This window comes from Cynocephalus volans, chromosome 3 (genome assembly GCF_027409185.1).
Source record: "Cynocephalus volans isolate mCynVol1 chromosome 3, mCynVol1.pri, whole genome shotgun sequence".
Taxonomy (NCBI): domain Eukaryota; kingdom Metazoa; phylum Chordata; class Mammalia; order Dermoptera; family Cynocephalidae; genus Cynocephalus; species Cynocephalus volans.
The window spans coordinates 46183614-46327792 of record NC_084462.1 but is presented as its reverse complement, the minus strand read 5'-3'; positions in this window follow the sequence as shown (position 1 = coordinate 46327792).

The following is a 144179-nucleotide window of genomic DNA, read 5'->3' as shown; positions in this document are numbered from 1 at the left end:
CTTTCTTCCTTGGTGAACCCACCCCTTCTCAAGTCTTCATTACCACATGTAAGCTGATTATTCTCAAGTTTTTCCTCCAGCTCTGAACTTCTTAGATTTCCAGCTTAAATCCAAATGACGATGCAGTATCTCCACTTGACTCTACAGTAGGTGTTTCAAACTTTGTGTTCAGTAATAACCTTTTGATTTCCCTCAGGTAGGATACTTCATCCTCAGTAACCTCCTTCTCAATAAACAGCATCAACCTTTATTCAGTTGCTTTGGAAAAAATAATTTGGAGTCATTCTTGACTCCTCTCTTTTCTTACAACCCACACCCAGTCCATCAGCAAATATACATCCTGAATTCCTTGAAACATAAGTGCTGCTATATCCTAGTCCACACCATCATCATCTCTCACCTGGACAACTGAAATGGTTTTCTAATTGATACTCTGGAAGTCAGCACCTGCAAAGTCTGGATTCTATAACAGGCTCTTCTAATTGGACTGGAACTACTTCTATTGCTCACAACCCAGTTCTTCTAAAGGCCATTTACCCGCCTATCTCATGAACCTTGTTCATCATGATATTTCCACTTACTGAAGGATCTTTCATTTGTCATGTATTTGACTATCTAATTCTACCCACTCTGCAAAACACAGATCAAATGCTGCCTGTTACATAAAAGTGTTCCTGTCTCTCAAAGCAAAAAGCAACTTGTCTCCTTGGAAATCCCATTACACATTTTTGTTACTTGACTTTCCTTTAAACTACCTATTAATATTTTCAAATTAGAAGAGTAAGACAAGCTTATGCTGAAAATTGAAACAATACAGCAGGATACATTTTGAAATAGAGATTTCTTTCTCCTTCTTCACCTCAATTCTGATTCCAAGGAGTAAACATTGTTCATTTCTCATTGAAAATATTTTTTTTAGACTTGTCATATGCCTTTTAACTTTGCTCTTGGTAATGCTTACTTTATGAACTGCTTAAAATGTATCAACTTGACCACTTATTTTCTTCTGTATTTACTATAATGTAATGTTCATAAAATGATCACAATATCTTATACAGTGAAGGTGTGAAGCTTCTATGTAAAATGAGCAAAAAAAAAACAGTGATAGAAATTTTAAATGGCTTCTTGCTGAGCAGTGTTTTAACTATAATACAGTCATGATACTATATACTATAGTATCCAGTCAGAATTTAAGCATGGATTTCAGTATATTTATTTATATGCCCTTAACAACACCCCACATCATGCCAATATGCTAGTCAGCTGATTTACAGCAACCATACCCATCTGCCTTTTTAAGAAACCATTTAATTTTAAAAATTACATGTATAGAGTTTTTGTCCTTGACCTTCCTACAGATATTACTGAAAAATCAAGCTAAAAACTCTCCAAAATCTCATAAATTACCTCACTCCTACAGCTTACATCACCCTGCCTGTTCCTTGACAGCTGAATTAATTTCAAGAAGTCCCACGGAGTCACCCGCAGCCATTCATTACCGCAGGCTTGTGGCAGAGCCCGATATAGGCATTTGCCAGCTTGTCCTTTTAGTCCTCTCCCAATGATGAATTGGCCTTGAGTGGTTCTGCATTCTATCCCTGCCCCTTTACTGACTCCCTTTTCCCACGTTGGCCATTGTTCCCTCCTCTAGGGACCTTTTTGGAATCCACAGCACCAGAACAGAAACAAAGACCTGTTTAACGGTTACCCCCACCTCCTAAAGCCGGATATTCCTTCTGCACAAAATTCCCGCTTTGTCATGTTAGTTGACCCCTCACTCTGCTTCTTTCCTTCATGTTCTTTACTTATGGAACTGAATCCAGCTGATTTTGCTCCCAAGTCATAAACCCTAAATGGAAATTACAGCTTCACTATCTCCTTTCCCAGTCATGGCCTCGGCTTGACCATATCCCTTCCATTCCTACCTTAAGACTTCTCTCCACTCCCCCTTTGTCTTTCCTTGATGATATAGCTGCTGTTTTGGACACTTTTTAGGCATGACACTGTATCACTCAGGATCCAGTCAGGAAAATAAAGACCACACTAGATATTTTAACGGATGGAATTTAATTTTGGTTATATAGGTGTTGAGGGACTGAGAGAGGATAAAGGAAACATAAAATAATTCAGAGACACAAAAGGCAGGAAGAGCTACCACTCATAGGACTGGGAAAGAAAAGAAAGAGGATAGGGTTGTCATAACCTGGAAACAGAGGAAGCACCAAAGAATTGGAATTTAGTCTTCTGAGAAGAAGATGCTCCTCATTTGGTGCTGATGCCCCTGAAATATGTCTGGTTCCAAGGTGCAGAAAATAGCTGGGGCTTTGAATCAAATGGTGCTGTCATGGTGAAGGGTCATTGCTGGCATTAACCCTAACAAGGACAGAAGCAAACAGACAAAAAGAAACCCCTTCTCGTGCCTCCTAGTCTCCCTCTGGTGCCCCATTATCAAAACCTAACAGGAAGTCTGCTCAAAAGGAGAAATAAACTCTCCAGTCCACCATCACAGAACAGAATATAGGAAGGTGAATTTGAAACTAATGGACAAGAGCTTAATAATTAAAATCCCAAGAAGTTTCCTCAGTTTGGCTCCTCTTGAACTATTTGCTTAATTTAAAAATTTTCACACATCCATTTCTCTACCTTTAAAGTCCTCTCTCTCCATTTCTTTCTGCTGAAATTTTTTCTTGGATGTCATTTTTTTTCTGCAAATTTTCGCTACCTTTCCAATTCTTAGATAAGAAGGTAGAATAAATCATTTCTCTTTCAGAGTCCTATAGTTGTTTATACACATGGCCACTATGGACCTACACAGTGTTCTCTGTCCACAGCTCTAAAGTGTATCTGTCTGCATGAGAGTTGGAGCTCCTCAACAATGGGGAATGGCATATCCAACCATCTATTCACAGTGTCTGGCTCAAAAGTAATGGTTTAATCTATGTTATAAAAATGACTTGACTGGAACTAAGAGGTGATGCACAAACATCTTTCCAATTTCACTGCTCATAACCCAGTCGTGTGGCCCAACCCAACTGCAAGGAAGGCTGGAAAATGGCAACTTCCCATGTTCCCTCGGAGAATGGGGGAGGAACGAGGAGTAATGAGCTTCTAGAAAGCCTCTGACACACTTCCCATCTGCAAATATACCCCACCCAGCAAAGAAAGTAACTTAGAGCAATAACATACACAGAGACACATGCAGATGCACACAATGCATGGGAACTCGTTACCGTAGTTGTGAAAAAGTTTTGAAGGCTGAGAACATCTGAGCCATATCATCTGTATATCACCTTGACACATACTCATAGAAGTGATCAAATTAGGAGATACAAAAGCAACTAGATTATATGTCTTCGAAAGGAATTAGCCACCTAATTCTACAAGTACTGATTTATTATTATAGTATTTTATATTTATATTTTATATATTTAAATTATATATATATTTATATTTTAAAGTGAACATTCTGTCATTTGTATTTTCCCTCTATAGATAGATAAAGGGGTAGCTATCACAATAAAGAAGCACTATAATCAACTTGGATTGCATTATTTTGAGGACATTTTATCCAATAGCCCATTTGACAAGTATTGGTGATTTTTTTCCATATAAATTCTTATTTCTCTAGTCTGTCGTTCATTACACATATCAGATAAAACTTTCTAAGTCCTCACATTTGCAGTTGAATAAACAAAGAATCCCATCGATTATGGCAGATTCAACATAAACAGTCATCTCTCGTTGGAGGAGTGAGTTTTGTGTCATAGAGACAATACTGATTCTGGATATAGATACCAAGAACATCATCAGAGGGTAGAAGAAAACTTTTGGAGGCTGATGTTTGGGATGCAAAACTGAAAATGATTTCAGGTGTCACAGAGACACCTGAGAAGGCTGAGCTCTTCTGCATCTTTCCCTCTACACCTATTCTTCCTCCATCATCCCCATTCAATGAGTGCAAATGCTCAGGCCCAATTCATGCACTTCTATCTGAGTACTCTTCTTTTGTCATATGCCACATCCAACAGCTCAGTAAATCCCGTCGTTAGTACCTTCAAAATAAATCTAGTGCCTCACCATCTCTAATGCTACCGTCAGCAACTCTCACCTAGGCCATGACAGTGGCCCCTCATTGGTTTCTCTGAGTAGACACTTGACTCCACAGTCACACTCAACACAAAAGGCAGAGTTATTCTTCCAAAACATTCCTCTTCTCCAAAGATTGCTTTCAGAGTGATAGCCAAAAGTCCATACAATGGCCTCCTATGTCATGCCCACTCTGCCCCCCTTTGGCCCCTGGGCTTTATTCCTTCCTTCCTTCCTTTTGTAGGGCTCACTCCTTGCTGTGCCCACACTCTGACTTGCTCTTGCACCTCCTTAGCTCTCAGTGAGGCATCCGTCAACCTTTGTTTAAATCACATTTGCCCTTTATCTTTACTTATTTTCACTCTCTGCTTTTTCTTGAGAGCACTTACCATCTTCTAGTATACAAGCCTTTTCTTATTTATTTTATTAATTCTCAGTTTTTCTGAAGTAAAATAAAAATTCCATGAGAACAGGAACTTTTACCCATCTTCTGTCTGCTATATTCTCCAGGCTTAAAAGAGTTCCTGACACATTTTGGGAGCTCACTAAACACTGGTTTAATACATTACACAAAACATAAGAGAGGTTAAATAAGAGAAAATAACTGCCCATGTCACAGAATTGTTGTGAGTCCCAACTAAATTTGCTTTTACTTTGTAAACCATAAGACATTAGTTGCATATATCAGTAATGCCAATTATAATACTAAACAATTATTCAGTTCACTTACACCAGATCCTATGTAAAGTGCTATGCATTTTCTCATTTAATTCATATAGCAACCCAATAAGGTAATTGCTATTACTATTTCCCATTTAAAAATGAGAAAGTTGAAGATTATTGAGTGTCAGATATGCATGTGATCTTAAATACGTAGTCTGGAGTGAAGCGAGTACAGAATTACGGACAAAGCCTACTTTCTCACTCCTGTCTCCTTTTGGTCTGCTAACATTGCTGGGGTTCTGTGGTATACTCCATTTCAAGGTTAATAATATCATACATGCAGCTGTTGCAGGAAGTCTGTGAAATTTCATGTTTGCCTAATGAAACTGGTTTGCAGTTGAGTCAAAAACCAAAAATATGGCAGAATCCAGGAAAGTTTATTTATTGCTACAAGACAGTTTGTTTAGAAATACAACCTTTTGAAATAGGCAAAGCTTTCTTAAACAGAACACAAAGCATAACCCTAAAGGGAAAACATGATAAATTGAATTATATTAAAATCAAGATTATCTATGAGTCAAAGGCCATTAAGTGAATAAAACGAAGCCCAAAGAGTGGCCAGAATATAGTTGTAATTCATATATTGCACAAAAAATTGCATCCAGACTATGTACAGAATTCCTACAAATCAATGAGAGACAATTCCATAGAAAAAATGGGCTAATTAGTTGAATGCACATTCAACAAAAGAGGATTTTCAAATGGCTAGTAAGTATGTAAAAAGTTACTGAACATTTTAGTCCTCAGGGAAAGACAAACTAAATTCACAGGAGATAATCTATACAGAAAATACTAAGTAGTGGTGTTGATGTGGAGCAATCAAGGCTTCTCATCACATACTGCTGATAGGAGTGAAAACTGGTACAACTACTTAGGATAACTGTTAGCAGTAGCTATTAGAGCTGGGCCGTGCCTAGCCTGTCACAGAGCAGCCACACTTCTGAGAATGTGCCCAATAGAAAAGCTTACTTATGTTTACCCAAGGACAGCACTATTTGTCATGGCCAGAATGCCCCAAACATTCAAATGGATAAACCAATTGTGGCATATTCACAGAATGGATACTGTAGGAATAAGAATGAACAATCCACAATCGTATGTAACATTATGTATGAATCTCATAAATACGATGGGGTATGCAGGAAGCCAGACACAGAAGAACACAGACTGGATGATTTCACTGATGTTCCAAAGCAGACAAAACCAATCTGTGCTGTGTGATGTCGAGACAGAGACTGACTTTGTTGAGGGAGACACAGAGCAGGAGGACAGCCTCCAGAGCGTTTGTGTAGTTCTTCTGAACCTGGGGATGCTTCATTTATCTGTGTATGAAACGTTCTTTTCTGTATGCATATCATACCTCGAGTTAAACAAGACAAAAGCAAATGTGGAAAAAGACTCCTTCCCCACCTTGCTCTAGCGCCTTTTAAAATAACATTCTGCTTATCTACTTTACGTAACTGCAAAGAAGACGAAAATCTAGTCTCAAATGAATAATGCGTCTTATTAGGATCACATGTTGAGAAAGCAGAAATATACGGTGGACAGTTTTCAAAAGTGAAAATTCTAGTCAAAACAATACACAATATTTGATAGTGTTCATCATTACATCGATAGTGATACATCGTTTTAATACAAGGGATAAATCATACAGCAAAACTCACTTACTTTTTGATAAATTCAGGTTTCAGCTGGTCCAGTGTTGCTCTTCTATTCTATTAGGAGTGTGTTATCTGCTGTGTCATGTTTTTCTAACCCAAGGTTGCTTCCTTCTGATGCTGGACACATGGTTTGGGGATCACTGGGAAAGAGGTCTGACAGGCATCCCTGCAGATACTGCCTGTTTCCCTAGCAGGAGTGCTTGGAAATTTTTCAATGTTTTCCCTCTCTTAGGTTAAGCAACATAAAACAGTTCTTTTAAAATAAGCTCCAATATCTTTGTGGCTGTGTGACCATTACAAGTGAGTTGGTTTTGGCTGGCACCCTCTTACCTCCTGGGAAAAGAACCACAGGCCACCAGTGCTTGTGGGTTCTGCAGCCCCTGGCCCAACAGCAGACAGTATGGCCTGGGGAGGGCTGCAGAGGAAGGGGCAAACGGATTAGGAGGGCAGGAGAGGCTGGTTCAATTAAACCGAGTAGCCACAGCATCCTCTGACCCTTAACCAGCACCAGTGGGGGAAATGATCCCGACCCTTTGCAAAACACCTCAGTGACTCAAGGTGGATGCACCAGTCTGTGCTGCAGATTTCAATCTGTGCTAAACTTTTTATCTATCCCTCTCTCCCTGTGCCAGTTTTCCCAATGTTTCTCGACATCACATTAACTCCCCTCCCAGTACAATAATCGACTCCAATCTGCTATTATCACGGAAATAGAAGAGGTAAAGTGCCTGTAATAGGATCCAAATCAAATCACTTTCACTTCAGCCGGCTTTTGCTGTGAAGCCAAGGATTCCCCAGGGAGATTCAATACAGAGAAACACCTGCAGACGCTGGCTGAGGCCTGAAGAGTAGATGGAACACGACAGGCCCCCCTTGCCTGTAGCATCTCCTTAGTTACAAGACGGTCACCTCAGGAGTAATGACCTCAGGCAGGCTCTGATAAACTTGTGACTCTAAGGCAAAGGCAGGACCAGACTCTCACTCCACTCAAACTATCCAGAAGCAGCACACTGGTTTACAGTTCACAGCACCAGGGCTATCGTTAAATTCCTTCCCTGAAGTATTTGCTTTCATTGGGGTTGCTTTGGCTTGAACTGCTGCTTGTTTTTTGAACATTACACTCTCAAGGAAAAAAGAAATTACATGTATGTATTACTTTCTCTTAAGAAATAAGAAAGGCCAAAGCAAATTGAATTGAACATAATTCAGGCCTGGCAGGGGTTAAGGTACAAAAAGCCCAGCAAATTTTTCCTGTGAGCATTTCAAATATTGCACACTTTGTTTCTCACACTGCATTGCCCAGATGTCTGTAGGTTGAAGTTCTTTAGAGCCAAGCCCCTCTAGTACGTGAGCTGACTGTTTTGTTGACTCTCCCCTGCATATTACTAAACAGCACTGCTGTATGCATTTGTGATTGTACCATAACTTCTCATTTAGGCTCAGAATCTGATACAGATTTAGCAGCAAGATTGTATAGTGGATGCTTATTCTTCTGCCAGAATCTGAATATTTCAGCTATCTAGACAGATTTATAGTTTCGGTAAACTGGTTATCAGATAAGCAAAAAGAGAAATTATAATCTTCATTTAACAGACCTATTAAAACATCATGACAAATATTTCCAAAGCAAATAATTCACTGGAAACACCTTCCAATAGGAGTCTCTGGTATTATTTTGTAGTTTTGCCCTTGAACTCCATCTCAAAAGTAGACAAAAGGGTTCAATAATAAGAAAGAACTGGAGTTAAAGGTGCCGAGTTTGCATTAAAGTTTCACCTCCTTACCAGCCATATGACTTTGAACAATTACTAATCTCTCCAAACCTTGGTTTTCCTGGTCAGTGAGATCCTTTCTCATGCACAGTCATGAGTATTACAAGAGGCGTGGTATTTGCAAGCATTTTATCTCAAAATCACTATGGTGATTTAAGAAATTGTAAAGTTCCTGAAAGTGTTATGAGACCAGAATTTAAAAGGGTAAAACAATAAGCATCTCTTCTAAAAATGAGAGAATTGGGATGATGTGAAATATGGGGTACTTCTCAGGAGTGGCTCTGCTCAGTTGGCCAGCCAACAACGTGTAAGGAAATCCTACTGCTCCAAATACAGGGCAATGTGCAATGTGATTAATGTTAGTGGGAACTGGAGCCACCATGTGGCCTTACCAGACCAGCTTTTGTCCCTAAGGCAACCAAGGCTGTGGAGACTAGAGGAGGCAGCTTGCAGTAACCTCAGTGGCCGGGCAAGCTTGAAAGTTATGGCTCCACGAAGCAGTCAGTTCCAGGCTTCTTGTAGGTGAGAAGAAAAAATAGGCATTTCTGGGGGAACACTGATGGGATTGTCTAGGGATTAAGCCATCAGCAGGATTTATGGCTTGACTTCTGCATGATCTCACACCCCTTAAATTACAAGATGTATCTAAGGAAAATGGTTTCATGGTGAATGTGGATATTAGGAAAATAGTAGATTGCCGTTAACACTTACCAGTCTATTTCCTTCAGAGGCCCTGATGCATTCTATTTTTATTTGAGGCAGGATCCCATCATTGCCTTACAGATAACAGGAGAATGTGGTGCGAACATGGCAAGGTCAGAACTGGGTTGTGTTGCAGATGACAAAGTGATGCACGCACACATTGTACACATGGCCACCTGAAGCCAAGGCAGGTCTGATTTTGAACAATTTATTCTTTTAAATGAAGGACTTTTATTTAAAAATGTAACTAGCATGTAACTAGCTCTAGTTTAATACACATACCCTTGGAAGAAATTTTATACAGATGCATGGCTTATTAAAAGAACATCATGTGTTCCAGTTTGAGGTTTGGAAATAATGATCACTTTATTCTGTCCTTCAACAAATGTCCATTAATAGTTTTGATTTAGAAATCACATACATGATTTACATATTCAAAAAAATTAAATAAAAAACCTAATTCCTCCAACTGGTAAGGGACAAGAAAAATGATGACACTGTATGTTGTTAAATATAATAATTATCCCCATTTAAGCATCACAAAACAAAGAAACAAAAAAGTAATTCCTAAAAACTAAAAAACAAGCAAACCTAACTTCAAATCAAAACAAAAACAAAAGCAAAACCACAATGTCTGTTGAGTGCCCGAGGTTCCTTGCAGATCCCAAGGACCCCAGCACGAGGCACATCCTTGTAGTTTTGATTTTGTGTGTCTTTGGCTAGGGAGACAGGAGGGCGAATAGGCTGCAGTGAGAGGATCTCACTCGTGGGAAGCACCTGATGAGGAAGAGAGTAGGAGAGCCAGCACCTGAGCTTACCTGAAAGAGCTGGGGAATGCCTCAGAGAAGAGGCAATGCCTGAGTCAAGATGTGCAGGCAGAGCAGAAAGCTATCAGATGGGGAGGGCACAGGGAAGAGTTCCAGGCAGAGAAAACTGCAGGTGGGAGGTTACAGAGGCACATGAACTTGTGTAATGAACACCTTCTAATCCATAAAATGCCTTCACTAATGGGAGTATATACATTCTTTTACAAGAGCTGATGTAAATTCTCGATTTCAGAATGCCCAAATTCCAGCAGCCCATGAGTTTAAAATAGCTAATGAGTGTGCGGAGAATCACAAGAATAGATGGAATGCCCTGTGATAACTGATATCCCTATTTTCCCTCCTTGGCTACCTGATTCTACTCAATGATCTCCCCCATTTGTTGAGCATTTAATTGACTAGGGCATTGTCTTCCCTATTTGCTAGATAAAGAACCAAGGCTCAATCACTTGCTCAATTACAGAGAATTGAGGGATTACACAGAAAAAAGCAGTGCAGTCAGTCAAACTGACTGGCTGTCTGATTCCAAAGCCAAGTTCTCCACTCCTTCCTTCAGCTCCTCCCTGCATAATTGCCTGGAAATTGACCCACATTCCCTTCATCTCCCTTGTCACACTCTTTTTAGAGCCATTCCTAGACCAAGTTTCCAGGATGGTGAAGACCAGCATGCAAGAGAAAAGAGATACAACTGTCCAAAACCCAACATTCCTGTGATTTCTCAAACCTTCTATTCACACCAGCACACCAAGGATGACAAAGTATATTACAAGGAAAGCAAATACCCTAAGATGGGGCCAAACTGGCTTTCATTTTCAATTTTGGAAACCCTGTCTATAATATTCCCATACCAGAGATTCCAATTCATGTCAGTATATTTTAAATGCTGCAAAATTATCATCGTGAAGAAATCTGGTAAACTACATGCAACTCACTGTTTCTCAAATGCCATTGGATATCCACTTTTCCTACACACTTGTTAACAACCAGGTAAAAGAGAGTCTGAGGAACATACTTTTTTTCCTATTAGTTCTGACGACTGAAGTCCAAGATCAAGGTGCCAGCAGGATTGGTTTTTCTCAGGCCTCTCTACTTGGCTTACAGACAGCCACCTTCTTGCTGTGTCTTTGCAGGGTTTTTCCTCTCTGTGTGTGCATCCCTGGTGTCTCTTCTTCTCAAAAGGACACCAGTTGCATTGGACTAGAGCCCACCCCATAGCTCTATGACCTCATTTAACTTTAATTGCTTATTTAAAGACCCCAAAACAGTTACATTGGGGGGGTTAAGTCTTCAACATTTGTATTTTGGGAAACACAGTTCACTTGAGACAGGCCCCAGCTCTCACTCCATTCCTGTAGCAACATGTCCAGGTTGGCATGATTGGTTTGTTTTCAGAAGCATCCATGTTGTTTAGTTCAGTTACAATGGCTTTTAATTCCTTGAAGAGTCATTGCTGGCATGATCTAAATAAAAAAGAAGAGGAAAGGATTGATTTCTAGGTTCTCTATTCTATTCCATTGATCCGTGCGTCTGTTTCTACGCCAGTACCATGCTGTTTGGGTTATTATAGCTTTGTAGTATAGTTTAAAGACAGGTAGTGTTATGCCTCCAGCTTTATTTTTTTTCCTCAGGATTGCTTTGGCTATTCCTGGTCTTTCATTGTTCCGTATAAATGTCTGGATAGTTTTTTACATTTCTGAGAAAAATGTCATTGGAATTTTGATGGGGATTGCTTTGAATCTATAGATCATTTGGGATAATATGGACATTTTTACAATATTAATTCTTCCCATCCAAGAGCATAGGATATCTTTCCATCTTCTTGTGTCCTCTTTAATTTCTCTCAACAGTGGCTTGTGGTTCTCTTCATGGAGATTTTTCACACACACCCTTGGTTAACTTTATTCCTAAGTATTTTATTTTATTTTATTTTTGGTTATTGTAAATGTGCTAGCTTTCTCGATTTATTTTTCTGCATTTTCACTGTTGGAGTATAAAAATGCTGCTGAGTTTTGCATGTTGATTTTGTATCCTGCAACTTTGCTGAAATCATTTATCAACACTAAAAGCTTTTTTGTAGAGACTTTAGGCTGTTCAATATATAGGATCATATCATCCACAAACACGGACAGTTTGACTTCATCTTTTCCAATCTGGATGCCCTTTATTTCCTTCTCTTCTCTGATTGCTCTGGCTAGTATTTCCAACACTATGTTGAATAGGAGTGGTGAGAGTGGGCATCCTTGTCTAGTTCCTGTTCTTAAGGATGATATTGGCAGTGGGCTTCTCATATATGGCTTTAATTTTGCTGAGATACTTTCCATCTATACCTAACTTGTGGAGAGTCTTTATTATGACACCTATAGCCATCTGATCTTTGACAAAGGCAGCAAGTCTACACACTGGGGAAGAGACTGACTCTTCAGCAAATGGTGCTGGGAAAACTGGATTTTCACATGTAGGAGAATGAAACTAGACTTGTACTTCTCACCATATGCCAAAACCAACTCAAAGTGGATTAAAGAATTAAATACACATCCTGAAACAATAAAGCTCCTTAAAGAAAACATACGGGAAACACTCCAAGAAGTAGGAGTGGGTGCAGACTTCATGAATATGACCCCAAAAGCACAGGCAACCAAAGGAAAAAATAAACAGATGGGATTATACCAAACTTAAAAGGTTCTTCATGGCAAAAGAAACAGTCAACAGAGTGAAAAGGCAACCATCAAAGTGGGAGAAAACATTTGCAAAATATACATCTGACAAAGGATTAATATCCAGAATATACATATACATATAATTTTTTACAATACCTGCACAAAATTTTATAAAGTCTTAAGAAACAAGATGCCCAGGCGAAGTTCATCAGATAAATAAAATATCTGCTGAGAGTAAGGGCCACACAGAGCTTCTTTTTATTTTCTCCTCCCTCTTCTACCAAACCCAGAGCTGTACACAAAGTAGGCACTAAGTACATAAGCAATTTAAACTGAAAGAGGGAAAACAATATTTCAAAATTCTGCAAAGTGATAGCTAATACTCACCATCGCAGAATTTGACTCTAGAAAAAAGGCTGCTAATTTCTGTCATTTCTATTATGACACATATTATGTAGGAACGTCCATGTATGTCTGTTATACATCCACCTATATGCATATGCATTCCATTGAATATCATGAGAGTAACCTGATATACTGATGATTCTAAAATAGCTAACATTTATTGAACACATTAACAACAAGAATTCTAAGTGCTTGACATGAATCATTTCAAAAAGAATAAGATATGTTAGTGCATTGTGCAATACCCCATTATGAATCTGCATATCACATACATTCCCCTTTTCTAATTTGGCTTTCAAAGAGAAAATAGTTGTGTTTGTGTGAAGAATTATCCTGACAATGTTTACTTCATTCTAACAAACATGTAGGTAATAAATTATCTGTATTCATACTCTTTCTACAGAACTGTTGTTATAATTTTTATCATTTTATAGTTCTAGAAAATAAAGATATTGGGTTTGAACATGATCTTGGACATTCCTTTTGAGAAATGTGGGACCTCTCCCTTCAGGCACATATGTGCATTAAGTCTCATACGTCAGTCCATCAGTTTCATTTATAAAAAGCTTAAACGTTGAGCATGAGGAGAAAAAAATGCATCTCCAAAGCAGTATAAAACTGTAATAGTTATTTTCCTGGACTTTTATCATCTTTTGGCAGAAAGCTTAATGTTTGGCTTAAATACACTGTTAGCTAAGGAGAGATTTTGTATTTTTTCAATAATATCCAGGTGGATCACTTAAAATAAAACATCATTAGTTGTTAAAAGAAAAATCAGCCATGCCTATTCTCTATGATACTTTTGGGGAAACAATTACATATTGTGAGTCTTTTATAGATAAACAGAAACTTTCCCCCATGTCACAATACCTGCTGTAGAATTTACATCATTAGAGAATTATAGTGGTGACTGAGAATTTTTGACTAATTAGGTTTCTTGGATAATAAGAGCTTTTTAATAAGGTACATATCATTTACAATATTGCAAATGAAATGTGAAAGCGATTCAGTACTCGGTAAGATAATGGCTAACTTGTTTTAATTGTTAACATTTTTTCTTGCCTGCAATGACACAGTCATTATTTTATAGTCACCACTTATCATGAAATCCAAGAGGATTAATGGTTTCACTTATACCGGCGAAAATGTTGAAGCTGTCCCGATTATCAGTGCAGTTGGAAAGAATAATGGTTATTTGTCATCGCGTTTAGCAGGAGAATGAATTGTCCCCCAGATAGTGGCTCCATTAACCCTTTGAGGAGGAGGTAATAGAGTTTTATGGCACAACCATAGAATGCCAAGATTCAGGATTGGGTGTTTTGTTTGTAGGTGGTTTATTATCATCCACTACTACCTAAAAGAATTGCATACTCACCTTGCAAAATTGGAAACAAACAACTTACCTTGTTATCCAATTTGGGATACCCGAAATTAAAACTAGTTAGCTCCTGATCTATTCTTGAATGAGCAAACTGCTACATTAAAAAATAATCAAGAGAAATAAGGACTCTGGAAGAGAAAAAAGACATATTTGTAATTTTTTTGTGTTTTGCCGCCTCTCAAAGAAATAGAGAAAAATGTGAATTGATAAAAACAACCCCTTATGATTTCTCACCCCAACTCTTATTTAATTCAAATATTACATTTTAATAGATCCTGAGTCTACTTTAAAAAATCTTACCGCATATACATCCCTGACTTAACCATACATAAGCAATAATTAAGGAAACTTTCTTGATTTTTAAAAGACTAAAATTATGCTAATTGAGTATAAAGACTGATGAAGGTCTGTGCTTAAGAATCAAGCCTTTGATTCAGTAAAAATTTAAGTGTGGCAATATACATCTACTGCATTATATTTAATATTCTGGTTAAGGTGAATGATTTCAGTTATAGATTGCAATGGTAAAGCAAAATTACTGTATCAAAAAAAAGTGGAGGATTATGTTAAAAAAAATCAATATTGCCTTCAGTAAAATTAACCGAATGTCTCCATTTCTGGATGATGGCCTGGGTTGGAATGTAATAAAATCCCTCTCTCATCAGGTCGGTCGCATAACTGGTGCAGGAAATGGCCTTGCCTGCCTCTGATTCCCCTGTCCCTCTCCTGTGGCTGAGACATTAGGGCAGCTCTAATTTACAAAAAAGGAAAGGCAGCCATAAAGCTCACGTACTGCTCAGGAGGGCATCCAGGGCAGACCTGGAGGAGGGGATGGAAGGGTAGAGGGCAACAGCAACAAAAATGAAGCGTGTTTCAGGAGATGCAGTTTGGCTGCCTTATCTTGTTCCTGAGAAGACACTGTCCTGTCTCCTCTGGAGAAGCAGCCACAGCTCAGCCCTGTCAGGTAGAGGGTTGCTCCGCTCGGCATCAGGACAGTGAGAAATCTGTTTCCTAAAGACACAGTTCTGGAGAATTATACAGTTTTAAATGCCTCCAATTTTAAAAAGAGACAGCCACAAGGAGACCACCCTCCTTCCCAACAGAGCCCATAAGCACATTTTCCCTTACGAAATCTATCTCTATTCCCAACACATTAACGGACCAAGTTTCAAAGTGAAGCAGGATGCTTCTGGAAGTAAAGTGCGGGTATTGAGATGTGAATAGAAATTATATTATTCAACATTAGAAGGAAAAGATTTGCCTCCTCAGGTGCCTGCTGTCTTCGGAATCAAGATGGTCAGTATACGGAAGCTTCCAGCACCATCACTATCATTGTGTGTGATCTGTTGACAAACGGGTGTTTCTTTGAGATGGTAGACAAGACAATTTTTACTGAAGCCCTATGAGGTATGCTGAAACTACACACCCCAGTCGTTTCAGAGGTAAGAGGTCAGGGGAGACAGCTGCCAGTAGATGAGAAGACATAAGGGGGAAAAAAAAAAGAAAAATAAATAAAACATGAAAAGAAAGATGGGAAGAGAAAAAACAAAACAAGAAAGGAATGACACGGTGCAACATATTTGAATGGTAAAAGTACAGTGTACAGCATGTTTGAATGGTAAAAGTACGGTGATACAGACACAGAACTGCAAATGTGGCTGACAAAATTATAGAAGGAGTTTAGTGAGGAGATCCAATTCAGAGTTTCTGATGGGCACAATGAAACTATGGTCCCCTCTACAGATTGGAGTCTTTGCTTCCCTAACACTGCTTTTTGAGTAACCCTGACTTCATTTGGCGAAGAATGATTCTGGTGCAAAATGAGGCAGAGTACTAAGGATGATGACTTCTGAGAAAGACAGCACCAGCAAAATACCGTATGAGAATTTAATTCCTTCATAATGGAGTTCAGCACCTTCGAAGTTATAAAACAAAATGGTACCGTAGCCTTTTCCAGCCAGCCAGATGCTTGATTTCAAAATAGCACAGGCTAAGATAAAATTCAACTTTTATTCTTGTCTCTAAAACAAATGTAAATGCATTAAGCGGGTAAGTACGAAAATAAAGACCCCAAACAGACTGCGTCTTAAAACTCTGCTGCCAGATGGTGAGGTTAGAGGAAAGGCCCCAGACAGAGGCCCTTGTACCCAGAAAGGTAAGTAGCAGTCTGAAAATTGAAATGATTTATGTGTTTGAGAGACTTTCCTCTAAGATTGCTTACTTCAAATTTTGTCTTCTTTGCTCAGATCGTTGCAGAATTAAGGAGGGTTCACATCTTACTAAGTACTGAGCATGAATGAAATAGGGCCAGTTTTTACTTCTTAATTCTTTCACTTTGTGGTCTTAACCAACTTAGACTTTTAGTTAAGAAGTACATGAAATAGCCTTCAAAACTTGGACCGTGAAAGGAAAAAAGAAAAGAAAAGAATAGTGATGTTTACTTAAATTTAGAAAGGCAACTGGTATCCATAAAGAAAACGCGAGGACAGGACGGGTATTCTTTTATAGCAGTGCAGGGACCACAGTTGTTACAAAATGATGAAAGTTGCATTTTGAGGCATACTCGTCTAGTGGCAGCAGAGTAGCAGCTTGACTATACTGAATGGCTGCCTAATCCCAGTTTTTATTTTTCTCAATTATAACCACCTCTGCCATGCCAGCTGGAAGCCAATATTCTGATTTTCCCCCAGTATTTATTATCTTGGAATCTGTACTCCTTCTCTCTCTTCTAAAGGGCACATTTGTAATTGACATATTCTTGTAAATATACTAGGTCAATTTAGGTGAGAATGTGCCAAATGTATGTGAAATCCTCGTTTTTTCATAAAATGATTTCTTAAATAATGGTGTGTTTTTCATTGTCGCTTATGCTTAAATCATGAGTCACCTGTACAAAAAAAAAGTGTCCTGTTATCCAGTAATTTAACTTCACAAATTCCTTTCATGTCTCACTCCCTTAACAGCTAAACAGGACTATCATCCATAATTAGGTATCCTTAATGGGCCTGTGTTCTGCAGCAGGGTCATCATTTCACTAAAAATAACACAGGCTCTGGTTTGTGAAGCCGTGCTAATGGAAGATCAGGTGAGTAAATTACCTCAAATAATCAGCTCACCTGGTGATAGAAGTGTTTGTATCGAGGCACTGGGGTGCAGCCAAATTCTGTGGTTGAGAGCATATGTCAGATAATATCTTGGTGCCTTCCAAGGGCAGTTGGTACTCCCTGTCCCACCGAGCTGACTGACAATAGGCAACACTACTCCAAAAATAAACTGTTCTATCTCATTGAAAAAATTATCAAAATGATGCATCAAGAAATAAAAAGACCTGACTGTTCTAAAGAAAGCATGAGTGGCTTGGTAGAGGATAAGATGAAAACATTGAGATGGGAATCTTCCAAGCTGACATATCTGCCCTTGTTCATTCAACTGTTGATATCCATGATAACTTTAACTGAGACTTACTGAGTACTTACTGTGTACATATGAGCTCAATTCATCCAATCTGCATGATAAACCCATAGGGTAAGAACTATTGTGACCCCCAACTTACAGATATGGTAGCCCAAGCACAGAGAGATTAAGTAAGTTAACTGGCCAACACGACACTGCTGTTAGGCAATACAAGCTACACTTGATTTCAGAGAGTCTGAACCCTGTATATGGCTAAACATTGTTCAGTACAGCCTCCTTGATATACTGGAAAAAGTAATGATACACTGTGCTCTTATGGGAGACAATAGTAAGTGAACTAGAGGCAAAACCTGGATCATATGTCTTATATATTTGCTTTTTAAAAGAAACAAATTATTTCATTAGTTTTTAGATAGAAAAAATGCATTTTTTGAGAATAGGATCACTGAAAAGATAACAATTTTGGAATAAAGAAAATAGAGTCTTTCTCTTGAACATACTAGTCAAATGACCTTGGGGAAGGTATATGGCTTCTCTAAACCCAGTTTCTTCATTTGTAAAATAAGGCAGAAATATACACATTTTAGGATTGTGCTGACATGGTGCTCAGCTGCAAGCAAATGCTCAACATATATATGTTGACTATTATGTCATTGATGTTGTTATTGCTACTGAATACCTTGGTTTCTATGAACTCAGGATAATTTGCTCAACTTTATTGAGATCTCATGTTATTCTACTTGCCTTTGTTTTGTGAACTCAAAAAATATGTAGTTGAAACTATTGATGTTTACAATGGTCACAATACTTTTAAAAGGGCATTTTGAATTTTTTTTCCAATTTGTTTCAATTTTTAAGATAATATTTAAGGAGCATGAAGTCTTGAGGATTAAACACAATATATTTGAGACATTGCTTTACTATTAAAATTTTTATTAATGATTTTACTGGAATTTTTTTTACCTACCATGAAGCTTCTTAGAACTTTTTTAAGTCTGGGAGACAGAGTGATTAAAGCAAAGAGTTAGAGATGCAAACACAAATTCACTTGGTAAGTTGCTGCAGAAGACTAAAATTCAGATACTTTTTATATGTTCTGTCCATCATTCAGTTTTGCCAGAAATTGGAGAAGATGGTTATTAAAATATACCAACCCATGTCAAGCGACATTATTACACACCTTTGGAAGTTGAATAGTAATCATTCTCGAGTCTATTTAAATTATGCTTCTCAACTGTGCTCTTGACTAGTGCAGAAACTGTAGATCTTTAGCTAAACTTCTTCATTAGTTGTATTAAAGTGATTGCCAATACATTATTTATTGTGTAGGCCCAACAGAAACCTAAAGCTATCACCATGACCCTCTAAAATTTTCTGTAGGTAGAACTTCACTTCTGAAAGATCAGCAACGAGGGAAAGAGTTCAGTGTGATTGGGATCAAAGGTCCCCAAATTCAGCTTTGTATTGTTAATGTGGTGAGAGAGGCCCCCTCTGATCATCCTACACCTTGAATGTCTGGTCCAAAGTGTTTTAGCTCTTTCGTACTTCATCTCCAGTCTCGTTGTCCCAAAATATGAGTCCATGGAAGATGGTGAAAATGCACTGGAGAAAGAACATTAGAAAAGTTTCAAAAAGAATGAAATGGGAAAGGACCAAGTTTGCACCAGTTGTTTCCTTATGAGACAAGTGAAAAAAAATAGCTTTGGTTTTTCTTTTACTGGTTTTTCTATTATTATTAAAAGAATTGTGTTGATCTTGGCTTAATTCAAATAAATAGATAAATTGTACTCCAGGATTAACTTGTGAACGTACACAGAATTACCATCGACATCACTTGACTATTTACTTAGGATTAAAAACCTCTGCAAATTGAATAAGTGATTTCTCCCAATTAGTTGTATTATTTCTAAACTGATCACTGAAATGTAGTTCCCAAGTGGGATCTTTCCCACTGAGGCTAGATTATCTAATTATTTCCAAGATTCATGAAGATTATATACTACTAAGCTTTCACTGGTTATTTTTGACATTATGCTTTAGGCTAGAGGTACTATTACATTAAAAAAAATTAAATTATACATTCAACAAACATTTCTTAAAAGACAAGTTTGCACGTTTTATGAGGACTCTGGCCCTAAAAACCAACCAAGTTTTAAACAATGATAATGAAGCTGTGCTGTATGACATAGTAAAAGAAGATGATTTCGTTTAGACACATCTGATTCCCCAACTCAGCTTTCTATAATGCCTAATACCAGGAGCTCTAGGGCAAATAAGTAAATGTCCCTGACACTTCAGTCCTTTATGTGTTACGACGGACATTACTGTTTTCATGGGGTTTTCTGTTGGGATTAGATGAGATTATTTCCACACTATGTCTAGTTCATATAAGGAATGCAATACTTGGTGACAGCATCATGGTATAGGTCATGAGGGAAATGAGTGAGCAAGCCACAGGCAGGTTCCAAGGAACCCCCTCCTGCATTATTATTATGCATCTTCCCACAGTGTGGCATAAATTGGAACCATCAAGATCTCTGCACACTGGGCGGCTCATTACCAGAATCGCATACTTAGTTGTGGGTCAGTAGAGAAGCACTCTGGCATTTAGGAGTGTGTGGGGAGCCTGCGCAGCATCTGTCTGCATGTTACTCGAGTCCAGATGGTCCTGTGTTACTGTCACTACCATAAGCTCTCAACATCACAGATATCCCCCTTTTCTCTCTTCTTGGACCCCACTTTTTTTCTCCCTTATAAAATTGAGAAACAACAACAATAAACTCAAAATCAAAGCACATACACACATGCGTACATCTGTAAGATTCCTCCCATGGAATCCTGCCATAGTTCAGGCATCTAATAAAACAAACCGAGCTGTTGGCTGACTGTTGCTCACTGTATAGCTGTGGCTGCATGTGTTTGTGCAGTCACCACCCCGCATCCAGCATATTATCATTTATTTCATTGTTCTATAAAGTGCGCAGAGATGCAGAAGATGGAGGCGCTCTGGTGCAATTCAATTTAGTCAAATATCAGACAACCACACAGTGTAAATGGAACATGAGTAAAGAATCTGATCCAACTGCCTACTGGTGTAATTGACTCAACAGAGCCAGCCTGTGTCATTAGTCCTATAAACAGTTGCATTTACAACAATAAAACTGAAAAGCATGGAAATTAAAAGCTGTTAGGATTTACTCTGGTGTGCATTTATCTTTGAAGAAGTGTGTGCACTCTCTAAACAATTTTTTTAAATCTCTTTGGTAAACTGGCATTATAGCAACCTGTGTCAGCCATGCCTTATAGAGCAAAGGGTGATCAAATTTGAGATAGGTGAAATGAGAGTAGGATGCAGTGGGGTGATGTACTAATTTAATTGTCCTGTACATGAATTCAGTGTTAATTTAATGGCATGGCATGCAGTTCCTGAACAGTAATCTAGGGTTATATCTGCCAAATGGAAGTTATTTGGGGTAATATTGTAAATACTATATTCATTGTTATACAGAATTATGCAGCTTAAATAACTGTAAGCCTGAAAGTTCAATCTGTGGTTTCTTAATGGCATTTCTCCTCAATGACAGTACTCTTTGATGGACAAGTGCCACCTAATAATGTTTGGTCACTTAGAAGAATCCTGTCAAACAAGCAGAAAGCACTCTGTAAAGGGGCCTTTTTATTTACCTCTCCCACCTCCATCCTCATTAAGAAGAAGCTTGAGCATGTCTTCTGTGCATTCTCATGTCAACAATGAGGAACAGGAATGTCTTTCTATCTCTGGTGATATGCCACTCGACCACTTAACCAAAAATTGAGAGAGTATATTACAAGGTTAAAGAGCAGAGCTCAGAGGTTGTTATAGTTCTCATTAAGAGATATTTCTATTCACTGACTGTAGGTGAACTAATCAATATTTTTGCCTGAAAATGGTCAGACTTGATAAAAATGGCTTTAATTGGGGAGATGCTGTTCATGGAGAAGAAGCATTTGTGGGTTTTCATGGCAGCAAGTTTGCAGCAAGATGTGATATGACAATCAAGATGACTTTGACATTTCAGTCCTCCCTACAGTAGGAAGCTTAGAGAGCCCTTTGGATTGCTCCAAAATTCCTCAAATCCCAAATTGGTCCTTGTGGTTTGACACAGACATAGAGAGAAGGAGTGATGGCTCATGTAAAAATTCTTCTTGTTTCTTTAATTCCATGTTATTCCTAAATGAGAGAGAACATTAAACTTACTGGTTTTGCAAGCATTTATCAAAACTTTCTACCTCTAATATGGAGAACAATTTTTGCAAACACATATTCAACCACTGAATAGCACGAAAAAAAAAAAAAAGAAAAAGAAAAAAAACAGAAACAAAGATTTAAATAATACCAAGCTCTACTGCTATAAAAAGAGGGGCATAAAAGATTCGAACGCACTTTGTTTTTACCAGAATTTTTAGTACCAAACATTATCTTAAATAAAAGTTTTATGAATAGAAATCTAATTTCTATTGAGTCAATATGATGTAATCCCTCACTTCTAATTGCATATATCTGTATTGACTTATACTATATACAATTAGAAAATAATCATGAGAAATAATTTTAAAAACCTAAATGACTTAATGAGATCTATGTGCCATATTCACATTGATTTTCAAATTCTGATCTTGTAAAGAGAGAAATCGTGACCTTTTGAATGTACCAAAACTTTCAGTAATAGACACATATATGTGAGTCAGTGAAGAAACCACCAATTTGTGTTGTGTTTAAAAGTCTGAAATTATAAATAATAAGCAATAGTGGTACTTATTGAAACCTTGACTCAATCCACCAGTTGGTTTCCAAAAGGCTGAGCAAAAGGCTGATATTCTTATATCAGACACTTCGTGTGAAAATGTCAGTAAGAAAGTAATTCTATAGTGGCTTATAGTCCCTGGGGTTTTCCACACATATTCTGTACAGCTTCATAATTCATATCCAAAGCGTATGTCTAACAAGTGCTTTGGATAATTCTCTTTTACTCTAAACTAAACAGTTTAAATATCCAGGGACAGGAGAAGAAATCAGAATACTCTGTCCTTACAGCTACCAACTTCTTGTTGCCAATATCCATAAGGGAATTTAAAGGAGCTACATTGAAGAGAATGGGGAATCAATTATAATAAAAAAGAGATAGGCATCACAGTTATTTAGAAGTAAAATGGGCTAAGTTTTAAAAAAAGGAAGAAAACAGTGCCCTAGTTGACAAGATCTTGGGATAATGGCTACATCAGAATTGTACAGTGTAAATTATAGAATGCTTTCCTTTCTTGTGAGCACAAAACCAGGTTGAGTTTGACCACAAAGCTTCCAGCTGTCCAAATTTTCCTTGCTAGATGTGTCCCACATCTCATAAAAGATAAATAAAAATAATTCCTGCAAAGAAAGAAATAGTAATTTGAATAGTGTAACATGGATTCCATTTAGCTGAAACCTGAAGGAGAATCTGAGCAGAAGCATGGCAGGTAGTTTTGTGCTGACCAAAGTTAGGGTCATAAGGCGAGCATTTGAGTTACCTTGTATATAAAGCATTACTTGGATTGTGCACTCCAGAGCCTCTGAGCATGATATCAGCTTTTTGCTCTTTGGTTTTGTGGAAGCAGTGCCAGTAAATTAAGTAATTGAAAATCCACATTGTCTCACTTGTTCTGCCTACTGGCTTGGTAGACTAGAATTGACTTTATTCTGGAAGAGGTCAAAATCCACGCTCTGTAAATGGACTGCAGATTGTAATAGCTTTAATAACAGTTAGGGATGGCCTATAGGGAATGTAAGACTAGAACCCAGAGTAAATAATGGTCTTCTGGGGAAAAGAAAAGTGGAAAGGCAAGTGAATTCTATACTAATTTCCATACGTGCATACTGTTATGGACTGAGTTGTATTCCCCTAAAATTCACATGTTGAAATCCTAACCCCCAGTGTGACTGTATTTGGAGATAGGGTCTTTAAAGAGGCAATAAAGGTTAATGGAGGTCATAAGGATGGGACCCTAATCCAATATGATGGGTGTCCTTATAGAAAGAGGACGATGCACCAGGAGCAGATGCAGGTACAGAGAAAAGACTATGTAAAGACACAGTAAATTCTGCTGTCTGCAAGCCAAGTAAAGACACCTCAGGAGAAACTAAACCTGCCAGCACCTTGGTCTTGGATTTCAGCCTCCCATCTGTGAGAAATACATTTCTGTTGTTTTAGTCACCCAGTCTGAATTATTTTGTCAGGGAGCTTTAGCAGACTAATATACATATATGATTGCATTTTTGCATATGTTTATTTATTCTTATTTATATAATTCGTAGAGAAACTGTATGAGTTAGATAGTGCTTTCATTTTCAGGTGAGAAAAGGAAGCTCTGTGTCTAAGTAATTGACCAAATTTACAAATCATGCAAGTGTTGAACTTGGTTTTAACCTAGGCCTTTTAACTGATTACCATGATGCTCTTTGACCTCAGCTTATTAGGATAAAGGCTGAATTAATCAAAAAGCTGAAGGTTTAAATTCCAACTATCTGGCTCATAAATTGATAAGTTTGAGAAATGCATTTTGTCTCTTAGAATTTCATTTTCTTCAGCATGAAAGAACGAAAGAGTGATAATCATTGGTCTCACAGTGTTGTCAAGGGGCGATGAAAGAGATGGACCATTGACTGTATCCTCCACATGCTTAATAATTGTTACATCCTCCATGCCCCATGATGTTTTCCATGGTAGGTCAGAAACAAAACATGTTTTCACAGCTTACTGAGGTGTAATTAGCCTATGATCAACTGCCCATAATTAAATGTTTCAATTTGTTATTGTGACATGCACACATGAAATTATTACAACAATCAATGCCGTGAACATATCTATCACTTTGCAATTTCATCATGTCCCTTTGTAATTCTTTAGCTCCCAAAATATGCCCCCCATCCTATGCTTTTCTTTTTTTCCCCAGAAGTTTAGTAGTTTTAGGCTACACATTTAGATATATTCCCCATATTGAGTTTATGTTTATATATAATACAAGGACTAGATCAAAGTTATTACTATTTTTGCATATGGATATCCAAGTGTTCCAGAATACCTTGTTGAAAAGCCTATGTTTTCTTCACTAAATTGTCTTTGCATCTTTGTAAAATAATCAGTTGTCCATTTATATGTGTGGTCTGTTTCTGGATTCTGTTCTATTCGCTTGGTGTATTTGTTTAGCTTCACATCAATATGACACTGTCTTTGAATACTTTTGTACTGTAATATATCTTAAAACTAGATAGTGTTAAATCTTCTAACTTTGTTCTTTTTTATCAAAGTTATTTTGGTTATTTAGTTCTTTTACATTTCCACATAAATTTTGGAATTGATTTCTACAATAAAATCTTGCTGGAAGTTTGATGGGGATTCTACTGAATTTAAATATTGATTTGGGGAGGATTGACATCTTACTAATATTGAATCTTCAGACTCAGAAACAAGAGTAAGTCTCTACATTTCTTGCACTCCTTTTGTCAGATTTTATTCCTCAGGATTTGAAATTGAGTGATCTTATTGTAAATAGTACTTTTTAAATTTTAATTTTGAATATTTAGTGTTTGCATATGGAAATACAATTGATTTTTACATATCAACCTTGGATCTTGCAACTCTGTTAAACTTGGCTATTAGTTTTAATAGCTTTTTGTGTAGATTCCATTTAATTTTCTATAGAGTCAATCGTGGTCTGCTTATAAAGTCAGATTATTTACTGACTTTATTATTTCTTTCTTTCCAATCTGGATGCCGTTTATGTATTTTTCTTACATTGCTGCACTAGCTAGAACTTCCAATACAATGTTTATTAGAACTGGTGAGAATGAAAACATTTGCTTTATTCCTCATTTTAGCGGGAAGCATTTAGACTTTTACCATTAACTAAAATATTAGTTATAGGTTTTCATAGATGAGCTTTATCAGGTTTTGGAGGTTCTTATCTATTCCTGGTCTGCTGATAGTTTTTATCAGGAATGGATGTTGGATTCTGTCAAATGTTTTTTCTTTGTCTGTTGTAAAGATTATACAAATTTTATTTTTTAGCTTGTTAATATAGTGAATCACATTGTTTTTCAAATATTAAACCAACCCTGCATTCCTGGAATAGACTTCCTTTGATTATAAGATATCACCCATTATTTTTATTATTAGATTCAATTTACTCTAATTTCTTTATAGATGTGGGGCTATTTAAGTCATGTATTTCTTCTTGGGTGAGTTTTGGTACTTTGTATCTTTCAAAAAATTTGTCTAATCCATTTGTTGTCAGAATTATAGGCATAACTGTTCATAATACTCCCTTAATATCTGTGCCTATATATGGAACACATAGTGATATAATTTTTCATATTCCTGATATTGATAATTGGTGTCTTTGCTCTTCTTTTCCTGATTAGTGTGGATAGAGGTTTAACAATTATATCGACTGTTTCTTAAGAATCAGCTTTTTGGGTTTTATCGCTTTCTCTATTGTTTTTCAATTTTCTATTTTGTTATTTCTTCTTTCATTTTTATTATTTCCTTTCTTCTGCTTCCTGTGGGTTTTATTTCTTCTATTTTCCACTTTCATAAGAAAGAAGTTATTGCCATTGATTTGAGACCTCTCTTTTTTTCTACTCTAGGTGCTTCCAGCTGCAAATTTTGACTTAGCAACATCCACAAAATAACTTTATCTACAAATAATGACTTAGCAACATCCACAAAATTTTTTGCTTAATTAAAAATAATTTATCGTTTCTTTATTGACTTATTTTTAACCATGGACTAGAAGTATGCTATTTAGTTTCCAAACATTCAAGAATTCTCCAGAGATCTTTCCATTACTTATTTCTGATTTAATTCTATAGTAACAAAACAGCATACTTTGTAAGACTTAAGTTATTTTTACCTAATTGTGGCTGTTTTAAGGTTCAAAGTATTGTCCACCCACCTTGATAAATATTTCATTGTGTATTTGAAAATAATGTGTATTTGACTGTAACTGAAATGTCAATTAGGGTAAGTGAGTTAATAAATTTTTTCTGTTTTTATCTTTATTGGTTTATTTCTATTTATTTTATCAGCAATTGAGAGAGGATCACTGAAATCTTCAGCTATTGTTTTGGATTTGTCTATTTTTTTTTTCTTTTTGTTTATTTATTTATTTATTTATAGAGTTTTATAGATTTTTTTTAGTTGTAACATAGTTGATTGTACCTATCTGTGGAGTACAGATCAATACCTGTGTGCAATATATGATGTTCAAATCAGGATAATTATATGTGATGTTCAAATCAGGAAAATATACAATGTAATCATTCTTTATGGCCATTAACCAATTCCTCCCTTCCCCCCGTTCTTGCCCCTTTCCCACCTCTGGTAACCTTGGTTGTGTTGTCTCCTTTTGTAAGTTCAATGTATTACTGTGATCGTTCTCCCCCCCTTTTCAAAAAAAAATTATTTGTTTACTTTTCAGCTTCCACTTATGAGTGAGAACATGTGGTATTTCTCTTTCTGTGCCTGGCTTATTTCATTTATCATGATTTTCTCTAAGTTCATCAATATTGCTATGAGTGGCAGTATTTCATTCTTTTTTTATGATAGATTAGAATTCCATTGTGTAAATATACCACATTTTCGTTATCTAGTTTTCCGACAATGGGCATTTAGGTTGCTTCTATATCCTGGCTATTGTAAATAGAGCTGTGATGAACATGGGAGTGCAGGTATCACCTCAACATGATGATTTCCATTCCTATACCCAGAAATAGGATTGCTGGATCATAAGGCAGTTCTATCTGTAGCTGTTTGAGGAAACTCTATACCATTTTCCCTAACGGCTGCGCTAATTTATACTCCCACCAATAGTGCAGGAGGATTCCCCTTTCTCCGCATCCTTGCCAGGATTTGTTATTTTCCATCTTTTTGATTAGAGCCGGTCTAACTGGGATGAAATGATATCTCATTGCGTTCTGGATTGCATTTCCCTGATGCTGAATGATGTTGAGCATCTATTCATGTATTTGTTGGCCATTTGTATGTCTTCCTTTGAGAAATGCCCATTCAGCTCCTTTACACATTTTTCATTTAAAAAAATTTTTTAAATTTTTTAAAATTTATTTTATTTATTGAATCAAAATCGATTATACATATATTGGGGGTTGAACATTGAGATATGTTGGTCAAATCAATATTACTAGCATATGTGTTTTTACAAATCATAATTATTCTTTGTGCCCCTTGTCCAATCTCTCCCCTTCCCCCATTCCCGCCTCCTTCCCCGTCTAATTACCCTAGATTTCTTCTCTCCTTCTGAAAGAATCATGGTTACTCTGTTAATTTGTTGCCTAGATGATCTATCCAATGCTGAGAGATGTGATCGAGTCCCCCAATATTATCATAGAGCAGATGCTGCTTCTGTCACTCTGAAATGGGTTTTGTGGAAAGAGGCAGTCTCTCCTTTTCTTTAACTCTGTTGATGACTCTCCTTGTGTCAATGCACTCCAGCGGTTGGTGGACCATTTACGTGGTGCTTGTGTTGTCTAGTCACTTTCACGGCAGCCACGGTTATTGTGGAGGCTGCAGTGGGCCACGTACATGGAGGTGCTGTTTCTGGTATGCTCCTTGGCACTGGTGGTATGCCTGGTTGTGGGGTGTGTCTGGTCCCCTTCTCTATGTTTCTGGTCCCTGAGCAGGCCCCAAATCATTGGTGGCATGTCCCAGGTTGTGGGAGGTGTGTCCAGTTCCCTTCTCCATGCCTTGGGTCACCAGGTGAGACCCAAGGAGCTGGCTTGGTGTGCCTTGTTGGGGGAGGGAGGTCCAGTCCCTTTCTCCATGTCCCAGGTCCCTAGGCAGGCCCCGAGGTGCTGGCACGGTGTGCCTGGTTGTGGGAGGAGGGTCCAGTCCCCATCTCCATGCCCCGGGTGGGCCCTGAGGCACTGGCATGGTGCCCCTGATTGTTGGAGGGCAGTCTGGTACCCTTCTCCATGCCCCACATCCCGGGTGAGCCCTGAGGTGCTGGTACAGTGTGCCTGATTATGGGAGAGAGATCTGGTCCCCTTCTCCATACCTTGGGTCCACGGGCAGGCCCCAAGGCACTAGTGTGATGTGCCTGGCTGAGGGAGAGAGGTCCGGTCCTCTTCTCCATTCCCTGGGTCCCTGGGTGGGCTCCAAGGTGCTGGTATGTGTGCCTGGTTGTAGGAGGGTGGTCCAGTCCCCTTCCCCATGCCCTGGGTCCCTGGACAGGCCTCAAGACACTGGCTTGGTGTGCCTAGTTGTGGGAGAGAGATCCAGTCCCCTTCTCCATGAGCTGAGTCCCTGGGCAGGCTCCGAGGTGCTGGCACAGTGTCCTGGTTGTGGGAGGAGAGTCTGGTCCCTGGCTCCATACCTCGGGTCACTGGGCAGGACCCAAGGTTCTGGCTAGGTGTGCCTGGTTGTGGAAGAGAGGTCTGGTCCCCTTCTCCTTGCCTTGGGTGCCCGTGCTGGGCCCGAGGCACTGGCACCGTTTGCCTGGAAGTGGGAGTGGGATCCGGTCCCTGGATCCAAGCCTCTGGTTCCCAGGAAGGCCCCAAGGTGCTGGTGGTGTGCCTGGGCGGGAACTAATTTTTTATCCTTTGCTTCTAACACAGGGGAACTTCCTGTGGGAACCAGTACTTGAGTGTGTGGTTGTTTAAATTGCTGCTTTGCTGCTGTTTCCCTAGGGAAGGCTTTTTGTGCAGCTCAGGGTTTAATGGTTGATCTTATAGGTACTTCTGGCTCTCCAGAGACCCGATGTATCTGTGTTCTGTAGAATCTCTGATCTGGACTTGAGTTTTTTCATCACACTGCACCCCATGCAATTCTGTATTCCTGACCAGTCTCCTCTGAGTGGTCCTGTGCTGATTGAGGGGCAGGTTGTCTGTCCTTGCTGCGTTCCACTGTTCTCCTGGTGTTCCCATCTCGCCCACCGCCCACATTCCAAATACTTCCCATGGGACCGGTCCAGTGCCATCCCTTGCAATGACTCACCAGCCTCTGAGTGGCTCCCTTTTTCTGGTTGTTCTGGCTCCTCACTCCTGCGTGGGTCCACAGGAACCCTATTAGTGGTCTTGTCCCAGGCGCTGCCAAGGCCCTCTTTCCCCCTTTTGCCTCCACGTAACTCCATCTGAAGGGCACAGCTGTGGCTTCTGCCAGATCCTGTTCCATGAGCTCAGCAGCTGAAGCCTTAAAGCAGCCATGGTCCGAAATGCTCAGTGCAGCTTTTTCTTTCTCTCATCGTAGTTTCTCCTGCCTTCATCTGCACATTATTAAATTGGATTATTTGCTTTGTTACTATGAAATTGTTTTGAGTTCCTTGTATATTCTGGATTTTAATCCTTTTTTGGATGCATAGTTTACAAATATTTTCCCCCACCCTCTAGGTTGTCTTTTCACTCTGTTGTTTCTTTTGCTGTACAGAAGCTTTTTAGTTTCATATTGTAGAGCTAGGGAGCTCAGACCCCTCGAGCCCATTATCCAGACTGGGCCATAAAACCTTCACATGTAGGTCTATGAACTAGGTAACATGAAAAGGTCCTTGGAGCTGTGGGTGAAGAAATAGGCTTTATTTTTAGACACAAGCTCTGTCAACCGGCAGTTCAGAGTCACTGCCTCACACACCAAAAAGCACACAAAAATAGCAACAAGAGAAAGGATACACAGGTGCACATGCACACTAACTCTACTCCCACACAACTTGTTTACAAAGGATGGGCTGCACCACACCCAGCTGGAAATGAGGCAAAGGGGCCTGACTAAACTACTCCATTTTCCTCACAATCCACCCCTTCAGTGACCCTCGCTGTACAATCTACATGTTCAGATTCTTCTGCAATGTTCCCTTAGAGAGGTTAAATGACCCTTACATTAATTTACCTGTTGTCTGTTCAATATACCTTAAGGCTTGTCCTTCAGGCTTATCCTGTAGTTCTGTCCTTTCAAATATTAGCTGCACATGTCTGGTTAGTAGTCATCATTGGTGTGATCTTCTATGAAAATCCTGTAGTCATAGTGATGAGAATTTCAATGCATATTCAGTAGGCCGACACATTGATCATACGACTCTGGTGCGGTGCCTGCAGCCAGAACACTATGGATGAAAAGACAGAAGGGTTATTGGTATCAACAGGGCAAGTTCTCACCCCTCTGGTAAGATATGCTCCAGTTTGCCATCCCGAGGAAGGATGGTTACAGGAATAGGTGTCTTACCTGGTTTATGATACGATACTTTATCTGCTAACACTGTTGGATCTGTAGGTTCTACACATAATGGTATAGGGGAACTCATAATTGGCCATAGTGATAATACAAATGTGACTGTTAGAATAGAGTGCTTATCTGTTCCAGGCCATGTTACCTTTAATCAAAGAGGCCAGGTACTTGTCACCGAAGGTGAAACTTCCAAGTTTTCTTCTAATCCTTTCCCCCAAGGCCCTATTAAGCCTACCCAGCATATATGGGGGGCTTCTATTTTCCAAGGTCATTCCCATTGTACTGTATGTCCTTATTGCAAACAGGTTGGGGCCAGTAAGAGAATATTTCCTTTCTTGCCATATCCTGGCTTCAAAAGCTTATCTTTAGTAGTGACTTGCAGTTGTATAGATGCTGCAGCCCTATGCAACAGATCTTCCACTGGAGAGGGCCCACCCTTGTGGGGTCTCTCATTTAGAATCCTGACTGGTGGCCATAACCACTGTGTCCACCATTTCAGGGATGGGGGTTGGGCAGATAGCCTTAGTCCTTTTTATAAAAAGACCATTGTAACATTCAATCATTCCTGCTGCCTGGGGATGATATGGCACATGTAATTTCCACTGAATAGACAACTGGGAGGCCCACCTCTGAACCCCATGTCCAGTAGAGTGGGTTCCATTATCACTGTCTATGACTACAGGCTGGCCATACATGGCCGTAAAGTTATTCAGTGCCTTCACAGTGTTTACCTGGTCTGGGCCCTTACAAGGCCATACAAACAGAAGACCATAACTGTATCAACAGCAGTGAAGATGTATCTGAAATTCTCTGACCTTGGCAAGTGGTCCGACAAAGTCCACTTGCCATTGAGTCAGCGGCACCCTTCCTCGAGTTATTTGCCCATCTGTATGGGGCACCCACGAGGGGTGTGGACTCTCTTGAGCACATACTGGACAAGCACAACATGCATTCACTACATCTTCCCATTTTATAGGCAAGGCCCATATTTGAGCCACTATTCACATGGTTTTACTGCCAGCATGCTGCATTCATTGATGTAACCACTAGGCTACCTCAGCAGCTGGGGCTCTCTGAAGCCATCTTACCTTAACCAAGGCATTGGCTTCATCATTTCCTGGACTGGCTAAGGGGAAGTGTCCTGTGACATAGAAAAGAGTTACTTCTTTCTCATACCCAATTCCCATAACTCTTGCCACATGGCTTGTCCCCACAGGGGTCAGTGGCCTACCATCCACCATCGATATTTCCAAGTAGAGATCCAAAGGGTTAAACCTTTGTACATAGCCCAGCCATCAGTACAGATGGTTAATGGCCCAAGCTCATTTTTTATCACCATCCATACAACTCTCAAATCAGCGCACTGACTGCTTTTCCCTGTGCCATTTTTATACCATATAATATCTGTTAAGGGCTGGACAGCAACAGCTGTTCAGGATGCTAAGGGTCCCATGCTAGAGCCATCTGTATACCAAGCTTGGTCTTTGATAGGTCCCTGTCCCTCATGGAAAGGTGTAGCCTCCCCCTCCATGGGTAAGTGTTGTGCCAAAGTTTGCTCCACAACCTCTACTGGGCCTAGCACAGTTTGCAACTCTTTGAACAGAGGATTCATTGGCACAGTGCTTCTTTGTTTTATATATGCTCCCCATTTGGACAGAGCGGGAGTCTGAGCTATGCCTGTTTTAGGGTTGGTTGCCCACGTGTGCAGCCAACCTAGTATGGTGTATGTCATCCTTACTAGGACTTTGGCAGTTTCTGTGATAGCTTCAGTAGCCATCAAGGAAGAACACACAGCTGCTAGCTGTTTTTCTATTAGAGAATAATGCACTTCAGCACCCTTCCAGAGCTGAGACCAGAATCCTACAGGTGTTCGGAATCAGTCTTATCTCTGCCACAAACCCCATCCTAAACCTCCTTGTGTTATATGTACATCTAATTCAATACACTTAGTGGGATCAGCCACTTGTAAAGCCTGTACTTGCTGTATTGCCCTTTTTGTAGCCCAGTAAGCGTGTTCTACTTCCTCAGTCCAATCCCAGAGGGCTCCTTTCTTTGTTAATGCATACAGTGGGTATGCCATTTGGGCCTTAAGGGTACAAAAGCTCTCCAATACCCCAGAAGTCCCAAATATGTCTGTAGCTGAGCTACAGTTGTGGATCGAGGGTATGCCTGTATCTTGTCTATAATTGCTTGTGGGATGACATTTGTCTTACCTAACTAGGCCACTCTCAAGAATTTGACTGACAGCCTTGCAGTTTGGCTGTGTTTACGGCCCACCCACATTGTTCCAAATGACTTAGCAGCATTGGAGTTGCCTGGGCTAAATCTGCAAAAGACTCAGAGGTTAGTAACACATCATCAATGTAAGGAAATATTGCAACCGTGCCGGGCCTAGTACACTTGACTAGGTCCCCAGCCATTAAACCATGACAGATGGTTGGGCTTTGCAGATAACCTTGGTGCAATACTTGAAAGGTCCACTGCCTCCCTTCCCAGGTGAAGGCAAACTGATCTTGGCTATCAGCTGAGATTGAAATAGAGAAAGCATTTGCAAGGTCCAATACATAATGATAAGTTTCAAGCTGAGTTGTCAGCTGATCCAGCAAGTCGTGAACTGAAGGCACAGCTGCATGCAAAGGAGGCACTACTTTGTTTAGTTCTTGATTGTCTACAGTCATTCTCCAGGTACCATCACGCTTTTTCACTGACTGTACTGGAGCATTAAATGGGCTATGAGCCAGATGAATAATGCCAACTTTTTCTAACTCCAATATAGTGGCACCTATCTCTGCATGTCCTCCTGGTAGGAAATACTGCTTTACATTAACTACACATCTTTGCCTGGGTAATGCCTGTGGGTCATGTTTAGCATATCCCCATAACACAGGATTTGCTATCTGTATTCACAGCCAAAACTCTCCAACAATTTTTTGCAGGTGCAAACCACAAAGTACATTCATACCCAAGATTTATTCAGCTACTGCGGATATATATATATACAGTATACACACGATGGGGCAATCATCCTATGCCCAATGGCAGTGACACAGGTTTGATTTCAATAGTATGTCCTCCATAGCCATCCACATGAACTATGGCCCCTGGAAACTTATCCAGACTGCCATATATCAGGCTACATTCTGTACCTGTATCCACCAATGCCAAAACATGCTGCACATTTGTCCTTGACCAATGTATTGCCAGTTCAATGTGGGACCTCTGGTCCTCGCCTGCCCCTAAAAGACAAGTACCTTGGCCTGTTACCTAATCGAAATGGAACATTCATCCACCTCCTTGAGAGCAAACAAAAAGTCCTTTAAATCCACTGAGCAAATCTTGCTACCTGTTTCTGGACATTTGTTGAAACACTGTTCAGGGTGCAATTGTTGCCACAAGGCAAACAGGACTGCATTTGGCTGCCAGTCAGTTTTCTCACTATCAACCCCTGTTGCAAGCAGGTCAAGCCACATCTGCTTACACCTAGTCTTGTTTGGTCCCTTCAGGATAAAATTCTGAGGATTTCTTGGGGGTTTGGTCTTAGCCACATTTCAAACCCCTTTTGCTTATCTCCTATCCTCTACTTCACCTAAGCTGGCTATCATGGTCATTACCTCATGTATAGGATGAGCAATATATGGGGCCAGTATGGCCATCAGTGGCCTAAAGGATGTTGGCAGGGCATTCTGCAGCACTATGCCTCTCATGCTGCAGGTAACATTTTCATCGTCCAGACCACGAGTGTTCACATTAAATATGGATTGCCACATCCTCAGCTCCTGAATTATTTGTAATAACTCAGTATATGTTTTCCATTTACTAACAATCTTAGGCAGTTCTCCAGCATTTGTCCACATCGTTCAGGCAGCTGTATTCACCCATTCCATTAAGGAGTGATTACCTGGCCCGTCTGTGTATCTGCGGCTATTCTGCAACCACTGCCTCAGGGATAGGTGTATGGTAATGGAGGCCAACTTCATCTCCTCACCAGAGAATATCACACTATACACTCATAGGTCCCATAACCACAGCAACCAAGCAGCCAGGGGCTCCCCCTGTTACTGCCAGAACTGTCTCCCCAAGTTAACCAATTCAACCTGGGTATACGGGACATAGGTGGTGAATTGGGTCACCTGTGGATTGCCCGCTTGTTGTCCGCCCATTCCCATAGGCTGCTCATGCTTCATTTTCTGATGCACAACAGGTTGTGCCTGGAGATGCACGGTCTCCCCAAACTCACCACTGGATTTGTCCTCTTCCTGGGTGTGAGAGGTAGGAGTGGCCAGTCACTGCATGTCTTCCTCCAGGACATTTATCCATGCTTCCAACAACTCTGCTTTCCACTTCAAATCTCGATCAGCTTGCAGTAAAGTTAGCAGTAGCCAGCCTCCTGTCAGCAGAAAAGTGGCCACTGGGCACCACATAATCAAGGATAGCAACATTTCCTCCCCCTCCCAAGGGGTTCTCTGCTGTAGTGTCTGGTCTATGCTGACTTGCAGTACAGTGAGCAGCAACCAGATCCTGGTCAACAGGAAAGTGGCCATAGGGCAGACCATATTCAAAAGTAGCCACATTTCCTCCTTTTTCCAAGGGCTTTCAGCTCCTGTACCTGCTCAGAATCCTGTTGCAAACTACACCAATTGCAGAGCTAGTGCTTCAGGTCAGACCCCTAGAGCCTGTTGTCCAGACTGGGCCACAAATCCTTCACATGCAGGTCTATGAGTTAGGCAACATAAAAAGGTCCTTGGAGCCATGGGAAATAATAGGCTTTATTTTTAGACGTGAGCTCTGCTGACCAGCAGTTCAGAGTCACTGCCTCACACACTGAAGAGCACTCAAATATAGCAACAAGCAGAAAGATACACAGGTGTGCATGTGCACTAATTCTATTCCCACACAACTTGTTTACAAAGGAGGGGCTGCACCACACCCAGCCAGACCTGTGGCAAGGGGTCCTGACTAAACTTCTCCATTTTCCTCACAGAAATAATCCCGTTATTTTTCCTTTTGTCGCCTGTGTTTTTGTGGTCATATTCATAAAGTCTTTGCCTAGTCCTACTTCCTGAAGTTTTTCCCCTATGTTTTCTTTCAAAAGTTTTATAGTTTCACATCTTATATTTAAGTCTTTAATCCATTTTTAGTTGATTTTAGTATATGGTGAGAGGTACTGGTCTAGTTTCATCTATCCACATATGGATATCAGTTTTCCCAGAGCCATTTACTGAAGAAGCAGTCTTTTCCCCAATGCATGTTCTTTGTGCTTTTGTCAAAGATCAGTTGACTGTACGTTTGTGGGTTGGTTTCTGGCTTCTCTATTCTGTTCCATTTGTCTGGGTTTCTCTTTTTATGCCAGTACCATCCTGTTGTAGCATAGGTTTATAGTATACTTTGAACTCAGTTAGTGTTTTGCCTCTGCCTTTGGTATTTTGATGGGGATTGCATTGAATGTGTAGATTGGTTTGTGTAGAATAGAATTTGCACAATGTTAGTTCTTCCAATTCAAGAGCATGGAACATCTTTCCATCTTTTTGTCCTCTTTAATTTCTCAGAAGTGACATGTAGTTCTCATTGTAGTGATCTTTCAGCTCCTTGGTTAAATTGATATCTAGGTATTTTTATTATTTTTAGTGACTATTATAAATGGGCTAGCTTTCTTGATTTTTTTTTTTTTTTTGCCAGTTTGTTGCTGGAGTATAAAAATGCTACTGATTTTGTAGCCTGCAACTTTACTGAAATCATTTATCTACTCTCAGAATTTTTTTGTAGAGTCTTTAGGCTTTTATGTATATAGGATTATGTCATCTGCAAGCAGGTATAATTTGATTTTGTTGTTTTTAATCTGGATGCCCTTTATTTTTTTCTCTTGACTGATTGCTCTAGCTAGTCCTTCTAAAACTATGTTAAATAGGAGTGGTGAGAGTGGGCATCCTTGTTTTGTTCCCATGTTTAAGGATTTGTCAATGATGATATTGGCAGTGGATTTGTCTATTTCTTTTTCAGCTCTACAAGATTTTTCTTTGTGTTTTTAAAGTGTTGCTATCAGGTACACAGAAAGTTTGGATTGTAATGTTCTAAAGAAATGACCTTATTATCATTATGGAATGACTTCCTTTTCTTTTCCACATTTTTTTTCCTTTTCCACTGGTAACATTCTTTGATCCAAAATCTATTTTCTGTTATTAATATAATCACTCTAGGTTTCTTTTTATTAGTATTACCATAGTATGTCTTTTTCTACTTTTTAAATTTTAAACTATTTATATGTTCATACTTAAAGTGTGTTTGTTTTTATAGCCAGCATAGAGCTGCGTCTTGCTTTTTGATGCAATCACACACTTTCTCCATTTTAATGGGATGTTTAGACCATTTATATGTGATTATGCATGTTTAGATTGTCTATTATCTCACTATATCTTTTCTACTTGTCTAATCTGTTTCTTTTTCCTTTATTCTTCTTTCATTGTTTTATTTTTTTATTATTGAAACGTAGTTGATTGTACATATATGTGGAGTACAGAGTTGAATATCAATACCTGTGTGCAAATTCTGATGCTCAAATCATGAAAATTAGCATATTCAATATTGTTCATTGCTTTCTTATGGATAAATTGTGTACTTTTTATGATTCCATTTTACCTTATCTGTTGGCTTATTACCTGTAACTCTGAAAAGATAAGAAATATTTTGCTTTTCTTTTATCTTTCATTTTCCTGTTTCTATACTACTTTTTACATTTTTTCAGAGCAGAAATCTGTAATTTTTATCTATATTCTTATGAAGTTAAAGTGACTTTTTCTCTGAATTCTTTTAAGATTTTCTTTCTGTTCCTGATTTTCAGCAGTATGAATATGATATGGTTTAGAGTAATTTTCTCCTGTGTTTTGTGTTTATTGAGCTTCTTAGATCTATGGGTTTATAATATTCATCACACTTAGAAAACGTAAGTCATTGTTTCTTCAGATATCTCTTTGCCTCCTCCACTACCCTCGAGGTTTCCAATTGTGTGTGTATTAGGCTCCTTGAAGTTGACCCACAGTTTACTGATGGTCTTTTTACATTTCTTATTGTATTTTCCTCTATATTTCCTTTTGGGTTCTTTCTATAACTATGTCTTGTCTTCAGATTCATTCCTCTTTTCTCCTGCAATGTCTAATCTACTGTTAATACCATCCAACATAATTTTAATCTCAATCTTCATAATTTTTACCTCTAGAAATTTGATTTGGGACATTTTTTATTTTTATTTTTCTGTTTATCCATATGAGTATATGGAATACGACTGAAATAGTAGTTTCATGTTCGTGTATGCTAGTTCTAACATCTGTATCAGTTCTTGGTTGGTTTCAGTTGATACATTTTCCTCTTTATAATGGTCATCTTTCCTGCTCCTTTATGTGAGTGGTAAACCTTGTTGGGATGTCAGGCATTGCAAACTTTACCTTCCTTGGTGATTGATATATCTGTGTTCTTACAAAATTTTGAGGTTTTTTCTGAGATACAGTTATTTAGAAACACTATGATATTTTCAGATCTTTATTGTAACATTTCTTAAGTGGGATCAGAGTTTCATCAGTCTATGGCAAATTATTTCCCATCACTGATAAACACCTGAATTCTGAATACTCCACCCAGTGTCCAGTCTGGCTGATGAAAACACGGCTATTCCCAGCCCTGTCTGGGAACCAAACACAGTTCTTTCTAATATCTTTGGATGGTTTTCTGTGGTTTCATGTACAGAATAGCACTTGGCTGAATATTCAAGGTGATTAGCTGTCCTGAAGATTCTAACCATAGTGGTGTCTCAGTCTCTCTTCTTAACTCAGGGAGTCCATTTCTTGTGCCATGGCCTAAAAACTATTTCGAGTCAGTAATCTTGGACAATTGTAGGACTCACCTCTATTTACCATTTCTCAGGAATGACTGTCCTGTGTTGTCTGATATCCAGTGTCTTGAAAAAGACAGATTCAAGCAATTTTTCTTCCTTTTTAAAAATTTACTTATTTATTTTTGGTTGTTTGTAGTGGGAAGATCACTATTGTCCCAGTTATTCCCTCTTGATTGGAAACACAAGCCCGCATATCATTCTTTATCAAGTAAATTATTACAAAAGGAGAAAATGTTACTAGAAAAGGGCTCTATAACTGATGAGAAATAATGATGATAGTGGTTATATTTGTATAACTCTTAACAAGTTGCTATGATCCATTTTACATTTTTACAAAGTAGACTTACTTATGTAATTCAGTGACTGCATAACTTGGCAGATAAACCACATTTTTTTAAATGTTTATTATTTGTTAAGATAAGAAAATAGGACAACCAAAAGTTATTTTTAAGTATATAAATGTACTCATAATGGAAAGACAAATGACAGATTGCACAATAAAATGTGTCCTGAAGCAATTCTTTGTTTCTAGATTCAGAATATTGCCAGTACAACAGTAATCTCTTAACAGCACTGTCTCTGCATTATCGCATTCCTTTGTTTTATCTAAATAGGTAAGTCTCCATGTGGTCCACTATAGTGGTGACTATGTTACTTCTACTAACAGTGTGGATATTTACACACAAATCATGTGCTGAGAATTTGCCCTCTCTCCAAGTGTCATTCATTGAGCAAAGAAATTTGGCCATAGTTTCTGTGTTGTGATAAACAAATTTAACATTTCCATTCCCAATATATTTTATTAGCAGGGAGGAGGAAATAATGTGTGTCTAATATTTCAGAAGGCAGCAAAAATTATAAAAGCAAGGGGACTTCTGAGCAAGACTCATGTTGTCTGTCCTGGTATCCAGAAAAGCAGATCAGTCTAATGGGTGACCTTCAATATCAGTATTAAGCAAATTGCTCAATTACTAATAGCCACATTTTTGCATTTGTTTGTTGTCTATATTTTAAAACTTACTTTTTGAGATAAGTTACAGGCAAATTCTCTTCTACTAATAAAAATATTTGTGGAACTATGTAGTGAAGTAGAGAATAACAGCTGCCACAAGAACTGGTGATTCGTGTAGTCACTTTTAGGCCTGATAACAAATGCATAAATAAATTGACATATAATTCCATTACCAGTTTTGGTGAAGTCTTTCTTTCATGACATGAGTATGATTGCTAATAACATACTTAATGTGAATTCTAAGTTATTCAATAAAATTAAAGAAAGATTCAAAAAGTACATTCCTAAGAACACAGAAGAACAAACAATCCACCACTGATAGGAAATAGCCAAGAATCAGAAGAAAAAGGCATTCTGTTTATGAGCATATAAAAGGGCACAGCATGGACTGTTAGAGCTGTTTTCATGTCTCCTGAATGAATAAGAAAAACTGGCCTCCTTCCCCAGACTGCTATATGAAGTCATACTCCTAATGCAAAATTTTTAGGATTAAAACAAGTTTCTACCCAGGGACATCTCAACTGTAAGGAGATTTTTTAGCCCGATTTCTAAGAGGAGATAAAAGATACTCCATTGTTACGAAAAAAGAAAAAAGTGAGATAGGAAACTCTGAGTATTATAATAAACTATATGGGAAATAAACTTGTTTGTTTTGGCAACCAAATAATGGTTTGCTTTGAATATAAACAGAATGAATCCTAGACAAGCATTCTGCTTACCAGCTCTGGTTTACATGAAGACATGCTTTTAACACTCTATAAATGCTGCTAATATCAGAAAAGAAAATGATTGGGTTAGAAATATCAGAAAAGAAAATGATTGGGTTAGATAAGCACTGTGGAGATGCAAACTGCGGTGGTTGTATATACAGTCAATCTTCAGGGAAAGAATTTGGAGCTGACCTCCCACTCCCACTGGCCGAGCCCCAATCACTCCCACGCATCATGTTGAAATACTGAGACCCAGAGGTGCTAGACATAATTCTCTGAAGAAATCCTATTTAGAAAAGAAAATGAATAAATAAATAAATGAAAAAGGCAGGAAGCCAAAACACATGCCCAGATGCCTCTATCTTATGCAAATTACATGTGGGGGCCTTACAGACAGCCCCAATCTACGTCTCTTCAAAACATCCAGAGTTAACACGGGAGAATGGAGAATCGTCCCATCCACTTTGCATTGCCAGCTGCAGTGTTTCCTGAACAGCAATTAAACACATGCTGTAGGACCATCACAAGGGCGAGAGCTAGGGAGCTTATGTCACTTACACGAGGATTCTCAGTCTCAGGGTCCTTGGGCTGCATCTTGCCAGGGTGCAAGGTGTCACGGGTCTGAAACCCATTCCCAGGCGCTGACCTCCCCTCTGTTGAAGTGGATTTGTTCTGTCACGTGCAGTGAGGACCTCTTCATGTGTCAGGAGCACCCCATAACCTTTGTGCTAATTCCCATGACATCCTCTGTGTCTCTCTGTAGGATTCTGTGAGCAGGTCTTTGGAAGAGCAGGGAGAACAAAAGATTCTTCGGCACATCTGAAGAGGGCTGGTTGAGTGTGCCTGAATGTAGGGTCATAGTTTGAAAAAGGCCGAGAACCCCCTACCTTGGACTAAAAGGTTTTCAATACACTGAGACACATTTTGTAAAAATGTGCTCCTATAAGGCATGTTAGGCCCAGATCATTTGTGTATTCAGTTCAATTGCATTTGAATCAACTGGTTCCCAATTGAGTGAATGCAAAAACCTCTAAGATGTCGTTTTTGCTCTCTTTTTTTCTCCTCTTTTAAAACTATAAATTAGCCACCTTGGATCAAAACTTTTTTGTAGGTCAGGGAATTTCAGATGGCAAAAGAGCACTACAATAAGTTAATGACAGCTCCAGTATAATTCACGTGTAAAACCTCCGAAGTGTTAAAAATTCTCTGCAGATAATTTCTTCAAGAATAAAGATCGCAGTAACATAGGAGTCATGTGAATGTTGGTTGGAAGAATAAGCATTTTCTTCAGCTCAGCTCATGTACATTGTATATCACTGTAACAACTTTAATTGGTGTATTAATGAAAACTCTGAACAGAAGAAAATGAAGTTGTATGCGTGTGTGCATTTTGTTTTTATTACATTGTAGACTCTAAGGGTTTATTTGAAGTGATATTTGCCTGATAAGTCTAGATATGTAACATATAACCTTACTAAATATGAAAACAACATGAAGGACCCAGGGAAAATCTATAGTGATATCAGTATTAATATTTGCAAATATTATAAACTTGCCTCCCCTTTCAGCCCTGGTGATAAATACCTAATGTGGAATATTTACCCATTTTCATGGATGTGGCTGAAAAATAAAATCCTATTAAGTGACAGTATAAAAAAGTCATTGCTAGAAAATTATAGAAGTAGTGAGTAGAATTGAGGCTTCTAGAGGCTGGGAATGGAGAGGGTAGAGAGGAAAACAAGGAAAGGCTGTTCAACAGATACAAAATCACAGCTAGATAGCAAAAAAAAAGTTCTAGTGGTTTGTAGTAGTGCTGGGCAATTATAATTAACAATAATTTAATGTATGTCCTCAATTGTCTAGAAGACAGGAGCTCAAATGTTCTCATCACAGAGAAGTGATAAATTTTTACAGTGATGAATATGCTAATTACCTTGATTTGATCATCACACATGGTATACGTGTATTGAAATACAACTCTGTACCCTATAAACATGTGCACTCAATACATGTCAATGAATAAACATATAAAAAGTATGAGAATATACAATTCCCAACATTAATATTTGATAAAAGAGTACATTCAGATTATGATCCTAATCTTTGTTTTGTGTTTAGAATGTAACCTATGGATTTTCTAAGGACTAAAATAAAAATTAAAGACATTTAAAAGGTAATAATTGTGTAATATAATTTTAATAATTTTAATGACTTTATAGTTTAATAATATCATATACTATTACTAATATTTTACTGATAATCAATTATTAAATTGATCAAAACTATTAATCATTATGAGTTGGGATAATTTATTCAATTCAAACAATTTAAAATTAGTTTATTTTCATTTTAACCATATAAAAACTTAATTCATCTAATGACACAAATAACAATTGACTGAGCATTCTATATGCCCTGGCACTTTGCTATGTCATCAATAAACCTTGAATATCCATGTTCCATATGAATTATTAATCTTTTTTGGTAATAAAGCAACAGAAGCTCATAGAGGGTAAGTAACTTGCACAAGAACAAGAGGTGGAAAGCAGAGGATCCATGTCTTGACTGCTCCAATATCACGTAACAAACCTGGTTCTATGTATTTGACAGTGACGATAGGAATTTGTGGGATAATGTTTTAAGAAGACTTAATTCTATGTAACATTAAATGTATTACTCTCCATAAAAGCACTTTGTGTCCATCTTCATGCTCGGTTACTCCACCGGGGGTGGCTGCTACTGTAGCTCTGCACTGCTTCTAGATCCTCTAAATTCCTCAGTGTGATGGCAGAAGGCTTCCATGAGGACCTGAAAGTTACAGAAACTGATAGTCACCTCCACTCAAAGCAGATTACAATGGATATAATGGCCCTATAATCCTAGTGGTGTTTTTTAATAGTGGCCAGAGGATTTATCTACATGGTATCAGCAGTTGATTCTGATAAATATATTGCCCGCTGGGGCTGAGTGCTGGAATGGAATTTGCCTAGTACTGTGTGTCATAATCAAAATGGGCTTTGCCATTGTTGCCTAGTAATTAAGCTTGCTGAAAATGTATCAAACTACGTTTCAAATATTTTGTGTTTGGCAAAACCAGCCAAACACTAGCTCCCTTAATTCTTAAGCCCCTTCATACTTTAAGTAATAGTTAATCTATATGTTTCTAATGCACTTACTTTAACTCACCAAACTATTTTGCCTTACAGAAATTATATTGATGTCAAAAAGCCATTTAAACATAAATTTACAAGTATGTTTTCTTTTAAAATGCCATTTTTCAAGAAAATAAATAAAAAGAAAACACTATATATGGACTACCAAAACTCTACAATGTACCCTAAGCTTGGCCATCGTCTCCTCCTGTTATCAATCACCTTTATTACTATTGGAATTGGAATTGCTGCCATATACTGAAATAAAAAATGTAATTGTAAAGCATATTAAAATCTTTGGTATATTAAATATAAATTTTCTAGCAGAATGGAAAATATGTTACACCTTAGAATCAACAAAGCTACAGTCTTTCAAATCAACTCATTCTCAGCAAAACTAGATGTAGCCAAGAAAAGGGAAAGGTGTCATACTCAATTCAGAACCTTTGTTTACTCTGGTGCCACCTCCAGATCTGTGCCCGACTCCTTTCTAAGCCAAAGTGATTTTTATTCATATACAAGGGCACAGTTTAACTATTTCGTTTTCAGGAACTGCCTTCATTCTGGTGCAAATTTAAAAAATGAACATGTTAAAATAGCAACAGCACTTTTCTAACCACAAGAAAACAATTAATTTCTGGCCTCATCAGCTCTAAGACAGCATTATGTTGCTCATAGAGAGGAGAAAATTTTAGAGAATATATGATATATTAGAGAGTGAAGGATTATTCACAGCCATGAGGCCAACCCATGTTTCAATAAGACAAATTGCTCTGGAGTGTTCCAGTGGCAACCAATGATAACTCATGATCCTGAGACAGAGTGGGTGAAAATTACAGAGAATTGATGAAAATCAGGAGCAAGAGGACAAATGGCTCCAAAGAGAAGAATCTGTGATTATTATTTCCTAAGCCTTCAGTCTGATAGAGCTTGAATCTATTTCATTTGAAAAATCTATAGAGCCGTAGACAATATATGTCAGCGTGAAAATGCCTGCATTTGTTTCTTGCCAATGGCAAATGATTAACTCCTCAGTAAAGATGTAGGAATCAGACCCCAAGGGAAAATGGATTTCCAAGGATGTGCTCATATGGTTTGCAGCTTTTCCATCAGTCAGGTGCATACTCAGATATTTAGGGAGTATGGACACTTCAGTCCCTTGTATACTATTAAAATAGCAGTTGAGTCCCATATTTTTTAAAGAAATACACCCATTTGTTTCAGAGCTGGGAATGACTTACTAAATAATGAATAATAATTGTAATTTTATGTTTGTTATTGTATTGAATTTATTTAGAAATGAGAGAGGACACCAAAAACCCCGGTGGCATTCACAGTAATACGGCGAATTACAGTATGCATGTGAGTGAGTCTTCAAAATTGATTGCATGTAGTGCTGAAGGCTTGGGATCATAAAACAGTTTAAGTGGTTCTCTTGTGTAATTTGCGTATGCTTTCTGGAATTGCCTAAGAAGGCTATTAAATAGAAAGGTGATTTCTGGCATATGTTCCTAGGTCACTTCATTTTGTCACTTAAAATTAGTCCTCAGTATTACTGTAAAATTACATATTTTTCTATACCTTTCTTATTCTTCCTTGAGGGGTAGATGTGCCAAAAACGAGCACATCTGAGATTTCCTTAACTTTTGAAAAACAGAAGAAATTACTTAATCTAGATTTAATTCATATTTTATTTATTTATTTATTTATTTTGGTTATGAATATTCATGAGATACAAAGCTGATTGTCACCCCTCCTGCCCAAGATGTGAAGGCCCGCACCTTACCACAAATTGTGTTTCTACCCCATGTCCCCCACTCAGTTATCCACCACCTCCCTCTCCCTCCCCCCCTCCCCTCCACTACAATTTATATTGCTAGGTATGCTCTCTCCATCTGCAAGACCAATGCACTACTATGGTCTTTCTTTCCTTCTTTCTCTCTTAGCTCCCACTTATGAGTGAGCACATGCGGTATTTATCCCTCTGCTTTGCTTATTTCACACAACATAAGTAAGTTTCTCCAGGCTCATCCATGTTGTTGCAAATGGCAGAAGTTTATTCTTTTTTATGGCAGAGTAGTATTCCATGGTATACATATACCACATTTTCATTATCCAATCATCTATCGATGGACATTTAGCTTGGTTGCATGTCTTGGCTCTTGTAAACAGAGCTGCAATGAACATGGGAGTGCAGGTATCCCTTCAACATGATGATTTCCATTCCTCTGGGTATATACCCATAAGTGGAAGTGCTGGATTGTATGGAAGATCTATCTGTAGTTGTTTGAGGAAACTCCATACTGTTTTCCTTAGTGGTTGTACTAGTTTACAGTCCCACCAACAGTGATGTTCATACACCATTAACATCTAAATAACTCACATTCAACTAATGGTATCTGATAGCTCCACATTGTCATTCTGAAATTTATTTGTACTTATTATACTTCAAGCAGTATGGTAAAAATAAAGTATATGTGTATATGTACATACGTATAAACACACACACACACACACACACACACACACAGTGTTTTCTTTCTAAATTGGCTTTGTTAGTTTAAAGATGCATCATCACTGATCTGTGTTTCTAATTTAGTCCTACACCCAGGTGAATGTAAAATGATCTTTGATAACTCATCATGGAGCTTGGCTTTAATCTAAGAATGTAAGTGCTTATTTGAAATTTTAGTACTCCTTTAATGTCATTTGCAGTTTGGATTTTTCACAAAGGTATAAGTAAGCCATCTTGTAAATTTTTTGAGGAAAAGGTGAACATTTTAAAGAAATCAAAGAAAATCATAATGCTGAAGGAGTGGCCACTGTCGTCCTCTGCACGTAATGGGGAAAACTGGCTCACAGTTCTGCAGTGCTGGTCGGTCGGGCTCCTCTCAAGGCAAGCATGGCCTAGAATGTGCCCTGGGGAGGTTTGCAGGACCTTTCCAGAAACTCCAAATAATTCAGTTAGCAATGATTATTTCAAAACAGATACATGGATGGCTGCAGAAGTGGTACTGCCGTCATAGACACATCTCAGTCACTCTAGACAGTCCTAATCCACATGGAAGAGAGAAAGCCAGGAATGCTTTGTTGCCCTTCCATGCCTCTGCATCATCAGAGGGTAGAGTCCAAACTCCTTTCTAGCTCATCTCTGTCCTTTAACTCATCTCTAACCAGACCTGGATCTGGAATAACTCTCACCGTTGTGCCACCACAGTGCGACAAACACACTTCTGTTTCTGCACTTGTCACTGCATCATAGTTATTGGCTTGGAAGTCTGTATTTCTAGACTGTGAGCTTATGGACTTCTGGTCTTTACTTTTTTATCCTCAAAAATATTATTATGAAAATTTTCTAACATACAGAAAAGTTTAAAGAATTTTATAGTCAATTCCCATATGTTCCACTGTGATTCTACATTTGGCATTTTAATGTACTTGCTTTGCCACATATCTATGCATTTATCTATCTGTCCTTCCATCCACCAAGCCCTCTGATCATTTTCATCCATATCAAAGTAAGTTTCAAATCAGTAAACTTTACCCAATATGTAAAAATCACTAACGTTTAATGTTTGTATAGAATTATTTTTCTTTGATGTAAAAATAACAAATTAAAAATCACAAATCTTAAGTATACCTTTTGATGAGTTCTGACTAATTCATTAACCTATGCAAATCAGACACCTGTGACACAGAATAGTATAACCTTAAAAATGTCCCTTATGTCATTGCCTGTAACCTTCACAGGAAACCACTGTTTGGCTTTTTCCCTCCAAAATATATACACAGATATATAAAATTATACATAAATATTTTTTCCAAATTCCAGAACTTCACACAGTATGAACTCTTTCTATCTATTTTTTTCATTCCCTACTTTTGAGATGAATCCCATATTGTTGCATATACCAGTTCATTCCTTTTGGCAAGGAGTAGCACAGCAGTGTACATGTATACCACAGTTTGTTTATGTATTCTCCTATTGATGGACACCTGAACTGTTTCATGTTTTGTGATATTATGAATAAAGTTGATATAATCATTTTTGAAAAGTTTTTTTATAGGCATATTCTTTTCTCTCTCTCTTAGATAAATAACTAAGAATGGCATTACTGGGCATAATGTAGATACGTTTAGTTTTAAAAGAAACTGCCAGAATTTTTTCCAAAGTGGTTCTATAGTTTCACTCTTATCAATAATGTATGAAAGTTCTGTTGTTCCACATCATTTCGTATTGTCAGTTTATTATTTTTTTAAATTTTGGCAATTATGGTGGGTGTGTACTCAAATCTCTGTATAATTTAAATTTGAAATTCTCTGGTGACTAATGATGCTGAGCACATTTTCATTTGCTTACTAGCTAATTCATGCATCTTCCTTTGGGAGGTATCTGTTAACAGTTGTTGCTTTTTTTATTGGGATGTGTGCCTTCTAACTGTTGAGTTATAACAATAAGCTGTACATACTTAAGAGTGGATATTTGCCAGATGTATGTTTTGCAAATATTTTCTACAAGTATGAACTTCTGATATACATTATTAATGGTGTTTTATTATGAGCAGAGCTTTTCAAGTTTGGTGAAATCTAAATTATTATTACACTTTCTTTCATGTCTATTGCCCTTTTTGTCCTGTTTAAGAAAATTTTGTTTGCCCCCAAGTCACACAGATAGTCTGGTGTGGGATATACTAAAAAACATATGTACTTCACAGGACCTGGTTTTCCAAAGCCTTGCAGTTTCAAATATTGACCTTGCAGAGGACTGGAAATTTCCCTCAGGCTGTAAGTCTCTGTTGCAAGATAAGGATTGTGGCACAGCAGGTTGCTGGCTCAAAGACAGAGTAGTTACTGATTGTTATGTAAAGATACTGAGAAATTGCTATAGGAAGGAATGTTTGCTAAGATCAAACTGTTGTTTATAAGACCATTTAATTGTCTACTGGAATGTCATCTGGCTTGTTTCACGGAAAGTTACCAGCCTATACTATTAAAGTATAACCCCACCTATGTTTCTTCCTGTAACTTCCTGGTCTGGAAAATAAATGCAGAAAGAGAACCCCAATTTTTGCTGTTAATTTCCCAAGGAAGGGCTGCCTCTCACTGGAGGGTGCTGGGAAGTTAACCTCTTTGGGGCTTCTCACTGCTCAGAAGAGATGGGCTTTGAGTAATCCTTTGCATCTCTGTCACCCAGGGGACATGGGGTGACAAATCCCTGGGGGGCGAAGCAACACAAAGCAACAAACAGTCTGGAGTGTCTATACTAATGATAAAATATACTTTAAGAGAAAAATTGTTAGTAAAAAATTTTTTATAATGATGGCAGGGTTATTCCATCAGAAAGACATAATAATTATAAAGATATATGTATCTAACAACAGCAATCCAAATACATGAAGCAAAACTGACAGAATTGAAGACAGAAATAGACAATTCAACAGTAATAGTTGGGGACTAAAACACTGACTTTTAATAATGGATAGAACAATTAGGTAGCTGATGAACCAGAAAATAAATGATTTAAACAACACTATAAATTCACCAGACCTAGCAGACATCTTTAAAACATTTCACACACCAATAACAGACTATTTAATAGACACAGAGAAATAATTTGACTAAATGGAATACCCTTTTATTGCAAGACACTCAAGACTAGGAACAAAAGAAAACACTACACCATCCTGATAAAACCCATCTACAAAAAACAAAACCCATAACTACATAATATGAACGGTGAAAAACTGAAGCTTTCCCCTTAAGAAACAAGACAACTTTCATTCTCTCTATTCCACACAGTTGTGGTGGTTCTAGCTAGAGTAATTATGCAAATAAAAGCATCAAAGGTCACCTAAATTGTAAAGAAAAAAGTAAAACATCTCTATTCATAGATGAGACTATGTTTTACACAGAAAATTATAAGGAACAATCCCCTCACACACACACACACACACACACATACACACACAAAGACACACACACACACACATACACACTAACAAGAAAACATTAGAACTTCTAATCAAGTTCAGTAAGGTCACAGGGAAAAGATCAACAAAGCAAAATTAAGTTTAATTCCATATACTAACAGTGAAAAACTTAGAAATGAAATTATAAAAATAATTTCATTTGCAATACTATCAAAAAGAATATAATATTTAGACATAAATTTGACACAAGAAGTGCAATCTTTATACACTGGCAACTACAAACATTGTTGGAAGAAATTAAAGACCTAAATAAATAGAAAGATAGTACATGTTTATGGATTGGAAGAATTAATATTATTAAAATGACAATACCTCCCAAAGTTATCTAAAGATTCAATACAATTCCTTTCAAAATTCTAGTACATTTTTTGCATAAATTAACAAACTGTTCCTAAAATTCATTTAGAAACAGAAAACACCAAGAAGAGCCAAAATAATTTTGAAAAAAACAAAGTTGCAGTACTTACATTCTTAATTCAAAATTTAACAAAAAACTGTAGTAATCAAGGCAGTGTGGGACTGGCTTAAGGACAGACATAGAAATCAGTGGAATGTAATTGAGGGTCATAAATAAAGCTTGGCATTGATTTTTTGGTGGTTGCCAAGAGAATTGGATGAGGAAGAAATAGGCTTTTCAACAAGTGGTTCTAGGTGCATTTGATAACCACATGCAAAAGAATGAAGTTGAATATCTACCTCACATCACAGTCAATAAACAAAACGATTATAGTTCTAAACGTAACAGCAAGTTTCTATAAAACTCATAGAAGAAAACAGAAGAGTAAATCTGTGTGACCTTGGATTAGGCAATGGTTTCTTAGAAAGCACAAATGGCAAAAAAAAAAAAGAAGTAAATAAATTGGACTTTATCAAAATTAAAAACTTTATCAAAATTAAATGCTTTAAAGAACATCATAAAGTAAAAAGACAACCCACAGGATGAGAGAAAATATTTGGAAATCACATATCTTATAAGAGACTTTAATCCAGAATATAAAAACTCTTACAATTCAAAAATAAAAAGATAAATTAACCAATGTAAAAATGAGCAAAATATCTGAATAGATATTTCTCTGAAGAAGATAAATAAATGGCAAATAATTTGTGGAACATCTGCAATATCATTAGTCATTAAATAAGAGCAAATCAAAAGCACAACAAGATGCCTCTTCACACCAAATTGGATGACTGTAATTAAAAAGATAGACAATAACAGGTGTTGGTGAAATTTAGAGTAATTGAAACCGTCGTGCATTGCTGGTTGGAATGTAAATGGTGCCATTGCTTTGGAATATGGTTTGGCATTTCCTCTAAATATTAAACATAGACAACATATGATGCAGTAATTTCATTCATAGAAACTGGTGACATATGAAAAAAATCAAGAGCATACATTCACCCCAAAAAGCATGAATGTTCATATGAACACTATTCACACTAGCCAAAATATATAATAATAATAATAATAATAATAATAATAATAATAATAATAATAATAATAATAATAAAACTCTAATATTCATTAAATGATGAATGGATAAATAAATTGTAGTATATCCACACCATGGATTATTCATCCATAAAAAGAAAAGAAATACTGATTTATGCTACAAAATGGATGAAACTTGCAAACCTTATGCTGAATGAAGGGAGCCACGCACAAAAGGCTCAGATTCCAAGTTTTCATTTATACAAAACGCCCATATTTGGCAAACCTATAGAGACGAAATGTAAATTTGTGGTTATCAGGGGATAGGAAACAGTGAGAATTGAGAATGACTGCTAATGAGTATGTGGTTTGTTATGGCTTAAACTGTCACCCCTACTGCACCCCCAGTTGCATATTTTGAATCCCTAGCCCACAGTACCTCGGAATGTGACAGTATTTGGAGATTGGGTGCTTAAAGAGGTGATTAAGCTGGGAAGAGGATCTTAAGGTGGGTGTAAATCCAGTCTGACTGGTTCCCTTATCTGAAGAGGAAATTTGGACACACAGAGAGATGACAGCCATGCGCATGCACAGAGAAAAGACGAAGTAAGGACACGGAAAGAGGGCAGCCTGTCTGCAAGCCAAGGAGAGAGGCCTCAAGAGAAACCAACTCTGCTGACTCCTTGATCTTGGATTTTCAGTTTCCAGAACGTTGAGAATCAGTTTTTGTTGTTTAAGCCACTTGATCTGTGGTATTTTGTTATGACAGCTCTAGCAAACGAGTATTGGGTTTCTTTTTAAGGTGACAAAAATGTTCTAAAATTGGATAGGAATGACGGCTGCACAACTATGAATATACTAAATTCCATGGAATTGTACACTCAGAAGATGAATTTTAAGATATGTAAACTATTTCTCAAGAAACTTTTTTTATAAGAAATGAATTAGATAGAAATGTGAGTAGTCTTGCTTTTTTACCCCTGAATTTAGGGGGAAAACATTCAATATTTTACCATTGTGTATGATGTTAGCTGTGTATATTTTATAGATTGAGTCTTTTGTGAGATTGATAACATCTTTTGTTTATTTCTAATTTGATGAGAGTTTTTATTTTTAATGAGTGTTGAATTTTGTCAAATGTTTTTCTCTTCCTATGGACAATGATAATTTGGCATTTCAGCTTTATTATGTTAATATATTGAGTTAGGTTGATTGGTTGCTAAATGTTAAACCAAACTTACACTTCTTGTGTAACTCAATTCAGTCATGTGTTCATGATGTATCATCTTTTTATACTGCTGGGTTTCATTTGCTAATGTTGTTAATAATTTTTAAATCAAAATATATGAGGTACATTGAATGTATTTTTTTTTTTTTTTTTGGTAATATCTTTGTATAGTTTTGGTATTAGAGTGATGTAAACTCATTTATTTTTCTTTAGGAGTTTGCATAAGATTTTTGTTTTTAATGTCTGATAAAATTCACCAACAAAACCATCTGGGTCTGGATATTTCTTTGTATCACAGGTTTTGGAACGGATTTTGATAAAAAAAATATTTTTAAAATAGATTTAAGGTTGTTTACAGCTTTCATTTTACCTTTTGTCACTGTGGATTTGTATTATTCAAATAATTTGTACATTTATTCAATTTTATGGTATGAAGTTATATTATTTTACCATTATACCATTATGCTACTATTACCATTTTAATGTGTTTGGAATCTGCAGTGATTGTCCCTCATCCATTCACAATTTGTGTTCTCTCATGTTTTCTCCCTGGTCAACCTAGCTAGAAATTTTTGAATTTTATTCATGTTTTCAAGCAAGAAACTTTTCACTTTTAACTATTTCTAAATATTTGAAATATGTTCTATCGTTTTTATTATTTTCTATAATGTGAAATCTATTTTCTCTCTCATGGATTTGCTTTTTCTTTCATTATTTTCTTTTTTATTTACTTTATTTTTCTACCCTTTTAAGGCAAAACCCGAGATCATTGATTTTAGATCTCTCTTCTTTCTAATACAGCATAACCATTTATACCTACAAATTTCTCTCTAAATATTGCTTTTGCTGAATCCCACAAATTTTAACTTGGGTAATTTTTATTAATTTCAATTCAAGATACTGTAAGTTTCCTTTGTTACCTTTTGAATCATGGCATATTTAGATGTTTCATTTTGTTGCCATCTCTGATATTATGTACAACCATTCCAACATGCTTATGCATACTGTTTACACTGTATTTTTTTCTACTTGCTTTGAGTCTATTTGTGTCTTCATATTTATAATACATTTATTGTAGACAACATTTAGTTAGCTCTTCATTTTCTATCCATTCTAAAATTCCATACTTTTTAATTAGATTGCTTAGTCCATTATCTTTTAATGCAATATTTGACTCCATTTTGCCATTTTTTTCTGTTTTCTCTGTTTTAAAAATTCCTCTGTTCTTCCTTTTCTCCTTTGCTTTGAATTCATTGCATATTTTTTTTAAAAAAATTCCATGTTAGTATATGCGTTGGATTTCTAGGTATAAACCTTGGCATTTTTTTAGTGAATTTTCTATGGATTAAATTATACATCCTCCACCTTAATATCTGATATTGTGCCACATCTTGGAAAATATTGAATCCTTCCAATGACATAGTTTTTCAATTACTACCCCTTTCCATCCTTTATGCTATAGTTTTCATTTACATACATTATGTTTCAGAATACAAGAGTATTTGCTTTAAACAACATATGTATGTTAAAGAAATTTAGAGAAAAGGGAGTTTTTAAAAAATTTTCCCAATTATTTACCTTCAAAAATTCTTTCATTTGTCCAGATCTGATTTTCCATTCTGCTCTTATTTTCCTTCATCCTGAAGAAGGTCGTTTGGTATTTCTAAGTTGTGCATATCTACTGGCAATGATTTCTCTTAGTTTTTGTTAAATTTGAAATGTCTATTTTATATTCATTCTTGAAGGATATTTTTGCTGGATATAAAATTCTGGGTTAGAAATTTATTTTTTTATTTTTCAGTGTTCCCCTTTGACCTGTTCTCCATGGTTTCTGATGAGAAGTCAGTGATGAGTAATATTTTTATTCTCCTTTGTTCAATGTGCTATTTCTCTTACTGCTTTCTTTCCCTTTTTAAGTAGTTTGGCTATACTTTGTTTAGTATGTTTTTCTTTGCAATAAGCATGGTTTGTTTTCACTGAGTTTTTTGAATTTGTAATTTTATGTCTTTAACCAAAATTTGGAGATTTGGGGTCAACAGTTATTTGATTTTTTGGAAGCCCCATTCTCTCTTTTCAGCTCTGGCACTTCAATATGATAGACATTTCAATATTGTCCCATAGGTTTCTATCACTTTGTAAAATTTTTTCTGCTTTTTATTCCCGCAATCTTTTTTCATCTGAATAATTTCTATCATTCTAATGGCAAGTTCAGTTGATTTTTTGTTTTGTTTTTTTCTTATCATCTCCACTTTTTTTAGTTAAGTCCATCCAATGGATAGATACATGCATAGAGACAGATACATGTAAATATATAAATATAATTTACAGCTCTAGATTTTCATTTGTTCTTTATCATATATTATATTTTTCTGTAGAAATTATCATATATTTCTTCATTATGAGCATATTTTGTTTTACTTCCTTGAACATCAGCATAACAAGTGCTTTAAAATCCTATCCACTAATTCAAATATGTGGGCCATCTCAGGGGTTGTCTCTACTGATTATGTTTCTGCCCTAAAAACAAGTCATTTCTTTTCTTTCTTTCTTTCTTTTATTTTTTTTATATGTAGTACTTTTTGATTGTATGCTGGACTTTATGGGGATATTTGGTAGATGATTTGGTATTCTCTTGTATTTCTTCTAAGAGTGCAAGTTTGTTGGTTTGTTTTGTTTTGTTTTAAATTTAAATAAGTTGTTAATCAGGCCAAACTTAAACTACAGTCTCTGTTTTTCCTGAGGAGAACAGCAGGTCAAATCTCGGTTTAGTTTTTTTTTATATTTAGCTGATGTGCTTGGATTTTGCCTTGTACATGTGTGTTTCGGGGGTTGGCCAAATATTTGAACAGAATTTATGCAGGTAATTTGGTGCTTATTCTCTATAGCTCTTTCTTTTCCAGGATTCTCATCAATCTATCATTACCTATTGATTCACAGCATCTGCCATTGTCCCAGTCTCTGTCTTCTGGTGTGTTAAACCAGTAGGATAGTGAGTTTCCCACTGGAGTTTTATTAACCTCAAGTGATACAGACAGGAGCCTTCCCTTGGGCAAAAACTGATAAAAGTAGAAAAATCATACATTTTTTTTTTCCTTTTCTCTTAGTGTCAACTCTACTCAAGGTTCTAACTGCTTCTATTCACTCTGGAGTGCCTACATGCAGTAGTTTTTTTTTCCTCCCAAATCTATTATTAATCATTGTAATTACACAATCATATTGGCAGTAAACATCTATGTATTTCCTTAACATTTGTATTCTTGGTGCTAAGTACAGTACAGTTAAAGGCAATTGATATTTGATAAATAAATGGAAATATTTTAAATAATTAATGAACTGGAGTTTAATCTGTGTCCATTGGCTGTCCAAATCATCCTACAATGGTACATATTACATTTCACCTTTATTATGCTCTGTTTGTCTCAACTCTAAATTCATCCCTCTGTTTACCTATTCTACTGAGAAGAAAAAAACTTCCATCTGGTGCCGGAAGTGGAGGAAGAAAAATGGTAATTTAAATGGGGAGCAGAACAAGTCTTCCCACATCCACGACATCTTCTACAGTTTACAAAAACCTCTTCATATCACAGGCTCAGTAACTCCCACATGTCATGGAAGAGTTTGAGTTCAGTTACATAAAATAATAGAGCTAGTCAGATAGAATTTTTAAAACTAATATAAATTGTTCAAGTTGCCATCTCATATTTGTAAAACTAATCCTGAAAGACTGAATTTTTTGAACTTTTTGGAGCTATTTTGTGGACTTCCAAGTTTCTTAAGTACTGAGAAACCGTATTACACTCTGGGCATCCTCACGAAGCATTATCATCCTAGGTCTTCATTGTATCCAAAATTTCTACTCATTGTACATCACAGGATCCCTCACTGTCTCTTTGTTGCTGATGCTTCCAGAAGAGTTGGGGGCCATTGATATAGGAAGATCACTTGATTTTTTAGAACATATGTTTCAGTTCTTGTCCCACTTCAGTTTTCCTCAAAGTCACCAAAGTAATTGTTTTAAAATGCAAACCATATAACGTCTTGCCCCTTTATAAATATCTAGGATGGTTCTCTACTAAATAAGTAATAAAATTTTAATGAATTATATTTATATGCAGCATCCTGTATAATGTTACTCCAATTTACTTTTCCAGTTGATCCTACCACATCTCTGTTCTTTATACATGCACCTGTTTTGGGCCATTAAAGCACTCATTGAACTGCTGTGAAAAATCTACAGAATTCCATGCCCCACAGGGAAATGTTTCTTGTTGTTGTTGTTGTTATTTTTGTATGGTTTTTTTTTTTGTTTTTAATCTCTTAGACTTAACACAGGACCCAGTGTCAAATTTTTTTAAATAAATATTTAAATAATTATTAAATTTCACTCAAGAAATCATTTATAAAAGTAGCACAATCATCAAACACTTAATGTATTTTTTCCAGAAAAACTAGGTACCTCAAAAAGTTCATGGAAAAAATAGAATTAAAAGACAACACAAATCTTATCATTAACTTTTTGATGTGCCCTTGTATATATTACTTGAAATGTGTCAATAATTTTTTCAATCAAGCTGCTTATCATCTGGGTTGGGCATGGAACAATTACTTAACCTTTATGGGTAGAAGAAATCTGACCAAAAAAAAGAAAAACACCTTAGATATATCTGGGGACCCGTAGAATATGAGCACTGTCTGTTGTTTATTAGTTATCCTAATAGTAAAATTTGCGATATAAGAGGATGAGTCTTTCAAGAGCACATTCTTTCTAGAAGTGGTGAGTTTGAGGATATTCCTTTATATCTTACTAATACAGGATAGAGAACAATACAATTCTTGCTTCCAGAGCCTTAGGCTTGTAAGATTTGAAAAACTATTTAAGAAAAAGTATCTAAAAGTATGATGCAAAAAACAGATACAAAAGTGAATATTGGTTTCAAATGAAAAAGTAATTCAAAAATAAATTTATTAATATTCATAAATTATGAATATTAAAAGACTGAGAAATACCAGAGACATTACAAAATTTTTTAAATAACAGACATTTTCATGAAGTTATATTATGACACATGTCTATAATGTGCTTTCCCTCCATTTCTTGCTGCATTTTCTAGAATGGTTTCTTCATAAAGCAATCATTTTGTAATATTATTTCCAGCAGGAAAAATTGAGAAATAATTCACACTTTCCTTTAGCATGTTTGATCAACAATTGTTTGTCATGGTTTAGAGAATTTCAGATTTACAGATTGTTCTTGGTTATGTCATGTTATTTTTAGAAATGTCAAAATAAGGAAAACTCTGCCAAGTTTATTTCATATATGTGTTGTCACAAATTTCACCACAATAGTACTGCTAACAGGTCTATGTTCTACCAATACAAAGATTGTGGAACATTTTATTCTGCAAAAATTCCCTTCAAAAGTATAATGATCTTTACTGCATTTGTAATTATATGCACTGTACTATCAATTATATAACTGACAGGATAGAAATTTTGTTCTTACTATGCACTGATAAGAAAAAAATCTCCTTACAGTTTTATGTGTTTACTGATTGGAAGAATTTCTCATAGACTAATTTCTGGCTTTGAATATTTCAAACCCTATGCTCTGGCTTTAGTCACATATTTTCGGTGCCACAAGCCACATTTATGTCAACATAGGGCTTCTGGACTGACTTTTGTGTCACAAAGATGGGTGAATTGACAAAATAGAGTGTACAAGTACTCTTGGAAACCTTTCCTACACCAGGACATCTATACCTAGACAAAGAGGTAGCTACAAACTATATGTATATCACTAGACATAATCTAAACAAACCTGAGATTCAACTTTTCTTTAATCGGGTCTCCAAAATGCCACTTCAGAGTTTCAGCAGCTATGGGGAAATATAATGGAGAGAAAGATGTATATGCTGGAAAGTGATAACAAATTGCAATTTAAATATCTTTTGTAAATTTTATAAAAAAAATGGCAACACAAACATGTCACTAAGACCTCTCCTAAGGCTTGCAAGAGCCATGTATATGGGTGATGCTGAAGGTTAAGATTCTTTAGCTCCCTAATATAACCATCTCTGCTTGTTTTATGTCTGTGTGCTAACAAGTTTGCAATCTCATTTAAAAAACCAAGGCAGCACCCTGTGTGTGTGTGTGTGTGTGTGTGTGTGTGTGTGTGTACTCATTAAATTTGGCTTAATAAATAAGTTAATTACCAAATGAATAAAGCATGGGTATGTTTTGTAATTTTCATGAAATCAATTTCTACTTTCTGTGACTACACATTCAGTAAGATTTATGTTTTTTCTTTACATCCTCCTAAAGATAAAGAAAAGTGTTTTTCACATTTACTCTCCAAAATAATTTTGAAAAAGTGATTACAATCACCAATAAAACTGTGAATATTCCCCCATAAGTCTCTGGATGTCGAGTTTCTGCCTTTTGACTAAGAACAATAAGAAAAGGCAAGAAAGAGGGCTAGTTTCATTTTCTCCATCTTTCTTTATCACTTGTCTCACGCGTCATTCTCTACTCGTGTCTGTTTATAAGCACTCCCCCAAATGGGAAAACAGCAAGGAGAAAAAATACTGATGGTGACAGCAGATGTGATTTAATCTAAACCCTTACTGCAGTTCTGCATTTCAATGTAGACCCACATCACATCTTGTGCAGAGAGTTGCCTGTTAGGTCTGAATCAGCTCTGTGTGTTTTACCCATTTCTTCAACTTAACTCCATGTAGAGCACATAAGCCTCCCTACTTGGATATTTGATCAAAGCTCTTACTTTCGAGGGAACAGAATGACTCCTACCGGGGTATAGTAGCCACAAAAATTGCTGCTAAATTACCACCGTTTTCACCAAGTCACCTTCCAGATACTCTCTCTCCAGTGTGTCCCCTAGAGGAGATATTGTGCAAGGAAGCACAATGAGCCAATGTATCTCACTGGGGCCCAGGTCTCCAGGCCTCAGGCGGTGAACTGAATTCATCTTCTGTCCAGTCTGGAGACCTTATGGGAGGTATTACTTTGAAGGAAGCTGATATCATACATCGAGGCTTGTTGAATATAAAAATGCTTTTCCCTGTGGTGAATGTGAACCACATTTGTCAAATGTGACCAATTCTGTGAAAGGTCTCAAATTGTGCTTATATTTTTTGATACTTTTAAAAGGCAAAATTAATTACCATTTTAAAACTTTTAAAATTTATGATATTTGAGGGTGAAAGTTTATTTTGTGGGCTGAACTGTAATCAACCTATTGACTCTGAGGCCAATTCATAAATTTAAAAGCTTTTGAAAATTTTTAATGACATTCAGATTTTGTATGCCCATATTGCAAAATATTGGATATCCAAATAAAAATCAGGACACCATTGCAAAAGTTAGTTAAAATGATACCCAATTTGGAGACCAATTTTGTAGTTCGCATATAAAAGTTTGGTTTTAGTAATCAGTAGCCCAACTCAAAGAAATGATAAGTATGTGATAGATATGCTAATTACCTTGATTTGATAATTACCCATTGTACAGAGGTATCTAAATGTCCCACTGTACCCCATAAGTATGTACAATTATGATGTGTCCATTAAAAATAATAATAATAAAAAAACAAGTATTTATAGAATACATGTCTTGTTCTGCATTAGCAGATACTGAGTATTCTCTTTGAATGCACAGATATTATATACTGAATGTACACCTACTTGTGTATGTTATTCTGCATAAAATATATCATATTTAGGATATAAAGGACAATGAAACACAGAAATATGACCTTCTACGCCACTTTAATATTTAAATTTTTTGAGGCTATCAGATTCTTCAAAGGAAGTGAAAGAAGACAGATTTTGACATTAGATAAGATATGGTTCCAATAACGGAATGCTTCTTTCTCACTAGTTTATTCAAAGTGCTTTTAGTCACAGATCCTTCAGCTTTAAAATGGTGTAATACCTTCTTTCTTCACTAGATTAGGAAAATTAGGTGCAAATGTGTGTAAAGTGCTTTGCACAGTATTTAGCATTAAGACATACTCAAAAATTTGGACTTCCTTCTTCTTGGGTTTGTAAAATTTGTTTCTGAAGAAAGGCTGCTTTACTGAATCACTATGAAAATTGTGTGTACATTTGTTACTTCTAAAGCTTAAAGGAGCAGTCTTTGTTTCTCTTCCAAAGTGCCGGTATGTACAAACACATCTCCAACCATGTAGAACTCATCTCTGCTTTTGTGATCTCCTTTATTGCCTTCATTCATTCTTACTTCAAATATCTGCTTCAATCATTTAAAATAAATTTGCTTTGGTCTCCTAGCTGTATTTGAAATAAAAGAAAAACACAACTCTGATCATCTAATAGTACGAGAGTACTTCAAAAAGTTCAAGAAAAAATGGAATTAAAACATAATAAAAATCTTTCCATGAACTTTTATAAGACTCCTCATAAATAACATAAATAAATTCAAGAGTCATGTGCTTTAATGAATGGAAAATCCCACCCTCACGTCTTGTTAGAAACATTTGTTATATAACAGGAAATACATTTATTGCTTTCATAACAGGAAAATGTTGCATGGAAGTGATAAATAACTTCTTAGTTACATTTGCATTTTTGAGACTTTAAGCTCCAATAAATTGAAACCAAGGGCAATGAATGCTACAGGAAAAGAATACTACTAAGAGCTAAGCACTAGAATCAGATGTCTGCTGTCTCACTCTACCTGTTCGACCTTGAGAAAATGTAATTGACTTCTCTCTGTCCCAGTTTCCTCTTTCCTTAAAGAGAATGATAATAATACCTACCCTTCAGGGTTGTTTGAATATTAAATGATATGTTGAATTAAGAAGCTTAGAATAGGACTTGGCTACATGAAAGTTACATGTTCTTCTTTAAGTTATTACTGTTTCATGTAAAAAAGAAAAAGTATTAATCCTATCTTATAGACACCAGTATTCAAACAAACCAACAAATGAAATAGACTCAGTCATTTGAGATATAGAATTTAATTCTCTATGATTCTGTCTTATTAGAATAAGTAGTTTGCTTTACTCTAAATTCAAGACAAGGAGACAGAGTAGAACAAGAGATAATTTAAAACTCTTAAAATTTCAGATAGATAAATGCAACTGTAACTTACTGGGAGATATTAAATGGCAATACTGACTTAGATTATTAAATAAACATTTAACTATAATTTAGATTTAATAAAACAATTATGTGCATTAACTCATAATTGATCGTTATTAAACGTATAATTAGTGAGATCAAATAACCAAGGAAAAGGTAAAAATCTACCTTTATTTTTCACTATCATTATGTAAGATTCTAGTAATCATTGGTACATAATATAATTATGAAGTTATAAATATAAATTAGATTACTGTAAAAGATGGATTTGAATCTTTATGCATTTTTATCTAATTACTGTAAATCTGATTATGGATAAACAGCTGAACTATAATATGTATTTGAGAATTAAGCTTTTCTGACTAAAACCTTGAGTGCTAATCTCAAGCTGTTAATTTTGTAATGCTTCAGCAGCTGATCACAAAAGTTAGAGAATAAGACAAAAATAAAAATAATAGATTACAGCTAAGTTTGTGTTTACATGCACAAAGATATAAAATTTGGAAAGATAAGATTTGTTACAACGTTGAAATATTCTTATTAAGTTAGCTTATTTATTTTTATGAAAGCTTCTGATTGATTACTTCCTTTGATATTAGCAACATCCTCATTATAACTAAACTGGTGATATTCCCTGTCACAGTCACACCTATAAATAAGGCAGCATGAACCATGGTGCAACCCACAACATAGCAAGTGCAGAGACAATTTTAATATCTCCTGATAATCAAAGGGCTCCCAAAATATATGCACTTTCCTCTTTGATACTGAAACCCTCATTTCTTTGTGCTTAAAGAGAACTTTTAAGAAACTATAATTAAACAAAAAAAATTTACATGAATTTGAATTATTTTAATTTCAAATATTGTTTTTTTTAATTCATATATATGAAGAATTTTAGTTTGTTTTGGGTGAGTAATCTAACTCATAGTTGAAACTGACTATTAGAACAGGAGAAAGTTACTACTTCCCATCTCTTAAATCTATCAGCTTCTCAAAAGGAAGTGGATAAATCAGTTTCAGCCTGGACCAGGAGCTCTCACTTAGCTACGCCAATCAATGTAATGGCTTTCACCTTCTGGCTGACTCCAGGTGGGAAAAATTGTGGAGTGTCACCATCTCTTGCCATGTTTCCTTGACTGCAGATATAGTAGTAGCTATCCTATTTGTTCTGAGTCCCAAATCAACTATGTGTTTTAAGTTCCCAGCACAGTTATTGTCACGATTACTGAAAAGTAATAATAATTATTGTGATTGCTCCTTCCTCTAACCAAGACTGGGAGTGCTGGAGGCACTTGTCTTTACATCCAACATTGCATGTGAGTTGCGGTTTCTACTGTCGCCTTAAGCAGAAAGGAGTGATTATTGTTCATATTACTACAGTAGCCAACATTTGGGAAATATATGAAAAATGAGACATTGTCCTCTCACCTTAATATAACAGATTCCCTTTTAATAGAATTTTTTTCATATATACCAACGATTTTTGAGTTTTGCCTGTTTTCTGAAATTTATATAAATGGAATGCTAGAGTAAGTACTCAAAAGTATCTCACTCAATATTTACGCATCTACTCACAATCCCACATTATATTAATTATTGTGATTTTGTAATGTCTTGTTATCTGGTCGAGCACATTATTCTTCATTACTGTAGTGTCTCCTTTTTGTTTTTTATATTTCAGTACAAATCTGCTAATAATGACTTTTTTTTCCTTTCCTATACTTCAACTTAGCACTGGGTTGTACCTTGAGCAGGATGTTTAATAGATGTGGTTATCATAGGCATCTTTGTTTTCCCCACGATTCCACAGGGAAAACTTTAACATTTATTACTAAGGATATTTGCTATAGGTTTTGCAGATACCATTGATTAGAAAGAGCCTTTCTATTCCTAGACTGTGTATGGTTTTTATAATGAATGAATCCTAAAGTTTATCGAAAGCTTTTATTAGGGTGATCATATGATATGATTCACTTCTTCTTTCATCTTGTTTGTGTCAATTATATTGGATAGTTTTTTTTTTTTTTTTTTCTGTCGTTTTTTCCGTGACCGGCACTCAGCCAGTGAGTGCACCGGTCAGTCCTATATAGGATCCGAACCCGCGGCGGGAGCGTCGCCGCGCTGCCAGCGCAGCACTCTACCAAGTGCGCCACGGGCTCGGCCCATATTGGATAGTTTTAAAAAGTCAAACTAACCTTGCATTCCTGGAATGAACTCACCTTGGTCTTATGTATTGCTGGGTTCAGTTTATTAATATTTTATTTTGCCTTTGTGAATCTAGCTTTATGAAGACTGACTAGAAATTTTCCTGTTTTGAAAAGTCCTTGTCAAGTTTGATATCAAAGTTATGGTAGTCTTATTAAATAAGTTAGAGAGTGTTTTCTTATTTCTACTCTCTGGAAATGTTTGTGAAAGATTGGCATTATTTCTTTCTTAGAATGAAGTTGAAGGTCTCCATATTTGTGTAGCAATTTACCCTCTTAAAGCGGTCATTAGAGTAGACATTTTTGACTGGATGGTTAACAGTGTTTCTAGCCTATAGTTGAAATGCGTTAGTAATTTAATCTGCATTTAAAAATCACTAGTAACATTAAAACCATGGTTTAAATGAATGAGTTGTCTGCATATTTTATTTCTTAATATGAAATATATGTCTCCATTCTTTTTTTTTTTTTCCCTGTGGGGGAAGCTTATTATTTATTGGTTGATCAGTAAAATATACTTGTAAATTAGAATAAACAGTGCTAATGGTATTATATGTAGTGTAAGTTTATTTTTCATTTCTTTTTCTTAAATTTTAATATCGATTACTCAAATACATAGAATATAAACAAAATTTTCTTTCTTAAAGGAGAAAAATTGCATTTATTGACGAATCTATATTTTCTTCAGAGATTTTATATGGCATTGTTATTGTTCATTAGATTCCCATATGTGATTGGATTATTTAAGGGATGACTTTCCATCGAGAAAAATGTCTGCTCTTGAACTAATACTGAGGTGTGGTTATTGGGTGGCATTTTAGTGTGCTTTGAAATATGTTAGTGCTAGTTTATCATCCTTAGTATTCTTTTTTCGATATATTGTTACATGTTTCCATTATTTATTTATTTGAAAGAAATTCAGATTTATTTTGTCAAGGTATCCAAAGTTTTCTCTTTTTATTGCAATTGTATTGAAATGATAGGGTCTATAGAGCATTACCTTTTTTATGAACAAACTCTTGTATTCACTCTTCAGTTTTAGCAAAAAATTTTAAGTTTTTAAAAAAATTTCCTTAATTAAAATCTTTCTGTTATCCTTATGCTTCTCCTGAATAAACTTTCTAAATTTTTTAGTAAAATAATTTAACATAAAATATTTTATAATAATTAATATATTCAACATTATAAATTTTCATTCTATGTATAGTTTTGGTTTTAATATAATTGAGATTATTTTAACTCTGCTTTTTAAAATTTTAAATATGCAGTGTGAGTTTAGTATACTGTTGATTTGTTAGATATTTAGGAAATTCTCTGTAATTTCAATATTTGAAAGTTTTTTTTTTGTTGTTGTTTAGAAAAGAGTTCTTAGCTTCTAGAAGTTTGTTTGTTTGTTTGTTTGTTTTCATGTGTTTAAATTGTCCTGTATAACTTATGCTTTGTGACCATTTGGTTAAGAATGTGGCTTTTGGTTAAGACTTAAGTTTGAATATCACTATAGTATTTATTAGTTACTGGACACAGGGAAAATAACTGACCTTCACAGCCTCAGTTTGTTTCTATTTTTATCTGTCAAACACGTGCAATAGAAGTAATATACTCAAATGGTTATAGCACCACCTTGGATAACACATGTAAGCACTCATTGAGTAAAAGTTTAGGCCATCGTCACCATTATTTTTATAGAATAGTAAAAACAATAAATACATTGTTGATCTTATTATATTTCTTACATATCCTATATAACCATGTATTTTTGGTCTATTTTTTAAATACCAAAAAAAGTATTTCTGCATCTCGCACAATAAAATGTGTTTCTGTTAACTTGTCCTGCATTTCTGATAATGGACTTTTGTTTTTATTCTGTGGCTTATGATTGTTCATTGCTTTTATATTGCCATTGTGGACTATATCTCATATATAAACAGAAAATGACTTTTTTCCTGCTATAAGCTCCTGGCAGAATCAAATTTGCAATGATGCTGTGGCCTTATTTTTTTGTCTAAATCTTCCTGTAAAATATTTGCTCCTTTTTAATATATTTAATCTCTTTTCTGCATGTCTCATAAATAGCATTTAGTTGTGATTTTCTTTGGTTTTGATGATTAATCAGAACTTTGTAGCACTAACTTAAGTTTTATTTGTGTAATATTGTTTTAATTATTTTTCTTACTGTACTTTTAAGTTAAATTTTGGTGGGTAAGTTTTTTTTTTTGTAATTTATTTTGTTGGGACAATGTTATTCATCTTTTTGATTTTCACCTTCTCTTCTCCACTCCGGTATTTTCAAGATAAGTTTCTTATTCTAAATTTGTCTATGATTACTTCTGAGCTTTACAAAGATGTTCTTTAATTTGTATTTATCTATATATAAAAGTTAACAGTATGTCCTCTTAAAGAAAATGAGGAATTATATGTACCCTCTTCTGGCCAACCAGCACAATGTTCTTTTATTTGTTTTTCAAAATGTGTGTTTGGTTACTTCATTATTTTGTTCTTCAGAGCTTTTTAAGAGCATGATATTAGAATTCAATATTATAATCAGATTTAACATTGCTATCATGAGTTAATTGTATTTATATAAATTCATTCTTGTTTTATTGGGAATTTTATATTGAATTTATAATTTTTATTTCTTGGTTGACTGAAATATCTTCTTCAGATATTATTTCCAAGAGTTCATAAGCTGTATATTTCATCAGTTCCTATATACTTGAAATTCAAAATAGAAAAGTGGGTTATTTAGAAATAAACAGTACAAAAGGTTTTCCTCCTCATAAATTTATAGGCATTTTTCAAGTGTATTTCATCACTCAGTAGTGTAAAAATGTCTGAATCCAACCGAACTTATATTATTTAGTACATCTGTAAATCAAAGAATATTTGTTTATCTATTATTGATTATGCCTATTAATGAGATACAAAGCTGTACATCACCACCTCGCCCAAGCTGTGATGATCAGATTAATACTATGAACTTGCCCCTTAACACAAATTTCAATTGTTCCCCATGTCCCCCACACAATTACTTCCTGAACTCCCCACCCTACCACCCCTTCCAATCCTGGCAAACTTAGGTGCGCTCTCTCCCTCTGCAAGTCCAACACACCACTTTGGTCTTTCTTGCCTTCCTTCTTACTCTCTTAGCTCCCAATTATGAATGAGGACATGCAGTATTCTTCCCTCTGTGCCTGGCTTATTTCACTTCACAGAATGTTCTCCAGGCTCATCCATGTTGCTGCAAATGGTGGAATTTCATTCTTTTTTATGGCTGAGTAGTATTCCATAGTGCATATATACCACAGTCTCCTTATCCAATCATCCATTGTTGGATATTTAGGTTGGTTCCATATCTTAGCTATTATAAATAGAGCTGCAATGAACATGGGAGTGCAAATATCCCTTCAACATGATGATTTCCATTCCTTTGGGTATATATCTAGAAGTGGGTTTGCTGGATCCTATGAGAAATCTATCTGTAGTTGTTTAAGAAATCTCCATACTGTTTTCCATAGTGGTTGTCCTAATTTACAGTCCCACCAACAGGGGAGGAGTTTACCCTCTCTCCACATCCTCACCAGCATTTTTTATTCCGTGTTTTTTATTATAGCCAGTCTTACTGGGGTGAGATGATATCTCAGTGTGGTTTTAATTGTCATTTCCCTTAATTAGTGATGTTGAGCATTTTTTAAAGTGCCTGTTGGCCATTTTATGTCTTCTATTCACTTCCTTTACCCATTTTTTAATTGGGTTGTTTGTTTTTTTGCTGTGTAGTTGCTTGAGTTCTTTGCATATTCTGGATATTAACCCCTTGTCAGATATATAGTTTGCAAATATTGTCTCCCATTCTGTAGGCTGTCATTTCACTCTGTTGATTGTTTTCTTTGCTGTGCAGAAGCTTTTTAGTTTGATGTAATACTATTTGTTTATTTTTTAAAATTTGTTGCTTGTGCTTTTGGACACATTCATAAAGTCTTGGCCCAGGCCTACTTCCTGAAGTGTTTCCCTTATAATTTCCATTAGTAGTTTTATAGTTTCAGTTCTTATGCTTAAGTCTTTAATCCATTCTGAGTAGATTTTGGTATATGGTGAGAGGTATGAGTCTAGTTTCATTCTTCTGCATGTGGATATCCAATTTTCTCAGTACCATTTATTGAAGAGGCAACCTTTTCCCCAAAGTATGTTCTTGGTGCTTTGATAAAGATCAGTTGACTGTAAGTCTGTGGGCTGATTTCTGGGTTTTCTATTCTTTTCCATTGATCTGAGTGTCTATTTTTATGACAGTAACAAACTGTTTTGGTTACTACAGCTTTATAACATAATTTGAAGTCAGGTAGTATTATGCCTCTGGCCTTATTTATTTATTTTTCTCAGTATTGCTTTGGCTATTTGGCGTCTTTTGTCATTCCATGTGAATGTTAGGATTTTTTTTTTTTTCATTTCTGTAAAGAATGTCATTGATATTTTAACTGGGATTGCATTTTTTAAAAAGTAGGAATAGGAAAAGTAAACCACACTCTAGATCTGAAAAAACAGATGGCGGCCATTTTTATGTTTGGCTGAGAGAGTATTCTGGGTCCAACTGTCAAACACAAGTGGGCAGTGAATGACAGGGACTTCTTGTCCCCTCCTAGCCTGATAAGTTTGCTCTTCTTCACTAAGTAAAGTATAGCTGTGCCAGAAAATTGATATTTTTGTCTATTCCAGCATTTCTAAAGTTAGTCACAATTCATTTCAGATGCAGTAATACCACATGGGTCATTCATAGAATTTAGAATGCCTCTGTCATTTCTCAGGCCCATTGCTCAGAAGAGGAGTAAGAATACCTGCTACTTAAAAACAAAATCAGAAATATTTTCCCTAAATTCTCAATCCCCAAAGTGGACTTCAATGAAAACCTTTCATACTATTCTTCAAATAATTACTTAAAAGAAAATTAGTAGGATTGTCATTTATAATATCATAAAGTATAGGCTTGAGTCATACTATCAGGGTATAACCCCAAACTTCCAGTTCATTGAGCTCTCCTGTACTCACTAAACCCAAGGGCATATTTTAGACTACACAATGGTGTGGATAGATAGCATATCCAATCCTTTGGTATTATTCTTTCTGCATAGATAATAATATATTCTGGTATAGTTTAGTTTTTTAATTTTTTATACATTAATTTTTATTTCACTTTTATGTCAGGAATTCAATTAACCAAATTAATTAAAGTGTTTAGACAGTTTACATTTAATGTAATTTTCAATTTATGTGAGTTTAAGCTTCCAATCTTGCTATTTATTTGCCCCATTTGTTCTTTGCTGCTTTTTCCCTCCTTTCTTCTTTTGGATTGAGTATCTTTTATTATTCTATTTTATTTCCTCTTTTGGCTTATTATCTATACATCTTCATTTTATCTTTTAGTGACCGATTTAGGGAAATATCTCTGATTTTAGAATAGATTTCTTTTTATTGATCTACTTTCGAGTTTGCTGACTCTATCATTTCTATTCTGCTATTAATCACTTTCTGGGATATTTTGCTCCAGTTATCGTACTTTTTACTTGCATAATTTCCATTTTTTAAATTTCCTTTTCTCTCCCATTTCATATATTTTTAATTTACTATGTTCACATTTTTCATGACCTCATTAGCATAGTTGTAACAGCTGGTATAAATTCTTACTTGCTAAAAAGACTTCTGGCCATAGACAAACGAGACAATTATCCAATCCTCTCCCCAAAAGCAAATATAATGGTGAGCAAAGTTGACATAAAAACAACAACTTCAGCATTCTGGAAATCAAATATTATATACAATTTCAGAAGCATTTTTGCTTAACTAACTGCTATACTTCAGGTAAGAGTGGTGTGAATCTGTGAATTTCTTATGTGGAGCTGTTCCCATCTCAATTCATTTGGTGTGGAGGCTCTGCCAGAGTGGGACAGACTATGAAGATGGGCGGATTTTCTGCCATACTTAAAATGGGCTCACTCCATTTCAAACAGTTGCTGAAGCACACACTCAGCACCATGGTCAAGGGCAGAGACAATCTCAGTGGTAGGTGAGTGGAAGGGGCCAATGGCTCTACCAGTTTAGGGTTGTGGTTGTGGTTGTGGCAAGTTCATCCCTGACTGACACTACATGCATATGCCATGGAGATGAGACTGTGCCCAGACTATTCACACAGTCTTCACCAACCCTGAGGTCATGCACATGCATAGAGAAGAAGTGAAGAGAGCTAAGCAGAAAATTTAAGGTGAAACAGGCATGAACATGGTGTAGACTTTGAATACATTTCCCTGACTACCTATAGATTCATTGGCAGTGGCTGACCACTAAGCTCTGCCAACACAGTGACAACTTCTCAGGAGAACAAGAATTAAAATGAGCAGAAACCACATTATATAAAAGAGAGATTTCACAGATTTAGCCAAGGAAAGTAAATAAACTAATACTTGAGCAAATGCGAGAAACTTCAGTAACCATAAGAGAGCTGGAGTCATTCCAGTAATATCAAAAACAAATGACATTGAGATAGGAAATACTAAAGACAAAAATATTGCAGACAAGGAAGACATTTTATCTAATATATCAGGCAAACATACCAATTATAAAGACCCTCAAAACACAGAAAATAAATTCTGTCAAAATTATATTTAAAAAAATAGTCACTTCAACATAAATAGTTTGAGACTTCAATACCCCGTTCAAAAGATGAGGGTACTTCAAAATATCATGGAAAATTGAATTAAAAGACAATATGAATTTTTCCGTGAACTTTTTGAAGATACCCTCATAATTGGTACAATATGTAGGAATAAAATAAGCAGAAATATAGAAGACCTGACCAACAGTTTTAAGCAATCTGACCTAATTGACATATATTGAACTCTCTAAAGAGGGACCTTATAGAATATACAATTTTTTCACTTACACATGGAACATTTTTCAGAATGTATCATATATCAGGCCACAGAACAAGTCTTAATAAATTTTAATAATTATACTCGCACACAGTTTAATATCAGATTATAATGAAATTAAATTGGAAACCAAATCAGAAAAAAGTCTGAAACATACCCAAATATGTGGAAATTTAAACACACTTTTAAATATCTCATGACTAAAAGAGAAAGTGCACAGAAAATTAGAAGATATTTTGAATTGACTGAATGAAAATAGAACACAACATATGCAAATTTATGAGATGCAGCAACAGTAGCATGTAAATGAAAGTTTGTAGTGTCAAATGCCTATGTCAGAATACAAGAAAAGTCTCAAATTAATGATCTAAACTTCTTCCTTAAATAATTAGAAAAAGAAGGACAAATTAAGCCCAAGACAAACGACATATAAAAAATAATAAAGATGAGATCAGAAGTTAGTGAATAGAAGAAAGAAAAATTGAAGAAAATCAATGAACTCAGAAGACAGTTTGTTAAGATTCTTAAGATGGTTGATAAGCCTTTAGTTAAAGTGACAGAGTAAAGAAAGGAGATATAATTTATCAAAAGTAGGAATGAACGAATAGACATCTCCATTAACCCTAAAAAATGAACATGATTATAAAGAAATATGATGAACACATTTTTATAGTTCATATTTCATATTTTGATATGTTAAAAATTAGACCACTGAGATGAAATGACACTTTCCTAAAAAACGCTAATTGCCAAAATTGATTCATGAAGAAATAAAACATTTAAATAAATTGATAACATGTAAAAGAATTAAGTAAGAAAGTACATCAAAACCTTTGTGGAAAAATTTATATGGAAATAAAAAGTACTTAGAGCATCCAAATCGATTTTGAAAAAGATGAACAAAGTCGGCAGAATTACATTGCTTTTACCTGTTTACTTCTGCCATGTAACCAATGACCACAAACTTAGCCGTTTAAAACAAAAGTCATTTAGTGCCTCACAGTTCTGCACATCAGAAGTTCATGTCGCGGGGCCGGATTCTATGCTCAGTGTCTCACAAGGAGGAAATAGAGGTGTCAGCCAGCTTTGCTCTCAACTGATCTCAGGGTCCTCTTCAAAGCTCATTTATGTTCTTGGAAAAATTCACCTTCTTCCTGCTGTAGAACTGAAGTCCTTGTTACTATGCTGGCTGTCATTTGGAGGCTATTCTCAGCTTCTAGAACCTACCTGTATATCTTGTCACATAGTCACTTCCATCCTTAAGAAAGCAACAGTGTGACACATCTTTCTCACATAGAATCTCTCCTAGACATTCTCTTCTGCTATCTGTCGGAAAACTCTGCTCTTAAAGCCCTCATGCGATTATAGGGCCCACGCAGAGGAGCTCCCTTTTGATTAATTCAAATTAAATTGATTAGTAACATTAATTACATATGCAAGGTAACTTTTGCCAAGTAACGTAGCATAATCGAGGCATGATATTTCATCATATTTATTTAAGATTAGCGTGGATCTTGTTAGAATTCTGTCTACAATACTACTTTGTAAGAAAAATTACTATCGAGCCAGATTAATCAAGAAAGTTCTGTGATGATGCAAATGTAAGCATTTACATTATTGGAACAGGTTTAAAATTTCATAAATAAACTTTTACATCTATAGACAATTGATGTTTTTCACAAAGGTGCTAAGGTATTTTAATCAGGGAAGGACAGTCTTTTCAACAAGTGGCACTAACGTAAGCAGATGCTGCATGCAAAAAATGAACTTGACTTTTAACTCATGCCATACACAAAAACTATCTTAAAATAAACCATAGGCCTAAATGTAAGAGCTAAACAATAAAACTTATAGATTAAAAGCTAGTGCAAAAATACCTTCTTGACCATCAAATTACACAAACAATTCCTAGGTGTAATAACAAGAAAGATTTTGATACATAGAAGAATAGTTTGATAAATTGGATAATCATAAAAATTCAAAAGTTCTGCTTCAAAAGACACTATAAAGAGAATTAAAAGAGAAGCCATAGCCTGGGAATAAATATTTTCAAATCATTTATCCGATAAAAACTTAGATCAAAACTATGTAAAGTTTTCTTACAACTCAATAAGAAGAAGACAAAACCTAATTTTAAAAATGGATAAAGTCTTCAGTAAACGTTTCACCAAAGGTCTAATAAATCGATGACAAGATGCTCAATATCATTATTCTTTAGGGAAATACAAATTTAAACCACAAGGGAATACCACTACATAACCACGAGAATCATTAGAATCAAGAAGTCAGATGGTATCATGTGTTGGTGAGAATGTGGAGAAACTGGAACCCTTATACATTGCCCATGGGAGTGTAGAATGTCATAGCCACTTTTAGAAACTCTTTGGCAATTCCTTTAAAAGTTAAACATAACCAACCATATAACCCAGAAATTTAACCCCTAGATATCTGCCCAAGAGAAATGAAAGAATATATCCATTTCAACATCATGCATGTGAATATTTATGGCAGCATTAATCATAATAGCCAACAAACTGAAAATAATTTAGGAGAAAGACATTCTACAAGAATTTTTAAAATACAAAGAGAGATGAGAGAGCAAGCTTAGTTCTTTGGGGAGTACATATTAATTGTATTCCGTAGCCTGGATAGTAAGATCAGCATTTTAAAACAGGGTCAAGAAAATATTTAATTAATTCAAAATCATTTGTTGAACACTTTTCAGGTGTAGTCAGTATTTAGGGCTGGTTTAATAAGTGTAAACTCATAAATTACCTGGTCTACACTATCTGCATACCCTTAGCAATTGAAATGCTGTTATCTGTTTATGCATAGTAATACCAATTAGCCAATCTTTATTGCGCATTAACCATTTGCCATGTCCTGTGCTCAATATTTTACATTCATTCACTTATTTAATTTTTGAATGCCTAGATAAGCCATTTATTTTTAATATTAGTATGTTGCAAAGGAGGAAAGTAATGCCTAGAGAATTAAATTATTTGTCCAAGGTCACTCTGAGGTCAATGATGGTGGAAGAGTTCAGACGGCAACTGTAAGTTGCCAGGACCCATCTCTAAGCTATTAGAATTATGAAATAAAAACAAATAAAAACATCAGTAATAATGAGGAGAAAAGCTATTTAGTAGAAGATTAACGAGATTTCCAGTTTTAATGAATAGGTAATTTTAATATTAGTTCATGGTTTTTGAAGATGTTTTTCTCACCACCCAGACATAGAGACACATATATGATGTGTGTGTATTACACATGCATGTTCACATCTGTGCACAAATGCTTAATGGATATAGCCATATATCTTTCATGGGTTCCATGGAGGATCAATTTTCTGAATATGTGCTGCACCTCAAGCTCAGTCCTGCCTGCTTTCTATGGGTGGCTCGAAGCCTCTTTCTTAGGGAGTCTTTTTGTCCAGCTGATTTTAAAAGGCTTTGTCTTTCCAGAGCTTAGTGCAGGAGCACACTTCATTTCCTTAAATGGGATGTATTGCTTGTCTCTTCGTTCCACATACGACTCTGTGGGCGGTGTAAGAACTCACTGGATCAGCTTGTCAGGTAAAACATTATCTCCACACAGGCAGTCCAAACGTGTGACTTTGCCTAAGTACTTTAGTTTCTTCATTTGAGAAACAATAATCTCCTGTCTTATGTGGCTGTCATGAGTTTAAGCTCATGCAAGCAATTATTGAAAAAAGAAAAAAAAGTCTTGTGAATGTAAGCATTGAAAAAATATCTATTCCACTCAGAGAGCTAATCTTGAATTTTAGCCCTGACATCATTTGCAATTATGCTGGTAAATTTTTCGAATACTTTTCTAAATTTAGAATTGTTGAATGTAAATTATCCGGGCATATTTTCTTAATGAATTCATTTAAAAATTAAATGCAAGCTTAAGTGTCCCTCCATGACAAAGACATGAATTTTATAATCTCATGCCATATGAAATCTGGTCTCAATTCTTTTAGAAATGGTTCTCCTAAAATGGACACAAATAGTAAGAAACCAATAAGTAAATAATATCCAAGTATATTTTATGAGATTGTTTTCTTGTGAAAAAAGAAAAGGAAGGGAGGAAGGAAGGAAAAAAAGAAGGAAAGGTTGGTGAGCACATTTAGTAACCATACAATAATGGTAATTTTAAAAAAGAAAAGAGAAAGAAATATTAAAAAGTGACACTGAGAGAACCAGATTAAACCTCTCCTTACCTCTAAATAGTTCTCTGCCAGGCTGACTTAAACCCAGAAATTGCTGCAGAGGCTATATGTAGGGGAATCAGCAGAGAGCATTTGGGACAGGGGAATTTCAGCTCCTGTTTGATTTCTAGTCAGAAGTCTGAGTTGGAGGAATGATCACCCAAGGTATTTCACTTTAAATAATTTGAAATGGTCTCTCACAAATGGTTTTCTCTCCGGGAATCCCTTTTCAGATGTATGTAAAAGGATGATGCCTGGGCTGCACTCTTTCCCAATTTTATCTGCTTAAAATGAAACCCTGTGCAAGCTGCACACTGACAAAAAGTTCTTCGCTGCCTTCTTCGAGGGATAAATTATTCAAGTGGTGTGCTCCAGAAAGGGCCACGAATGAGTTTCCTGTGTTGCTGCAGTAAATATACTTTCTTAATCTGAAGACATTTTAAAAGGTTCTTGAAACATGTGTTTATGTATCATTCTGAAACAAAATGTGTATTCTTTGTGAGTGTATGCCTTGGTGTATTATAGGTTTTTGAGGATAGGAATCAAGTCTGTTTAATTAGGTTTTAAGGGTCCATTATACATTTGGGGCAGCTTTCAGTGAAAGTTATATTTTTATAACTTATCTTGGCATAGATATACCAATAAAGTTACATATCTGTGTTTTTCTCTCCTATCAATAAAGTGTACATACAACAAACATACAACCATACTTTTGCTGTAAGCCATCGTATGATTTCCTTTTGATCAATTTGGGGGGGCCCTGCTACTGGACACCCTGATATCTGGCCAGAAATCTAGAAATGCTGCAACTGTTATCTTTTTGAAAATATCTTCCCATAGATCAAGTCAAAGAAAGAAACTGAGTTTTTCATATGTGAGTCATTTTTCCCAACACAAATTTCCCTGCATAGGAAAGCAGTACTAATATAGCAATCTGAAAGTCCACGTGATGAAAGCGTGTGTCACCATGTGCAAACAGTGAAATGTAATTGAAAGTAAAATGTTTAATTAAAATGGACATTTCTGAGCCTGCTTCTGGCAGCAGCCATCTTGCTGAAAAATTATATTTGCTACACCGGCAACCTGGGAGAACCGTTCAAGAGATTGTGAGTGCCAGGATCCATCCAAAAATAAATGGGGTGAAAATCAGAAATCGGAAAGAGAGCTTGAATGCTGAACCTTTAGTCTCTGTCCATGTCTCCAACATATGCGCCCTCGTACAGGCCAGTGAGAACATGGGGACTTGCCACACGTACCTGTTCCTAAGTCAATATTAATTATAACAAAGCATCCCCCTTTCTCCAAATAATTGTCCCTTTCACTCATGTGAGCCCGTTTCCTTAACAATTGGGTTTTCAAATGCTATGCTTTTTTTGTGCAGCCTGAAATGTGAGGATATCCATCGTCTCCATAGTTATTTCTCATTTGAAACAACGGGTATCTTTTTTCTCCCCTCATAAAAGCCACTGATCCCAGATAATTCACAGACTTGAGTGGGGATGAGCTTTACTGGCATTTTCAGTTCAAATGTGAGAACAGAATTTGAAAACAAAATTCTGTCTAGCATCCTAAGGAGAGCTTCTCCTCCTCGATGAAGTTTGGGTGTCAAACAGCACCTGACTCAAACTGGGCAGGTTTGGTCATTCAATAAGTGTCACGGTTTCAGAAAGTATCCTCTAAGAGAAGAATTCTATTGGCATTTTATAAAGGGCAAGGAAAATAAAGTTCTGTTGATCTCCCACTTTATCCTCGAAAATCTCAGGGGCCAGTAATGGATCCTGTGCTACAACAGAATATGCATATTCCTTTATAAGTGCAAAAATTCCAACTTTTATCCATTGTTTCAATGTTATTAGGCTTCCTTGCACTTTGTGTAGGTCTACCTACTCTGGAATCCAGTTACCATCCCTAAAAATGAAGGCATGAAACAACAAACCACCAAATAAATATATAAATTAGAGATAGACAAATGTAAAACCCATTAAAAAATGCCAATAACAAAGTATTGTGGAAAAAAAATCAGGAGATCTGATCATTGTTCTGTAATTCATTATTTGGGTATTAAAACAATTCTTATTGTCTAGATCCAGCAACCATGACATTTGATCATTTTTTCCTACCTGACCTTGTTAGTGAGCTCTTTCTCTATAATACGTTCTTTATTGCTCAAGGAATGCTCTTTGAATTTACTTTCTTTATGGCGTGATTATAAATCTTCATGACATCCCTAATGATTCATCTCTTTTTGCACTGAGCAGAAGGATAACCATTTCTATAATGCACACATTTCATTTAAGGTGAAACCAGAAAGAGATTTATCAATCAGCACAGGTTTTTCAGACATAGGCTGAACTATAACCATTTCTCTCTCTCCATAAATGCATTTCACTTTGGTACACTTTCTGCCTGAAATATCCCGTAATCCTGTAAATAAGTTGCTTTTCATTTGTCCACTATCTAAACCACTAAACTTTTCTTCTATGGTGGAACAGATGTAAATTTTAACCTTGGCCACACTATGGGAGCATTTAGTGAATATTGAAAGACCCACCAGATTATTTCATATATCTTAAACAGAATAGGCTACTTAATTTGAACACTGATTAGTGTTGTTACTAAATATAGAAAAGCTAAATAAGTTTAGGAACACTAAGATGAAAGCGATTATTTGGGAGTTCACTTCAGCAAGCCAACTGCCACATACTATTAGAATTATTGATCATAACTTGAGGTTTCAGTCCTAGATTTCAATGGCTCTAGCAAGGTGTTCGTCATGAATGGAAAATCCCTGAATCCCACGAGGCAAATATCTCTCCTAAATGTTTCTGGGATTGAAATCTTTTCCCCATGGCACACGATTTTTAGAAATCAATGGTGTTTGCTTCAATCAAATGTTCCATCTCCACAGTCTTGTGAAAACAGAAAATTGCATGAACAGATTACAAACCTATACAGGAGAAGCCAACAACGGGGGGAAAAACCCACACACACAAAAAAACCTTCTGCAAAAATACTTTTGAACTTCAGAGGGCGAGACACATGCTCCGTCCGCGGAGCTGGAAGAAATGGAAGATTTTTTTTTTACAGACATATGTAGAACATTTGTTTCCGTTTTATTTCTGCTGTCATAATATGATGGTTTTATTCAGTTTTTAAACATGCTTCAGCTGGAAACACTACATCTTTAAATCAGGCAACCCTGGCTTCAGTGTGAATTCCCTTGCCTCTCTCCCTCACCTTACCCAGGTGCATGTTAAATCAGTATTAATGACAATATCATTCTTGTGCAGTCATCTCCTGCCTGCAATTTGGTTTTAATTACCCGCCACGTTGTCTTTCCCCCTCACTGACAGCCATTAAATAGGGAATGACACCAGAGCCATAGTTGTGTGGAATATTCAGTTCGCCCGATTTCATGCTCCTCATAAAGCAGGCTGCAGTGCCTCCTAGTGGTAGATATCAGAAACGGACTCAACTAAAATTGTAGATTAAGCACTTTTCAGGTCAATTTGGAGATCGGAGCAGATTCGGAGATGCCATGAAAATAAAGAGAGAGAGAGAGAAAAAAAAGAAAATTTAAAAAGTACTTAATTTAAACACGTGATTTGGTAAAGTGTTTTTTAAATGAAATATAACAAGAAGTCAACGCACTGTTTAAGCCTTGTCTAACCATCTAAAATGGCGAAACGGGGGCTTTGAAATAACAAACCTTCGACATAAAATGTAACACTAAAGTTCCCGTGGCAAATTGGTCAACAAAGATGAGCTGCAAGTGCCCAATGAATTAGAACTTCCTCTCTTTCTCCTATTTTCTCTTACACTACAGCAAGGGTTTTTTGTTGTTGTTGTTTGGTTGGTTGGTTGGTTTTGGTTTTTCCCTTTCTTATTTTCTCTTTTCCTTTCTTTTTTGCCTTTCACAAAATTCTTTTATTTTTATATGAATTGAAAACATTCTTCCAAGCTACCAGTGCACAAATGCCTGTAAATAGTATCTTTGTGTGTGTGTATGTGCAATTATGCTGTTCTTAAGTGTTTTTTGAACAAAGTTTTCCCTTAAACAGGAATTTAAAATTGAAATTGGTTGTCCAAATGTTCAAGTTAGGCAACGTACAGATGCTCTGGATGGAAGATGTTCGTATAACGGCTATTACATCTTGCATCTTTTAAAATTTTGGTTAAAACAAATCTGAAGCCCTGTGCATTTCACAGGAAGGACATTGAACCTCTCACACTATAAATTAAAAACATCGCTTCTAAACAATACATCATAGCACACTTGCAGAGGGAGCACTGGTAAGGAGGCACATTCAGTTTTTACTTTCTGATTCTTCTCCCTACCAACTTCACCTAGGTTTAAAGGTTATGGATCCATGGCAATCTCCTTCGCCAATGCTAATGCTATGTTCTCTAGCTTCGTTCAACAAGCATAATTACTCATTTTACATGCTGCAAAATGAGAGTCATAGCTATCTGCTTTAATTAGAATTTTAAGCATACATAGTTTATGCGATAACTTGCACATACATTTACTATGTGCATTTGTGCTTCTATATGCTTGTTTATGAAAATCCAAACATAAAATATAGATATCGATAATTACAGTGCATTTCAGTCATTCTCCAAACCAACAGGACAATATTAAATGTAAATTCATTTGTGATTATTGCTACTTTTTAAAAATAAAATCTCTTTATATTTTTAAAATTAGTATAAATCTCTGAATATATTGTTGAAAAATATGGAAGAACTGAATAGCAAATTGAAGTAATGTTAAGCAAATTATATTGATTAGAACTTTATCATAAATTTAAAAAATAAAGACTTTGAAGTAAGAACTTTTTGCTAAAAGAGAAACCTTAAATTGCCTCATAAACTATTTTTTAGTACTTCTGATAACATCACTGAAAGAATAAAAACATTATTTTCTTTAATATTTGGGAAAGTAACATACATTTTAAAGGGGAAATGTGCTCATTTGATTCATGCTTTTCTTTTGAAGAGAATATATTTGGCCTTTTGAATGCTGCTCGAATTGATTTGATTTATTGTTTTAAGGAATATTTTGCATCATTAAATAACAGCTAGGAAAATTGTTATTCCTTCCAGACTGCAATGGGAAGCTTATAAATACAATGATGAAGGCTTAATCTCTGATACAGCTTACATATATTGCTTTACAGCTATATTGAGTCCAGTTAGACTGATTTTTTCGTTCCTAATATGAAACTTGATGCGGGGAAATCTGATAAGTGAGTTTCATTTCCCTGGAAATTTATTGCTTCCATCCAAGTGCAAAGAAATAGCGCAAGTAAAAACAATGAGGCATCTGTACGCAAGGCATTAATGAGGGCCCCTATTTTCTCACAGAGATTCCGCAATGGGAAAAAAAAAAAAAAAAAAGAGGCATTTGAGTTATTAAAATTGCAGGACGTGCTATTCTCTTTAAAATCGATCACCGCTCTCTGCCTTACTGGTGTAATATCAAGTCAGGATGTTCTTCAGGCATGTTAGATCAAGAAGAGGAAACATTGTAAATGATGAGAGGGTATCTGTGTGCCATTTTCATGGCATCTGGACAGAGAAACAGCTGCGTGTCCCATGCAGGGGACAAGTGCTAGCCCTGAAAGCCCTTTGCTGGCCAACCTCACCTCCTTCCAGTCCACTCCACACAGGGCTCCTGTCCAGGAACAGAGTCCTCACCCCTTCCCATCCCTGCCACATGCTTTGCACATTCTGATTGCCACTCTGTTGCCGATGCCTATTGCTGGGTACATTACAGATGGGATAACAGAAGCTGAAGAACTTTTCAGAGAGCAAACAGTATCATTACATTAATTAAACCAATGACTAAAATTGTTCAGTAACTATAAAAGTTTAGGCATCACGGGAGCGAGACAACAGCATTATCAATGTTATTTATTGAGTGTCCTCTATATGCCAGATACTGCACATAAAATATCTTAAATTATACAGATAGTGAATACACGAGGAATGTCCAGACAATGACGCCAAGGCCCTGAGGGGAAAGGCTTGTCCAAGGCTAGGCCACCGGTGAGAAAGCTGAGCTGTGAGACCTCATCCATCTGTCTGACTATAACGTCAATACTTTTTTTTGTTTTAAGTAAAGAATGATTGCTGATTTCAAGAAACTTAGACTATCAACTTGCATTCATAAAAGATGATAAATGATGTGATACTGGGTTTAAGTGGTACATAACATGCATTAGGAAGGGCTAAAGCCATCCTGATCAGGGAGAAAAATCTGTCTGATAGGCAAGATGGGGGAGGCTCTGCAAGGAGACGGAATGGCACAATCGTGCCAAGATGTTGGAGAAGAGGATTCCTGGGAGGAAGGGGGCAGGAATGTGGTCAACTTAAGAAAATGCATGCACATTCATACACACACATACACACACAGATGGAAAATGGGGGATAGGCACATGTTATTTGGAAGAACAGAAAATAAATCAGTCTCGTTGAATAAATTTTCTTTTAAGAGTGTCTCTCCAATTGGTTGTACTTCAAAATGCAAAAGCTGTTTTCATTTGCCTGGTTTTTGGTTGGATCAGTGTGAATTTGATAAAATCAGGCAGTTTTCTTTAATGCAGAACTTTTCAGAGTCTTTAATATGCTAAAGTACAATATGAGTAACTTAGACACTCTAACTTGGAATATGTACTTTCTAAACTAATTTGACCTCACAATTTTAATTTTTTTTAAACGACCCCCTCTCTGGGAAAGCTAACAAATGCATTGTAGCAAATGCTATTGCAAAGAGGATGGTAAATTAGAGCTAATGGATAGAAATCCTTGAATACAACATTAAGGCAGACTTTATCCTGTAGGCAATGAAAAGCCACCGGCACTCTTTTCAAGGGAAGATGATTCTAGTATTACATTAATGATAGTTCCAATCTCCAAGGTTGAGAGACAGCAAGAGTAGCATATTCTCAAACACTGTGGGGCCAAACTTGTCAAAACAAATACTACATGCTTCCTTCTTGGTTTACATAGTCAGCAAGCATGTGCTTTGTGGTGCTGATTTACTGGAAGTAGTCCAAACACTGTGGTTGGAAGTAACCCATGCTTTACAGGTTTTATGGAGTATTGGGCTAATATTTTAATCTTGCTGAGTATTAAGGAGAGCAAAGAAAAGAAGCTGGTGTAGACCACTAAGCAAAGCTTCTCAAAGGTTTTTGAGCACATATGGCATCACACAAGAAGAAGGCAGGAAGTGTGAACCCAAATGGAAGCTAGCGCTGCCTTAAGGAATGCTCAGATGTTTGTTGTCCTTACTTAATACCTACAGTTCTGGATTCTGAAGGATCCAGACTACTCCCCAGAGGATAATTTTCTTACCATTGCACCTTTTCATGCAGATTTCTAAGAGCTTCCAGGAGTGTGCAAGTGCAGCACAGGTTTTTAACCTGCTGATGTGATCAGATATTGAACCATAGTTAAAACCTCTCAGTGTTCAGTGAATTATAAAGGCTGATGTTGCTAGAGCAGTTGCATGTGTCAGGCACTGTTTTAAGCACCTTCAGCATATTTACAGATGCAATATTCATAACAACCTCAGAACAAATACTGTCACTATCCTTGCTTTACTAATTACAAAACTAAGTCATAAAGAGGTTAAGTAGTTTGGCAAAATCTTACAACTAGTTAAGTTAGAATTAGTTAGCTGAAGTCAGTTAGAGTTAGGCTTAGTTGGGGTTGGATAGTGTTAGTTAGTGTTGAACTCAGGTAGTCTGACCCAGATCCTTTCCTCTTAACTAGTCTGATGTTCAGCCACATACTGGTTAAGATTATAGCTTACAAAGACCTCCTAGTCTTTTCTGTTTCAGTAATATAACGTTAGTAATAGCTAACAGATTTAACTATGCACCAGGCAATATATCAAATATTTAATTATTTTATTTAATTTTTGTAACTTCTATAAGACAGGCGGACTTATTTACCCCATTATATGTGTGAGAAAACTGAGCTACAGAAGGATTAAGTCCTAGAGATAATTCTAGAATGTGAGCTCAGGTCTAACTACAGAGACAGTTATTTGTTATAACCAATTATTCTATTAAATCATATCCTCTGGAAGTTTGTTTTTAAAATAAATTACACATGAAAGTTAGAGATCAGGCCTTGTATTTGGTGCTTTCTATTTTCTTCTTCCTATTACAAAAAGATGTGGAAAGTATTTATTACTCCTGATCCAAGTGCTTTTGTGAGCTACATAGGTGTATCTATTATTCATCTACAAAACTCATTATGACATTTTCAAATTGCTTTTTAAAATTACATTCTTTTAAAAAAATTCTAAATAAGCAAAAATTTTATATGAATGTTTTTTTCTGAAAGTTAAGCATTAATGATGCTCAATTGCCCTTTATAGCATTTTTCCCTGTATCAAAAAAAGCAATTGAAAGAAAATAGATGTGCAGAAATGGCAGACTGTATATAATAATACACTTGTTGACAACTTTAAAAATTGAGAGTTGGAAACAAAACAAAGTAAATGATTCATACATCTGAATGATTTCTTATATCATTTTTGTTTGAAAAAAATCAAATATTTTTTTATAAACTCTTTGCTACAAAAAGTGATTGCTACTAAGTAAATGCAATTATGCGATTTATCTCTTGAATTAAAACTTTAAATAATTAAAAATGAGTTCTCTCATTTTCTTTATGTCCTTGATGATATTTTCTCCTAATCCCTGAAAATATTGGTATGAGGTTCACAGATTCTGGTTTTCCTGCCTATAATAAGGGGACTCCCATTAGTCAACATATCCCAATAAGACACTATCATTGAGTAAAATATTAGTATTTTTTGACCTTCTCAAACTTTTTTATTTTCATGTATGTTTGGAAAAGTGTTGAATACCAGTAGAAACTTTTCTTTTTTTTAATTTTTAATTTTTTTATATTTTATTTTTTAATTGACAGATTAATTTTTTTTGAAATCATGTACAGCCTGATGTTTTGAAGTATATATACATTGTGGAATGGTAAATCTAGCTAATTAACAAATGTCATGCCTCACACAGTTATCATTTTTGTGCTGATGGCACATAGCATTCACTCTCTTTACATTTCTCAAGAATATAGTATATTGTCATTAACTATAGTCACCGGGCTGTACAATAGATTTCTTAAAATTTATTCCTCTTGAGTGTAATTATGTATTCTCTGACCAATATCTCCAGCATCTCCCTTCACCTCCCGAAGCACTCCAGCCTCTGATAACTACCATTATATTTTCTGTTCCTATGAGATCAGCTTTTTAAGATACATATGAGTAAGATCATGTACTATTTGTGTTTTTGTGCCTGGCTTATTCACTTAGCATAATGCCTTTAAGATTCATCCATGTAGGTGCAAATGACAGGATTTCATTTTTTCATGGCTGAATAGTATTCCACTGTAGATATATACCACATTTTCTTTATCCTTTGGATATATACCTTGCAGTGGGATTGCTGGATCATATAGTAATTCTGTTTTAATTTTTTTGATGAACCTCCATACTCTTTTCCACAGCAACTATATCATTTTACATTCCCATGAACAGTGCACAAGGGTTCTAATTTCTCCACATCCTCACTAAAGCTGGTGTTGTTTTGTTTTGTTTTGTTTTTATAATGGCCACGTTAACAGGTCTAAGGTAATATCTTGTGGTTTTGATTTGCATTTCTCTAACAATTAGTGATGTTGAGCATCTTTTGATATCCCTGTCAGCAATTTGTATGTCTTCTTTGGAGAAATGCCCATCAAGTCCTTTAACCGTCATAAAATTGGATCGTATACTTTTTGTTTTTGAGTTGAAGGATTTCTTTATATATTCTTGATACTAACTCAGGTATACAGTTTGCAAATATTTTCTCCCATTTCGTAGGTTGCCTTTTTACTCTGTCGATTGTTTCTTTTGCTGCACAGAAATTTTTAAGTTTGATAATCTCACTTGTCTATTTTTGCTTTTGTTGCCATATCCGAGAAATCATTGCCAAATCCAATGTCATGAAGCTTTTTTCCCATATTTTTAGGAGCTTTATAATTTCAAGTTATATGTTTAGGTTTTTAATTCATTGTGAAATAATTTTTGTATATGGTGTAAGGTAAGGGTCTAACTTCATTTTTTGCATGTGGATATCCAGTTTTCCTAAAACTGATTGTTGAAGAGACTATTCTTTTCCCATTGCATAGCCTTAGCATGTTTTTCAAAGATCATTTGACCATACATGTGAGGATTTATTTATGGTTTCTCTTTGTTTGTTCCATAGGTCTATGTGTCTATCTTTATTCCAGTACCATATTGTTTTGATTACTGCAGCTTTTTAATGTGTTTTGAAATCAGGAAGTATGAGGCCTTAAATTTATTTGTTTTTTCTTTCTAAAGGTTGTTTTGGCTATTTGGAGTCCTTTGATTTTTTTTTTTTTCTATTTCTGCAAAAAATGCCATTGGAATTTTGATAGGATTTGCATTGAATCTGGAGATCACTTTGGGTATTGTGAAGATTTGAACAATATTAAGTCTTCCAAGCAATGAAAACAGTATATCTTGCTATTTAGCTGTATCTTCTTTTATTTGTTCCAGCAATATTTCGTAGTTTTAGTGTATAGGTGTTTTGCTTCCTTGATTAAGCATATTTCTAAGTATATATTTTTCTTTTTGATACTATGGTGAATGATTTTCTAAAATTTCCTTTTCATATTGCTCATTGTTAATATATAGAAATGCAATTTATTGTTAAGTGTTGATTTGTATCCTCCAACTTTGGTGAATATAGTTAAACCACCTGGTTCTGGGTTTTTCATTGTTGGGAGGTTTTTTTTTTGTTGTTGTTGTTTTGTTTTGTTTTGTGACCGGCAAGGGGATCACAAGCCTCGGCATGGTGTGGTCTGCACCACACTCAGCCACTCAGCCAGTGAGTGCACCAGCCATCTTTATATAGGATCTGAACCCACGGCCTCAGCGCTACCAGCACCGCACTCTCCCGAGTGAGCCACAGGGCCAGCCCCTTGATGGGAGATTTTTCCATAAATGATCTATTACTGATTCAATCTCCTTACTAGTTATAGATTTGTTTGGATTTTTACTTCTTCATGATTCAGTATTGATAGATCATATGTTTTTAGAAATTTATCCATTTCTTTTAGGTTATCCCATTTGTTGGCATGTAATTGTTCATAGTAATTTCTCATGATTCTTTTTCTTTTTTTGGTATCGGTTGTAACACCTCTTTGTTTCTGATTTTTGTTGTGTCATTTGTCTTTTTTTTCTTAGTTAGTTTAGCTAAGGGTTTATCAATTTTATATTTTCAAAGAACCAACTCTTAGTTGTTGGTTTTTTCAACTGGGCTTACTTCTGCTCTACCCTTTATTATTTTCTTTCTCTGCTAACTTTGGGTTTAGCATTTGGATAAAGTATTCTGTATATATAGTGTTGGTCCAACTGGTTTGCAGTGTTGCTAAAGTCCACTGTTTCCTTTTTGATCTTCTCGCTTTTGATATATCACTTATTGAAAGTGGGTTATCACCATCTCCTACTATTATTGTGTTGCTATCTTTTTCTCCTTTCAATTCTGTCAGTGTTTGCTTAATATATTTGGGTGTTCTGCTATTAGGTGCATATATGGTTATATTTTTATCTCTTCATAGTGCATTGAGCCATTCATCATTATATATTGTCCTTTTTCTCTTCTGTGACAGTTTTATATGATCCCCATGATTACCACAAAAACAATACTTATAGAAGAAGCACCAAAGAAAATAAGAAAGAAATAAAAGCATGTCACTAAAAACTACATGCTCATTTGTTTGTTTTCTGGAGGTTTGCTGGTACAGGGATCAAACTCTGTACATTGGTGTTATCAGCATCATGGTCTAATCAACTGAACCAAGTGGCCAGACCTATTGTTACAGTTCTTGACTTAAAGTCTATTTTGTCTGATATAAGCATAGTGACTAATGCTCCATTTTGGTTACCATTTGCATGGAAAATCTATTCCCACCCTTTCATTTCCAGCCTGTGTAATCTTTGTATCTAAGGTGAGTCTCTTATAAATATCATACAGTTGGATCTTGTTTTTAAAATCTATTCAGCCACTATTTGTCTTTTGATTGGGGAGTTAAATATATTTATACTTAAAATAATTAGTGATAGGGAAGAACTTACTATTACCATTTTATTCATTGATTTTTTATGTCTTGTTGGTTTTTTTAATGCATCTTTTCTTCTCTTGCTGACTTCCCTTATGTTTTTTATTTTTATTTTTTTTTGTAGTGACATGCTTTTATTTCTTTCTTATTTTCTTTGGTGCTTCTTCTGTAGATATTTTCTTCATGGTAACCATGGGGATCACATAAAACATGTTATATTTATAATAATATATTTAAACTAATAACTCCAATCACATATGAAAAATACTCTTTTATGTCCCCCCTACTTTAAGTTATTGATGTCACAGATTATATCATTTTATATTTTGCATTTGTTAACATAGTTTTATAGTTGTATTTATTTTTATGACTTTATTAAGTTTTTTACCTGAATTAAAAGTGCTTTATGTACCACCATTGCAATACTACATAATTCTGAATTTATCTATATATTTACCTTTACCAGAGAGCATTACCTTTTTGTATGCCTTCATGTTGCTGTGTAGCATCCTTTCATTTCAATTTGAAGGAATACTTTTAGCAGTTCTTGTAAGGTAGGTCTAGTGGTGATAAACTCCCTAACCTTTTGTTTTCTGAGGAGATCTTTACTTTTCTTTGTTTATAAAGGACAGTTATGCTGGATAGAGTTTTCTTATTTGGCAGGGGTTTTTTTCCCCCTCTTTAAATGCATTATCCCATTCCCTTTTGGCCTATAAAGTTTCTGTTGAGAAATTCATTGACAATCTTATGGAAGCTTCCTTTTATGTGATGAGTTGCTTTTCTCTTGCTGCTCTTAAGAGTCCATCCTTTGACTTTCATCAGTTTGATTGTAAGTGTCTTGATGTGGACTTATTTGGGCTCATCCTAGTTGGAGTCCTTTAAGCTTCTTGAATTTGGATGTCCATTTCCTCCCTCAGATTTGGTATAATTTGGCATTATATATCCAAGTAAACTCTTTGCCCCGGTCTTTCTTTTCCTTCTGAGAGTCACATGATGTGTATATGGCCTGCTTGTTGGTGTCTGTATGTCAGTTAGAATTTCTTCATTTTTCTTTCTTTTTTTCTTTTTTTTTCTGACATGACAATTTCAAATGACTTGTCTTCTAGTTCACTGATTTTTTCCTTCTGCTTGGCCAAGTCTGCTGCTGATCTGCTTTAGTGAATCTTTCAATTCAGTTATTGTATTCTTTAGTTTCAGGATTTCTATTTGGTTCTTTCCTATAATTTCTTTCTTTTAGCTGACATTCTGATTTTGCTTATGCATCATTTTCTTCATTTCATTTAATTGCCAATCCAGTGTTCTTTGTTGAAGAAACTGTTCTGTTCCCATTGATACAGCATATTAAGCTTCTCTAAGACAATTATTTTGAATTTCTTTTCAGGTAATTTATAGAACTTTATTTCTTTAGGTATGATTTTTGTAGATTTAGTTTATTCCTTCAGTTGGGCCATGTTTCCCAGTTTCTGTATGTACCTTTCTACCATTTGTTGTATTTTTATCATTGAAAATACAGCAAACTCTCTCTGTCTTTATGAACTTTCCTTGTACAGGGGAAGGACTTCATCAATTATCCTGACTAGAGATTTTGGGTGTCACTCATCTTTTTCATAGAGGTGAATTTTCTATAGGCTCATGCATGTAATATCCATATTAGAGAGGTTTGCTCATTTCTTTCTCAGGAATTTGTAGGCTCATACTCTCTCCAGTGCCTTTACATGATTCTGCAGGTTCACTGGTATTGCCACAAGCCAGTAAGTTTTCTTTTGTACTCTGGGACATACAGACATCCAAAGTATGTCAGTTCTCCATAAGTATCTGAGTCAAGTGAAATAGAAACCAGTCCCTTAGGCAGCACCCTGAAAATCTGAAACATTGGACACACATTTCTCTCCTTATTTTTTCCCTCCAAGCAAGAAACTACACATTGGGTTCTACCTCTCAATTGTGAACTATGCAGACTTGGGAAGGGCCTAATGCAGATGAAATAAAATGGTTTTCTTTTGCCCATTTCAGTGTAGTTGTCCTTAGATTTGTGCTTGCCTGGGATACTGCTACTTCCTGTTTTCTGCCATTCTCATAAATTAATTTTGGAATAAATATTGTGGTTAAGTCAGTGTTTCTATGGAGAGTAGGGTCTGGGGCTTCCTATTTCACCATCTACTGATGACACTCCTCCTTTAATCTATTTTTTTATTTTTATAGTTTGTTTTTCTTAAGAGTTTTTTCATTTATATTACTCATCTTTAATTCAACAGCATTTTTAAAACTAATTTACTTCCTATGGTCTTTCCAAACATTTAAATATAATTTTATCTGGAAAAAAAATCTTTTTGTTACACTTACGAAAACTTTAAAATAACTCATTCTTGGTGTGTAATAATTTCCTTGAGACTTCAAAGTATTAATGAGGGACAAAGGTTATGGAACTCACATTTACATATATGACCTTAAGTCTTCCTTTCTTTCTTCCTTCCTTCTTTTCTTCCATTCTTTTTCTCCTCTTTTTTCTTCTAATTTTTTTAACCTGAACTTTCTCATTTCTAATTAGATATGGAGATATTATTTATCTTATTTAAATTCTTTCTCTCTAGACACACACACATCCACACATATTCACCTATTCATATTTTCTATTCTTGTGTTTTTTTCCTTTAAGCTTAATTAGAAGATGTTTATTTACCTCAAGTTACATTTTATACAGGAATGTTTTTAATGTTAGAACACAATATTTAACTTATAAATAAATTTGGAAAGAGATTTTCTAAAGAGAAACTTTAAAAGTACTACACATTTATTTATTTATTTAAATAATTTTATTTTATATTTTGCTTTTGAGAATTCAGTACAAAACAGATTAGTCCTAATAATACAGAGAACATGTTCATCTTAGTATACCAAATACAAGTATAGTGAAGGAAACCAAAATTCTACTGCTTGAAGAGTATCACTTAAGGTCACACTATATATTCCCTGAGGAATCTAGATTAATAATACTATAGTTTTATATATAAAGTAACATCTCAATTAATAAACACACTAAGAAAATAGAAATGAACAAAAAATATCCAGAGATTACTTATCCTTTGTATCCTCAATTTCCTCTTGTGGAACATGGGCACACTATAATTAGTGATTACATTTTCAATAACAAATTCAAGCATTACATATATACATTAATTTGAAAACACTTTTTACAAGGGTTTTGAAAGAGCAGTGACTTAAAGAAGCAATGAGAAGCCAGGAACCAGAGAAATGTCAAGAAGATTTCCATCAGAAAGGATGTTTGTTGAAGTGATGTCATCAATTTGAAATGGAATATAGGCCACACATTGCAGATAAGAGGCATTTACATTAAAATATCCAGAATGTAAGTAAACTTCTTTATGATAGAATGGAAATTTCAGCACCACCGTCATTAAACAACCTCAGAGGACACTATTTGCATGGAATATAATATGAATGACATCCTTTGCATTTGTACAACATGAGACTTTGAAGGCATTCTATAAATAAATGAGATTTAGAGGCAGATTATAAACTGAAGATCACTAGGTGTCTGGGTGGCTGAGATGGATGCTGATGAGAACACCTGGGTGGTGTAGGTTTGGCCAATTGGATAGTGATATGTAGGTCAAAGATAATTTGGATAAGGAGTTCAGAGAAACAGATAAAACTAAATCATCATTGGCTCTTACACAATTTTGCCTTATTTGATTATATCATAACACTGGATTCTGGTGTATGTCTTGATAAGAGAATTTTGGAGGGGAATGTTGTTATGAAATGTGTCTTATATTATAGAAAATGAGGGATCATCAATGATTTTCACATAGAGAATTACTATGGTAATACTGTTATTTTAGAAAAAATTATTCTATAAATGTTGTATAGATTTCAAATAAACAAAACTTGATCATAGTTTGGAGGTTATTTACAAAGTCCAGAAATGAGATATTTAGGATCTGAAAGCAGTTAGTGAAAATAAAACAAAAACTGAACAAACAAAGACACTAAAATGAGAGTCAATATGGTGACTTTGAAGTTCTTAAAGACAGTTTATTTTCAAACTTGGATGATTAAGAGAATGATAACGCTATTCATAGAAATGGAAGTCATAGTTTGTGGGGTCGAGCATTACAAATGAGTCTGCTTAATGTTGATAATATATGTTGTAAACACCTTCACATTGTAAATTTTTATTAGTCTAGAATCTCTATAATTTACAAAGTCATATTTAAGATCATTGTGAACAAAATGATTCTGTGGCATTTGTATTTGCTATCTATTTCCCCAGTCATGCTGTGTAACAAACCACCTCAAAGCTTAGTGGCTTAAAACAACAATTTATTACTTCTCATAAGTCTGCAGGTCAGCTCAGTAGTTCTACTGATATGGGTTGGGCTCATTTGATCTCAGCTTGGCTCACTCACATGTTCATGGTCAGCTGGAGATCAGAGCCTGGTAGTCTACACTGGCCTTAACTGCAATGACTCAGATCTTCTACACTTGTCTGTCACATTCTTTGATCAAGATAGACTAGGCATGTCTTCATGACATCTGCAGAAGACCAAAAGAAGAAGTGACAATGCAAAAGTACATTTGAAGAAACATTACATGAAGTTGCTGCTGTCTGATTGGCACAGACACATAGCCAAGCCCAGAATTAGTATAAAAGGGCACTACAAAAAATGTGATATGGGAAGGCATTGTTAAAGAGAATGTATTTAATATAAAGGTTGTCAGAGCCCACCCCCACCCTCCATGGTGTCATAAAGAGGAAAGAGCATAAGATGGGGTTGTCATTATCTTAACATAGCAAAAAGGAATTTTTGCTATGGAGTCTGCTAATTGATCTCTCTAGTCTATGGCCACAATCTCATCATTGAAATCTGGAAAATTTTCCATGTTCTCTCTAAGTATGTCCACTGGCACCCACAAGTCAATCTCATAGTCAAACTGAACAGGTAGAATGAAAATATTGCTAGAAGGTTTTTCCACTTATTTTTTGTTACCTCAGGTTGTTTAGGTTCTCTTCTGTACATAAGAGTATTTTTCTGTTGAAGATCATCTTTACAAAGGTCAATGTATGTATTTCAAATTTATTTTGTATATTTCAAATGGCCAAAGTATTTTTTCTCCAGAGATCTTTATTCTTCAAGTATTGATTAATGTATTCATAATGTATAATGTTTGGATAATGTATTATATAAAAAGTGTTGGCATTATCCTTATTTTTCTTTTAATCCTGAATGTTTTCAGAGCTCAAAGTCATTTTTAATATTGACCATTGCTTTGAAAAAGCACTTCCATAATCATGTTCAGTTATGGGATACCATGTTGACAGAATATTTAAAAAATCCATTCTGTATTTTCAGTTTTCACTCAAATATTAGTTTCAGATGGGCAAATACCTAAATTTTCATCAGGACTTCCTCCTCCACAATCTGTGGGTTCATGGAGGTGTGGGAGTAATGTTGATTTTCTTAGCTTAGAAGACCTTTCTAGAAGATGGATAATTTTACCTTTATTCCCTACTCCTCCTTTAGGTGTTATTTAAGATCTTGTATTATTTTAAAATTTATATTTTAAATACTTGGTTAAATGAATTTATTCCTTGAATGCTGTTTTTTAAAGTATTCATTAGTGTTTCCTGATTAGACATTCTTCTATTTTATGTCCTTTGAGGGAATAAGTTGGCCATCTAGTCATTTTTCCTTAGTTTTATTGCTCTGTGTCACCAATATATGTGCACCAGGGTGGATAACATAGTAAATAAAATTAATAATATTAATAATATGGGAAGAATACTTATAACAAATCCTAATATAGGGATAAATATATATTAACTAATGGAATAAAAAGAGCCATCAGCATCCCAACACCCAATTTTATTATTCTTTTTTCTTCCCATGTGTTTTCCATCTGTTGCTTGTGAATAATTTCACTGAGGTCCAGTTCACAGTAGGGCTAACCAAGCTCTTTAGAACAGCCTGACCCTCAACCGAAAGTTTGTGTCTAAGGTGTAAGTCTTGGATCTGATTACGTCTCCAATGCTGGCCCAGTTCAGGAAATTAGAACCTGACCAGCTGTGTTTCACAAGTCTGTAGGTTGGAGGCTGTTACCTGGCTCTTTCTTAGAGCAGCCTGCTGGCCTTTGCTTGAGAGTAGACACAGATGTATCCACTGAGACAGTTCTTCTCAATGCTCAATCATACTTTTGCCATATCAGTACCACCTACATTCTTATTTACTTAACAGTTTGTGTGTATGTGAGACATTGAGTCACTTTTTAAAATATTTAAATATATTTTTTAAAAAGTTTTTGTGACTAATGAAATGGAAAACAATTACTACTATTTTAACTGCAAAGTAGGTAGCCATAAAAAACATGTAGTGAAATCCAAGCAAAGTTTCTAAATTTGGGCTACATATTTTAGCATGCCCAAAGCTCTGGCCCCAAGGTCTCCACTTGTTAAAAAAGGGAAATAATTGAATGATTAAAGACTAGCATCAAACTGAACCTTCCTTCCTGAGATAGCCAGAAGGATGCAAACACCTTTGAAGACAGAATTTCTTTGTAATTAATGATTTATAATTTATTTAAGGTTTTATCAATGTACCACTTTTAATCACTTTCTATCGCTACGGGGTCTGCATGTAACATTTTGGGAGACACTATGTTAATCCAATTCCATCCAAGAAGACAATGCTGGCTTCATTCAACTGGTGATAGTGGAGGGAGGCATCTTGAAATGATGCTTCTGTGTCTCCATGAACTTTCTCCCACCCTATGCTCTCCAATCATAGATTACAACATCTTCTCTTTCAATGTTTTTATTTAGGACCCCTCCCCTAATCTTGTTCCAAGCCAACTGATACTCTTTTCTTTTATGCACTAGTTCAGGACAGTGGCTTCTCATATGTTTGTTAAAGTAACCATATAACCAAGTATGTTCAATTCCTTGGTGGCTAATTTGGCTCTGAGAGGTTAGAAAACGGTGTGACTGAAGCAATTTTATGTAGTATCTGGTGATAAGTGCAGATTAATTTGTGAGACAGAACATTTCCACCCTTTCCCTTTACCTTTAAGGTTTATTTAGAATTCATGAAGTTGTGTCTGTACTAAAAAGCTTTGAACCATTAAAGAGAATTATTTAACAAAATTTCTAAAACTGCCAGTGCAAATTGGTTTGTCTTGAAATTCTGGTGCTTTGTTATTTTGCCACCAAGAAAAAGACTCCAAAAAAAAGCTTGAGGGAGAATATGAATGTAATAAATATTTCATTTTTGTAGCACATCGTGCATTGTTCTTCAGTTTCAGACTTTGCCAGCAGTCAACACAGTAGTAAATTTCAGCACCTGTGGACCTGTTTTGGTAATTTATGATTTCCATTAGATTTCCATTAGAGATGGGCTGAAATGGTTCAGGCAAGTTCATGCACCCCAGCCATGAGCATGGTTGGCCTGAGGGATTGTTTGCATGTGGGTATTTGGCAGCACATGCACTCTCTGTTGCCTTTTTTTGCTATCATTGGTATCATTTGGGGGGTTGCAAAGAACACTGCCCCAAAATGTCAAAACACATAAAGATGGTACAGACATCTACCACTTAGAATTCCTCTTCTGCCACAATCTGTATTTATTTTATTCATTCATTTAGCAAATATTTAGTAAGACCTTGTTCAATGCAATGGAGGTACACAGATGAGTAAGAGATTTCAAGGGGTTTTCAGGGGAAAACAACTCATTAAAAATAAATGCAATTAAGTTTTAGGTCATTGTATTAAGTACAGTTAAACAAGTAAAATAAATGGCCAGTGCAAACAAAGCTTCCTGAAAAGAACTCATGAATGAAACACTAAGTGGACAGAGGAGGTAGCGATGAAGACAGGAGGAGGGAAAGGTATTTTAGGCAGGAGAACTGGTGGGAGCAAAGACTTGGAGGCAGGAAAAATTGCCTGTCTGCACATGAGGCATGGGACATCTGGCACACAGATTGGCAAAATAAGTCATGAGTTTAGGGAGCCATGCATAGTCTCAGAGAGCACTTGAGAGTGTGACTCCAATAATGGTAATATTTTCCAACATTGCAATGAGGTTTTCTCTCGTGCACTTTTGTGTACTTTACATTTTTTTCCAATAAGTTCAAGCTATCTGTCACCCTGGTAGGGAGAATTAGAATTGTTACAGCAAGCATGATAAGAGAAAGAATTCATGTTCATTCTTTGCCAGCAAAATGGGATTTTTTTCTCTGTACGACAATATGATTGAAAATTTGACTTAATCAAAGGGAAAAAAAGATGTTCCACTTTTTCCACCTTGAACAAAGGGCAACCTGACAAACTTGGTCATAAAGTCTCGCTGTACACTCAGAGTAAAGGAACAAAGAAAAGCAGAGGATGTGAAAGTCCTTCACCCATCATATCTCAGACAGAGGCCTTGGGTAAATAAAGGAAAACAATAGAAAGTCAGGAATGAGAATTATCTGCAAAGCTTCATTGTGTGGAAGGAGAGTGGATGGAACTTTGAATTAACATATGCATACGGGGCATATTTTTATAGAAGCACTACAGAGGACAGTGAGACTTTTTTGTTTTTTAGAAGATACTCCATATGCAACCACTTCCCACATGATACACAAATAGTGGAAGAGGTGGTGACAAACCAGGTAGGTAGCTGAGCTTAGGAGAATGGTCCTGGTTTCCTCAAGGCCTGATCCTGGTGCTCACAGCACCCAGCAACGGCATGAGAAAAGGCCAAGCTCACAGGCCTATGGTCCAAGGGAAAAGGCCCAGTAGAGGCCAAGGACCCAACAGTAAATGCAATAGGATGTGGGGCTTTATTACCAAATCCAAATAACTGAGGCTGTAGACATTGCCTGTTGGTGTAGGCATGCAGTTCTTAAAAGTCAAGCAGTACAAATGTCCTCGTGGTTGACCCAGGCTAAGCAGTGGGGCAGACCAGCCATCCAGGGGCACAGTGAGGATCTGTACTCCGACCTTCATTTTTCCCTCCTCCTGGATACCAGGAAGCCACATTAGCTAGATTTTCTTAAACACAATTTTGGAGAAAGCAGAGGAAGGGAAAGAAAATCTAAGAAATTGAACATTTTACCTTAATAACTGAGCATGTGCCTAAAGGTCTATTTAAAATTTTACATTGGATTACATATGCCCAGATTGAACTAAATTGTTATTTTTAACTATTCTCATCGAATAGACGATCATTAGGAAAGACTAATTATTAAAAATACTACATTTTATGTGCACATCAATCTTGACGTGTAACTTTTAATGAGTAAATATGCTGTAATTCACTAAAGTGCTTAATAAAGTTTGTGAGTTTGGCCTTGATTTAATCTCTTCTTTATCCATAGTCCTACAGAGTCAAAAAGTCTGGCAAAAAAAAAAAAAGAAAAGAAAAGAAAAAGATAAACTATCTAAAATGAGAACAAAACTTCCTAGCATAAAAATATTCATTAAAATGTAACTTATAATGAAAAAAATTGCAATAATTGTATCTGTAACTTTAGAAAGTTAATCATGTATACCACAGAGCAAACATAAAATTAAATATGATGTAGTTGTTCAAAGTTTTACAAGAAATTTTTGATAATTTTATAAAATTTGTATTTACATCATTAATTTAAAAATATAAGATAAGGTACATCTGGACACAAGTTACTGGTCAACTAAGGAAAACTGAAGAACATTATTAGGAAGTACATCAGCATATTAACATAATTTATTGTTGAGAGTAGGTTTGTAATTGGTTTCTTTACTTCTTCAATTTGAATTTTTTCCATCTGGTAGATAGTGGACATGTTCTGCTTTTAAAATTGGAAAACCTAAAGCAATTTACCTTATAAAAAAAGGAAGGAAGTGAAGGAGACAGAACCTAAGAGAGATTATAGGAGTAGATGGTTTTTTCTCAGTCTTTAAAAGATGTTGGTAAATGGGAATTTAAGAGGGTTAAACATTTATCTCTGAAGTATGTACAGTTGGTTCAGTAAGCAGAGACCTCCCACAAAACATATGAATTGGGTGGAGTTTAACTGATATCTTTAATCTACCATTTTTGCTGCCTTGTTGGTGTCCTCTGTCTTATCCTTTAAAACTTTCATTTAACATAAATCTAGATCAATTATTCTATATTTTCTAGTAGTAGCTTTCCTTATAGTTCTGGAAAAAGATAAAATCTCAATTCTGAACACAATCAATTCTCAACCCTCCATGTGTAATGGTAAAGGCACATGTTGTTTTCAGTAGATCCATGTTCCTCAGGACCCTGGAGGCAGACTGGACAACAGCTCTTCGGCATTTCCGAGATATGTCCTTGACAGGATATTAGTAAGTAAGTTTTCCTGGGCAAAGGGTTCCATGGTTAAATGACTTTAGGAAACTCTAGGTTAAGCAAAACTAAACAGGTTACTTCAGTAGAGTATTTATCAGTTTCTCTCTTACTGACTCATAAATCTCTTAGAAGGAATAGAACATACAGCATTTCCTAATTTTATTTGACCCAAACCCCTTCCTGTCACTTAACAAAGGGAATTCAACTTTAAGCCAACTTTTTCTAGTAACTTCAAACATTGACTGACTGTCGTATGAATGTTGGTGAAATACCCAGCCAGAGTGGATCTCCAGCAGGGTGAGGAGAGAAATGGAAAGTCAAAATAGAAAAGTGACCCCTGGAGAGAGAGTAGGTGCCTCCCAGAAGGCAGGTTGAGAGAAAGGGTTAACCAAGAACCTGAAGACATGCATGTTCTTCAGTACTCAGAGGGTGATCAGGAGCAGGTGTGGCTATGTAATCTGCTTCTGCAATCCCCAGGATTTCCCAGAATCACCAGGCTTTTTTATAGTCATCTTAGCATTGACATGAAAAAGTACACCAAAGCTGTTTGGGTACATCTAGAAATCTCCCATGTGGTGTCACAGACCTCAGAACTTTGGTGTGACTGAGTGGTGGGCCATCCACACTCCAAATAACAACAGCTTCAATTTTCTCTAAAGGTAACAGATAAAATGTATTTCACCCTTTTCTGATTGGCTAAACGGAGTCAGTGATAGATTCTCCTCTGGCATGGATTTTGAGAAAGAGTTCCAATTCTAACACAGACCACTTCCTTGAGAAAGTTAATTATCACCTTTATAATGCCAATTTTCTCACTCCTAAAATAGAACGATGTACAGCTTCATATGTGTGTGTATATATACAAAATTATATTTGTATAAGACCAGATCATATACATAAGACCAGGTTTTATATATATGGGTTATGGCACTGTGTGTGTGTGCGCGTGTGTGTACACAGAAAAAACATACATACTTATGTATGCCATAGGTTTACTGTAAGAATTAAATGACATGATATTTACGAAGTGCTTGGAGGAGTGTCTGTCACTTTGCAAGTGCTTAATAAATAGTAGTTATTATTATTGTAGATGTAGAACTTAATAGACAGTAGTTATTAGTATTTGGTATTGTTATTCACTTAGAATATTTAAAGCACATCGAAGCTGAGAGGGACATTAGAAATTAACATTGAATTGGCCAGAAATATAATTGTTTAAATAACAGGGATTTTGACATGAGTACTCATTTTCATCTTATTTTATTTTGGCTTTTTTTTTTTTTTTTTGATATTTTATCAAGATTTCTTCCACAGTTTTATAGCCACATTGTAGATCCTAGCTTTTAGACTTCATCATGTGATATAAACTTCCCCCAGTTACTGGGGGATATTTGTGGTTGCTTTCTTTTTTTTTTCTTTTAATTTATCAATATACAATGTAGTTGATTTTCATGTCCCTTTACCAATGTTGCAGCAACATGGATGGATTTAGAGAAAATTATATTAAGTGAAATAGGCCAGTCACAGAAAGAGAAATACTGCATGTTCTCAGTTATATGTGGGAGCTAATAAAAATAAATAAATCAATATACAAACAAATATGTGGGGGGGGATTAAAAAAAAAGAAGACACAACAATCACAATAATTCCTTGAACTTGTTAAGAGAAGTGAACATATATGTTGGGGGGTGGAGGGGGGAAAAGGAGGAATTGGCATATTAATTCCTTAAACATATATTAAAATCATGCACAGCTATAAAGAGTGAGAATAAGAAGTATGTGAGTAATCAAACTCACATGGGTTACAGAATACATAGACTTTCTTTTCAGTGACTCCTCAGGGTTCATTGTTTGACATTGTCAAGAATCACTTACTGATTTTGGATTCCAAATATTAAAATTTCAGAATATGGCAATCTTATGTCATGCAGAAGAAATATTAGATCTACAATTCACTCAGTGCTATTCATGAGACAGAAACACACAGATGAGAAAAACCAACAAAATACCTCCCTCAAGAAGCCTTGTATTAAATTCTGGTGCAATTTAAGCCCACGGTTATGAAAGTCAAGAGAACAGTGAAAATATCTGCCAATAAGGCTCTGTAAAGCTTATCCATGTCTCGTCATGATGAATTCCCTGAATTTGCTGAAGTTTTAGTTAAATGCTGTTTTAAATCCTCCTGCAAGGATTACGGATGGTAAAGAGCTACATCATACTACCACTACTAAATTCAAAATCTCCTGACCATTCACCGTGACCATAGTAATAGTATTCTCACTGTTTGCAAGGGGTCTCTGCCCACTTTAAACCCTCTAATATACTATTAAAGTCATTGTCCTGAAAAAATACTCTGACTAGGCCATTCTGAGTATTTTGAAATTTCAAAACCTTTTTGGTACTGAATACGGTAATCATGATTTGAATTTCTAGCTCCCGCCCTCTGCCCCTTCTATGCCCTTTGCTCCAGCCAAATTGAATTCCTTCTGTTTCCTGTAAGTGTCCTGGGCTTTACCCCTTACACACGTGCCTGATGTGCCCTTCCCTTCATCTCCACACAAACAAATCCCACCTGTCTTTCAAGGCACAGGTCAAATGTCTTCCCTGACTCCTTCCCTGTCAATGATAATTTATACCTCCTCTGACTTCACATGGCTAGGTATCCCTGATGGCACTTACTATTTTAGAAATATATATACACACACATACACATGAGGGTACTTCAAAAAGTTCATGGAAAGATTCGTATTATCTGTTAATTCTATTTTCCACAAACTTTTGGAAATACCCTCATATTTATATCCCTAAATTATGTGTGTGTGTGTGTGTGTGTGTCAGTGTGTGTGTGCGGAGAGAGAGAGAGCTGTGGTTTGAGCAATTTTAGTACCAAATCTATGGTCACCACTGCATCCCACGCAGCATTTTGGATTGCCTGATACACACACACACACACACACACACACACACACACACACACTGTCTTAGTATCTATTGTAGTAATGAATTGATTTCCCCATATCAATGCAAAAAGGTGATTGAAATTTTATGATATTTGTGTCTTTCTCTACTACAAAACAAACACCCAAATGAGATGAAGTAAATTCTTCTGCTTATGTGACTTAATTGACTCTTATTGATCTATTTTGAGTCTGTGGTGGCATTCCATTCACAGAAATATTTATCGTACATATTCCTCCTTCCCTGACCCCTCAGTAATTCTATTTCAAAAATTTGTACTTTTGTATAGAAAGTTTGTTTAAAGAAAAAAAATAGTCTTGTTTTACTCTAGCTTATACAGATATTCAGTAATAACGTGTGACTTCCTTTTTTGTTGTTGTTTGTAACCTTTCCACCAGTGTCTGAGGATGCAAACATGAGTTGTTGAGGAATAATGCAGTTGGTCCTATCACATTTCTGAAAATAAAAACTCCTAATATTATAGCAAGCAGTGAGTCACTCTAGCTAAGTGCAAACATGCGCTCCTCACACACGCCACTTGGGCTGCTTCCTGGAATCTATCATTTAGGCTGTGGGCCACTCCAGGGCAGACTTGCTGTCACAACGCCTTACTACAAGTGCATTTCAGAGTGATTTTCAACAACCTGAAGAGTGACATTATCACAGTGGGATTCCTGATCTTCACCTTCAGAGGGAAACCTTATCCAGGAGGTCAGTCTAGATGGAGATTAAAGCAGTGTTTTAGCCATGATGGCTGGAAATTCAGGGAGGCATGCAGGGAGAGCTACAACCCTCCAAAGGTATTATTCACGCCACATAAAAAATTAGGTGCACTAGTGTGCATGTGTGTGTGAATTTCTTCCTATATATTTTAAAGAATACATTGAAGTTTGTTTGTACTAATGCCTGTGCCACAAAATTGTAAAATAAAACAATATAACTGATGTTTCATTAATTTTTTTATTGTGAGATAAATAAAGAGAAAGAAGTAAAAGACAGATACATAGATGTATCAGATAGATAGATGACAGATAGATAGTGGATTAGTTTCCTAGGGCACCCATCACAAAGTACCAAAAACTGGGTGACTTAAAATAAGAGAATTTTATTGTCTCATAATTCTGGAAGCTGGAGTGTGAAAACAAGGCACTGGGAGGATCACATTCTCTTTGGCATCTCTAGGGGCCAATTCCTCTCTGAATTTCCCTAGCTTCTGGTGTTTGGTGGCATTCTTGGCGTTCTTCGGCTTGTGGATGCCTCACTTCAGTATCATGGCCATCTTTTCCCTGTGTGCGTTCATGTTGTCTTCCTTCTATCCACTTATGTTTCTGTGTCCAAATTTCCCCTTTTCATAAGGACGCCAATCACTGGACTAATGCCCACCCTAATGACTTCATTTTAACTTGATTACCTCCGTAAAGACCCTATTTCCAAATAATGTCAAGTTCTGAAGATACTGGGGTTTAGGACTTCATCATATATTTTTAGGGGGACATGATTCAACTTACAACAGAATTAGATAGACAGATAAATAATTTAAAGCATATTTTGGTGATATTTGAAATATACGTAATTCACTTGGAAAATTTTGCTACTGACAGTATCAGCATGCCCATTATGTACATGTGTTCATGTATTCTTAACTGGGAAAATGTTAATTATTAATTTAAAAACATTCTGTGTAGACAGTTATATGCAAAACACTCCCAGTACTCTGCATTTTGTGGGTAAAATGATCAACTAGACACAGGTCTTTTGTTGGGAACTGGATCAGAGAGTTGGTGTGAATGTTCCCAACTTTAATTGGTCCATATTGAACAGGGTTTCGAACCCACACTGGGGTTCTGATTTGCAATTCTGAGACTGTTAACTCCTGTTCCACACCTTCAGGTTGCTCTACCTCACCCCACACACTGGCTGTTTGTTGATTCTCCTGATTTATTTAAGTATTTGTTTATCCCTTCCTCTGCTCCCTACGTGTAAACTCCTTTGATGGGCAAAATACAGACAGGTCTGTTTCATGGTACACTCTCCCCTCTCCAAGCAATAGCAAATACTACTTAGAGTTTTACACTTAGGTATTTAATTAGATACCAAATATATCCAGAGCATCCTTCTGGATTTAAATATCACTATACCAAGTAAATAATTTGGGGATACTAAAGAAGTATAATATTTTTCTGCTTTCGATGTATTTAAGTGTAGAATGGGAGAAAAGATTTGCCCTATGCAACATTTAAAGAACAAGACAGCTATTATGATCCATGTTTTAATTACATGAATATGACATAAGCACTGTATTAAAAAGTCCAATCTGTACCAAGGTAGGCTCAAAGGAATCTTAATATGACCAAAGCTAAATTTCTGCTCTTCTTTCCCATCAACCCGTTCTGAGACCACTTCTCTCCGTTGCTGCCCATCTGGTTGCCCAGCCATGCAACCAGGAGTCATAAGTGATGCTGCTGCTCCCCTGGCTTCTCGCTTGTCATGCATTTGCTGAGACCACTCTGTGCATCTATACTCTGTTCTCTATCTTCACCCCAGAGGCTCTAGCACATCACACCTTTCTAGTCCATGCAAATGCCTGCTCATTTGTCCACCTGCATTCACTTTTGCCTTGTGTCAATTTGTTGTCCATAATGCAAACAAGATATTTTTGAAACATAAATCTGATCACTTAGAAACTTTTCAAGATCTTCTCTTAGACGAAAAAAAATTCCTTAGCATGACTTCTAAGATGCTGCCCAGTACTCATCTATCTATCACTCTCCTTCTTCAATATCAGCTAATTCCCTTATTTATCCTGTCTTTCTTCTAGTCCTTATTAAGCCTACTTTCCTTTACCCCAGGACCTTCGTATGTGCTATTTGCCTTGATTACTTCTTATCCCTCCTTTAGTCCAGGAAGTTCCTTCCAACTCTTCAAATCTCAGATTAACCACCACTTTCTCAACGCATCCTTCTTTGACATCAAGAGTACTCAAATCTATTATTTGCTCCCATTGTACCATGGTCATCCCCCTCATAGCTCTCACAAAAGTCGCAATTTTATATTTATTTTATTTTTGTCTGTTTTTGTTACTAAAATCTAAGATCTGTTAATAAATATCTGCTGAATAAACAGGATTCAATAAAAATTGAATCTTTGTACTAATTGTGATAAAAACTTAAACTATTATACAAACACACCAAATTATAAACTGTCTTAAACAGGATTTGTGTATTTTTCTCTCCCCAAATAATCCCTATGTCAGTAGGCCGTGGCTGGAGAGGTAGCTGCTCTTGTCCAAAAGGTCCCTCTTATTTCTCTGCTGTCTGCCCACCAGGATAGTCCTGGTGGTTATGATGGATGTGGGTGCCTGCCACATCCACTCTCCAGCTTGTGGGAAGTGGGGAAGAAGTCTGAGAAAGCAGCTGCATGTTCAAGGAGCCAGTCCAGAGCCACACTTACCACTTCCACTTACCTCTTATTGCTCTCAACTTGATCACATGGCCATTTTTAATTGTAAAAGATACTTTAGTTGAGTAGCCATGTGCACAGCTAAAATCTAGGATTCTCTAATTAAAAAGAAAGAGGGAAAATGGATACATGTCCCAGTTAACATTGTTTGCTATAAGTCCTTCTCACTATACATGCTGCTCTATCCCTCAGAACTTCCCATTATTAGCCAACTTCAACAATTTCTTGTATGCAATACCATTTCAGCACACCATGTGTGTGCACATGTGTGCACACACATACACACACTTATCCATATAGATGGACACTTTCTGTTGTTTCTTACTCTTTGCTGTCTTTTCTTCCGTGCAAATGACTATATATTATACATGCTACCATGCAGTTGCTTTTTTTCACTTTACATATTTTTGGAATTCTTCCCATATCTTACTACCTTCTTATTTTTTTTTTTTTAATAAGTTCTTGATAATACATGTGTCTCTGATTGGTGAACATACAGATTGCTTCCAGTTGCTGTTGTCATTACAAACTCACAATGACTGTCACAGTACAGCAAGAGTAGTAGATATGAGTGAGGATGGGCTCTGAAGCCAGACTGCCTGAATTTCACACCTGGTTCTACAACTTACCAACTTTTTAGCTTTGAGAAAGTTACTTAATCTTTGTGTGCCTCAGTTTCCTCAAAATGCACAAAACAGTACTTCTTATTCACTTAGGTTATAAAGATTAAATGAGCTAATGGACTAATGGACTTAGCACAATTCCCGCATGTAGAAAACCCTTATAAACATTAACTATAATCAATTTGTACTTTAACTTTTTATTTTGAAATAATTTTAGACTCATATTGAAGTAGTAAGCACAGTACAGAGAACTCCTATGTACACTTCACCCAGCTTCCTTCAGTGATAACATCCTACACAATAGTACAATTTTCAAAACCAGACATTATTTAAATTTTATCAGTTTTAATGCAATTGCCTTGGTTTATACGTCTATGAATAGATTTGTACAACCCCCGCTAAAATCAGGGTAGAGAACTGTTGCATCACCCCCCCAAAACTTTCCTCAGCTTTATATCACACACTTCACACAATCCTAACTCCTGGCATCAACTGATATGCTTTTCATCACCATAATTTACTCATTTACAGACAGTTAAAAAAATGGAATCATATGCGATGTTACCTTTTGAGACTGACTTTTTTTACTCAGCATAAAGCCATTGAGATCCATCCACTTTATTGTATATTTCAATTGTTTGTTCCTTTTTATTGCTGAGTAATATTCCATTGAATAGATATACCACAGTTTATTTTATTCACCCAGTTTTCCATAATAGCTGAACCAGTTTACAATACAACCAACGGAAGTAGAAGGGTTCACCTTTTTGCACATCCTCATGAGCATTTGTTATTCTCTGTCTTTTTGAAATAGCAGCCTAATTGGGATGAGATGATATCTCATTGAAGTTTTGATTTGCATCCCTGATGCTGAGTGATGATGAGCATTTTTTCATGTGTATGTTGGCCATTTGTATATCTTTCTTTAAGAAATGCTTATTCGGCTCCTTTGCCCATTTTTAAATCTGGTTATTTATATTTTTACTGTTGTTATTTGAGTTGCTAGATATTCTGGATTAATATCTTTGTTGGATGCATAGTTTGCAAATATTCTCTCCCATTTTGTAGGTTGTCTTTTTGTTCTGTTAATTGTTTCCTTTACTATGCAGAAGCTTTTTAGTTTGATATAATCCCATTTGTTTATTTTTCCTTTTGTTGCCTGTGCTTTGGGGACATATTCTTAAAGTCTATGCCCGGTCCAACTTCCTGAAGTGACTTCTCCGATGTTTTCTTTTCAGGGTTTTATAGTTTCAGGTCTTATATTTAAGTCTTTAATCCGTTTTCAGTTAATTTTGGTATGTGGTGGGAGGTGCTGTTCTAGTTTTATTCTTCTACGTATAGATGTCCTGTTTTCCCAGCATCATGTATTGAAGAGGCAATCTTTTCCCCAATATATGTTCTTGGTGCCTCTGTCAAAGATCAGTGAACTACAGGTGGGTTGATTTCTGGCTTCTCTATTCTGTTCCATTGGTTTGAGTGTCTGTTTTCATGCCAGCACCATGCTGTTTTGTTTACTATAAATTTGTAGTATAATAGGAAGTCAGGTAGTGTTATGCTTCTGGATTTATTATTTATTTGCTTGGGATTGCTATGACTATTCAGAGTCTTTTGTTATTCCATATGAGTGATAGGATTGTTTTTTTTTTTTTCTATTTCTGTGAAGAATGTCATTAGTATTATGATGGGGAGTGCATTGAAGCTGTAGATTGCTTTGGGTGGTATGGACATTTTCACAATGTTAATCCCTCCAATGCAAGAGCATGGAATGACTTTCTATCTTTTCATGTTCTCTTTAATTTCTTTCAACAGTAATTTGTAGTTCCTGTTGTAGACATCTTTCACCTCTTTGGTTAACTTTATTCCTAGGTATTTTGGTTTTTTAGTGACAGTTGTAAATGGGTTAGTTTCTTGATTTATTTCTCTGCTCTTTTGTTGTTGGAGTCTAAAAATGTACTGTCTTTCACATGTTGATTTTGTATCTTGCAACTTTACTGAAATTGTCAAGTCTAAGAGTTTTTTTTAGAGTCTTTAGGCTTTTCTATATATAGGATTATGTTATCTGCAAACAAGGAGAGTTTGACTTCATCTTTTCCAATATAGATGCCTTTTATTTTTTTCTCTTGTCTGATTATCTGGCTATTTCTAATACTATATTAAATAAGAGTGGTGAGGGCAGGCATCCTTGTCTTGTTTCTGTTCTTTAGAAATACAACATTCAGCTTTTCCCCATTCAGTATGATATTGGTGGTGAGTTTGTCATACATAGCTTTATCATTTTGAGATATTTTCCTTCTGTACCTAATTTGCTGAGAGTCTTTATCAAGGAGGGATGTTGAATTTTGTCAAGTGTTTTTCTGCATCTATTGAGATAATCATATGGTTTTTGTCCTTGATTTTGTTGATGTGGTGTATCACACTTGTGGACTTGCATATGTTGAACTATCCTTGAATCCCTGGGGTGAATCGCCCCTGATCATCTGAGCATGGTGTACAATTTTTTAGATTTGTTGCTGTATTCAAATTGCAAATACATTGTTGAGGATTTTTGCATCTCTTTTTATCAGAGTTATTGGCCTGTATTTTTCTTTTTTTGCTGTATCCCTGCCTGGTTTTGTGATGATGGCCTCGTAGAATGAGTTTGGGAGAGTGACTTCTGTTTCAATTTTTGGAATAGTTTGAAGAGAATTGGTATTAATTCCTCTGTAAATGTTTCATAGAATTCAGCAGTAAAATTGATCTGGTTCTTGGCTTTTCTTTAATGGGAGACTGCTGATTACTGTTTCAATCTCATTGATTGTTTTTTCTCTGTTTTGCATGTGTCAAGAAAGTTATCTATTTCTTCCTATTTGTTGGTGTATAGTTGTTTATAATAGTATTTAATGATTCTTTGTATTTTTGTGGGATCAGTTTTTAATTTTTGATTTTTGCTATTTGGCTCTCTGTCTTCCTTTTTTATTTAGGGTAGCTAATTTTCTATTTTGTTTGTCTTCTCAAAAAACCAACTTTTTGTTTCATTGACCTTTTGTAGCATTTTTTGAGTCTGCGTTTCATTTAGTTCTGCTCTGATCTTAATTATTTCTTTCTATCTACTAATTTTGAGGTTGGATTGTTCTTGTTTTTCAAGTTCTTTGAGGCATAGTTCTAGGTTTTCATTAGAAATCATTCTCTTCTTTTGATGTAAGCATTTTTTGCAATAAACTTCCTACTTAGTACTGTTTTTGCAGTGTCCCACAGGTTTTAGTATGCTGTATCTTTATCTTCATTGGTTTCAAAAACCTGTTTAATTTCCTCTTGGACCCACAGGTCATTCAGGAGTGTGTTGTTTAGTTTCCATGTATTTGTACAGTTTCCAGAGTTTCACTTGTTATTGATTTCTATTTTAAATTCATTGTGGTCTGAAAAGATACTTGAAATGAATTCAATTTTTTAAAATTTGGTGAGACTTGATTTGTTACCTAACATGTGGTCTATCCTGGAGAATGTTTCATGTGCTGATGTAAAGAATGTGTATTTTGTAGATGTTGGATGAAATGTTCTGTAGATATCTGCTAAGCCTAATTGGTTAAAGTGGTTAAAGTATGATTTAAATCCTGTGTTTTTCTGTTGATTTGTTGCCAAGATGATCTGTCCAATGCTGAGAGAGTGATGTTCAGGTCTCAAACTGTTATCATATTGGTTTCTATCTCTCTTTTTAGGTCTAACAGTGTTTGCTTTATGTATCTCTGTGTTCCACTGTTGGGTGCATACATATTTACAATCATTATGTCTTCCTGCTGGATAGATCCCTTTATCACTACATAAGGGCCTTCTTGTTCTGTTTTTATCATTTTTGGCTTAAAGCCTATTTTATCCATTATATAATTGCTACTCCTGCTTGATTTGGTTTCCATTTGTATGGTATATCTTCTCCTATCCCTTCACTATTTGTCTTTGGATATCTTTACAGGTGAGGTAAGTCTCTTGAAGATAGCATATAGTAAGGTCTCTCTTTTTAATCCAATCAGTTAGTCTGTGTCTTTTGAGTGGGGAATTTATTCCATTTACACTTAGGGTTATCATTGAAAAGTATTGACTTACTTCTGGTATTTTTTTTTTTTTTTTACTTTCTTTCAGATGTTTTACATATAGTTTGCTCTTTTCTCCTACTTTATTGATTGTCTCCTGGTTTGTTGCTTTTTGAGGTGGTTAGATAAAGTTTCTTTCTCTTTCTCATTTATGTTTTTATTTTACTAGGGGTTTTTGTTTTTTCTAATGTATTAATGGTACTGATTATTGTTTTTCATATTCCAGGTACAGTTCTCCCTTGAGGATTTCTTGTAGGACTGGTCATGTGGTAGTGAACTCTCACAGTTTTTGTTTGTCTGGGAAATGTACTATTTCTCACTCATTTCTGAAGGATATCCTTGCTGGGTATAGTATTCTTGGCTATCAATTTTTGTCTTTTAGTATTTTGAATATATCAACACATTCTCTCTGGCCTTTAGGGTTTCTTTTGAGAAGTGTGCCGTTAGTCTTATGGGGATTCCCTTATAGGTGACTTGAATTTTCTTGCTGTTTTTAAGATTCTCTCCTTGTCTTTGAGCTTTGCCAGTTTGACTATAGTGTGTCTTGGAGATGATCTTTTTGGATTGAATCTATTTTGAGTTCTTTGAGCCTCTCGATCTGAAGGTCCATCACTCTCCCTGTATATGGAAAGGTCTCTGCTGTTATTTCACTGAATAGTTTTTAATGCATTTTCCTTTCTCCTCCCCTTCTGTAACACCCATGATATAGATGTGTGTGTACTTCGGGTAGTCTGGAAGTTCTCTTAGATTTTCTTCATATTTTATAAATTCTTTTTTCTTTTTTTCTTTTCTTTCTTTTCTTGTTTGTTTGTTTGTATGTTTGGTCCATCTGGGTTTGCTTAAGCTGTAAATTGTGCTTTTTTATTCTGTGATTAAATCCTTCAGTTCCAGGAGTTCTGCTATATTCTTTTATAAGACATTAATCTCTTTGTACATTTCTTCCTTCAGATCCTGGATATTTTTTCTCATTTTGTTGTGTCACCTGAGTCTTCTTGAATCTTATTGAGTTTCTTTAAGATTGTTGCTCAGAATTCCTTTTCAGTCATTTCAAAGACTTCTTGCACTACAGTGTTGTGGACTTGAGAATTACTGTGTTCTTTCAACAGTGTCATGTTTTCTTGTTTTTTCATATTCCTAGTATCTCTACATTGATATCTAGTCATCTGGTAGAGCAGTTGCTTTTTCTATTACTCTTGAACGGGCTTTAAAGAGAGTGTCTTCCTCTTATAGATGTGTTTTATAATGACCTTTGAGTGGTGAATTTTAGGATTTGTTCCAGGTAGATGCTGTAGTGTAGTGCCTGTGTGGGTACTTCAGCTAAATTCAGTGTTGAAATTGATTCTGAGTGCTTCGATGGCCTAATCACTGGGGAGCTAAGTGATTCCTTACTAAGGATTGTGGCACTATGTTGATTTTTTCAGGACATGGGCAAGTTCTGGAGTTCTTGGGATAAGTGCCTTGGTGCTCTGTCACTCTTTTGCTGTGGTGGGTGATGCTGGGTGGGCCTGATAGGACCCTAGCTAGCTCTCCATGACCCTGATGCACTATATGCACTAGCATATAGTGGTGCTCCTTGGTTTGAATGTGTAACCCTGCATGAGAGTTTTCTCTTTCCTCTTTCCTACAGGCAGAGGCTCCTCCTGGGAACTTGGTTCTCCCAGTTGGGGAGTGGTTTAGTGGTGATTTGGAATTTTCTTCCTTACACTATATAGGTGTTCTGGGTTTCTGCACTCTTGGGGATTCCACATGTTTCTCTCCCCAGACAAAGACAGTCCCATGGACTATGTACGTACCTCCCACCCCCAGGTATGCTACTGCATATGGAAATGTAATTCACCCATGTCTTGGGTCACTAGGTCATGGGTCTGTGCTCGATCTTCTCTTTCCCTGGGCTCCACTGGTGACTTTCCTTCTTGCTATCCAATAGAGTGGCAAAAAAAAGAGTGGTCAGCAGACTGCTTATGAGGTGTCACAGGCTGCTGATGTGGCAGCTAGCTGCCCTTGTGGCAGCAGTTGTTGCGGTGGCTATTGTAGACCACTCACTCAGCACTCATGTCTGAAGCCACAGTAGGGAGCACTGCTGCTGGTGAACTCATAGGTACTCTGTTGCTATAAGTCAGGCAGGCTGGCAGGCAGAGCTGCTTCACAGGGGCTGGTGAGACCACCATATATGCCAGTCACATGTTGTTTAATTCTCATATATTTGGAGATTTTCTCATTTTCTCTTTTTAAAAATCTTATTTCTAATTTAATTCTATCATGGTCAGATAACATACTTCTTAACTTTGTGTGATTTTAGTTCTTTTTAATATATTTATTTTTTAATGTACCACATATATTTTGGTGAATATTTCATATGAACTTGAACATAACACGTATTCAGCTGTTATTGGGTAGAGTGTCCTAAAAATACTGATTCAATTTTGTTGATAGTGTTGTTTAGTTTTTCTGTATCTTTACTAATTTTTATCTAGCGTCTTTGTCTATTATTCCATTTATGTCACTTTTTGCTTCATGTTTGTGGAATCTATCCTCTTTGATGATTAAGGATTGTTATGTCTGCCCATTGAATTGACCATTTTATCTTTATCTACTAATCCTATTTGTTTCTAGTAATTTAGTTTGATATGAAGTTTACTTTCTCTGATATTAGCATTATTATGACATTATTATTATTATCTAATGAGAGATTGTATAGTATATCTTTCACTGTGTTTTCACACAAAAAATACTTTTTGTTTATATTGAAATTGAGATTCTTATAAAATGCATAAAGTTGCCTCTTTTTGTAAAATTGTTCTCACAATTTGTTTTTTAATTTGTATGATGTTAATTTACATTTAATATAATTAATGATATGTTAGACTTTAAATCTATCATTTTATCATTTATTTTCTATTTATTTACCTCTTTTATTCTTCCTCTATTTTTTCCCTGACTCTGTGGGTTGCTTGAACATATTTTAGTATTTTGTTTTTATTTCTCTCTAATTTGTACTCTAGAAATTGCAAAATATATACTTAACATATCGCCATGTACTTGTGCAAACATGTCACCACTTCAATTGGAATACAGAAAGCTTTAGGTCTGTTTACCCTCCTCCCTTTATAATATATGCATTTTAAATATTAAATATTATTTATACTTATATTAAAAAACACAACAACGTTATAGCTTTTATTTGTAACCTTTAAACAAAATTAAAAACAGTTAAGAGATGAGTAATGTATATTCTTTAGGTCAGTCATTTACATAATATATTTTATATATATTCTTTTGTATATATTAAGAAAGATGAATGAAAAGTTTGTGTATTTCCTTAATATTTCTTAATATATATGTTGACATTTTTTCTATTTATTTTTCTTGATTCCTGATGTTCCAAGTTTCCCTGTGTTATCATTTTATTTCTGCCAGGAAAACTTGGTTTAGTTATTCTTTTAGATGTGGTGGCAAATAACTTTTAGTTTTTCTTTATCTTTCTTCATCTAAAAAACTTTTATTTTATCTTGATTAATATAGGATATTATTATAGATATGAAACTGTGTATTGAAAGTTTTATTCTTTTTAAACTTGAAAAATGTTGTGCCACTTTCTTCTGGTCTCTGTTTTCTGATGAAAATCTTCTCTCATTTGAATTTTTGTTCCTTTCTAGATAATGTACTTTTTCTCTCTAGCTGCTTTCAAGTAATTTTCTTTTCTTTTAGGTTTCTAAATTTTGATTATACTGCACCTGGTCATATACTTCTTTTGGTTTATCCTGTTTGGGATTCACTTGGCTTCTTGAAACTGTGAGTTTTTGTCTTTCATCCAGTTTTCTTTCTAATATTTCTCAGTTGTGGTCTTCCCCTCTGCTTCTGGGATTCTGTTCATGTAGATGTGAGATCTTTGTAACTGCTTCACTGATCCTGAGACTTTGTTTATTGTTGTTAGTGGTGTTGTTCCTTTAAATTAACTTTAATTATAGAGCAATTTTAGATTCACAGAAAACTGAGGAGAAAGTACAGAGGATTCCCATACATCTCCTACTCTCATGTATGAATAGCTTCCCCCATTATCAACATCCTACATCCAAGATGGTACTTTGTTACAACGTATGAATTTTGACATGTCATTATCACCCAAATTCCATATTTTACTGTTGGATTCACTCTTGGTGTTGTACATTTGATGGATTTTGATAAATGTACAATGGCTTGTATCTACTATGATAGTATCACACAGAACACTTTCACTGCCCTAAAAATCCTCTGTGCTCCTGCTGAATTTATCACAGGACATATTTCCAATCCACTTGAAATTGGGTATGGCCATGTGACTTGATCTGGTCAGGGAAATGTAAACAAAAGTAAAATGTGTCATTTCTGCATAGAAGCTAATTAGCTGGTGATTGTCCATATCTTCTTCTGCATTTGCTATCGGCTAGGCTCTGAATCGTAGATGCTACATAGCCTGTTTCCTAATGAGAATGACGTGAATTCATTCCCCAACCTACATGTAAAAATCCAATATACTTGTTTTGTGAGTGAGAAATAACTCTTGTTGTTTTAGGCCAATGTTACTTTAAATTTATTACTGCAACATAATTTAATCCATCTTGAGTGATTAAAAAGTGTGTGTGTATAATTGCTAGGCACCTAAGGGAGTGGAATTTTAAAAGTATATACCACTTTTCTTTGCCTGACATTCTTTCCCTCTTCTGGTGAGAGATCCACTTTTTCTTCTCAAAATCTATGCTCTTCCTTTCAAATGTGGGTGATAGTTAAGATTGGAGTACACATGCATGCCTCCTAGTGCTCACACTGCATCCTAATCAGAGTAATGGCTGGTTTTTAATCTAGACCAGATCAATCATAGAAAGTTATCACACCTGGCAGAGATTTGTATATGGGTAAGCATGTGACCCAGACTAGACCACAAGATTGTACTGTCTTGTAGAAATATAACACTTGTTCAGGGTGCAGGAGGTGATTAATGAAAGTCAATGCCTGGCAGCCCTCTTCAATTCCTGTTATTGAGATCACTCTTGTTGCCTTCTCTCCTGTTCTTCCTAAGCCATATCTGCTTAATTTTGTGTCTATCCAGTGTCTTTTCAAATTTTTTAATTATTTTATCTGCTTGAAATAATCAGCATTAGTTTCTAGGTTTTTGCCTCTAAAGAGCCATATTTCATAGAAGTAGACAATAATTTTTCTTATATCATTTAATTAAATTGGGCTTATCCATACCTTCTAATTAATCTCTGTATTTATGGATACCAAGTTTTCCTAGTACTTTCCCTAAGTATATTATATTACATTTTCTAACTTACTAAATCAAATACTTATTTTGTTTGTTTGTTTTGCTTGGTTATCTTGAAATGCATATTTTAAAGACTATGAAATTTCCTCTGAGAACTCTTTTAGATTTGCCTATAATGGGGCATTTTAGTATTTTTGTTATCATAAAAACATAAAACATTAATTGCCTAATTTTGAGTTATATTCTCACTTTATATCAAAAAATTGAGAATTTTATTTTAATTTAAGATTGGTTTATTTTCTTTTTTACTTTTATTATTATTTTCATTTTTGTTTTATTGTGATAGGACATTGATTTGTACAATTTTTACATTTTAGAATTTATTGAAATGTTTTTGAAGCATAATATAAAATCAGATGGCATTTTATTCCATGGACATTTAAAAAGAAGGTATATTTATAGTTTTAAGATATGGATGCTATATATATTCATTTCACATATCTTACAAATGATTATTTGGCCCCCCATGTCTATGCTTATTTGTGTGTTTGCACTGGATCCAACATGGACAGAGGCAGATGAGCTATTTTTCTACTAAGACTCTTATTATTTATTGTTCTATAGTTTTGCATTATAAACTTTTGGTGATTTTTTTTTAATGCAGAAAAATGGATGACGTATCTTCAATGTGAACTGCACATTTTGTTGTTCTAAAGTTACATTGCATGTCTCGATTTATGAATGTGGTTCTATTCTGAGAAAAGCCAGGCTGCTTAGTAGTCAATGACAATAAGAAATTTTAGGCCAATTCCCTCAATCAGGAATTTATACTAGAAAATGCACAGGAAATAAGACCATTATTGGTGGGAGGTGAAAGAATAGATACGATAATTACCATGCCTTGCTTCTTATACTTAAATAAATTATGAAAGAGATAAATATTTAAATTTAAGAATATAATTTATAAAACATTATATATTATTAGCACGAAGAAATATTTTCTAATTTTGATGTGAAACCCAGAAGCTCTAAGAGGGAAGGTTGTGAAATTTGACCTTAAAAAAATAAAAAGTTTTTTAACGATAAAAAGTCACAAAGAAAGTTTAATTATGTACACTGAAATTTAGAAGTATTTATTACAAGAGAAGGGATAATTATCTATAAATATCTCCTGTCAAGATACATGGAAGGAAAAATAACCTAATAAAAAATTGGCTTAGTTTCAGATAGTTTACAAGAGCAAAAATATAACTAGCCAACAAAAACATATAAAAAATGGTCAATATTTTTAATATAGATGCTAATAAAATAGAAGCATATAATATTTCCTGTAATAATTGCACACTATAGTGGGTAAAATGTGAGGTAATTTATATTCACTTTCACTGATGGTGGGTGGGTCAATTAGTACAAATCTATTCCAAGCAACCAAATTTTAAAATATGTGCACCATTCACCATTCCACACCTAGAAATTACTCTTGATTTTTAAAAAAAATATCACAATGATGTTTTTTACATGTTTGTGATGAAAAAATCTTGGAAGCTATCTAAAGGGCTCATCAATGAGAGATGTGTTAAATAAAGACACATCCATACAATGAACTATTAGGCAAGTAACTTAAAAGTGATATCTATGTATATTTATGACATCAAAAAGTGTCCTAGACATATTGCTTATAGAGAAGAAAAATATAGAATACTATGTAGATAGTGAATTAGTTATTTTTGAAATACATTAACAATAGTTCTTTCTAGGATGGGCCTGCTTATTTACCTGGGACACATAACTTAGGACAGGGAAATACTTCGAACAATAATCACAATAACAGTACTGAGTAGTCTCCAGAATTGTGCATGTAAAACTGTCCCCAGTTCCAAATTTACTTGTCTAACATTTGAGACCATAAATAAACTTGCCTTACTCTCTTTATCCAAACTAACGCCTCACTCCTGAGCATATATGCCTTCTACAAAGATAATGATAACCTTTCACAGGCATTTCCAACTATGGATATTTACTCATTCCACCTCGAAAAGAATAAAATGCCTTCCTGTTTCACATATTCCACCCAAGCCCTACCCATATATCAAGTGTAGTTCAAGTTCCATCTTTTCCATGAAGCCATTTCAAGCAGCTGCATACATATTTTTGAATTTGGGTGATTGCTGCCACTGAAAATATCATTAATTGAGGGAAATCATGATTAAGAATGATGAAACAAAGGAGTTTTTATCCCATACCCTTCTCTGAAACTAACTGAAAACAACAAAAACATAGAGGAATTACTCATGGTCAATGCAACAAGGAAAGAGTTCTCACAAGCCACAGAATAAGAGAAATAGTTGCCAAATATAGTGAGGTCAGAATCAAAACATGGGAAGATGGGAAGACACAGCCGCTGACATGATAAAAGAAAAAAAAAATCGGGGAGAAGAGATAAATCTTCAGTGCATCAAATTCCAAATAATTTCTGTAAATATTTCCTCCTCTAATAGATGGGGCATAGCTTCCCATCCCTTAAGTGTGTGCTGCACATACTGACTTTCTTCCAAAGAGTATATTATGAAAAGGGAGGAAAAAAGTAAGTTTACAGAAGAGAAACCTGGAAAATTTCAGCCAGGTGCTCAAGGTCAACATCAACAGTATTCGTCACATTGATAGCATGTATTCTTGATATGATGTAATAAAAATGTCACTTTATCTCTGTAGTCTTCCTCCCAAAAACACATAACCCCATTCTAACCATGAAAAAAATCATCAGACAAACCCATAGTGAGGGACATTCTATAAAGTAATTGACCAGTACTTCTCAAAACTGTTACAGGTCATTTAAAACAAGGCGTCTGCGAAACTGTCACAGCCCAGAGGGATCTAAGAAGGCATGATACATAAATGTGATGTGGTATCCTGGACAGAGTCCTGGAGTAGAAAAAGGTCATTAGAAAAAAAACTAACATAATCTGAATGGAGTATAGACGTTGATAACAAACATTTATCAATATTAGTTCATTGATTGTGATAAATGTACCATAGTAATATAAGATGTTAACAATAGGAGAAATTGGGTGTGGTGTATACAGAAACCCTAGTAATATCTTTGCCATTTTTCTGTGAATCTATTCTAAAATATAATGATTGAGTATTTTTTTAAAAAAACTTACAAAATATCACTAAATAGAAAAAATATTCATTACATTTTTTTTCCGTGTTACTTCAAAGGGAATATGTGGAAACAATTGGCGGAAGCTAAAAGGAGACACATTTTAGTTCTATAAAAGAAAATCTTTTTTAATAATTTGAGTTGCCTTCAGGGATGATTCAGCAGTGGAAGTAATCAAATTATAGTTGGAGAACATTTGCTAGAGATTTTGAGAAGTAGATTAAAGCAGCTGATAATGGTTAAACTAGACGATAATACAGATAACATCCACCGAGCAATATCATGTTCTTCATATAATTTAATCCTCACAATGCCCCACTTAAGAGACAAGGAAACTGAGACCCGTGAGCTCTCTAGATTGCCTGGGCTTACCCAGAAAGTACACAGTGAGGACAGAAACTATGTCTGCTTCAATCCAAAGCCCATGGTCTTTCTACCCATTAGTCTGTCTTCTGGGATGAGAAAGTTGACTCAGGAAGAAAGAATTTCATGGAAATCAAAAATGGCAAAGTGGTAGTATGAGCTGAATGGTAGCTAGAGAAGATACATGGAACCAGAGCAGAAACTAGGAAAGTGATTTGTGATGGACTTCAAGCTAAGTGTGGAACAAAAGGAAAATAAAATTCATGTAAAGATATTTAATTTACTTTAAATAGTTTTTTTCCCCCCACACCATTATTAAGTATCTATTACCAGTTGGCAGAACCAAATAGAACACTGAAAAATATTAGATTCAAATCCATTATTTTCGTAATATGGACACAACCGTGTGCTTTTAAGAAACACTGCAAGATACTCTTGGACCAGCAACAAGCAAAAATAAGGCTCGCATTGGAGGCATATTGTGCTATGATGAGCCATATTTATCACCAGGGAGGAAAAGAATGTATTGTAGTCAACCCATTCTGTGGAAAAGAATGTACGTGATAGGCTTCATGATATTTTACAGTGCATATGTGTAGTCATTTGAGAAAATTTCCCGGGGCTTATTTCTATCCACACATCTTTATCTCCTCTACCACTGTATTATCCTGAAAAATAATCAGTAAGCAGAAATAAAATAGTTGGAATCACCAGCATTGCTGAGTTAAGGATGTGAGCATTTTATTTGTAAAGAGTTGGTTGTACTTAGAGTCTTGAAGTCTGTTCTGGTGACTGTGGACTATTGATCTTCCTATTGTGGAATGCATCCTAGTTGAAGGTTGGCCAGAGATCTTCACAATAGTGTTTCTGTAGGCAAGCCGCCTTCCTCTGTTCACGAGGAAACTGTTTAATTCATAAAGCTTTGATGCTTAAACTGCTTCTGACCTTCCGTGAGCACTTCAAAGGGGAAAATTAGCTGCCTGGAAAAATATAATGACCTCAATCCGGCAATTTGGGACACACATGTTATAGTCCATGGAACTCATGTTGACTATTTATACTGTATTTCTTTTGGAACAGATTGTCTTAGAGGCCTATAATTGGAGAAAGGTGCTAATTCGAAGAGTTTGAAGATAACTAGGTATCTGTCCCACACTGAAGTGTCATTCCTATTAGGGTCTTAGCTCAGAAGCAAGATGTAAGAAGCTGAACTTAAAGGTTCTTTCTTTGTATTTGACCTTTAATTTTTTTATTTCTTACAGTAAAATGATATTCATGATAACATGCACAAAGCAGCAGCAACACATATTTTTCTTTTTATTTTTAGTTACTAAGTTTATTTTTTAGATTGGTTTTGGGTTTAAAGCAAAACTGAGCAGAAGGTATAAGAAGTTCCCATATACTCTGTCCCCACACATGCACTACTGACATCCCACTTCACAGTGGTACATTTGTTATAATCAATGAACTTACATTGAGATATCTCTATCATCCAGAGTCCATAGTATATGTTATGGTTTAGTCCTGGTGCTGTACATTCCATGGGTTTGGTTAAATTTATAATGACAGGTATCCGTTGCAGTATCATACACAATAGCATGTCTGCCCTGGAATTCCTCTGTGCTCTGCCTGTTTGTTCCTCCTTCCCAACAATCCCTGGAAACCACTGGTCTTTTTACTGTCTCCATAGTTTTGTTTTTTCCAGAATGTCATGTGGTTGAAATCACACAGTATGTAGCTGTTTCAGATGGGGTTATTTTACTTAGCAATATTCATTTAAGAATTCTCCATGTTTTTTCGTATTGATAGCTCATTTCTTGTTAGTGATGAGTAATACTCCATTGTTTGGATATACTACAGTTTATTCATTCACCTACTGAAGGACATCTTGGTTGTTTCCAAATGTTTGCAGTTATGGATAAAGCTGCTACAAACATCCATAAGTAGGTCTTCATGTGGACATATATTTTCAATTCATCTGGGTAAATACTAAAAAGCGTGATTGCTAGATGATAAGATGAGTATGTCTAATTCTTTAAGAAACTGTCAAATTATCTTACAAAGTAGCTATACCATTTTGCATTCCCACCATAAATAAATGTGAGTTTCTCTGGCTGCATATCCTCACTATCGTTTGGTAATGTCAGTGTCTTGGATTCAGGTCATTCTCATAGGTAAGTAGTAGTATATTATTTCTATTTTAATTTGCAGTTCCTTAATGGCACATGACGTTGAGAATGTTTTCATATACTTATTTGTCATCTATGTATCTTCTTTAGTGAGATGTCTATTCAGGTCTTTTTCCCATTTTTAAATGGGGTTGTTTGTTTTATTATTGTTGATTTTTAAGAGTTCTTTGTATATTTTAGATAACAGTCCTTTTATCAGATATGTCTTTTGCAAGTATTTTCTACCAGACTGTGGCTTGTTTTCTCACTCTCTTGACACTGTGTTTAAAAGAGAAAAAAATTTAAATTTTAATGAAGTACAGCTTGTCAATTATTTCTTTCTTATATCATGGCTTTTACACTGTATCTAAAAAGTCATCACCATACCCAAGGTCATCTTGATTTTCTCTCATGTTGTCTTCTAGGTGTTTTTTAGTTTTGCATTTTACATTTATGTCAATGATCTATTTTGTGCTAATTCCTGTGAAGGGTATAGATTTCTTTTTTTGCATTTGGACATCCAGTTGTTTCAGCACCTATTGTTGAAAAGTAACTTATCTCCATTGTATTGTCTTTACTTCCTTTGTAAAAGATCAGTTGACTATATGTATGTGGGTCTGTTTCTGGCTATTCTGTTCTAATTATCTATTCATCTGTTTTCTTACAAGCATTATTCTGTCTTGATTACTGAAGCTTTGTAGTTAAAGTCAGGCACTGTCGGTAATCCAACTTTGTTCTCCTTCACTATTGAATTGGCTAGTCTGGGTTTTTTGCCTCTCCATATAAACTTTAGAATTAGTTTGTTGATATCCAAAAAATAACTTGCAGAGATTTGGGGCTAGAATTGTGTTGAATCTATAAACAAGGGAAGAACTAATATCTTCACAATATTAAGTCTAACTATCCATGACAAACTATCTTTCCATTTGCTTAGTTCTTCTTTGATATCTTTCATTGGAATTTTGCATTTTTTCTCATAAAGATCTTGTATGTATGTTATTTGATTTAAACCTAAGTAATTCATTTTTGGGTGCTAATGTAAGTGATATTGTATTTTTAACCTCAAATTAATTTCATTTGTTCATTGCTGGTACATGGGAAAGTAATTGACTTTTGGTATGAACCTTGTACCCTGCAACCTTTCTATAATTGCATATTAGTTCCAGATTTTTTATAGATTCATTTAGATTTTTTACATAGATGGTCTTGTCAGCTGCAAACAAAAACAGGTTTATTTAATCCCTCTCAATGCTTTTTCTGCATCTACTGATATAATTGCATAACATTTTTCTTCTTTAGCTGGTTAATGTGATATATTACAATAATTGATTTTCAAATGTTGAACAAAACTTGCGTACTTGAAATTAATCATACTTGACTGTGTGTATAATTATTTTTATACATTGTTGGATTCCCTTTGCTTACATTTTGTTGAGGATTTTTGCATCTATGTTCATAAGAGATGTTAGCCTGTCATTTTCTTATCTTATAATGTCTTTGGCTGGTTTTGGTATTAAGACAATGCTGGACTCATGGAATATGTTAGGAAGTATTTCCTCTGCTTCTATTTTCTGGAAGAGATTGTGAAGAATTGCTATAATTTCTTCCTTAAATGTTTGATAGTATTCACTAGTGAATCCATCTAGTCTCAGTGCTTTCAGTTTGGGAAGTTTATTAATTTTTAATCAATTTCTTTAATAGATGTAGGTCTATTCAAATTGTCTATTTCTTCTTGTGTGAATTTTTGCAGATTGTGTTTTTTCAAGGAATTGGTCCATTTTATCTAGGTCATCAAGTTTGTGGACATAGATTTGTTCATAGTATTTCTTTACCATACTTTCAATGTCCATGGGATCTGTAGTGATGTCCCCTCTTTCATTTAATTTGTGTCATCTCTCTCTGTCTCTGTCTCTCTCTCTCTCTCTCTCTCTGTCTCTCTGTCTCTCTCCTCTCTCTCTCTCTCTCTCTCACACACACACACACACACACACACACACACACACACACACACACACACACACACACACACACACACACACACACACACAGAGTTAGCCTGGCTAAAGCCTTATCAATTTTATTAATTTTCTTAAAGAACCAGATTTTGGTTTTGTTGACTTTCTCTACTGATTTTCTGTTTTCAATTTTTTTTATTCCTGAGTTAATTTTTGTATTTAATTTGCTCTTTTTTAGATTTTTAAGGTAGAAACTTAGGGTACTGATCTAAGGTCTATTTTTTCTCCCAATATAAATATTCAATGCTATACATTTCACTCTAAGCACTGTTTTCACTGCATCTCACAAATGTTGATAGGTTGTATTTTCATTTTTACTTAGTTCAAAATGCTTTTAAAATTTTTTTGAGCTTTAGTGACACATAATTGAAAAATACTGTATATATTTAAGATGCACAGCATGATGTTCTGATTTATGTATACATTGTGAATTCAAGCTAATTAACATATCCTTCACCTCACATAGTTATCTTTTATTTATGTGAGAGTGGTGAGAACATTGAAGATCTACTCTTTTAGTAAATTTCAAGTATATAATTCATTATTATTAACTATAGTCACTATGCTATACATCAGGTGTCTCTTATTCATCTTATAACTAAAAGTTTGTGTGCTTTGACCAACATCTTCCCATTTCCAACACCCTCAAACCCCTAGTAATCACTCTTCTACTCTCTGATTCTATGAGTTTGACTCATAGAAAGTATTGACAAAATATTCTTAATATTACTATATTTTTCTTCTTTGCTCCATGTGTTATTTAGAAGTGTGTTGTTTAATCTCTTAGTATTTTGGAATTTTCTCACTATTTATCTGTTATTGATTTCTAGTTTAATTCCTTTGTGTTCTGAGAGCAGACATTGCATAATTTCTGCCTTTTAAATTTGTTATGTTGTGTGTAATGGCCCAGAATATGGTCTATCTTAGTGAATTTTCCATGTGAGTTTGCAAAGTACAAGTATATGTAATCTGCTGTTGTTGAATGAAGTAGTTCACAAATGTCAATTACATCAGCTGATAAATGGTGCTGTTGATCTCAACTATGTCTTTACTAATTTTATGCCTGCCAGTCTGTCCATTTTGTAAAGAAGGGGTTTACAGTCTCCCGGTACAATAGTGGGTTCATCTTTTTCTTCTTACAGTTTTATCACTTTTTTCCTTAGATATTTTGATGCCCTGTTTCCTGGTGCACACACATTAAGAATTGTTATGTCATCCTAACATATCAAGCCCTTTATCATTATTTAATGTCCCTCCTTACCTGATGACTTCCTTGGTCTATCTGAAATTAATATAGCTCTTCCTGCTTTCTTTTGATTAGCATTATCATGGTATTTCCTTCTCTATCCTTTACTTGTAATCTCTGTGTGAATTTATATTTAACATAGTTTCTTGTAGACAACATACAGTTGAGTCATGTTTCTTGACCCACTCTAACAATCTCTGCCTTTTAATTTGTGTATTGACTATTGTCTTTTAAACTGATCATTGTCATAGTGAATCAATATCTACCACATTTGATACTGTTTTCTATTTCTTTTTTTTCTTTTTAGCTCACACTTTTTCATTATGTATACTTATGGTGTACAATCTGATATTTTGATACATGTATGCTGTATAATAATTGGGTCAGGGTAGTTAATGTATTAATCACCTCATACATTTATCATTTCTTTGTGGTGAATGAAAACATTCAAAAGTCTCTCCTCTAGCTATTATATAATATACAAAACTTAGCTGTTAACCATACTCAACCTACCAGGCAATAGAACATCAGAATTTATTTTCTCCTATATAATTGTAATTTTAAGAAATGTATTTATTTATATTTTTATATTTACTTATTATTGAAATTAATTTTATACATATTTGTAGGGTACAGAGCTGAATATCAATACACTTATACAATGTGTGATGATCAAATCAAGGTAATTAGCATATTCATCATTGCAAAACTTGATCATTTATTTGTGATGAGATCATTCAGTCTCTTCCCTTCTAGCCATTTGATAATATGCATTAAATTATTGTTAATTATAAATGCCTACTTTGACTATATACCAATAGTTCTTTGTTTCTGCTCTTGTCTTTCACACTTTTCTGTCTTTTGTAGTTTTAATTGAGCATTTTATATAATTCCATTTTTCTTTCCTTTCTTAACATATTAATTAAACTCATTTTCTTAACTTTTTAGGAGTTGCTCTAGAGTTTGCAATGTACATTTACAAGTAACCCAAGTCTACTTTCAAATAATACCATCCTGCTTCATGATAGTGCAAGTACCTTCTAATAACAAAATACTTCTAATTTGTTTTTGTCTCATTTGTTGTATCATGGCTATCATTCATTTCACGTATACATAGCATATATAAGCATAAGAATACAAATTGAATACACTTATGATTTTGAATAAACTCTTATCTGTTAGATAAATCCATAAGAAAAACAACCAGTAGAGCTAACCGGTCAAAGAATGGACATCATCATGTCAAAGGGATACCTGTACCCCCACGTTTTTGCAGCACTATTTACGATAGCCAAGAATTGGAACCAGCTCAAATGTCCCTCATCAGATGAGGAGATATGGAAAACGTGGTATATCTACACAATGGAATTCTACTCTGGTATAAAAAAGAATGAAATTTTACCATTTGCAGCAACATGGATGGACTTAGAGAAAATTATGTTAAGTGAAACAAGTCAGGCACAGAAAGAGAAATACTACATGTTCTCACTTATTTGTGGGAGCCAAAAATAAATAAATAAATAAATAAATAAATATACAAACAAAGTGTGGGGAAGGAAGAAGACACAATAATCACAACAATTCCTTGAACTTGTTAAGATAAGTGAACAGATATGATGTAGTGGAGGGGGAAGGTATATAGGGAGGGGAGAAAGAAGAACAGGTAAAGGGGCATGAAAATCAACTACAATGTATATTGTGAAGTTAAAATAAAATAAAAATAAAGAAAAATAAAACTTTTTAATGATTTTATTTATTTTACCTTCACTTATACCTTGTCTGATGCTCTTCCCTTCTTCTTGAAGATAAGGGTTTCTGACCTATATTATTTTCCTTCTCTCTGAAGAATTTTTCCAACATTTCTTACATGGTAGGTCTACTGACAGCATTTTATCCCTCAACTTATCTTCGTCTGAGAAGGTCTTTATTTATCCTTGACTTCTGAAGGATAATTTCACAGGATACAAAATTCTAGGTTGGTGGTTTTGATATATCAGAACTTTAAATATTTTACTTCATTCTCTCCCTGCTTGCCTGATTTCTGAGATATGCAATTCCTCTCTTTGCTCCTCTATGGGTAAGATTTTTTTCCTATGGCTTCTTTCTAAACTCTTCATTTTTGATTTTGTGAATTTTAAATATGATATGCCTATGTGTAGTTTTTTGTTTGTTTGTTTTGGGGATTTTTTGTCATTTATCTTTGTGAGGAAAATAGAGTAGTTTGGTCAGGCCCCCTTGCCTCAGGGCTGGTTGGGAGTGGTGCAGCACATTCTTTGTAAACAAGTTGTGTGGGGGTGGAGTTAGTGCACATGCATTCCTGTGTATTTTTAGCTTGTTGCTATTCTTGTGTGTTTCTTCAGAGTGTGTGAAGCCCTGGCTCAGAACTGCTGCTCTGCAGAGCTCAGTCTAGAAATAAAATCTATTATTTCTTCACCTATGGCTACAAGGACCTTTTTCTTGTTACCTAGCTCATAGGCCTACGTGTGAAAGGTTTGTGAATGGGTTCGAGAGATCTGTGAGACCTAGCCCTAGCTTTACAATTGGCATAGTCTGTGAAAGGATTCTGAGCAGGTATGGGAGCCAAAAACCCTTGGGAGGAGGAAATGTGGCTACTTTTGAATATATTGTACCCTATGGCCACTTTCCTGTTGACCAGAGCCTGGCTACTGCTCACTATGCTGCAAACTGATCAAAATTTGAAGAAGAAAGCAGAGTTGTTGGAAGTGCAGATAAATGTCCTGGAGGATGACGTGCAGTGACTGGGCACTCCTGCTTCTCACACCAGGGAAGACAACAAACCCAGTGGTGAGTTGGGGGAGACTGTGTCTCTAGGCACAACCTGTCGTGCATCAGAAAGTAAAATGCAATCAGCCTATGGGACCAGGTGGACAACCGGTGGACAATCCACAGGTAACCCCATTCACCACCTATTTGCCATATATCCAGGTTGAATTAGTTGATTTGGGGAGACAGTTCTAGCAGTAACAGGGGCAGTCCCTGGCTGCTCGGTTGCTATGGTTATGGAACCTAGGGGTGGACAGTGTGGTATGCTCTGGTGAGAAGATGGAAAAATTGGCCTCTGTCACCATGAACCCATCCCTGAGGCAGCAGCTACAGCATAGCCACAGCTATGCACAAAGGCCAGGTAATCACTCCTTAATGGAATGATCGAATGCATCTGCCTGAACCATGTGGGTGAATGCTGGAGAAGTGCCCGAGATTGTTAGTAAATGGCAAACATATGCTGAGTTGGTTCAAATAATTCGGGAGCTGGGGATGCGGCAGTCCATGTTTAATCTGAACACTTGTGGCCCGGATGATGAAAATTTTACAGGCAGCATGAGAGACATAGTGCTGCAAAATGCCCCATCAATGTCCTTTGGGTCACTGATGGCCAGACTAGCCTCATACATTGGTTGTACTATGCATGAGGTAACGACCATGATAGCCAGTTTGGGTGAAGTAGAGGACAGGAGACAAGCAAAAGGGGTCCAAAAGGTGGCTGAGACCAAGCCCCCAACAAATGCTCAGGATTTTATCCCAAGGGGACCAAGCAATACTAGGCATAAGCAGATGTGGCTTGACTTGCTTGCAGCAGGGGTTGGTAGCAAGAAAATTGACTGGCAGCCAAATGCAGTCCTGTTTGACTTGTGGTAGCAATTGCACCCTGAACAGCATTTCACTAAACATCCAGAAACAGGTAGCAAGGTATGCTCAGTACATCTAAAGGATTTTTTGGTTGCTCCCAAGGAGGTGGATGAACTGTTCCATTTTGATTAAGAAGCAGGCCAAGGTACTTGTCTTTTGGGGGAAGGCAAGGACCAGAGGCCTCATGTTGAATTGGCAATATATTGGTTGAGGACAAATGTGCAGCATGTTTTGGCAATTGTGGATACAGGTGCAGAATGTAGCCTGATACATGGCAATCCAGATAAGTTTTGAGGGGCCACAGTTCGTATAGATGGCTATGGAGGACATGCTATTGAGGTCAAAGCTGTGTCATTGCCATTGCACATAGGAAGATTACCTCCTCATGTATATACTGTGTGTGTGTATATATATATATATATATATATCCCCAGTAGCTGAATACATCTTGGGTATGGATGTACTTTATGGTTTCCACATGCAAAAACAGTTGGAAAGTTTCAGCTGCAAATATGGACAGTAAAGCTTGTGTTACGAAGATATGCTAAACATGACCCACAGGTGTTACCCAAGCCAAGACATGTAGTTAATGTAAAGCAGTATTGCCTACTCGGAGGACATGCCAAGATAGGTGCCACTATATTGGAGTTAGAGAAAGTTGGCATTATTCATCCAGGTTATAGCCCATTTAATGCTCTGGTATGGCCAGTGAAAAAGCCTGATGGCACCTGGAGACTATGACTGTAGACTATCGAGAACTAAACAAAGTAGTGTTTCCTTTGCATGCAGCCATGCCTTCAGTTCATGACTTGATGGATCAGCTGACAGCTCAACTGGGGACTTACGGTTATGTATTGGACTTTGCAAATGCTTTTTTTCTCCATTCCAATCTCAGCTGATAGCCAAGATCAGTTTGCCTTCACGTGGGAAGGAAGGCAGTGGACCTTTCAAGTATTGTTCCAAGGTTATCTGCAAAGCCCAACCATCTGTCATGGTTTAGTGGTTGGGGACCTAGCCAAGTAGACTAGGCTTGGCACAGTTGTAATGTTTCAGTACATTGATGATGTGTTACTAACCCCTGATTCTCTTACAGATTTAACCCAGGCAGCTCCAATGCTGCTAAGTCATTTGGAACAGTGTGGGCGGGCCATGAAGTCAGCCAAAGTGCAAGGACCTGGGCTGTCAGTCAGATTCTTAGGAGTGGTCTCTCCAGGTAAGATGAGAGTCATCCCAGAAGCTATTCAGATAATATGTGGTACCGATAACCCTTCTGTCTTTTTGCCCATAGTGTTCTGGCTGCAGGTACCACATCAGAATCATGTGACCAATGTGTCAGCCTACTGAACATGCCCATCAGTATGACTACAGGATTCCCATAGAATATCACACCAGTGATGACTACAAACTGGACACATGTGGCTAATAGTTGAAAGGACAGAACTACAGGACAAGCCTTAAGGACAAGCTTTAAGGCATATTGAACAGACAATGGGTTATCTGAATGTAAGGGTCATTTATCTTCAATAAGGGAACAACACAGAAGATTCTGAATGCATAGATTGTATGGTGAGGGACCCTGAAGGGGTGGATTGTGAGGAAAATAGAGTAATTTAGTCAGGCCCCCTCACTTCAGGTCCAGTTGGGGGTGGTGCAGCACATTTTTTGTAAACAAGTTGTGTGGGGGCAGAGTTAGTGCACATGTGCACCCATGTATTTTCAGCTTTTTGCTATTCTTCTGTGTTTCTTCAGAGTGTGTGAAGCAGTGGCTCTGAACTGCTAATCTGCAGAGCTCACATCTAGAAATAAAGCCTATTATTTCTTCACTTATGGCTCCAAGGACCTTTTTCCTGTTACATGGCTCATAGACCTGCATGTGAAGTGTTTGTGACCAGGCTTGAGGGGTCTGTGAAACCTAGCCCTGGCTTTACAGTCTTGTTTCCTTTTCTCTGAACCTCTCATATCTATGGTTTGGTTTCTGATATTAATTTTGGGAAAATTCCCAGTTATTTTTGCTTTAAATATTGCTTATGTTCCTTTCTCTATTTCTTCTATTTTTGATATCCCCATTGTACATATGTTGCAAATTTTATAGTTGTTCCACAGTTCCTAAATATTCTGTTATTTTTCTCTCCTCCTTTTTTTTTTCTTTTCAGTTTTGGAAGTTGTTTTTATATTCTCAAGTTCAGAGATTCTTTCCTCAGCTGTGTGCAGTCTACTAATAAACCCATCAAAGGCATTCTTCTTTTCTGTTGCAGTACTTCTGATCTCTACCCTTTCTTTTTGATTCTTTCTTAAAATTTCCAACTTTCTGCTTACATTGTCCATCTGTTATTGTATGTTGTCTACTTTTTTTCATTAAAACTCTAACATATTAGTCATAGTTTTGTTGTTGTTGTTGTTTTCAAATTACTGGTCTGGTAATTCTAATATTTCTGCCATATTTAACTCTGATTCTGCTGATTATTTAGTCTCTTCAGACTGGATTTTGTTAGGTCCCTGGAACTGAGAACCTGACGTTTAGAAAGTCCCCACCCTTTGGTTTTATTTCTTTAAGTTTCATTCCTCTAATTTTCTATCTCCTTAAGTCTCCATTCCCACAAACAGGCTGAGCAAGCTGTACCACTTGTAATATTATAAGTGTTTCCCTCTGTTAGCCTAAGGTTTCTGTCTCCCCATGTCTCTGTTCCTATGAGCAAGCTGTACCCAGAATGGAACATTGTGATTGTCTTCCTAGGATAGTCCAGATGCTAATCTTGACCTTATAAAAGAAGACACCCAACTGCCTATTGGGGCTGACACTATTTTTCAGCTCAGCCTGGCAGGTCTGCTTGTTGCTTGCTAATATAATAAAATCTTCTTTTCTTTCTTTACCTGGCAAGCATCTCCTTCCTCAGTGACCTTATGGAGTTTGTATTTTAGTGTGCCTTGTAAATTTTTTGTTGAAATGTGTACATGATGAACTGTTTAAAAGGAGGTATGGGAAACACAACTTTTGTAATGTGGTAGTAAGGTGTGTGGGAATGGAAATGTATGATAATCCTATGATTAGGTCTCAGTCTTTTGGTGAGCTTATGGCCCAGGACTATAAACTTTACCAGTACATCTCAGGATTTTGTTCCTCTTAGTTGGGATGAGATGGCTACAGTGCGTTGGTGTTGGGTATTTATTTTCCCCCACATGGAAGGCTAGACCAGGCTGAAGTTGGTTATTTTCTTTCCTCCAGGTAGATTAGGCTCTGATAAATCCCTAGGAGGTTAAGCGCAAGTAAAATAATTTATCTTAAGGGAAGTCCTTGTTAAAAAGAACATAATGCTCTGGTATATTTTAAAACAGTCTCTTTCCCCCTCTCCCTGCTGAAAGCATGAGGAGATTTTCCTCTGATATTCACTGTGTTGGGGTCTCTCTATGTCTGAGTCCACCTGGAGTTTTTAACTCTCAGAGTTATCCACACTGAACCTCCAACTATTTGTTAATTACAGGTTAGATTTTTTTCTACCCTTGCACTAGTTCCCATGGAGGTTTCTGCTCATGGGTTTCTGCTACAATAAATCATGATTTTCTACATTCACTTGTCTGTCTCTCCAATTTTTGTAGGCAGTAGTTTGCCCTGTGACCTCTCTTCTCTGATGGATATAAGAAGAGCTGTTTATTTTCTTTAGTTTGTTCAGATTTTTACTTGTTTTCAGGATAGACTGGCAGTTTTTAAGCTCCTTACATGCAGAATCAGATTCTGGAAGTCCAGCCAAGAAATTTTAAGTGAGGGTCCTTTCCATAGCTGTTCTTACTTTCAGTATCTTTTGAAAGCAATAATTGTGCTCAGTCATCCTAATATATAAAGTTACCTTTAAATTAAATTAGCTTCATACATTATGTCGTATATAGACACACACAAGTAAATATTGCTGTCTATATAATTTAATTTTCTGTATTAATTAATGAATGATTTTTTGATAAAGACCAAATTTAGACCAATCAACAGTTACCAGTTACAAAAATTAGGGTACTGTTTACAAAATCCTAATCTAATCCCTAGAGTTACAGTATGAAAACCAAAAGGATACTTACTATGAAAAAGAAACAAGTGGAGTATGGGTCTGTTAAAAATGCAGTGTTTATAGATAAAGTTGAGTGCCTATAATTCAAGAAAATAATGTGATCATCTGGAATGCTAGAGGGTCATAATGAACTGATGAGTAATAATTAGTGTGATTCTGTTTCAGTGTGGCCAGGACAGTCCCAGTCTGCACCTATTTCTTGAGCATAATTATTAATAGCATCCCAATTTGATTATCATCTGGAAAGAAAGTCTCTAGCATCATGAAACCGCTTTTTATAAAACAATATAGAAGAAAGTAAGTGATATGTTAAGGAAATGACTGTACAAGTTAAAGGAGCATGTTTTGGGGTGATTTTAATATTTTTTATCAGTTTAAGTACCATCTGCTGCTGTTGATGAAACACAGGTGCATTATCTGTCACTTCTGAGCTATAGATCCAGTTTTCTAGTTGCTTGCTGAACATTTCTACATTGATATCCTACAGCATTACTGACACTAATTCCCAAAGAAATATTTTCTTCCCCACCATTGCTTTCATTTTTACTGTCATTATCATTCATCACTCACTTAAACTGTTATCCTGTGGCACCTGAACTTCTTCCTGTCCCTTATCACTTAGAGCAAAAGGATCACCATGCCTTATTTATTATACTCTAATAAAGTCTCAAATCTGCTTTAGTTTAGATAATCTTTTTCTTTGTTCCAAAATATAGATTTTTTTCCAGTCTCTTTACGTCTACCATCCATACTACATATATTTCTAAAATAGATCGTATCGTTCTCCTACTTCAAACCTTGAATGTTTTCTTACTGCCTTCATTACATTAAGCTGTACTCCTGAGAACAGCACAGAAGATCCTTCCCAATATGGCCCCAATCCATTTTTATCATGTTCCTCCTGCCACCACCCATGTTTCTGACAAAACAGAACTGCATCCATTCCTGTAAAGACATTCACATCTTCATGTCTATGCTTTTATCCACATGGAAATTGGTCCTTGATGTTTTTCCCTTTCTCCAACTGCCAAACGTTATTTCACCCTCCAAATATGTTCTTTGTGAGGAATTTCTTCACCACTGCATGCTGTCTCGTCAGCTCCTTGTGCATGACCTGCTTGTGCAATGTTCATAACTCTGCCATAGCTGTTGGCTCACTGTATTGTGTTTACTTACTCACTCATTTTTCTCCCCAGAGAGAAAGTCAGCTACTTGAGTGATGCGTGGCTCTTTTTTGTCATCAGCACTTGACATAGTATCTGATGATAAGCTGGTTCTCAATTAGAGTTCATTTTTATTTTTAAGCTCTCATGTTATTTGTTATTATTTATTCTGATAACTTAAAATTGAAAGGCTAGGGCAGTTGCTAGAAATCTAAGGGGAAGTGCTTAATGACCTTTAGAAGAGCTCATGCTACTCCTCTTTTACAAGGAAAGAACCAGGAAAAAGTTCAAAATTCTTAATAAGAAGCAAGAAATCAGGACTTTTGCTAATGTCCTACTGAAGGTGAGGATTATAGAGATTGTATAGCTTGCTTTCTAAGACATGAAAGGTACTCACTACAAATAAAACTTTTTAAAAAGTAGAACCTAAGTTAAATTCTTGATTATTGGCAGATGTGATTTTCAATAAACCTTTTAGGTGACAGATGCAACTTATTGAAAATTTAATGCTTGGCAAATAACTACTGAAAATGAATCAAGCAAAAAAAAAAAAAAAAACCACCTTAAGGTATAATCTAGAATTGGTATATATTTAGCTCAGTCTACTTTTTCTAACCACAGAACCTTTAATATTTCCATAGTGCTATATGCTATCCAAAGTGTATGCATGTTCCTTAGCAAATATGAACCTCTTGAGAGTGCTAGACAGTGGGTAGGACAAGTGTCACTCTCCTAGTTATACAGATCTAGAAAATGAGTCAAAGATGGGAAATGCTCAAGATCACAGACTAAGCTGATGAGAGAGGTGGGAAAAGCACTTAGCTATTCCAGTGTTCCTTCCTCGATTTAATGTTATTTCATTTTGAATAAAAACTAAAACTTTTATAAAAAGGTGAGTCATTTGAAAAGCTTTCCTTTTTGTCTGCATTGTCTATGACAGGAAAGATAATTAATGCATATAAGGCAGGCTTAAACCACAGATGTTAAAACAAGAAGGCATGTTGGATGACTTTTGGTTAAACTGAAATTTTAATTAAACTAACCTATTCTGGCTGATTGGGTTTTTACACTAATAACAATTGCAATAAAACCTGACCTTGAATTTCCACGATGCCTTTTCTTTCCAGATCTCAAAAGACCATCAAAAAAGGATCCCACAAGCTAATGATAAACATGAGAGGGTTTATCATAAAGAACATATATTCGGAGTACTTTAGGACTGCTATTGACTCTTAAAATTAAGATAATCAACTAATCCACTTTGAGGCCCATTCACTCTCATGCTCAGCAGCAACCTTCATCTTAATGCATTTAATTCATTTGGTGTTCAAAATATATAACATGCTGTACAAACAAGTATATATAATGGATTATATAAACCCTACAATAAGCTTTGTACTCCTACCAATGCAATATTAATATTAAGAATATCCTTCCTATTTGTCATGCAAAAGTTAGAAAATAATATTTAGAGACCAAAATGCTTAAGTTACTAAAGGTAACTTTGTGCCCTGAGATACTGAACACAGATAATCTTTTTAAAACTCCTCAACAAATTCTTCCTGCCCTCATTCTAACCAGGGAGAATTTTAATTACCGTCATTTGTCATAAGCTTAGGTCTATGAACAAATAATAAATCTACTTTTCTCTAGAAAATGTAATTTAACTTTCAAGTCTTTCCAAGAAGTAGGTTCACATCCTGCCCTTGTTGGAGACATAAACCCATTGACTTAGGTGGAAGATCCTAGTGTAACAGGCACATTGTGCTCAGTGACTTTCTCAACCAGCTGAACAATCTTTCACATTCATCAGGCAGTGAGGAATTCACCCCAAGCTTGGCCCATGGCAGAATATGGGCACCAGAAAACCTGGCCTCTGTGGGAGCTTATGAGGAAATTTCAGATGGTTGGTACTTTGCTTCAATTTAATCTCACTGCTGTAGTTAGGAGGTCAAGTCCAGAGTCAATTCAATTACTTTTGCAAAGTCACAGAAACTGTAGAAATTTTTTTCTCAAGATTCAAGATTCTGCTGACTATGGAGTAGCTAAATAGAAAATAACAATAATGAATTGAGAGTTAGAGCAGGGGATGAGTGAGATGTGGAATGGAATAACCAGGCATTCAACCAGCAACTTAGAAAATAAAATAATATGGCTATTTTACATTCCCATTCATTCTACTTTTTGGTATCATTAAATATATTTTTATTAAAATAAAATATTTGTCACATGGAAAACATGTTACACGTTTAAACTCAGGACATGTCTGAAATAAAACTGAGTGAAGTCCCAAAGAATATTTGATGATATCAGATTCTGAGTCTCCAGAAGTGTATTCCCAATGGCAAAGGGGGATGAAGAAAGCTTTTTGTTTAAACTGTTAAAATTCCAGGATTCCTTGATGAAAGGACTGCTAAAACTGAACAGAGCACAGATTTCTTGGCAGGATCTTCAAACTGGAATATGCCTTGGAATTTCCCTTGATGGTGAAAATTGTGATTGATCTTTTGACTGAGTTTCTGAGGTTTTGAAAGATATTTGATGAGAGTTATTGTGTCCACTGACAATAATATCAGAACATGGCAGGTTTATAACTAGATTAAATTCTGGAAATTGAAAGAACTGGAAGTTGTCAAAAATTCCTGTCCATGATCAGTTTCAAGATGAGCTTGTTAAAAATTCCCACTTGATCTAATCATTAGAAAGAAAGGAAAGGAGAGGAAAAGAGATAAGAGAAAAATAAAGGAGGAGAAAGAGATAAGAGAAAAATAAAGGAAAGGAAAGGATACAAAAGAAACCTAAGCCAAAATTTACCTGTAAGTATCATTACCTATTTCACAACCATATTGTTGCTTCTCTGAAATGTTAATTAATTAGGAATAAAGAAAATTGCTCTCCATGTGGTATACCTCAGTAGCCTGAATTTTTGCTCTCCCAATTTACATTTGTAATTGTTATTTAATCACAAGGACTTATCTGTAGTTCTGAGGTTGAGGAATACTCCCTCACCAATAACTATATTTTTGATGATCGTTATTACAATTGTCATTATTTTGTGACTGGTGAGACAGATGAGCTGACACTGCATGGGAAGCATTCTGTTTAAGTTTTCTACTCCACCTAGGCAAATATTTAATAAACTGGACTGGCATCCACAGATAAGAATCAACTTCCTTCTGAAGATATCAAGAAGGAAATGTCTCATTAATTTACTTTAGGCCAATTACTCTCTATCAAATGACATGTGAAGCAACACATTGTTTCCGTCACTTAGACTTTGCCATGGCGTGGGATCATCCTACTCTGATCTTGCACAGTAGGAAGTTGTCATAATCTCCTTGCTGGCACCAGGTTCCTCTTTCCTTCACCAACCTCCCTATTTATATAAATAATGTTATATTTATTTATAACTTTATTATGTATTTGTAATATTTATTTATATATAAACACACACATATACTTACATATAAGAAATAAAATATCTTTTAATAGGTAGTATATCCATGGGGGATCAAATTAAGAAGGTACAAAAAGGTATTTATTGAAAAATAAGTCTCCCATCCTTATTCACCAGGCATCCTGATTCTTAGCTATCTAGATTCAAGCACTGCTACAAGTTTCTTTGGTTATTTTTTAGAAAATTTTTAATCCATTTGCAAGCATAAATGTGTATGTGGTTATATCTGTATGTGTGCATTTTTAATATTGTCAAACATAACACAGTTTTCAGTAATGTGTGCATGTGTGTGTAATTATAAACATATTTTAAAGATGATTCCTTATAAGAATCTATAGATTTGTCTAGTTTTCTTCAAAATTGGCATAGCATTCCATTGCATAACATAATCTCATTATTTTAAAGTGCTTTGATTTGTCTCATTTAAAGCTTTTTGCCCTAAATCCAATGTTTTATAAATTGATTATAATTATTTTATTTGATTTGTCTTTATAATTTCCCCCAAAATTTCATAAGCTAATAATTACATTTTTATTCATAGATTCAAGTTTTACAGCATGTAAGCTTTAATGCTGTTGAATACAATGCTGATTGTCTACCTAATGGCAATCTTATCTCTCACCCCCTTGTTTCCCTTGTCTCATGATAAAAGAAAAAAATTCCAGTTATTCCCCTGCAGCCTCCTTTGGGGCAGGAGTTAGCTACGTGAACCAGTCTCTATAAATGAATGACTTTCAGGGCAGTTCTGGAAGTGTTTCCTTCTAGAAAGAAGGGATGATGTGCACAAGGGAGTGCCAGGTTGATTTTCTTTGGAAAAGAAAATCCTCATTTTCTTTGGAAAATGTATGAGGATGAAATGCTTGGAACCACCTTGAATCCTTGACATGACCAGCCTGCGGACAACATGATGAGTTTGGTTACGTGAAAACAGGGAAAAAAGGAGTCTTTGAGCTGCAACCCCACACTCCAGATGTCTTGCTATGTGTGAAAAATAAATTTGATGTTTTAGTTGCATATTTTGTTACCAACACTCAAAGGCACTGGTACTGATGGAGTCTCCCACATCTTGCTAGTCACTGTGCATAGTTTAAGACAGACACTGTGTGTTTCTGTATCAATGTTGTACATCTTTACTTGTTGACTAACCCACATCTTTGCCAGAATCTGTGTTAAATATTACTTTGATTGTTTATGCTGGATTATAACCACAAGTGAACTATAACTATCTTTAAATTCTGTTTTAACTTGTGTTTCGTGATACTGAGTGTGTTAATAAGTACAATATAAGCTGAATTTACGGGTTTCCATTTAGCATTTTAGAGAAATAGTACTCTTAGAGGTCAGTAACATTACTTGGTTTTTATAAAGAAAGAATATTATATATTTTATGAGTTTTTTTTAAAGAAAGAGAATAATGGTAATAAGAAAAATGTGATTTCAGTAAAAGTATTTTTGAGTTCTGTCTCCTGAATAACCAGAGACTCTGAAAAAGTTACTAAACAGTGGGTTAGACCAGAAGTTCTGGCTGGTGCACTCCAGCATAATGATATAAAGCAAGAAGAGCTGACACAGCAAATCCCAGTTAACCCTTTGGGAGAAAGAAGGATTCTAGGCCAAGCAACAAAAATCAGCACAAAGAATAAAGAGCAGAAGCTTTTGGATTCCTCCAAAAAACAGTGGCCAGCCTCAAACAAGATTGGAAAGAGTACAGGCCAGAAATACGAAGGCAGATTCCAAATGTTTATTATGAATGATTTTATCTGCATGTGGTTTGAGGGCCAGTGAACATGCCAGACTGCAGTAACAGTACAGAATCTGAGCAGAAAGGAAATCTGTATTCAGAAATTAACATAAGAAAGAAGTGTGCTTTTTTGATAGTTCTTCAGACCCTGACTTTATAACATTCTCTGAAATAGTACAGGTACATACAAATTAAAACAAAGCAAAATGCAAGGAAATTTGTACCAAATCATAGAATAAAAGTCAAAAGGAATAGATGTTCTGCAAGAGACACTATACAAGGAAACAGGTGGTAGCTTCTCCATCTTAGAAAGAGATCAGAGGAAAATGTGAATAAGAAGAGCTGTTGTATGAAAGTGCCAGTGAATAATTCTAAAGGCAAGGACTAGAAGGGACTAATGCAGTCACTTTATATTTACTTGGTAGTCGTAAAGCTATAAAATCCATTGAGAAAAAAATACATGAACGTTCTATTGAAGTTAATTATGTGACAGTACTATGAAAATAACTATTAAATTTCAGAGTCATGAATAATTTTATTGCCACAGTTAGTGAAAAAAAATTGTTACTTTTCACTGGCATTCTTCAAAGTTAATCTGCATGATCCTGTTTTATAATGCGTTTATAACAGCATAATCTCATCTCTATTATGTAAATTGAGTTGAATTGAATTGAATCATCTTTTCTTTTTTTTTCTTTTCATTTATTTATTTTATTGAAATATAATTGATTGTACATATCTGTGGGGTACAGCATCAAATATTGAATGTCAATACCTGTGTGCAATACGTGATGCTCAAATCAAGATAATTACTATATTTATCATAACACTATGTAATCATTTATTGTGGCCCTTTATCACTTTCACCTTAGACCTCCTTCCTCTCACCTTTTCCCTCCTCTGGTGATCTCTGTTCTGTTCTCTCCGTCTGCAAGTTCAATGAATTATTGTACTTGTTATATCTTTCTTTCTTTTTTATTTTATTTATTTTTTTTTTTTTTAAATCTCCCACTTACAAGGGAGGACATGCAGTATTTCTCTTTCTGTGCCTGGCTTATTTCACTTAATGTAATTTTCTCTCAGTTTGTCTTTTCTTCTTTTATTCACCACATTTTGCTGGTGATGGATGGATGAATGCTTGGGTGAAGGATAATTTGGTTGCCCTCCAGCACTTGAATGCCTGGTGTTGCACAATCAGGGAATTGGTATCACATTAAGGCAATTCTCATAATATAATCAAAGTTCTCACATTGTCCTCTCCTTTAGATGAAACAAACTAATAAAATGTATTGACCCTCCTCATACGCTTCTGAAACAAAATGACTAAGAGGTATTGAGATGGCATGAAATACATTGACACTGATTGTGAAGTCGGCATTTCCCAGTCATATTCGTGGCTGATTAAAGTGTCACATTGACAAGATAGCCCTTTTTGAACAGGAAATTAATACCAGCTTGGAGGCAAAGAGAATCTTTTTCCACAAGGAAACTCACATCATCTTTAATCCTTCTTAGAAAAAAAAAAAAAAAAAAGTTCACATTTTGTATTAGCATAGCCTTGAGTTTTCTTTTTATGAAAGAATAATCAGAAGTGTCAACATTGTAATTATTTAAAGAAAATAGGATGCCTATGGTGTTTCATGTTAATTTTGGTTATGAATAAAGCTAAAAAATGAGACAAAATAATAACACATTTGAACCTTTTATTAATGTGTTTGAGTCAGAATTTAGTTTAAACACTGAAATATTAAAACATTACTAATATGAGATAAATATGATCAGTACTTAGCTCATTCATTCCCTATGTATAGGATAAGAAAAGAAAAGTTATAATAATTCTGAAATTTAGCAGATTGATATTATTACATCCAAACATTTGTTTCCATTGACAGTAAATTTTTCTTTGTAGAAGCTTCCAATTGCTGTTATTCTAGGATTCAAAATATAAAAAAACAAAACAAAACTACAAAATAGTGGATTAAAGTGTGGGCACACTTGATTTTCTAGCCTCCTAACATCTTGTTTCCTCTTGTCATGGAAGAAGGAAATTATTGCTCTAAGTTTCAGGTTTTCCACTGCTTCATTAGGTTTTCCATTGCTTCATTAGGTTCCATTCCAATCTTGCTTAATAATTCATTCAATAGATAATACAATGTTGGCATTCCTTACCTTAAAAGATGAGGAACTGTTGCTGTGTAGGAGAGGCATATTACTAGGTTTCCTCCAGTATAAGGCATATTGGAGGGATGAAATAGATAAAGATGGTAGGGGGAGGGTAGACCTATGACTAAGGCCCTCTTCCTGTAAGTTTGACCATGATAAGATCAAAGGGTAGACACGCAGGCTTGAGTTCCTCTTTTTGGGAGCAGAACCCAAAGTCAACATTGCTCTTACGTGATTGACCATTCTTGTTATTTTAACTGAGTCCCCTTCACTCCTGTCCTGCAATGTTGGATGGCAGTTCTCATTGGAGGACAGTCTCCTCTTTTGCCCTTTCCTGCTGGAATGCCTTTGGTTATGATTTGATAGATTTTAGTCACATTGTGTTATAATGAAAAGAGCAAGTGTTTAGGAATCAAGATTTCAGTGCCTCCCTACTCTGTTACAATTGCTGTTCACTGAGTAGATTTTGCTTGCACCTGCCCATTCTCTCTTCCTACTTATTTGCTATAAAGGTCACTATCTAGCTAATAACAGTGCCTGTTCTATTTCTAAATGCACACATATAAGCACGGAGAGCTGTTTCCTTTAGCTGCTAATTTGTAGGTCTAGAAAGAAAATGGAAAAGAAAGAAAAAAAAAACTCAGAAGAAATGTTTCTTACTATAGTTATGCCTTTGAATACTTCTGGCCTTCAGAATTTAGGCCCCATGAACTCATTAGTTTAGGTTTCCTAGTATGAGCAGAGTGAAAAATCATTTATTAAAAAATGATATAGAAGCTATGGGGAACGATATTCAAATATTCCGATGATTACCCTTGGTTGTGACATTTAAAACACAATTTATTGTTGAGTGTTAGAAGTTCTCTGTATATTCTGGTTATTAATCCCTTTTCAGATATATGATTTACAAATATTTTCTCCCATTATGTGGGTTTCCTTTTTTCTCTGTTGATTCTGTCTTTTGATGCACATATTTTTAAAAATTTTTATAAAGTCCAATTAATCTAATTTTTTGTTTGTTTTCCCTGTGTCTTTGGTGTCATATCCAAGGAATCATTGCCAAATCTAGTAGCATGAAGCTTTTCCCCTTTGTTTCCTTCTAAGTTTTTTATACTTAACTCTTACATTTAGGTCTTTGGTCCATTTTGTGGCAAATGACTTGATTATACATTTTTTCAAAGATATGCCAATGGCAAATGAGGACACAAAAAGATGTTAAACATTACCAACAATAGGGAAATGCAAATCAAAACCACAGTGATATACCACCTCACACCCATTAGGACGGCTATTACAAAAAGCATATAAAATAACAGGTGTTGATGAGAATGTGAAGAGATGGGAACCCTTGTGCATTGATGGTGGAAATGTAATGTTTTCCACACTGTGGAAAACATTATGATGGTTTCTGAAAAAATTAAAAATAGAATTACCATATGATACAGCAATTTCATTTCTAATATATAACCAAAATCACTGAAATCAGGGACACTAAGAGATATTTGTACACCCATGTTCATATCACCATTATTCACAATAGCCAAAGGTAGAAGCAACCGAACTGTCCATCGACAGATGAGTGAATTAAAACAATGTGAATATACACAGAATGGAATATTATTCAGCCTTTAAAAAAGGAAATTTTGATGCATACTCTGCTATGTGGATGAACCTTGAAGATATGCTGCTGAGTGAAATAAGCCAGTTAGAAAAGGACAAATATCACAATTCCATTCAAATAAAGCACTTAGAGTAGTTCCGGCATATTTAATGGCTCCCTGAAGTTGCCAAAGCTTAATCCCCACTGTAACTGTTGAAGGTGGGAAATCCTATTATGTTAATTGAAAGGTGGAGTCTTGAAGAGGTGATTAGATTGTAGGACCATGGCATAATAAATGGTTTAGTGGTGGTCAGGGGCGTGGTTCTGAGGGCTTTAAAAGGAGAACACTTGAGGAGCCCTCTCTCTCTCTCTCTCTGCTCCACCATATTCTGCCATGTGAGATCCCTCCATTATTCCCAAGGAAGACCCTCACCAGATGTGTTCCCTGGACTTTGGACTTCTCAGCCTCCAAAACTATGAGCAATAAATTTTGTTTTCTTACAAATTACCCAGTGTCAGGTATTTATGTTATAAGCAACAGAAACAGGCTAATATAGTAGTCAAAGTCATAGAACCAGAAAGTAGAAGGGTGGTGGCCAGGCACTAAGGGAAGGGAGTGATAGGAAGTTATTATTTAATGGGTACAGATTAGTTTGGTAAGGTGAAAATGTTGTATGGATATATAGTGGGGATAGCAGCATGAACACGTGAATGTACTAAATGCTAATTACTGAACTACACACTTAAAAATGGTCAAAATGGTAAATTTTGTGTAATGTGTATTTTACCACAATTTTTAAAAATAATATAAATAAATCACAATTTAGATTTTGACAAATTCTAGATCAGGAAAAGCTTCAGCTGTTTGGTTAACAACCAGCTAACCAATTCATTCCACACTCATTAAGTACTTATTTTATTAGATACTCTGAATTCAAAGAATTTAAAGAATAAGATAAAATTACTGTCCTCTAGGATCTTACAGTCTGAACAATAATCATGTAAAGCAGCGGTTACTAAATATAAAAGCTGAGGATTGCAGTATGCACATTTCAGGGGTAACAATGTGTAAGATGATCTCTTGAGATAGTGGAATAAAATAGAAATTCTATCTTAATTTATTAATAATATTAGTGCTTTATTGAGATATAATTAATGCATTATGCAATTTACCCATTTAAAGTGTACAATTCAATATTCTTTAGTATATTCACAGTTATGCAATCATTATCACAATCAATTTCAGGACATTTTCATGCCAAAAAGTAATTTTCTACTCATTTTCTGTCCCTGTCCAGTTTTTCCAGCTTCCACTCCCAACCCTGCCACAGACCTAGGTAACTTCTAAACTAATTTCTGTCTCTATCAACTTTCTGTTTCTATAGATTTGCTTATGCTGGACATTTCATTTAAATTGAATCAGGCAGTATGGTCTTCTAGGCGTCTCCTTCCACTTAACATAATGTTTTCAGGTGTAGACAAATAGAACATGAAAGAACTTTCACTCGTTGGTCCTTGCCGTCCTTTGCAGAATCATATTTTATCACTGCCCCCGGGGCATTCTGCCCTGCCAAGTAGTTTAAGAAGATCTGAAATTCACCAAGGTTGACAAATTCTCTCACACCTCTCTTGATGTTTAAAAATGTCATTTTCTTGCTCCATAATGTTTCCCTGTCTGCCTCCACAAGCCCAAAAGGTACATATCTAGTCAGCATTCCTTCACTGTGCTGATACAGTGTACCACCTATCAGTATTTTATTTTATTTTTTATTGCTAAATAATATTCTACTGTATGGATGTACCATATTTTGTTTATTCATTTATCAGTTATGTTATCTAACACTTAGGTTATTTCTCCTTTCTGCCAATTATTAACAACACTGCTGTAAACATTCGTGTACAAGTTTTTTGTGTGGACATGTGGTTTCAATTATCTTGGGTTTATACTTAGGGGTGATAACTTTATGCTTAATCTTTAAGGAATTGCAGAATTGCCAGATTATTTTCCAAAGTGGCCTCATCGTTTTTCATTTCCACCAGCAATGTATGATGGTTTCAATGTCTACACATTATAAACAGTGCTTGTAATTATTGTCTTTTTCATCATAGCCACTTAAGTGGATGCAAAGTGGTATCTCATTCTGCTTTTGATTTGCATTTCCCTGATGACTGCCTCTATTTATTTTTGTGTACATTTTTAAGTAAAAAGAACACTTTGGCATAATAATAAATGTATGGCTTTTTGGTATATGTGTTTGTATGATAGAGATGCAAAATCAAAATTCTTTTTTGTTTTAGATAGTTATTAAACATATATGTAGGGTACAAAGTTAACTTTCAATAGTTGTGTATAACAAAGTTCTTAATTGTTTTTGTGTATGATCAGAAAATGTGGAGAATGAGGAAATAACCAGTAAGTGTTCAAGTGTAAGTAAACCAAGAGTATGGTGAGATTAGAAATAAGGTAGATCCCAGAGGAAGGAATGCTGACGAGATATGCACCTGTGTGCTTGTGGTGGCAGACAGGGAAACATTATGAAGTAAGAGAATAACATTTTTAAACATCAACAAAGGCGTTATAGAATTTGTCAACCTTGGTGAAGTTCAAATCTTCTTAAATTACTTAGAAGCACAGAATGCCCCGGGGGCAGTGATAAAATATGATTCTGCAAAGGAAGGCTAGGACCAATGTGTGAAAGTTCTTTCATGTTCTATTCATTTCATGGGAAAAGGGAGCACTGAAGATTTGAGGTTGGGAATGACATTATTTGATCTTTAAAAAAATTATCCCCACATTTGTTTCATAAATAATGAGTGATAGCTTGTCCAAGGGCAGAGTTATCAATTCAGATGAGAAATAATTAGACCCAAGCCTTGTTAGTGATTTATTAATATTTAGGGTTTAAGTTCCTGTATATTAGAAATATTTATTCTTATCTTTGTTTAGTTCTAAGCTATTTCTCACTTTTTAAAAATATATTTACAGCAATAGGTTTTATTAATTCCAGTATTTATATCTTTCTTAAAATTCCATTGTAATTTGAAGATGAGTTGTCCACAATACTTATTTTACAGATAAGGGATTTTTAACTTGGGGTTTGTGGATCACTAGGGAGATAATGAGTGGACACTTAGGGAACCCATATACTCCCTGATATTGTACGCAAATGTGTTTTTGTGTGTGTGCCCACATGGGCATTTTTCTGGGCAAAAGTTTCATAATTTTCCCCTCGCTCTCAAAGGCATCCTTTACCACTGATAAGGAAATGAGATCCCAGAGTTAGGCTGGATGTGAGACTGCTGAGCACTGTTCTGTGATTTCAAACATGTTTGCAATGTTCTCATTCTTAGGGGACATTAAGAAAAGATCAGCTACCTCCACAAATGTACTAGTTTACAAAATCTACCAAGTAGCAGAACACTGAGTTAAGAAACACAGGATTTTCAGCTTGATGTCTGAACTTCTATATTGACTTTGCATAAAGTGTTTAAATTTGATGGGCTTGCACAGATTCATGGAGCTTTCCTTTTTTGTGATACGCACAAGCATGAAAACTGTTGCCAAAGAATTGGGATAGGAAGGGGGAAAAGGGTACTGGGCTCCTATAGAAAAGCAAACATCTGGACATAGGAATACTTCTCATTACTTTATACAAAGGCAGATAGTGGGTTTATAGGTTGCAGATAAAATACAACAAAAGGTTAGGAAATCTCACAGATGATATTCACTTTTTCCTGATAGTGAGGGTAAAATAATCAAACAAACAAATATTCATTGAAAACTTTCCTCTAAGAAACTCTGGGTCTATCTC